We start from the raw sequence: 143,369 nt of genomic DNA, 5'->3' as shown, positions 1-143,369 counted from the left end.
CCCGCCCCTCCTTTTGTTTTGGTATTGTTCTTGAGGGAGTTCCAGCCAATGGGTTGATTTCATTCGCAGCCATTTTAAAATCGGATTGACGTAATGAGCGTTCACATTGCGATTCAACAACGCAACAGGATATTATTTAATTTAAAGGAGAGTTGGCGATTTCCAGTGACCGAGCAAAAGAAACCACAGTGATGAAATTCGAGCAGCGACTACCAATGGGTGTGCTGAGACCGACAGCGACCCGGCGACCTCCAGTGAACGAAAGGTAGGGGGAGAGCAGGGGCGAAAGTAAAATTTTTCAGAAAAATATAATTTTAAAAGATGATATTTTAGACAGAGATATATTTTTGTCATGGTCAGTCACTCACAACTGTGGTCTATCGATACGTTTTTTGACCGACTTAAGTATAATTTCACTTTGAACTTAAAGGGTTAGTTCACCCAAAAATGAATATTCTGTCAGTAATTACTCACCCTCATGTTGTTCCATCTCCGTAAGACCTTTGTTCATCTTCGGAACACAAATTAAGATATTTTTTGATTAAATCTGAGAGCTGTCTCACTCCTCCATAGGCTTCCAAGACACTATGGGGCCCTATTTTAACGATCTGAAACACAAGTGTCAAGCGCAAAGCGCAAGTAACTTTGTGGGCGGATCTCCGGCGCTGTTGCTATTTTCCCGGCGGGATAAATGCCTCTTGCGCCCGGCGCAAATCTAAAAGGGGTTGGTCTGAAGTAGCTTCATTATTCATAGGTGTGGTTTGGGCGTAACATGAAATAAACCAATCAGAGCGTCATCTCACATTCCCTTTAAGAGCAGGCGCGCTTGTTCTAAAGCGGATTCCTATTATAACGGCGGATTTGCCAGACGCGCGCCAGCAGCGGTTCACAGGCGAGGAGACCGACGTTCTCGTCAGGGACATTGGGGATGGAGAAACCCACCCAAATTAACTTCGGTTAAACATGCGTATGATAATTTGGGTAAATGTGTAAGTTAGATGTATGCTTTTATAATAAATTGTCTATCTATCTATCTATCTATCTATCTATCGTAATAATGTATGATTTGCAAAAATGAAAACTGCTGCTTCTGTGTAGATGAGAGAATCAAAGTGCGCGTTGTGCACACGCTACATTGATTATGGCCAAGCATGCACCCTTAAAATAGCATATGAATAACATGCGCAACGCGCCACTGACTTTAAACAATTTTTTCCTGGTTAGTGGCGCAATTGTTTTCTAAACCTGCAAAATAGCATGAAGGAACGTTTGTGCCGGAACACGCCTCCTATTTGCGCTGAACCGCCCCCGGGAGCGCAAGTGTATTTCTTAGTTAACCGACGTGCTTCTGTGGAGGGAAAAGTCCGCTGTGCGCGGGTGCAAAATAGGAATGATACATGCGTCGGTGTACAAAGTCAATTGCGCTGGGTGCAAGATAGGGCCCTATAACTTGCTGGCCCAGAAAATGCATTAAAGAGATTGTTGATATAGTCCAAGTGACTACAGTGGCTCAATCTTAAGTTTATAAAGCGACGAGAATACTTTTTGTAAAAAAAAAAAAAAAAGAACTACTTTATTCCACTATTCATTTCCTTCTCTCTGGGCCTCGAGTTTTTTCACGTAGTGTAACTGCGTACCGCTTCTGTGTTGCACGTCACACATGACCAGCGTCGGCCAATAGTGAGCCTACGTGTGACGTACAACACAGACGCACTACGCTAAAACACTACGTGAACTAACTCGAGGCCCAGAGAGAAGGAAATGAATAGTGGAATAAATTCGTTTTTTTTATTTTATTTATTTTTTGCACAAAAAGTATTCTCGTCGCTTTATAAACTTAAGATTGAGCCACTGTAGTCACTTGGACTATATTAACGGTGTCTTTAATGCATTTTCTGGGCCAGCAAGTTATAGTGTCTTAGAAGCCTATGGAGGAGTGAGACAGCTCTCAGATTTAATCAAAAATATCTTAATTTGCGTTCCGAAGATGAACGAAGGTCTTACGGGGTTGGAACAACATGAGGGTGAGTAATTACTGACAGAATTTTCATTTTTGGGTGAACTAACCCTGCTCATGTTACTTTCGACCCCATCAGTTGGTAAGAAAGTAACACACAGGTGGGTCAAAAGTAACAGAACAATATACAAGCTAGATTTTTTGTGTTACTCTTGTTTGTTTGTTTTTAGCCTAAATATACCCAAGTAAGACCTTGTTAGCCTATAATGTAACTACAAACATATTTTGGCCTTTATCTTTGCAAAAAAAAAAAAAAAAAATTTCATTTTAAATTTCAGTTTCATCATATTTTTCAAAAGTAACCCAACAGTACAAACTTGAATTGTTTAGATTTTTTGATATTGGCAGTGTCAATCCATTTTATAAAATGTTTTTTTGTTTTGTTTTGTTTTGTTTTTACATGAAAAATATGAAAATTAAATTAAATTAGCATAATATAAATTCTCAACATAATGTAACAATAGTCATGTTTCCATCCAGCTGTTTTAATGCATACATTTAAAATGTGCATAAAAACATCTGGATGGAAACCCTGCAAAGTCATAGGTCGAGGTGGAAAAGCTAAGGTATGGCTAAAACCTAAATGTGACTAGGGTAAATGGAAACAGATTGAGTGAAAAAAATGGTGACAGAAATCAGCTGATTTAAATGTGACTTAAGCTTAAACGCCCTATCATAAACATCTGGCTGAATCAGACCTCTGAATCAGTCTATCTTTCTGACCCTCACTCTTGCCATATTCTGTTGGTATAATGTGACATAAACATGTTTTAATAAATGCTGCAACACACAGAAAGTCACCACATTAGCAGTGGGACAAAAGAAACACTTGTTTTCACTGTAGCGGGACAAAAGTAACAAGTGTTACTTTCGTCCCGGTTTACTTTTATACTGAAGTACTCTGACATCACAAACTTCAGGATGTGTTACAGCACTAAATAGCCTGTAGATGGATCATTACTGTGTGACACATGAAACAAAAAACACAACTTGTAATTCGAAAAAAAGTACCGCTTCAGTAATTTACTTATCGTACTCGAAAACTGCTTTCCGGACCTAACCGCGGGAAACGATGACGAAATCACATGATATTTGGCAGCTCAGCCAAGGGTTGCGTACTGAAAGTGCTGTCCTAGCTTGAAATGATAATATAGTCAGGGCTCTGAGAAAATCGCTTTGTTACTTTTGCCCCACGTTACTTTCGCCCCGGTACTCCCCTAATGTTCACCTCTAGGCCTTCTCACTTTAGCGATTTATATATCGATGATATTGTACAACTTTAAAATATTTTGGAAGTTGGTATATAAAAGAAGTGTGCCTTCAGAAGTTGAAGGTGAATTTATTTTCACCAAATTATACCAAGTTTTGATGGTGCATGGTTGTATTTTAGCAGCAACATGGCTGTAAAAACATTTTTCGTTCTTGAGCAATTAAACATTTAGCAATTAAGCTCGATCAACACATACAAATATATTAACCTAGATAGAAATATCAATTCATTATATCAGCACAGCCTTAGGTTGTAGGTTGTTCATACAGTTGTCAAAGTTGCCAATTTTGTCATGGTGTTTACAATTATGGATTTAGAGATGATATAATTTTTATAATTAGATTAAATGCAAATTCCATCTAATCTAAATTATCCCAATTCAGCCTCATTTTCATCCCAAAACAGTGGATTACTTTTCTGCACCCTGTAATGCAGTGCAGAGTGACATACCGCCAGTTATATCTCCCCTTGATGTTTTATGAATTTGTTTATTTGTCATATAACGCAGAATCATTTTTTGTGGGTCATTCTGGGAATTATGAACACATGATCTGTCTGAATACAGTTCACACTATTAAACTTGCCAGCTAAAATATAATTGAGACTAATGCAGTGATAAGATCCAGCCAGTTCATTCCATTTATTGCAGAGATGCAACTAGACCTACAAACCACAGACAGACTTGCATATCTCGAGAGGGATAATATAAATCAGTTTTATTGTGTTATATTCTGGTTTAATCCCTTGTTTTGTATGGTCTGTATTTACCGAATGATATGATCACTGAGACACAGTCGGTCCTAATGGGCATTTGGCAAGGCAAACAAGACCACAGCTCAGAATAATGTAATTACATACTGATTCAGATGAACAAGCAATCTGCATTGTCTTTGGGAGGACAAATAGACCTGCCTAAGGTGTCAGAAATTGTAACTTATGAAAGGAAAAAAGAAGCACTAATGCAATTATATAAAACAAGGCTCATGGCTCCTTTTCGAATATTCATGTTCTGAGCAAATTCATAAAATCTCATGAAAACAGCAGAACTGTTCCAGAAATGAGGGTTATCAGAATGCATGAGTCAATGAGGCCATCAGTAAAGTACTTGAGAAACACTAAGGGATCAGTTGGTCTTGTTATTGCCATGGTAACCAGGTGCATAATGGCCTAATTTCATTTTCCAGGTCCTAATGAATTAGAAGAGAGATTTTCAAAACATACAGAAAGCCAGGGAAGAGTGCCGTGTTTCTTTTTTCTTTTTTCTTTTTTTTTTTCAACCCTTTTTTTCTTCTACAGCATGATGCTTAAAGTTGTAAAAAAGGACAGCTGAAGCTGAATGACAGTTTGCGCAAGAGATGCACCCCATTGTCTAAAGGTCAATACATATAGTGAATTAAACCATTTATTCAGTTGTGCATCCCAGCATGTTCTTTCTTTCTGGAGAGCACATGTCTTTCAGAAACTAAAATAGAGATTTTGTCAGCTATATTTTCATGCATAAATAACAGCCTATCTATATCTATCTATCTACCTATCTATCTACACTCATTCATCCATTATTTCTGTCCATCTACCCATCTCTCTCTCTGTGTGTGTGTGTGTGTGTGTGTGTGTGTGTGTGTGTGTGTGTGTGTGTGTGTGTGTGTGTGTGTGTGTGTGTGTGTGTGTGTGTGTGTGTGTGTGTGTGTGTGTGTGTGTGTGTGTGTGTGTGTGTGTGTGTGTGTGTGTGTGTGTGTGTGTGTGTGTGTGTGTGTGTGTGTGTGTGTGTGTTTCAGTGTCTAACACTTCATGGCTACTCTGTCAAGTCCTCGTCGTCGGTTAGGAACCTGTGTGTGTGTGTGTGTGTGTGTGTGTGTGTGTGTGTGTGTGTGTGTGTGTGTGTGTGTGTGTGTGTTTCAGTGTCTAACACTTCATGGCTACTCTGTCAAGTCCTCGTCGTCGGTTAGGAACCTGTGTGTGTGTGTGTGTGTGTGTGTGTGTGTGTGTGTGTGTGTGTGTGTGTGTGTGTGTGTGTGTGTGTGTGTGTGTGTGTGTGTGTGTGTGTGTGTGTGTGTGTGTGTGTGTGTGTGTGTGTGTGTGTGTGTGTGTGTGTGTGTGTGTGTGTGTGTGTGTGTGTGTGTGTGTGTGTGTGTGTGTATTTGATGACAGTGCGACCCAGAAATCTTTGAAAATCTAGAATTTGGAATGCAATTCTGGAAACAACATTTTAAAACGACCATTATGATGTAAAAAGTACAGTCACTTTGGATAAAAGCATACTAACTGAGTACATGTACATGTAAATTAATAAGAATTTAATATTCTGCACAATTTCTAGGTCAGTTATCAAATTAGAGGTAATACTACAACAAATAAGTGACTTTTCACTTGACAGTCCGATGTTCTTCTTCCATTGAAGCTTAAGATACTGATCAGGTCATTTTCAAATCATGCTAGAGAACAAGATCATCAGGTTTTATGTTCTTGTTAAGTTCATGGAGCTTGTGTTCTGCTACCACTAGAGGGACACAAGAGGGACAAACCAAATACTAAGACATTCATGTCAATCTTTCTGTTCAACTTTTCAGTCAAATTGAATACAATTTGTAATGACAAATAATGTATTGCATTAGGGAGAAATTCATTTTAAAGAGAAGTCATTTGGGTTCAGGGTGTTTACACGACAAAGATCCTACTAAAAACGGAAAAGTGTTTCTTTTGCGTTTTTAGTGTATAGACACCATAGTCAAAATGATCCCTGTTCTCACTGAACTGCGAAAATGACTAAAAACACTGTATTATGCATGCTAGGCCAGTAGTTGGCAACTACAGCAGTCACTTTGTAAAGAAGCACTACAACTTGTAATTTGCATGCGCATGATGTCACAGTTTTCACAAATGTACATTTTTGTAGTTGCACGACAACGGTGTCGTTTTCAAAAACCAGTTCTCAAATATTTACGTTTTCAGGCCCCCAAACACTGTTGTCGTGTAAGTGAATGGCCAAAACGGATCAAATATTTTATGTTTTTGGTTGAAAACGGTGTCGTGTAAACTTTTGGCCCCCACTGTGTTTTTTTACTGTGCCATTTGCATCCTCATGTATTTTTTTATTTATTTTTTTTAGTCCTTTGTTATCACCATCACAATGAAGAGCCTTGATCATGCACAAACTTACGCAAAGTTTGTCAAAGATCATTTATTTTTGGAGCTGGTGTTAATCTGGAATTTTAACAGTGTTTTTGAAAGCACCATCTGCCACCTGAGAAATCTTGCTCGTTTGCTTTTGATGTTAGTCCGAGCCACAGAAAGCTTCTTTATTTACAATTGGCTGTCATGGGAATCATGGCTCTTTTCTCTTTTATATCTTTAAAGACTGCTGTAAATAGTTCAGTCATTCATCTGGGATTTTATCAAAGTTTGTTTGAGAGACAAAACCCTGCTCGAGTGTCTCAGAGAGAACAGCTGGCAGCTCCTGATCAGACCATCGCATTAAAAAAGCCCTGACTGCGTCACTTTGACTTAGGAAGAATTGCAATTGGCGAGCAATGAAACATCACGCTCAATTTAACATGTCAATACTTCTTGGCCAGACTGTTTTAGATGCGGCTGTATATCTTGAATGAATAGTCACCGTAGGATTTATGGATTCTGGCTGCAGTAGAATAGAGCTGTGCGGCCCTGAGAAAAGGTCACCTGACTGATAAAACCAAATCTTAAACAAGTTTTGAATCATTGTTCTCAGGCAGTGTGTTCACAGACGTTGCTATAGCCTTCGGTCATTCCATACATCACTTTAAACCTCTGGTATCCCTTCTGCCTTGGTTAATTCATTATAAAGTGGATTTATGCAAGTGTAAAAAAGGGGTGAATGAAGCTATCATATATATCGTGAATGATAAAAAGCTGCAGATTTACAAAAGTTTGTAAGCAACCTAAATTTTCTTGGAAATAGTCATTTATTGGCAAAAAAAAATAGCAAAAATATTTTATTTTATTTTCACAAGAATAATTGAACAAAAACATGTCATTATTCCTTTTTTAAAATATAATATTTTTTAAATAAAATTTTAAAATGTACATAAACCAACGTTTTGTTTTGACACGTCAACCATGTCACAAAACATTTTCTCACGCATAATTTTTTTTCTATGATGATTGTATACTGTATGCAAATGATATGGCATATTTACTTGTATGTACATTTTTTTTTTTTTTTTTATACATTGATTTAAAAACAAATTATTATTTATTTTAATATAACTATAGAAAAACAACACACATCCTACACTTTTTTTACACACAGCCACTTTTCCCATAGTCTGGAGAGCTGCAGCCGTCACTCCCCCAACCTTCTGTCAGGCCTGGCTGATCTCTGTCTTTGGCCATGTGGAGTGTGACGTGAGCCCTTGATCACTTGCTGCTTGCTAGAAAAGGACACCAAGCTGTGCGTGACTCTCCCTTGTGAGGAGGAACCAGACAGTGACTCAGTTTAATCATTTGATTTCAAGATATGTAACAGCATCCCACAGAGGAGTATTTAAAGTGAAAAAATGTTTAAAGAGATTGTGGAGATTGTCTCTTTACATCATCAGTGACATCATTATCGCTAGTACCACACATTTGAATCTGTCTGGTGTTTGCATTTTAAATTATTCTTATGCCTTGTGGCTTTTACCGAAATATTCTGTGTTCAAAACAAGATAACCTCAGTTTATAGCATTTGTGGCATAATGTTGATTACCAGACAAATTAATTTCGACCTTTCTGCCTTTCCTTTCAAACAAAAATAAGGGAAATGGTGACGCATTTACCCTGGAAGTAAACAGGGCCAATTTATAGAGGATTTAAAAGCGGACTTTACCACACTTGAGCACGCTCGATCTCGTCTGATCTCAGTGTCGCAGTGTCTGGTTTGTGTTCCCTGGATAGCCACTAGAGGTCCTCTTCCCCATGGTGTCATTCACTACATTTCCCATCATCCTGTTCTGTGTTATCATTGATTCATTGCACGCAGCTGTTTCCCCTCACCTTGTTAGTGAGTTAGTCTGTGTCAGTGTTCTTCATGGAGTCCTTGTATATTGTCACACAACTTCTGGTAGTCTGTTTTTTTTTGGCCTGTTCTTGCTTGTTTTCTTGTTTTGGATTGCCTATTTGCCTTATTGGATTTTTGACCCTTGCCTGGACTGGATTGTGAGTACGGATTTCCCAAATAAATACTGCGATTGGATCTACCTTTTCCTGTGTGTGTGTTTCGTGACAGTCAGATAGTAAGCAGGGTTGGGCCTGGTTAGTACTTGGATGGGAGACAGCCTGGGAATACCAGGTGCTGTAAGCTTTTGGTTAGAATCTATAATATAATAATATGCAATAACCCTAACATTAGTGTTTCAATCCATATAACTCTGTACTCAGACTAAAATCAAGATTCTTTTTTCTTCTGAATCTTTGAGTCAAGTCCTACAAGAATCTATTCATCCAGTTTTGTTTAAAGGACAAGTTCGGTATTTTACATTTAAAGCCCTGTTTACAGATCGTATCTGATGAAATAGAACGGTTAAGATAAAAATTTGGACACATGCTGCTGTCCCGAGAATTTTAGGTTTATTTGCCCCCACCCCCCCCACCCCACACAATGGTTGTCTATATGCACTGGAAGATTCCGTCCTAAAAACACATTAAACTATCGTTTACAAAGACGTGAAACTCACCGAGTGGTCAGGGGGTGTTCACTGATATGTGCACTCAAAAATCGCTGAAAAAGATGCATTCCAACAGGTTTTATCGTAGTTTTTGTCCAACTCCATTGACTTAATAGGACGTGCTGTGAGACCGCAGCACCTTTACGGTATTACTCCGCCGCTTCTTCTTCTGCTTCTGTGTATTCAATGAAATGTCCGTGGTTTGCTTGCAATTGGCAAAGGTGCATTATCGCCACCAACTGGGCTGGAGTGTCTATTATTCAAGCTCTCAACGGAAGAATCACGGGTGTGACGCGTTTGGCAAAATAGGTCCACAAAAGCGAAATAAACCTAAAATTCTCGGGACAGGAGCATGTGTCCAAATTTTAATCTTAACCGTTCTATTTCATCAGATACGATCTGTAAACAGGGCTTTAAGTGTAAAATACCGAACTTGTCCTTTAACCCCCGGGACATTTTTCCACCGTTTCGGCAAAGCACGTAAACCCGTTTCAATACCATGAACTCATGAAAAGAATGGATTTTTTGGTTATTAAAAAAAACATAGCTGTAGTGAGCAGGCATTCAGCACACAAAATGACAGTGACATTGAAGGGGATTGTGTGACAGAGGAGAAAATAAATCTGCAAATTGCATTTGTTTTCAATTCCCATATCCAGCCTTGCTTTACCAGCTGGCTTCTCGAGATAAAACAAACAGTATGTGCACGTTTGCAAAAGCTTGTAATGCCCCTCTAGTAAACAAACCAAAGATTTTTGACATGCCAAAATGCTTAGCTCTCATGAAAGAGTTACTTCAATACTATAAATACGGTGATCCCCGATTAGAGCTCATGGCTGGCAATTGTACAACAGTGTACAGTAGGGGCCAAAGGTTTAAGACCACTAATGAAAATACTTCCATCCTTGAAAGTAGAGGTTAAATGTTACATATACTGTACACTCACAAGCCACTTTATTACTGTTCAACTGTTTGTTAAAACAAATATCTAATCAGCCAATTTCATAGCAGCTACTCAATGCATTTAGGAACGTAGACATGAAGACGATCTGCTGAAATTCAAACTGAGCATCAGAATGTGGAAAGAAACGTGATTTAAGTGACTTACGTGGCATGGTTGAAGGTGCTAGACGGGCTGGTCTGAGTGTTTCAGAAACTGCTGATCTACTGGGATTTTCACACACAACCAACTCTAGGATTTACAGAGAAAGGTCTGAAAAAGAGAAAATCTCCAGTGAGTGGCAGTTCCGTGGGTGAAAAGGCCTTGTTGATGCCAGAGGTCAGAGGAAAATGACTGGTTCGAGCTTATAGAAAGGCGACAAGTAACTTGTTACAACCAAGGTGTGCAGAAGAGCTTCTCTGAATGCACAACACGTCGAACCTTGAAGTATATCTTGAATATGGCATCTCTATATTCTCAAATGGCCACCACATTTACCAGATTTCAATCCAATAGAGCACATTTTGGGTTGTAGTGCAACGGGAGATTCACATAATGGATGTGCAGCCGACAAATCTACAGCAACTGTGTGATTCTCTGAGGAATATTTACAGCACATTTTTGAATACCATGAAGAATTAAGGCAGTTATGAAGGCAAAAGGGGGTCCAACATGGTACTAGTGAGGTGTACCTAACAAAGCAGCTGATGAATGTAACTTTCTCATTTTGTGTAAAAAACAAAACATATACGGTACAGTATATGTTGCACAAAAACAGTGAAAACTGCAAAGATGACTTTGAAATAATTCAGTTTGCCTGTATATGGATCGGTGTAATACATGGAATCTCATTTCATTCTTAGGATTGTCATAGCTCTTGCGCATATTGTCTCTAGAATTCATTTAGATAAGATCTCTTGTCTGATGTATTGCACCTGAGCCACAGTTCAAACCTTCCCTCAGTACCAATATTATTCCACTCAATGGGTTTTATTTGATGTGCTGTGCGATGTTCCTAAGAGTAAACATAAAACAGTTGAATTAATGATTGGCATTACTCTTGACTACACAGTCTCAGTCAAGATAGCTAGCTTATGAGATGCCTTTGTCATGTGCATATAAACATATTTCAAAACTGACATTTTATTGTCCTAGTGCGTGTTTCTGGTGTTATTGTCAACAATTTATTGGTGCATATTTTCCAAAGAAAAAAATGACTGTCGCGTGAAACGACTTTCATTTTCCACTGATAGGCCACTTTTGGTTAAAGTTGGCATGAAATGAAAATTCATCTATTTCTTAATCTTTTTTTAAATGCATGTTATTGATCTTATTGTGAATGACTACTCCATGTAGTCTAATATGTTTCATTTTTATTTATTTCACTCGATCTTCCAGTGAAATGTCTGACTTCTCTCTGGTGACATAGAACGGACTTCTCCAAACATTTAGTCCACTTAAACCCAGCCCCTTTATTACAATCGACTGCAAGCTCACATTCAGATCTGCCTCCATCCAATCAACAAGAAGTCTCCGCCCAACACTTCGGATGTAAGTCACAATATAAAAGAAAAGATCTGTCGCTCCTTCCATTATATCACAACTTAAATATGTTTTAGCAAACTCTCATTTTTTCTGGCTCAATACTCTCACTTTCATTTTCAAATAAATTCATGTACTGCCATTTTAATTGCATATCCTTTTTTACTTTAAAATGTCACATTACAGAAGTCAAATTGGTTTAATTCTGAATGTATTTAACACATTCTCTAACACAATGGGTTTTGTATTATATTTTGAAGAGAAGTCACAGACAAAACATAATGCATAGTAGTTTTATTAATCACATATTTCATGCTTCTGATTAGCGTGGTTCTGACTGACAGCGCTATAATATTCGCAGGGCACATCTCAGCTATAATGAATAAACTGTCAGAGATGTAGTGTCAAATTCTATAATTTGTTCCGTCCGAAATTTCCATACGACTCTCTTTTACTCCTTTGCTGATTTGTCCTTCACTTTCTATTACATCCTTCTCTCTCTTTCTCAGCGGGAATGGAAAAACACACAGAACAAGTTGTTTGATTTTCTTTCTCCATTTCCTCAGTGCAGTTGTAGCATTTGAGAAGTCATTATTGTGTTTCATCTGGCGTGCTGGCTTTGCTCTTCTGCTCCAGGAGTGTGATTGAGCAGCCCAAACCTCACCATCAGAGCTGGCCTTTTCTCCGCTGGCTTGCCAGGGCACAGCCCACTGCCTCTCTGCCGGTAATTGAAAAGGAAATGAATTGTGATACCTGCTCTGCTTGAGTCCACTGCTTGACCTGAGGGATCGTGCGGATGTGAGCTTCACTATTTTCAAGGAAAACAAGACAAAGAGTTGAATGATGGAATGCATTGGGGGATGTTGGTGTCAGATATAACAACCAGATCACACCGTACCTAATCATGCATGACATGGTGAGTTTCCAACGATAATCAGTTTGCCTGTTCACTTTGAAAGCCAAAAGCCGGTATGTTCCTGCACAATAGAGTATAAGCCAATTAGAACATGTTGGATGGTTAATACACCGCATAATAGGAAACCAAGTGATCAGCATGGTTAAATGTCCTGTCGGTAAAGACCAACAAATCATAGTTATTAAATATAACTAGTTTAAATTTATATATAGGCTATACATGAATTTAAAATAATTGTTTTATATTTTAATGTTTTAAAGGAACCATATGTAAGATTGTGGCCAAAACTGGTACTGCAATCACTTTTAAATTACTGTAGAGCGGGTGTATCCCCTCCCCCTCCCTCCTGACTCGAGGTTGCCAGATAGGCTGCAGGATCCAGCAGGAACGTAGGCTGCTACAAGGAGCTTCCAATGGCAAGTGACGATCTTTCAAAGGCATTTCCTATACAAATCCTTGTTTTATTTCAGACTTTGTCACAACGTATTTCGGATTCATAACGAGGTCTTTTAGGTTTCGTAACGTTAGACATTTTTTATCCGACACGTTTGTAGCTGCAGCTGTGGTAACTAGAGCAGAGCTGGCAACCCGGATGCCGAAACACTACTGACTTCATGATTGGTAGATAGGTGGAGGGTGGAGCATCAGGCCAAAACACAACATGACATCAACATCAGTTGAGAGCTGCAACTTCACTTTTTAAATGACAATATCCTGGCCGGACTACTGTTGTCAGTGATATAAGTATTTGAAATAAACATGATTTCTTAATGTCTAGTGACATATCAGGGCCATTTTATGATTAATTGAAATACATTTCTTACATACGGTTCCTTTAAAATGTAATTTATTCCTGTGCTGATAAAGTAGAATTTTTAGCATCATTACTCCAGTCTTCAGTGTCAATTGACCGTTAGCAAAGACCCGCCCCCTTTAGTTACTGTTGCTATGTCTGAAATTATATTATATTATATTACCTGTGTCTTATTATCTTGTTTATTTTACCCCATTTAAGCCTGGTTCACCCCATCACTCAGTGCGAAGTTTTGTATGTTGTTGCGCTGCATCTCTGAGCATTCTCCCTGATTTCATTGTCTCTTGGATTTTTTGCCTGTTTCTCGGATTCCATTTTTACCTCTGACCCCTGCCTGTTTGTTTGTTTGTTTGTTTGTTTGTTTGTTTGTTTGTTTGGACTGCCTTCCTGTGCTTGACCCTCTGCTTGTGTTTGATTACGATTCTGGATAACCCTTTAAATAAACTGCATTTAGATCCTCAACCTTGTCTCGGAGCAGTTCGTAACAGGCGGATTATGATTGGTCAGATCGCCTGTCAATCAAACTCCCTGTGAAGGGTCAATTGATCCTTCAGAAAACAAGAAACATTTCTTATTTTTATCACTGTTGAAAACAGTTGTGCTGCTTGATATTTTTGTTGCATTTTTGATAAATAAAAACTTAATTTACATAAACATCATTTATTTGAAATGGAAATCTTTTGAAACAGTATATTATGCATAACAGTATATAACAGTATAAATGTCTTAACTGTCACTGTTGATGTATTTGTTTTCCATGGACTTTTGTTATGCTTCATGTTTCTTATTCTGCTTGCCATCCTTTAGGCCTTCTGTTGTTTTTCCCCTTGATTTATTTTTTATTTTTTTATTTTTTTTGGTTAAATCGATAAAATCCGATAACGTGATTTAAATTTTCGGCTTTTTCTGCAATTAGTTCCACCGTTTAAAGACAGCAAATTTAAAGGCAGAGCAGCCAGTTTTCTTCTAAAAAAATAAAAATGGCACTTACTAAATGAGGCATTTACAACAGCTTTAAAGGGCTCTTGGTTGTTAAAGTAGACTTAACTTCACTAACTTATTGACGAGACTCTGTGAATACCAAAGGTGACACTCTCTCCATATTTTTTTGAGTGCAGTGTCCCACATCCTCCTAACCCTTAGTACAACGAGAGATAATTGAAGACATCCAGCTGTCATTGGATAAACCCACGCTGTGTCTGCACCTGCGATCTATATGTTCTTATTTTGTCTCTGAATTTATTGGGCGCATACATCCTTGAACCTGATTCCTCTTGCTCTTAAAAGAACACCCATCCTTGTTAGGAAGTTTTGGTGGTCATCGCCAGTCAAGGACATGTCAACCTGAGTAAATGTCAGACCTGTGTGTGCACAGATCTTAGTGATCCTGGCAATGTCTATCTATCTCTAATCGCCCATACTCTCATAAAAAAAATATTTCATTGCTTGACTTCAACACTAATGGAGTGGTGTAATAATGACTGTACTGTACCTGGTGACTGGCCGGTTTTTGCACTCCAATTGCAGCAACTCTCAAAACGTGTATCCGTGAGCTACGCTGAGCTAATACTCGACTCATAAATAATAGACCTATACGAGTCAGACCAGACCCATGTAAACCACTAGTATGTGGTCTCAGCTTCAGGCAGCACACCCACACATGCTTCATAGATGATATTCCTGACGTCAGGAATGATTGACCATTTTGCCGAGTCAATTTTGCAAATCACTTTTGCTTTGTAGCCTTTGAATTTCAGCATCATTTTATGGGTTTTGGACCCAACAGTCAAGGATACCAGCAGAACGCATCTTTAACATGAACCCATATTGTGTCAGTGATTTACAATCATCCTGCTCAATCAATAGTCTGTTAACATTGGCTCAACGAGAAATAATACGTCAGACTAATTGAAAAATGTAGATGTTATCAGCCTCAGAAATTTTTCACTTGGGGATGTAATTTTTTTTTACAGTGAACAGTTCTTCCTAAAGGCTTGTGTGTACGATCCATCCATGCATAGCAATTCCCAGTCTCATCATTAGAGGTTTCAATCATCATACCTGTTTCCATAGTTACATGCACATGTTTCCTATTCACTCACCATTCACGGGTTAAACACCCTGTGTAGTTTATCTGACGTATTCTTCCACAACTGTTTCTACACTCTAAAAGGAAATTCAGGTGGCCTGTACCATTTGCTTTGTAAAGAAATTAGAATTTATTGTTTTAGTTAAACAATTTAAGTTGCAAACATAATGTTGATCATTACATCAACTTGATATTGTGTGAAATTTAAACAGAAATTTCTGCATTAATTGATTTAAAAAAAAAAAAAAAAAAGTATTTTAAAGGTACGTAAAGCTATGTAACTTTTCTGTTTAAAATTAACAAAATTTAAATGAGTCAATACATCATGATTCCTGATGTCATGTAAGCCTGTAAAAAGTGTTTATACTACGAGGAAGTTGAATGCTTGAATCTGATTGGTTGACGAACGTTCTAAGGTGTGTAATTATTTTCAGGGAAACGCACGGTTAAAGTAGTTCCAGGCAGGTCTTGACCGCATTACAGTTCTATATCACTTCGCCAAATGATTTCAGCATTTCAAAGGTACAACAACCTACAACAGCAAAAGAACCAAAACCCACAACAACACTGACCAAGCAAATAAATATAGTAAACAAGAGGATAAAAACAACAACTTATTTGTGTTGTGACATTTCTCACTAGCGAGACGGTAATAACGGCTGTTTTTGAAGCAGATCAACTTACAGTTTTGTTATTAGTAGAGACGCTGCTGCTGAACACTGTCTAGTGTTCTCTCTATCTCTCTCTCTCTCTCTCTCTCTCTCTCTCTCTCTCTCTCTCTCTCTCTCTCTCTCTCTCTCTCATTGGTCTGATATCAATGGCTCAAGCCTCTTTTACTATCTTTTAAAATTACGTTTTGGAATTAGCAACGGAGGCTTGGGATGAATTGCATAATAAATTAGTCCTACACACGAGTGTTTTAAGGACAAAAACCTGACAAATGTCTTGAAATGCATCATCCAAACATTGTAAATTGTATGTAGTTTATAGAAGTTTGAGCAAACTTTGTTTTAATCAGGGGGTAAAGTTAATAAATCACACTGTGACAGTTCCAGGTTTCTCAACTGTCTAATGGCTTTTTAATTACAAGTGGACTTCAAAACACAAAATGGTAAAGGGATAATGTAGCAATATTTGGGGCAGGGGAGGTGTTTGTGTTGTGTTTGTGGATTATTATTTGAATGCTTGGTAAATCTCAATAGCTTTCATGTCAAATGTGAGATGCTCTCCACTCATTAATTATCATTCAGAAACATCACTTGTGATTCATCCTAGTAATTTAGGTGGTACGTTTATCCTTCCAGCTGACGTATTTTACTGTTTACACACAGAAACCAGAATAGGTGTAATTCTGCGCTTCAGCGAACCATGTTCAGCCAACCCACTCTGCATGATTCATTTGGATGGAGTGTTTGAGACTCAAAATAATTGCTGGAGATTTCTACCAGTTTTGACCTTAAGCCTGACCTCAATATATCCTGTATTTTCTCAAGCATAGACTCATAAATACAAATGAGTGTTGACCCTACTGATGCATCTATAGCATGATAGAAATTGTCTTCATTCTCTGGCCCTGTTTACTCCATCTCAGATTATACAAATAAACATGGCTTTACATTATAAAACTGTTTTCTTTATATCATGAATGTATAAGTACAAATGTATGAAAGATCTGAAAGTTCTGGCAGGACCCTGATACTGAATTAACACTGGTGTTGTTCAAGATCCCATCTGCTTTTCTTAAAGGGATACTTTACCGTTTTTTCATATTAAACTATGTTATTCCCTTAACTAAGACGAGTTGATACATACCTCTCTCGTCTCAGTGCGTGCACTAAATCCCTCTGTCTTGCGGCGAAACTTTGTTAGCCCAGTTCATTTAATATGGGCCAAGCAGAGAAGCTACCAAACACCTCCACGTTTTCCCTATTTAAATACAGTTACTCGCGAAGTGTAACTCGACCTAGGACGGTGACACAAAACAAAACGTTGAGCTTTTCTAAGCGTGTAAAATGGATAACTATTTTGTATGGCGGAATACCATAGCAAGTGCTTGTAAGCACTTCGACTTGGCGCAGTAATATCTTCACTAGAGGGAGCGGGGGCCGGTGAGAGGATTTTTTCACGAGTGAAGATATTACTGCGCCAAGTCGAAGTGCTTACAAGCACTTGCTATGGTATTCCGCCATACAAAATAGTTATCCATTTTACACGCTTAGAAAAGCGCAACGTTTTGTTTTGTGTCACCGTCCTAGGTCGAGTTACAATTCGCGAGTAACTGTATTTAAATAGGGAAAACGTGGAGGTGTTTGGTAGCTTCTCTGCTTGGCCCATATTAAATGAACTGGGCTAACAAAGTTTCGCCGCAAGACAGAGGGATTTAGTGCACGCACTGAGACGAGAGAGGTATGTATCAACTCGTCTTAGTTAAGGGAATAACATAGTTTAATATGAAAAAACGGTAAAGTATCCCTTTAACAAAGCCATTCTATTGGTTGAGACAATTTATTTAAGCAAACTCTATTTGATGCCTGATAAATTCTATTCATTCAGATCAGATCAGATAGAAGCTTTACAGTGTAGGCTATTTATTCTTATTAATAATAATAATAATAATAATAATATGTTGACTGATATTGTTATGAATGCTCCGAGACACGAAGATTGATCCAAACGCAGCTTTATTAAATAAGGGTAATCCAAACTCGTAATCCAGTAAACAGGCAGTGGTCAAGGCAGGCCAATAAACAATCCAGATAGGGGCAGGCAGCAATAAACAGAGTCCAATAAACAATCCAGATAGGGGCAGGCAGAACAGAGTCAGAAACAGTAAACAGTCCAGGGTCAAAAACAGATAACAAACACGGGAAAACCGCTCAGAAATGCAGACTAAGGGCGTTTTTCCACTGGGTTCGTTTGCTGCGGTCCGAACCCGAGTGCGCTAGTTCCCGGCGCCCCCCGCAGCGTTGGTCTGGTTTCACACTCAATTATGGCGGCAAATCAATGCCAATAATAAACGAGCGCACAACCATAGACAGTATAAGAAATGGACAGAGTCATCTCATTGGAACTCAATTGAGGCAAGTGAAGCCCATTTTCAGCGATTTTTTAGGACTTCCGTTCCTGACGCGCAGACTCAAACTGAGCTTGACGACGTAGATGTGACGTGAGCAACCCGTCTGTCTTCTAGTGGCTGTGGCATGGGAAATCTGAATCATTCCCTTCCGAATCTTGCAGAGACGGAGATCGTGAGTTGGAGGTGTCCATGAGCTACGAGCAGGAGAAACTTTTGCTAGGTATTCTGATTAATTATTTTGTCATTTTGCCTCCACGTCTCCCCGATTGCCCGCGAGCTTCTCCTCCCGTCAATACGGTAATCTCTCTACTGTGCGACAGAGAGTCGTGTGGTTATGACGCAATCGTTAGCCTACTTTTACAAAAACTGTTTTTACTGGGCCATAACGTAAGCTACATGGTAATGGAGCATTTTATACATTGTCGTGTTTCTTTAGAAATAAATAATGGACAAATGGAGTCTTCAAACGCCTCAGATGTAAAGTTATTCGCTGTCAAAGTGACGCCAAAATGAATGGGAGTCAATGGGATGCTAACAGCAGGTGAAGTTCTGCTACAAGATGGTGGCACGCGGCCGGCTTCAACTTCCGGTCGACTTCCTTCCCGCTTGCGCACAACTGATGCGGGCGCGCGCGGTAAATGACATACGCGAGAGGATAACAGATCTACACGCGAAGAAACGGGAACTCGCGAGCTCATTCAAACCCTGCGCGCGCGCATGACATCATCTCTGCACGCAATACAAGCCCTCGCGTGCGCGCATGATCATTCCCCACGCGCTCGCGCTTGATCTGCTCTCGCCTGCTGCTTTTGCTCGCTCGAACACTTTTATTTTTGGCAGTCGAGGGGCGGGACTTACTGTTTTAATAACCTCAAATGTCATTGGTTACTTTTCCCCTTTTCCAGAAGTCAGTTGCGATTGGACGCCTGTCCAATGACTCGTAATTCACTTGACTTGAGACATGAGACATCACTTCATTTGTTTTATTTATTGTGTGTAATGTGATTTAATGCATTGTTAATATAGAATAGATTCTTACCAGATACTTTATTAACAGAAAGTCTTATTGCATTGTGTTGTTAAGAGATATTTAGGCTACAGACTATGACGCATTTCCATGGTTATTAGCATTGCAAATTGACCCAAATTTGTATACATTTTTACATTTTATATTTATAACACTGTGATTTGTGATATTGGCATTAAAATATCTAAAATAAATTGGAGAAAAATGGGAATGTAAAGTCATACAGGTGAAACTCGAAAAATTAGAATAAGTTCATGTGCAAAAGTTTATTTATTTCAGTAATTCAACTTACAAGGTGAAACTAATATATAGACTTGTTACATGCAAAGTGAGATATTTCAAGCCTTTATTTGTTATAATTTTGATGATTATGGCTTACAGTTTATGAAAACCTTTTCACAATATTCTAATTTTGAATTTGTTTCTATTTTTGAACTTTTGCACGATGTTCTAACTTTTCGAGTTTCACCTGTATTTGCTGTATATCACCACTTCATTACCACTATACTCTCATTCACCACTATTTACATTTACCCAACCAAAATTATATTGGTTCTGAGAACCTCAGAAATGTAAAACGTGTCCATTAAATAGTTGCAAATATAACAAGGGCTTTGGGTGAAAGATACATTACTTGTTTATCAATATTCAAGAGTTGTTGTGTAAGCTTTTGTTATCATCCTGTGTATTACTATTATGTCAATTTTGAGTGGTTTATTATATTTTCTATTAAATGTAAAAGGGATTCTGGCTTCTCAAGTTAAGATACAGTACACAGCATAAATGATTACACCCCTCTAGACCCAACAAATTCAGATTTTTTTCTTTATCTAGGGCTTTTTTTTTTTTGAAGATATGTTATGTTCAGATGGGGTGTAATCATTTATACGGTGTACTGTACTTGCCTCATACTTTCTCTTATTAGGTTATTAGCTTACAAAAAGTTAGATGGTTAAGATCACTATATAATATTTTAATATCTAATTTGCTGGGTTTAAATTTGTTCCTCTATATTTTGTAGCAAATTCTGAAAAGGCATTTGTAAGCTAATTCATGCTGTGTACTGTATCTTAACTTTGAGAAGCCAGAACCCCTTTTGCATTTAATAGAAAACATAATTAACCACTTATATTACCTAAAAATTTATAAAAGATTTGGTCAATTTGCAATGCTAATAACCATGGAAATGCGTCATAGTCTGTAGCCTAAATATCTTTTAACGACACAATGCAATAAGACTTTCTGTTAATAAAGTATCTGGTAAGAATCTATTCTATATTAACAATGCATTAAATCACATTACACACAATAAATAAAACAAATGAAGTGATGTCTCATGTCTCAAGTCAAGTGAATTACGAGTCATTGGACAGGCGTCCAATCGCAACTGACTTCTGGAAAAGGGGAAAAGTATCAATGACATTTGAGGTTATTAAAACAGTAAGTCCCGCCCCTCGACTGCCAAAAATAAAAGTGTTCGAGCGAGCAAAAGCAGCAGGCGAGAGCAGATCAAGCGCGAGCGCGTGGGGAATGATCATGCGCGCACGCGAGGGCTTGTATTGCGTGCAGAAATGATGTCATGCGCGCGCGCAGGGTTTGAATGAGCTCGCGAGTTCCCGTTTCTTCGCGTGTAGATCTGTTATCCTCTCGCGTATGTCATTTCCCGCGCGCGCCCGCATCAGTTGTGCGCTCGTTTATTATTGGCATTGATTTGCCGCCATACTCAATTAGTTGTATCGAACCCAGGTGCGTTTGCAGTGATCTTACGTCATCGCAAACGCACACGGAAAACGCATGGAGAATACAACTCGACTGAGCATAGCTGTAATTTGTCTGTTTTTTTGGTGCTATTATGCACAATATAGTGAGAGACAACTACGTTTATGTTCATTACATGGTGTAATTCAGCACATATCCAGGGGACGCCGTGTTTCTGCTGCTCGCAGAAGATTTTTCACTGATGCGACAGTGATACGCATGCGCGGGATACTATACTTCCTGAACAAGCACGCACCCGAGTCCGTGTTGCTTGCACATTAACGCGAACCGCGCCACAGTTCGGGAGCAACCGAGCTCAGACCACCTCCTCCAGGTAGTCTTGGGTTCGGTACTCTAGTGCGCACCCGGGTCCGATGACAGCGTTCACATTAGCGATTTTTCATGCGAACCGTGCCCCGGTCCGCACTAAACTGCCAGTGTGAAAGCGCCCTAACAGTACAACAAGACTTCGCGATGAGTGAATGTGAAAACTTAATTATACACTACTGTTCAAAAGTTTTTTAATGTATTCGAAAATCTCTTATGCTCACCAAGACTCTGAAATCTTTACGGTTTAAAATAACTGTATTAAACTGTACAAAAAGTATTAATTTCTTTCAAAATAAAGTCTTACTGACGATGAACCTGTTGAATAGTAGTGTACATCACAAATTGTATTACAAAGCAAAAAAAATTTGAATAAAAACTTCTTTGTGTTCTCAGTTAGCCTCTGGTTAGATAGCGATCTAACAGCTTAGCATAGTATCTTAGAATAGCAGTAACTGCACGCATTGAGAAAGGGGGACAGGATTCTGCAAGGGTGTAGGATTGAAGGGATAGAAATAGGCCTTCAACAATCTGAATTACAGGCTTAGAGACTATATAAAAACATGCAATTGAGGTTTATAACAAATATGAATGGGATTTCACAAAGCTAGATGTAAGTTTTCCTGAGTTTTATTTTTTTATTTTGTTTATTTTTTTAAGAGTCTTTCACAGCAAATTATCAGTGTAAAAAAAATAAAAAAATAAAAGACCTCAAAAATAAATCTGATATGTATTGTGCTTAAGTTCAATCAGGTGTAAATTCTGTATCTTATGTGATTTCTGTTGAGAACTTCCCAGACTACAGCTCTGCTCTGGACATTTTGGCAGGATGTTCTGTGCTTTCTTGAGGCTGTCTGAGGTCACCATCTCCTGACTCATCTGTTTACCTCAGCAAACAGCTGCGCCAGGGGGCCAGACTCACTTCTCCCACAAAACTTCACTTGTCTTTGGAGTGATATTATTGGTATAATATTTCACTTGTGTTTTCTCATTACACTCCTCACAATTTCCCTTATGACCACCGATCAGTGGGAGCCGTAGGATACAGTGGCTGCTGGCCAATTTCATTGCTGTTTCATTAGGCATCGTGAGGGTGGAATATTTCACAATTACTGTCCCCCAGATGAAGTTTTGTGTGTCAGTGATGAGTAAAAAGGTCACAAGTCAAATGTTTTAAATGACTCAGAGAGTGTGGATTTTCTCTTTGGGATTTACTTTTGCTTCAGGTAACTTGATTCACAATTGCCATTTATTCTTCCACCATGAGGCTTCAATCAAATACCCTTTTCACACGAAAAAAAATCTGCACCACTGGACTCTCAAATAGTTTTAGTCTGCCAGGAGAGCACCAATAAGAGCACCAATAGTCTGGTCTGGATTGAACAAGAGCAAGGAGTTGTATAGCATTCTCCGATAGGAAGGGCATGATCTTCCTGATGTTGTATAAGGCAAATCTGCAGAACAGAGCAGTTCTAGCAATGTGGTCTGTGAAGTTTAACTGTTCATCAAATGGTTGGAATGAGAGATAGAGTTGTGTGTCATCAGCATAGCAGTGATAAGAAAAACAATGTTCCTGAATGACAGATGATGACATATAGATGGAGAAGAGAAGAAGTGGTCCAAGCACTGAGCCCTGAGGCACCCCAGTAGCTAGATGTTCCGACTTAGACACCTCTCCCGTAAACAACACCCTGAAGGACCTACCTGAGAGGTAAGACTTGAACCATTAGAACACAACTAGGCTGTAAAAATGGACTAGTGAGTAGATGAGTTTACCAGTTTAGCTGATGATGTCCCGACAAACTCTGTTTTGGCCAAACTCCCATTTGGCCATTTTTAGAAACTGCCTTTTCAAGAAAAAATGTGAAACTATCTTGATTTTGTGATAAACACTGACCTTATTTCAGGCCTTTAACTAAAAACCCATTAAAAAAACAAAATACAAAAAACATTGATTTTGGGACAATGGAACCAGCAGTGCTCAAATGCTAACTTGTTTCTGCGTTTTGGCCTATTCAAATACACCATACCTGCAGCACTTGTAGCCACTTATGGCGCTTTTCCACTGCATGGTACGGCTCGGCTCGGTACGGTTCGACTCGGCACGGCACGGAACGGTTCGGCTCGCTTCGCTTTTCCACTGCGTGGTACGACTCGGCTCGGTACGGCACGGTTCGGTTCGCTTTAGCTCGGTTGCTTTTCCACTGCAGTTAGTACCGCTTCAAAGTGGGTGGGACTGATCGCCGTCTCTACTGCCATGACATTATCATATTAAATGCGAATTTTTCATTCCGTGTTTCCCCATCCGCTCCTCAGCAACCAACGAGAGGAACGTCTGCACCTCGTCCACTGACCACGATTCAGCCATTTCTTTTTTTTAAGTTTATACTAGTTTTTTTAAGCAAATACTTTTAAAACAGGCGCTACAGTGTTGGCTGTTATCTATTGGCTATTTAAATCTAGCAGGTTTAGTGTCTCGTGTTGTAAATACAATGACGCTGGTTGTGATGATTCTGTCTGACCAATCAGTGATCTGCAGTGTTTTCACGTCACATTTTAGTATCGGTACGGTACGCTTGGAACCTCAACAGAGGTGGTACCATTTAAAGCGAGCCGAAGCGAGCCGTACCGTACCGTACCATGCAGTGGAAATGCGTCATAAGTGAGCCGTACTGAACCGAACCGTACCGTACCATGCAGTGGAAAAGCGCCAAAGCGTGCCGTACCGAACCGAGCCGTACCGTACCATGCAGTGGAAAAGCGCCATTATAGCACTTTGTGGCCATTACTTAGTTTTAGTTCATTAAATGTTTCAGTTTAGTTGTTTTCAATAACATAAAACTGCTTTGAAGAAAATAAATAAATAATTGTTTTCACCTTTGGCCATATTTTGTTCTCTCTAGTAATCACTGATGCCCCCTCAAAAAATATTTCTTTCAAATATGTCTTCATTTTATGATATTGGTGGCCCAGATTACTAACCAAAATAGTACATCTTGTTTTGTCAAGCTGAATCATTTAGGTATAAAACCATTCATGGAGCATGACTTTATCGACACAGGCATGGTCCAGAGCTGATAAGCAGGTATTCATATGGATTTAGTCACACATTGCTTATAGCAAGGGTGGCTGGTGAGGATTAAAGCTCTTCTGTTGGTTGAACCTCAGCTGGGCTCACCTCAGAGGTGGGCTATGTCTTAAGTAAACCAAGACATATTTACATAAGAGAGTATCTTCTTGTTGACCATGTCTGGAAGATAAATCTGTGGGTCCATCCTTAAAGATCCATGTGGTAATCTTTCAGCAGGCCCACTGAGCTGCTATAGAGGAAGGGGGGAATCATTTTATTTGTGGGCTCATACATATCAGGGAATTTCTAATATTTAGATTATCAAATATTTCCATGTCTGTTATTTACTCAACAAGCAAGGACAAAAGCCCATCCAACCATCACATATCACACACCAGACACAGTTTTCCTATGAGAAACCTGCTCTTATGTCAGTATTAGCCCACCTTCTCATTCAAAATTCCAATCCCTGTGTAAGAGACTGCAATCTGTTCCCTGAGGAACCACGTCTCGCCCCCATTCCTGCTCCTCAAAGCTGCGACCAAGTCCTAAATGAAGAGATGAAAGAGGGTTTTGAACCTTTGTAGGCAGCCTCTGGATAATGATTGAGAATAAAGGGCTTACTAATGATACTTCAGCATGCAATTCAAGTAGAATGATGTCTGTCAATGGAATAATGGTACCTTAGATATACATTCATTCATTTATTACCATATTCTTCACACAATGCTGCCATATGGAAAAACTGACATTGTGATATTTTGTTTTTCTGCAATATGAAAAAATACCGGAATATATTTAAGGAATTATATTTATAATATGTATATGTCTTTAGTTGGACCTCAGCACAAATTCCGGATAACTAAAGTGCTTGATCGTCGTTGATCGTCAACGAGTGGATCTCTGAGCTGGTGTGAGTGAGTGGAGGCGGGGCTGATTATATTCATATTCATAGAACCGCGTATACTAAACGAGGCAAGGGTGTAGAGTTACATTCAAGCTATTTAAAGGCATGAAGAGGAAAAAAATTTCAATATGTCAAATAGGTGATCAAATGAGTTTTAAAGGATACAATTATTGACAACACAGGGACTTTAAGTATATCTTTAATAGGACTTCAGCACTATTCTGCACAATTAAAGTGCATTTTGTGCAAAATTAGTTGTTCCAATTTAGCAGTCTTTAAAGTTTAGTACCAAAAAAACAAAACAATTGCAGGGTATTTATATTAAGTACATAAATATGTAAATAAATGTATTTCTAAAACATTTCAGTATATTTCTTTTTCTCCAGGGAATCATGCTATTTTCCGCTTAATAAATGCGTTGCATGTTTGCAAGTGAAGCTATTTAGTAACAGACCGAAATTTAAGCCATTTCTCAATAAAGGCCTCGATATACTTAAAGCAACACCAAAGATTCTTTTGTACCTTAAAATAATTTTTCCAAAATTGTTTCAGTGGTTCATCAACTCGTAACAGGGTGAACGGCACTTCTGCATTCGCTTTGGGACCCTCTATTTATAACCGCACTATGCAAGTTTGCCAGATCGGGTAGCGGATCTGTAGTTCGAATGAGACGTAAGAAATTACAAATTTGACTTGCTTTACGGTAAGCGTTACCATAGCCGATAGCTGGAGCCTATATAAAAAATAGCCATTTCTGGTGTCGCAATACATCATACTTTCATAAAATCATGCAACATACTCTTACCTTGTCTGTGGACATCGTTATTTCCTAAGCCGGTGCTAGATAAACAAATAGTGTGCGTGCAGCGGTAGGCTGCTGTAGGCTAAGTTATTTACGACAGCAGTAATGGACAATTCCGCTTCCAACCTGTAGGGGGACTAAAGAGGAAAAGTGCTTTGGTGTTGCTTTAAAGCATAATCAAAGAACTGGTGTGACGTCCTTTCGAACTAAAACAGGCCAAAGCAAACTACGTTTGGAGTTTGTTTTGGGAGTTTGAAACACCTTGCCAAAGCAAACTTTCCAGAAAGCAGAGCTTGTGCAAACATTGTCGCTATGAGTCGATGCTTTCTTAACAGCCGTTTTCTCACCACTGTCATTTTTGTTGTGTGTTTATTTTGTTGAGATGAGTTCACGCAGCACATATTAACATATTCATCTAAACGTCGGTGGCATCTGGATGTTTGCTAACAGTACACCGCTGCAAATGTATTTTGAACTTCTTTTTACTCCTGAGCGAAGAGCAAAAATAACTTCACTGCGAGTATATTAGGACCTTTAAAACCTTTCCCTTTATCACAGCTCTCTAATCTTATTCATGTTTGCGAATAAGCAAGTCAAGAACTTACTTGTGAAGCATGATGTATTTCATGACAGCACTTTTGCTCATTAAATTTTGATCGATGACATACAGTCACTGTGGAGATTCTACTCAGCAGATGTAAATTATGTTTGATTGTAGAGGTGATCTTGGGAACAGATGCCTTCAGTGAGCAGACACTGCAGATTGATCCAACCTCTTAGTCTTTCTTCTGTTTCAACATGAACTGTCATATAGTCCAAAGGATCTTGGCGTCCAAGTCTAATTCAATCTCAGATATTCAGTGTATGACATGTTCGCCCTTGTGATGACAAGCCCTTTGAACATGTAAACTGTGTGAACCAGTCCCTGAGTGAGTACAGAAATGAAAGCGTAATTAAAGTACTTCAGCCTTCTCTCCTATAAAAGGACAGAGTTTGTGCACTTTCCTTTTTAACAACACGATTCAGGTAACCCATTTTTTAAGTCAAAATCAAGTGATTTAATTCCAAGAAGGTCAAGGTCAAGTTCACTTTTAGGAACCTCTTGACATACGCCTGTGGAAATGCCTCTATTTGAAATCTAGTGTGAAGGAATAATGGCCAAGTGATGAACTCTACAGAATCATTAAAAACCTCAGAAATGCCTTTTCATTCAATACACTACAATTAAAATTAAAATAGCACTCCAATCAGAAGTAATTGTGATCCAGGCTTAATAATGTTATATTCATTTAACACAAACTAATTGAAAAGGCATTTAAAAATAAGCTGAAAAAAGGAATGATTGATAATTTATCCGCTGCTTTTGGAAGATGTTTCCCATGACATTCTACAGAGGGAGTGTGTTTTTAATGACAGCGAGGATTCGGATGATTTCGGTTCTTATGAGCAATCATCTTAGAATGGTGTTCTAAATTGCAAAAATCACTTTCGAAATGAAAATAAAACATTTTCTGTTCAATAAAGATCAGTCGCTTGATTCTGAATAACACGATTACTGGGCAAGACACTGACAGATGCAAACATTTGGAACGGACCACTGGGCTGTAGAAACATCTGAAACGTCTAGACGGGTGCAGCACTGCACAGAAAACAAATTTGACAATATATATATATCTTTTTTTTTTTCCTTTTCCTTTTTTTCTAACTGAACAACAAGACAAATAAATTGATTAAAGGTATGGTAACATTTTCTGTTATTATGCAAATGTTAATGGGCAAAATCCAGTATTTTCAATAGGAATCCATGTGCATTTCACATGAGGTTTTCCACACACAGATTTTGCAACGGGATCAAGTTTTTCTGAGATTTGCTGTGTAAGCCCATCTAGATCAGCCCAATGGCGGCATCCGATAGAACGGGTGAAGGTCTCTGGGTGTTACTGTCTTTCTGCGTGGCAAAGTTATTTAATTCCATTTAAGCTTTTATCTGACTCCATTTCATATCTGACTCCTTTTTATCACAACCTCAAATTTAGGTTAGATAACCAATTGGTTATTGGTCAATTATATAATAGTTTAGCAATACATTTGATTGTTCTATTTAACTCTTTACTTAAATTTTACCCATTCATATTAGGAAGCTATGTCCCTCTGAGTTCCTCACGCCTGTCAGTTTTGGTCACCAAACAGAGGTAATGGGCTATATACCTGAGATTGGTCACATTCACGCTTACACAATCAAAGATACTTTGGTATGGCCCCCATGATTGCATACACTTGAAATTAAAGTAATGTTTACTTCAGGCAGAGGTATGGCCACTATTACAGATATAAGTTGACCAACATTACTTCTCTTATAATAGCTTTGGATTGGTCATGCCATGGTTTCCCATGTACACTTATCTAAAGTAACATTACATTAAAACAGTGGTAAGACACACCCAAATTTAGATTGGTCAAGCAGCATTTTTGCCTTTCTAAACGGAAATTCACTTCTTGTCTTTGCGAACCACGTACACTTGAATTAGTGCCAAATATAAGTCGTCACTAATCTGACGCAAAATATGCGGTAACATACGAATCCGTTTAATCTACTTGGGAAAACAATTTCAGAGTTAGTCAGAATAAAATCAAATGTAACACTTTATTATGTCAGGTAAATGTATCATGCCAATTTCATAATCAGTTCAAATATAATAAATACAAAACACTAAAAGGCTCTGGAATAAAAAGAGAAGATGCGAACCTGACATTATATACATGATGTCTGCAAGACACTCTGCATCATGGGCTAATTTTAGTTACAAATCGTGATGAGCCTCTTGTTGCATTTCTTTATATAGATAGAAACTTCTTTCACATGGAAACATTTGCTAACAATGGGAATTTGCATTAAGAGTTTACACCTTTTGGGAGCAGAATACCATTTGCCTGGAAGACACACCCTCCTCTGTGTGCAAGTTATCCCTAACTCTTAAGAACTTTATTACCATTTGGTTTACTTCTTTGGGAATGAGACATTTGTATCAGTCACACTGAGACATTTCAAATGAGACCAAACATGCATAATATGATCATTATTCACATTAAACCATATAGATTTTTGGGTGAATTTTGGTGATCTCAGCATGAGAGAGAAGGAGTGGGGGAAGAGGGAAAGAGATGTATTCTGAGGTGAGATTTACGTCTCAAGTGGTGATACTAACTTCACAATTTTCATTTTCATTTGTTTTCTCAGAGAGTTGCCCTCTCTTCCAGTTTTTCCAGTCTTACAGCTGTGTTGACTAACAGAAAGGTGCTTGGTTTTAAAAGACTGATGTCTGTGTGAGCTGTGCTTCATACATCACTACATTATTGACAATGGACCTTTTTGCCTGATCAATTTTTGCTAATGTGACAGCACCGTATGAATGATGTTTTTACAAGTAGTGAATCATCTTCTATTTTCCTAATTTTGGTACGGTTAATTATGTTATTTACATGCATATCTAAATTATATGAATACAAACTACTATAGCCTACTATAAATTCATAAATCACAAGAGTGTCACGTAATGTGATTAGTAAGGAGTGCACGTTGAAGGAGATAGTGACGATCCGTTCATTGCGTTTGTCATGTGACAAATAAACGAAAGACTCGGAAGGTAAAGTAATTATTTTTGTTCCCGGTAAATTATTTTTGACTGCATTATAATGATTTCTTAATTCAGAATATGATCAAGATTGCGTAGGTGGATGTGTTCGGGGAATTTGCCTGGTAAAAGTATAACATTTAAAGCCCCTTAAATGAATGAAAGGACTCGAAAAAAGAGTCGTTCATTTTGATGAACGAGATCGAACAAGAGAGTCAATAAAATGATCCGAACTTCCCATCACTAGATGGAGATTTCGAAAAAAAAGTATTTAATAAATCCACAGAAGGGAAACACAGGAGAAAGGTAAATACATCCACACAAATTGAAGTTAAACATTGATAGACAGGGAGTATAAATACAAGAACAAATGAGGGAGCAAATGAGATGATTAACAGGACACAGGTGAATATAATGACAAATCGGACAACTGCTGCCTAAAATGATCCATGAATGATGTTTAAATATTTTTGTGGTAATATATTGAGAACATTATTAAAGAACAGATAACTTTGAACAAACGTTCTATTAACGTTACTAGAAGAACGTTTGTTCATAAGTGACAAGCTGTTTTTGCAAGCAACACTTATTCTCAAGTCGTCTTATCTTTTTTCAGGGATGTGAAATACAAAGATGGCAGAAAGGAGACAAGTGTGTTGGTGTTACAATCTGAGACACCATAAATCAGCCACCATTCAAGTTCAACCTCCTCTTCAAAATCCAGCACACAATTACTAATTGGCATAGCCTGTTATTCTTTTAAATAAAAAACTCTGATAACAGCTTTGCTGTGTTTCACAAACATATATAATGCCCGATACCCGTTGTACAATTTTGGGCTGTCCCAGACGAAAGATGACCAATCGTGGCGATTTTTGTGGCTCCTAAACAATGGTCGTAAGTCGTACAGTGAGAGAGGTTCAAAGACGGCCGTTGTCGCGGTCTTGCGACCAAAGATAGCCAGCGATCATTTTCAGAAATTTAGCATGATCATCTCACTGTGTTTTTGCTGCTACGACCTACATCTACTGACTAGCCAATAAAAATGCAGCATGAAATGGCGTATTGATCAACGCGACATGACGCTCAATCTTAAAACTACTTATCTCAAGCTCCATTTGCAAAATTGGCATGCCAAGTTGGCCTCTTTTCCTTAGCCATGACCGTGTCCACATTCTCCTCTTTAGCTTCGTCCTCTTTTTTTTTCAGCGCACATAAAAACCACAATTGCCAAAGTGCAATTCATCTTGCTCCATTTGTTTACCACTAGCGCATGCGGGTGACGTTTTATTCTTCTATACTAACTTGCGTCGTAGCCTACGATTCAATAGGTGTCATCATCGCACAGTCTACATGTTCTACCCAAGTTTATTAGATCCATGTTGTACAGTGTGATTTATAATGATTTTATTGGATTGCTGAAATAGCACAATCTGTAGCAGGCATAAGAGGCACTTGAGTCCTGTCAAGTGATTTATTTTATTCTCCTTTTGATTAAGATGCCGCCATGGTGTTTTTAATTATATTTTTCAATCACACAAGTGTGTGTTCTGCTATTTGTTCTTCGGTCTACTTCTGCAGACACCAATGTGATTTAGTAAATTAAAATGATGGCTTAAATATATATATATATATATATATATATATATATATATATATATATATATATATTGTATTTACTTTTTTTACTTTTTTTTTTATTTATTTTTTTTACTTTTTTTCCAATGCAGTAAACTCACTGATGCCTAAGCTTTCATTTTAATATGGTCTGACTTCCACATTGTAAATCCCTTGCTGTTGACATGCAGCCAATAATCTGTAATACCCACAATTCCTATGTTTCTCCACCTTAACTTTGCATATTGAGTTTTTGGTGGCTGCATTGAGCAGGATCAGCGAGCCCACAGGGAATTGGATGGCGCCTGCAATGAAGTCAGTCAACACCTTTAGTTTCTGAGTTTTCAGTTCCAGAACTACATGCATTCCCACTGAAAGGCTTGAATGCTAATCCTGCCTTATCCCTAGAAAAACACATCCCAGTCCCAGGACGGATAGGCACATCAATCAAGGATTTGGCCTCTCACCCTTTTTCCATCTCCTGTGCATACCCATGCTGCTTTCACATATCGGATCCCTACATTATAGGTGGGCAATCACATTTCCACTATCGTGTCGCATCCCTCTTCCACCACTACTGCAGTTGCCTCCTACTGCCTGGATTTTATTACTGATCTTGTTTGCTTTGCATTCTGGCATTGTCATCACCACGCAAGATGGACACATTACTCCAGTCTTCAGTGTCACATGATCCTTTATAATATGCTGATTTGATGCTCAGTTATCATCACTTATTATTGTTTCTCAGCTATTAATAATAGTTATCAATGTTAAAAAAAACATTTGCTGCTTAATATTTTGAGAAAATCGTGAATAAATTGCCATCACATTGTCAAATATATTCAAATGTATAATTTTAAATTGTAATAATAGTCCACAATGCTGAGCATAAGAGACGTAAAAAATTTTTTGTTTTTTTTTTTACAAAAATTTTTTACTCTTAAACAAAAACTGGTTAAAGTACCGGTTAAATATCTATTTTTTTTTTATAGAGATTTAAAAGTAGAATTGGACTTAAAAAAGAAAAGAAAAAGAAAATCAAACTCAGCTACTTTTTTGGATGTTCATGTACACTTTTAAGCTGCGTTTCCACCGCAGGAACTAAGGAACTTTGGGGTGGTACTCTGTGTGATTCGAGCGCAGGAACCAGGGTCTAAATGAAGTTCCAAGTAAAAAAGTCCCCCTCGGGAAGTCCCTGCTTGTGAGGTAGGCTTAGAACTTTTTCAAAGTTCTGGAACTTTTGGGGGTGGGACTTGGGTGCTGAACATGCTGATTGGTTGAGTTCATGCCGCATTTTGATTGGTTGACTCCACGCAGCATTTTATTTCAACCACCATTTTTAAAAATCTGTTGCGGTGCATGCAGTCCTACGTCACCGGACTAATTTGCCTAATCTTCGCGGTACTTTAGACCGTGATGGAAACGCAGAAAGCAACAGGTCTGAGGGAAAAAAAGTTCCTGGGACAAATTGTTCCAGGTAATTTCGGTGGAAACGTGGCTATAGAAACATTTGGTCCCTATATGGGGAGTTAGAGAACTCGACTTAGAGGCGACTTAGAGAGTCGTTCTCTGTAGAATGTTGTATGTACAATGACCAGATTCTAGAATGAATTCATTTACCTTTTTTAATAAATTCAATTAGTTTGTTTTAGTCTCCGTTGGCAGCTCACCAGGTTTTGGAACAAAGCTGTTGTGTCATTTTGGCCCTGTTTACACCTGGTATTAAGAAGTGTTAGTGTCAATCGGATCACAAGTGGACGACGCTAAATAGAGGTGTAAACGGGGTCTAAAACATTTTGAGCTTTCCACTTTCGACCACTTGCAGAGATACTCGAAAACGCTTTCAGCCAGATTGCTTTTTTTAGTGTAAACACTCATGTGGTCAAATATGTTTGAACAGCCACAAAAGACGCCTATTCTCCACCAACTGACCTAACGCATAAATATTATGGGAAGCGCGCTTGACAAACGGGAGACCCGTTAAGTTTGGTTTAAAGGGAAAAAATGTACCAAGCACAATGTTCTCTCACCATTCCTGATTTCTAACACACGCTCACAGTATTCAGCGGTGTCTTGCGGCTGTCAGAGCAGAAAAAAAAGCTGCTGATCTCCGTCTTTTTTCCATCAGCTCCGGTGGTGTTCATATGTAAATTGCATGAGCTTGTTTCATCCATTACAGAGAAAGATCTGAAAAAGCCCATACATTTACCCACCCATAGACCCTTCTTTCAAAGAAATCAGGACAGAAGTGGTCGAAAGTGGACAAAAGAGACCAAGTGTAAACGGGAATGCGTCTTCCTCGTCTACTTGTGATCCGTTCGACCAAAACGCATCTTAATAGCAAGTGTAAACAGGGCCTTTAGCAGAGCCACATGCTTTCGGTTTCCCTTAACTTGTCATCTTATTTCGTCTCTTCATATGGCGAATGGTTGCTACACTTTGAGAAATTACTTTAATCTGCCATCGCGCTCATTCTCTATTACTCCCTCTCTCACATTAGCTGACCTTTCAGGCTTCTCAGACTTTGACAATGGACCCGTCTTGTTTGCCATTGTGCAAGACTCAGAGAAAAGGGACTGGCTGCTGACACCTATTCAGCACAGTGCTCCCCAAACCCATCACAGCATTTTACTTTGTGACAGATTTTATTAACGGCAGGAGACATTGATGGATTTGCTTTCTGGCAAGGAACGGTCTCTGTCTTTCCACACCCAAACCACACACATAGAAAACATACCTGGTGAAAACGCGTTCCTTTCAGACATTTTCTCAAATATTGCTGCTCTAGCATTACCAGATTGCTAATGTAGAGTGGGGATTTGGGGATGTGAAATTTGAATTGGCCCCACTAAGCTAATTTTCTCACTGTAATGAAAGCCTCATTTTAATTTTTGCCATGTGAGATCCGATCCTCTGACTGAAGCGATATTTTTATTAGCCTGATATAAGAGGTGCATCCTCTCCCTTTCTTTGTTCCCTGAAGACGGCCATTTCGGTCATTTGCTAGTGTCTATTATCACATTGGGTATTGGAATTGCTCTCACTCAGTCACCTTTTCACATTCCAATTCTCTCTCATGATTTTTTTTATCATTATTTCATCGGCTTCATTGAATGCTCTTATCTTTGGCTCAGTTTCAAATGGGACACATTTGGCTCACATTTCAGTTTTTTTATGATATTTGTGCTTGTTTTTGAAGCGAGGCTCTGCCTTTTCATCACGTTAATGGCCCGTTTTTGACACAGCATTCAAAGCCGTCTCCCTCACCCTATCATTTTATTCAAACTTTGCCTTAAATTCTCCAGGTGGCTTTTGTATTTATCGCTAAATCCAAGCAAAACTGGACAAAAACTATTTGTATTCACCCAGCACTTACGTGTACTTAATAAGTTCAAAACATAAAATAAATAAAAACACTGAAAAATAAATTAGACTGCTATATTATTCAGGATAATTATTGAAGGTTTGTTTCTGTAGAGAATTTTGATGCTGTAAATGAGATCACTGAGATGTTTATGCATTCATATCCATCCTAACGTAGGAGTAATAATATAACCAGCTAATATGAAGACAGAAAAAATAAAAAATCATTTATCACTTATCTCATTTATCATATTCACAACCTTAATGGTTTGTTATGCCTCATTTGAATCCTAATATTTACTATATTTATATTTATACTTTAACCAAAGTCAACTTCTACTGTATCATATTTGATATGCAGAGTCCTCTAAATTATCAGCATGATTAAAACTTTACTGAAAAACCTGTTATACACAATCTACTACATCGTCTGATTAATAGTTTATACTTTCTTAACAGGTAAAAGGTCGTCCACAGATATAAGTTTTGTTTAGTATAATAAAAAATAATAATAAAAAAAGCCCACCTTAAAAACTTTTCCAGAACAGGCTTTTGAGGAACATTTATTTGTTTATTTCTTAATCATCATTGTATTACATTGCATTTAGTGTTTTGCCCTCCTCCATGCAAACTAAAGAGCGCTGATCATAAAACCAAGTGTTTAAATTCTGACTATGATTTCATATGACAGGCTTTACATGTTTAAAATGAAATTAACAACATTTCTGTCAACATTTACACTTTCATCACCATACTTAAATTTGGAGGGACACAAAAGGACCTTTGTGTGACACACAGAGGCGTTATTCACAAATAAATATTTTCTGGGATAAGGGCTTCAAAATATCTGTGTATAAGAGTATAATTTGTATTTCTATATTTTAATAGAATTTTCTATAAAATATTAAAATATAAATTAATAAATTAATATAGAGACATACCACATGAGACTATAGTATATACACTACCGTTCAAAAGTTTGGGGTCAGTAAGATTTTTTTATGTTTTTAAAAGAAGTATCTTCTGCAGTTCTGCTCACCAAGGCTGCATTTATTTGATAAAAAACAATAAAAAAAAAAAAAGTAATATTGTGAAATATTATGACAATTTAAAATTCTATTTTAATATATTTTAAACTGTAATTTATTCCTGTGATGCAAAGCTGAATTTTCATCATCATTACTCCAGTCTTCAGTGTCACATGATCCTTCAGAAATTATTCTAATATGATGATTTGATGCTCAAGAAACATTCATTGTTGAAAACAATTGTGTAATTTTTTTTTTAAATTCTTTAATGAATAGAAAGTTCAAAAGAACAGCATTTATTTAAAATAGAATATTTTCTAACATTATAAATGTCTTTACTGTAACTTTTGATCAGTTTAACTCATCCTTGATGAATAAAAGTATTGATTTATTTTATTTCCCCCAAAAATAAAATTAAAATTCTTACTGACCCCAAACTTTTGAACAGTAGTGTTTAATGTTACAAAAGCTTTAGATTTCAGATAAATGCTGTTCTTTCGAACTTTCTATTCATCATCATAGCATCATGAAATAAAAATGTAAACAACTGTTTTCAACATTGATAATAAACATAATCATAAATGTTTCTTGAGCATCAAATCATCATATTAGAATTATTTCTGAAGGATGTGACACTGAAGACTGAAGTAATGATGCTGAAAATTCAGCTTTGATCACAGGAATAAATTATACTTTACTTTATATTCACATAGAAAGCGGTTTTAAATTGGAATAATATTTCACAATATTACTGTTTTTGTTTGTATTTTTAATCAAATAAATGCAGCCTTGGTGAGCAGAAGATACATTAAAAATCGTACTGACCCCAAACTTTTGAACGGTAGTGTATATGTTATATACAGACGTAATGTGCCTAAGGGTCAAATAAAAAATGTTTTTGTTCTCTCTAGAGAGCTTTTTTGTTGTCGTTTTTCTTTTGTTTTGTTTTTTTGTCTTTGGGACCTTTTTTATATAATTTCAGGGTTAGTGGGCAGAAACGTTTTTGTTTTCTGAGACATGGTAGTGGTTAAATTGATAGCCAAAGGGCTCTTGGCAAAAATGACAGCCAATGACATTTATGCACACAGAGTGGTTATTTTGAGCTCAAAATACTGTTTAAAAGGACAAAAACGTCTAGAAGCAGACAAAAACATCAAGCAAATCCAATTAGTTCAGAGCTTAATGCTATATTACAAGATTATTATATGATTGGTTATTCGGAGGGGCATGTTCAGATCAGTGATACAGCTTGACATAGTTCCAGCATCTATAACAATAATAGATGTCATTTGCTGTACATTTATTAGCATTAATAACATAACATGGTCATCTGCTACTGTACTACATCACAGATTGGCACAGCTTTCATTGACACTTTTTTTACTGTGGAAAAATGGAATTTGCCATGTTTTTCCTTTCTTAGATTGATATGCAAAACTTTTCTTCAAGTTCTGCAACAGCCCTATAATTACAGACTATTAAGCAAAGAGGCAATCTGGATCACATAGCAAATTAGCAGGTTTTAAAAACCCCTTCCATAAATGCCGTTCTTTGAGTGCACCCACTGTGAAATATACAGAATGTGTGTTGAATTTATTACGTTTATTTATTCTCCCCATAAGCCGTGTGAGTCATGTGTGAATCCCCAGCATTGTGGAGTATCTCCCTCCATATTATGACTACATAAGATCAGTTAAATGCACTGGAGGAAAGAATAGCATTCCTTTAGATTTCATGCTAATTCAACCTTTCTAGAGCCTTTTGGGTGACTGGAGATGTCAAGTCTCTATTGTTCTCTTAACATGCACTCATTTTAAAGCAGCCTTCAGCATCTTTGACAAAGTGCCTTCGTTAGATTTGCCACTGTCTCAAAATAAAAGCCTGGACTGCTGCCCTTTCAATTCATTAAAGTATTTTTTATCCTCAGATTCTAAGACATTCACACATCACATACTGTGAAATGTATCATCTGTCTAGACCAGGGGTCTCCAAACTCGGCCCTTGAGGGCCACTGTCCTGCAGAGTTTAGCTCCAACCCCAATTAAACACACCTGAACCAGCTAATCAGTGTCTTACTGAATTTGGGTCTAGTACATTTTATCATTTATCATAAATTGATCAACCACTAAATATTAGAATGTTATTTGTCTTTTTTCATCCTTCCCTCGTACTTTGTACCAAATCTTTCCCTCGCGGGTCAAAATGACCCGAAGCCCTAAAATTATTTAATTTTTTTGTCCAGAAAGCGTATTTTATTTCATTTTGATAAAAAAATAAAAATTATGCATTTTTTGGGAGATTTTTTTGTTTTTTTTTGTTTTATTTGCCTTTAAATTACTAGATTTGATCAATAAATAATAAATGAATAGTCATTTAAGCACATTCCTCACATTCTATCAACTTAAATTCAAAATAACTAACAATTTCATAACATTTAATTCAGCTCAACATATCTTATATTGAGGATCTTTGCCGACCTCTTGTTGAAAAAAATTAATAATATAACATGATATTTCATGACTCTTGCCACTAGATGGCCTTATAGCTTTGTATGGAGCAAATGAGCTGTTCTGATAGGTCCTAAAGTCATTTCTCTTCAGTATGCATTCAGATACACATGTAGACATTATACACATTTTTTTGTTGTTGTTGATTTGAATTGAGTATTTTTAGGTGTTTCTATGTGTACTGAAGCATTACCCGCAATCCATTCATTCTGAAGGGGGTCTATTGACCTGCGAGGGAAGGATTTGTTACTTTTTAGAAAAGGTTTTTTTTTTTTTTTTTTTTTTTTTTTTTGCTACATGACTAGAAAACAGAGAAAAAGGGATGTGCCAAAAGGTAAGAAAACTTCAACACCCATAATGCACAGGGCTCAATCTGACTGTCTGTGATCATGGATAGAAAAATGTGGAAGCATGATCTGTTTTCAAAAAAGTGTCAAAAGTTCACGGATGCCACATTTGTGGACAAGTGGACTTTTGCTGACAGACGGAAATGTAAGAGTAATGAGTGAAGGTAAGATGGAGAAAGACTGGACATTGTTCATGTGCATACTACTGACATTGTAACAATACAAAACTGGTTGAAGATCGGCAAAGTTACCCTTGTTGTTCATTTTTATACTGCGATTGCTTGTACATGTACAAAGCGGTATATTTGAACGTATGACTGTTGTGTGGATAACTGGCAAATGTGTTGCTATGATGGCTGTTGTTTTTGCTGATGGGGGATGCAAGTTCAGCACGTATGACACATTTTGGACAAGAGTGGGTGTTCAGCCCACATGGCAAAATGAGTGGAGAGCCTCTGCAACAGGCTTTTGTTATTCTGAGTACCAGGCTCTTTGAGAACAACATCATGTTCACATTGTTTTCAAAGGCTTATATTGTTGTTTTGTTAATGTCATAGGTGTTGCAGGCTACAATACTTAAAACCATTGCTTAGTGTTGGCCCTTGTATTCATTAAAGGTAGGTGCTATCCACCTATTTTTGTTCGTTTGAAGTCAGGCTTAGACTTTTCTTCTATATTTGATGTGTAATATTTGATCAATTATAGCTGACCCTATAAAGCACTGCTGCTGTTGCAGTGTGCATGCCCCCCAAAAAAATCCGTTGAAATCTTAGACCCCTAAATAGAAGGGCTGCAAGCTTCCAAGGCTTTTTCCATAAAATTGCCAAATTGGAGTTGTTTGCGATGAGTGGAATTGGATGTGGTGTGTCTGCAGATGGGCTGACAAGCCGCTTTTTTCTTTTGTATCACTATTTGCCACACAGAATGCAGGAGAAGAAAAAAGTGGCTGTCATGACAACAGCTGAAAAACAGTCTAGATGACCGTTAGTAAGAGGTTCCTATTAGATAGTTTGTTGACTTAGTAGTTACTTTGACCTTACATCATGACACATTGTATCATCCTGATGATATTCTAAAAAGCCATTTTCATGAGACAACTTATCCAAATGAAACAAACAGCAAGCATCAAGTTCTGAATATTGAGGCCAACAGTAATGTTTGATATTGCTTTTATACAACCGTTCAAGAAAGAAGTTACTATTGAGTAACTTAGTCTTTATGCACAATATTGCTGGTGATTTGTATATAATATTGCTCCGCCAATGAAAATAGTTCCAAACGAAATCAAAGCAGAACCGCTGTGAGTCCTCGAGTAAGTCCTGACTGAATCAGTGTGTTTGAACAAAACAGTGAGTGAATGATTCAATGACTTATAAATGATTTTTGAGTAAATCAGTTGAATTAATGATCAATGATTCACTCATAAAGACTATCACGTGTTTCATTCCTAAATTAATCTGTGATTTTTAACAAATTGAGTTGAATAAACAAATACAATAAGACATTCAGTTACCTGATTTAACAGTCTTCAGAAAGAGCCATACAAACATGACAGTACCAGTGCTGCTGGAAAATATATTACAGTTCTAGGAATACCACTCTACCAATCAAATTTGAGGGCTGAAACTAAATGTGGTATAAATTAGCATGTCAAAAGAGCTATGCAATTTACATACAAATCGGAGCACAAGTTGCTTTCACAGACTCCTGAAGTGTTTGTTTAGAAAAGTCCTGAAAGTGTGTGATCAACAGTATGTAGCCAGTTTGTCAAACTAAACAGAGGCAGAGATTTGTTCAGTCAAAAGTACCCACATTTCCCTTGAGTTGTTCTGCACAAAGACGCTATTAGAAGACTAAACAAGGTATTGCCTCGTAGCAGCAGAGCCAAAAGGCCTCTGATGTTTAGCTGTTGTGGAGCTAATCTAACACTGTTGATTCTGACAGTTTCAGCTGCTTAATTGTGCTTTAGGGAATGGAGACAGAAATGTGATTCATTCCATCTCATTACAATAAACATGTAAACCATCATGCTTTTTCATCCCAGAGCCTGCCTCCATGCATTCTTACAGCACTCAGAATGAGGACTGAATTTGAATTGATTTCCAATCTGCAAGGTCGGGTGGGAATTTGGCTCCCGGTGGGGCTTTCTGACAGTCTCGGAGATGTTCTCTGGTTTAAAAGCTCACGGTGAAGTGTAACTCTGACTGATAACACTCTCGTGAATTGAAAAACAAGCCCACAAGTGCGACTCTGAGGGAAAATCCTTATTTGAGGAAGCAAAACTTGACGTCTCATTCAAAGAGTCTTCAAATTGGCATTCCTTGTGAATTTATGGTGTATTTTTCTTATTTATTTACCAATTATTATTATTACATAGAATGCAATAATGAAAAATCTACTTAGAAATGTCTTTTTTAAGAACAAGAAATGAGAAGTGAGATTCATACATAAAATGTGCTTGGAAAAGCTGTTCCCCTGGTGCTTTTACCTATCACGACATCATCACTTCAGGGCTTCAGCGTATATTTGGACTCTTCATTTTCACACAGCAGAAGGTGAAATGAGAATAATCAAGACATTAGGGCAACCAGAACAACACCAGAATGTACGATTTAATCCATCCATTTAAAAATAAATCAAATTCAGAGCATAGCTTGAACACCAACATTACTCAAAATATATTCTCATAATGGTATTACACTTTAGTATACTTTTAAAAAGAAATAGCAAACTTTTATTACAGAAATAATATTCTATAAAACTGTACTTAAGTGTGAACTGAATGTTTTTCGGACACATTATTGCCTGTTAATTGCAATTTAAGGAAAATGTATATAGTTCAAATTTATATTAAATGCAATTAGCTGAACTTTAGATCCACTTAAGTAGGACTTAAGTATTATTATATTTACCTCCAGTTTCACAGACAAGGCTTGAGCTAGTCCCAGACTAAAATGCATATTAAGCTATTTTAACTGTAAGTAACTTGCACTGGCATATCTTAAAATAAGTCAGTACCATTGTTTTGTCTCAAGAGGCACATCAGAAATGTTTTTTTTCAAAGGCATGTTTATAAAAGCTACTTAAATGCCCTAACAGGGCCTAATCCTGTCTTAATCTAAACCTTGTCTCTGAAACCGGGCCTTAAATTCATAATGAATTATATTGGCTTGATGATTAAAGTGTGCTTCAGAATGTACTGACAAGTAGTTATGGTTAACTAAAATATACTTTAATTTCTATTGAAACTTTCATGTCATGTATTTAAATATAGGTTATTTGTAGATTTGTAATGATCAATTTGGAATTTAATTTAGTACTAAAACATATAAACTTTAAACGTAATATTGAATTACACACTACAGTTCAAATTATAATAAAGGGTAACACTATTTCGATAGTCCACTTTAGACATTCTATAAGTAACTTTTGCAACTACGTGCCAGCTAAATCTGATTAGAGTATTACTAGACTTAGGTTAGGTTTAGGGTTCAAGTTAGTAGAATAAGTTGACATACTTGAAAAGTTACTTATAGTTTTTATTGGCGGAACATCACATTAAAGTGTTTGCAGATATTAAGCAGATAGTCTACTAAAACTCTAATGAGAGTTAGTTGACATGTAGTGTTACCTATCAAGTGCTTTATGTGATGTATTAGTCAACACATCAAAATAAGTGTAAATCTTTAAACCACAACAAAAGATTATTAATGACTTAAGTGTTTAATTTTATTCAGTTAAGTGCATTAAAATGTACTTCATTGAGTTAAGAAACATGAAAGTCATGAAAGTGTACTCTAAGTACAGTGGCCTTTTACTTTGTTAATATTAGTATGTTTTTTGAAATATACTTTTAATATTTGAACTGAACAATAAAAGTGCACAATCACTACAATGAGAGAGAGTGTTTTATATACATTTAGTGTAAATGTATCTATTTAATTTGTGTTTTTTAATAGATTCAATGTAGTTAGTAATGTTTTGTTAGTAGTTTGTAGTGTATTTCAATACTTTTTTTAAAGGGTGACTACTGTAGTTTAACTACTTTAAACGAGTAGCTTGGGAGTTTCAAGAAAACACTGCCAAGCATTGACGGCTATGCTGTAATTTCTGGTCTCAGCTGGAGTTCTCCACTCTGTCTCACCCCAGGGACAGAGATACAGTCGATTGATTGACACACACTGTCCTATTAGCAGCGCCATGCTGGAATATAGACAGGATCTGCTGTTTAAGGATCTGCTCATATGTAATAACTCAGAAACGTGGTACTTTCTGATAATTGCCCTCGTTTCATCAGTAGCTTCATCGGTTTCAACAAGATACTTTCATCAAGAAAATGTCTTTGTGTGGTAGTTTTTTTTTTCTTTTTTTTCTATTCTTTATTTTGAACCATTTTTATGTTTTGCAGTGAATTGTGTTCTGTGGCCGTAATATCACAATTAAAACGTTGTTTACAATTACTTTGAAACTTTTAAATTTCTCATCATTTTGTGTGTATTCAGTAGATATGACATTTGAAATCCTTTAAAATATCAAGTCTTGTGGTTGTAGCTCCTATTATTCTTTTTTTGTTGTCATTCACTTTATTTAGGGTCTTTTACACAACACTGTTTTCAACTAAAAATGGAAAACTTTTTATGCGTTTTGGCAGTTAATTTACACGACAACAGCGTTTTGGAGGCCTGAAAACGAAATCAAAATGGGTTTCAAAGTGCAAGTTTTTGAAAACGATACCGTTATTGTCATGTAAACAACAAAAACATGAATTTGTGAAAACGGTGCGTCATGCATATTACGTGTTCAGTCTATAGTTGTTTTTGCGGATTCTTTTGCATGAGGATAATTTTGACAACGTTGTCATCTGTACACGATAAACAGCAAAGGAAAGTACTTCGTTGTCATGTAAACACCCTTATATTACTGGACTATTCACGAGTGACTCTACTAACGACATCACTGTTTAGTCTACCAGTGACATCCCTGATGAGCTCATTAGCTTGTTCAGTGACACATTTTTTGACAGTTTCACCTATGAGATCACTGATTATATGTTAATTTAATAGATGAGGTCATGGAGTTTATCAAGTACCTCATTGCTGACATCAAGGAAACTGCTAATAAGAAAACGGATAAAGTCACCTATGAGTCATCGATTAAGCCTCAAATAACATTTGCAATAAGGTCATCTTTGTGTTGTAATAAGATAAATTATTCAGATTGAAGTTATGCCTTACCAGCCAAGTAGCTTTACTTAACCAGCCAACCTAACATGTGAATGTCTTTTTAAATCTTAGGTGATTTGTAAACTGACCAGTCCTTACTTCAGTAAATATTCTGCTTTGTGCTCTGAAAATGGCATTGGTTTTATCAATTGTAGTTGAATAAGTTATTTATTTTTAGACAGTACATTACTTTCTAATTTGTCAAGTCTTTAATGAGGTAGTTCATAACAATGCGCTCCAAAACAACTTCAGCAGGTTTTGTCTCAAGCAAACAAAGAAACTGACACTTCTGAGGCTTTGTTCCATCACAGAGTAAATGTCCAACACTGCTTTAACCTAAGTCTAAAAAAACTCTCTAATAGCAGCATATTCTCAAAATATTATGACAGAACTGAGTAGAGATGAGAAGAGTGTCCTCAGGTGTAGTTTGACAGGGGAGCTGAAGAGGGACGAGAGAGGGGATCGGGTATAGTGGTGACATGTAGGACAGGATGATGGCACTTATCCAGGCAGGCATGACTCACAAGAGCAGAGCAGCGGAATCAGTAACAGTTACGGCACTCTCTTATTTAGGGAACACTTAGGAAGGGATCTAGAAAAGTTGAAGATAATGATAATAATTATCATTTATTATTATTGGTATTAACATATATATATATATATATATATATATATATATATATATATATATATATATATATATATATATATATATGAAGAGTCCAGATGCAAAAGCCCCTAAGTGCCATCTGAAATTTTCTTCTAGAATGATCATTTTTATCAAGCTCGTATATTTAAGTTCAGTAATTTCACTTAAATGGCAATGAAAATTACCTATGAATTGTCATTTCAGTGAAATTACTGAACTTAAATATACGAGCTTGATAAAAATGATAATTCTAGAAGAAAATTTCAGATGGCACTTAGAGGCTTTTGCATCTGAACTCTTCATGTATATATACTGTATACATAGTTGCACGCAGGTTATTATCCATCACACCACCGGCCTCATCTCGTTCTCATGACCCTCGTCCTACTTGCCATATATATATATATATATATATATATATATATATAAATATGTATGTATATGTATATGTATATGTATAGAGCGAGAGAGAGAGAAGATATGTATAAGATATATATATATATATATATATATATATATATATATATATATATATATATATATATATATATATATATATATATATATATATATATATATATATATAAGATATATATTCAGTCTAGAGGGCACAGGCTAACAGGTCCTTTACATGCACCTGCAAGCAATCAGATCATTACCGCTTGGCACAAGGTGATTGGCCTCTGCTGATCCTGCAGCCAATAAGATTGCTTGCTCAACATTTAAATAGTCTTCTTTGTTTGCTGTAATCTAGTCCTGCAGTGCGCTATCAGAGTTTCTCTGAAACCCTCCACCTCCCTCAGCTCCACCTGCCTAGATCTGCTACAGGATTTATGTATGTCAATTCATGCAGCAGCAGCATATCTTACATGCTCACACCATCGTTTCTGTGTATCTATTAGCTGTAGCAAGTACTTTATCTGCTGCAGCAGCAGCAATAATCTACAGCAGCGTGGCAGACCTAGTCTGCCAAGACAAAATACTTTAAAGGGGTCCTATGTCCTTTTTACGAAGTCTTGATTTTGTTTTTGGGGAAAATAAGAATATGTTTTAATGCTTGATTGTTAAAAAAAACACATTATTTTTGACATATTTTACATTATTACAGCTCCTCTCTTTCCAGTCTGGCTCGATCATACCGGTTTCGATGAAGCCCCTCCTTCCGAAATACGAAATGTGCTGTGATTGGTTAGCTGACCCAGTGTGTTGTGATTGGTTGCACCCCTCCATAACTGCGAGTTTTTCTCCAGTGTAAATATGAGTAAGGATGGCGTCAATTTCAAACCAATTAACACTAGATCTACCAAGGCAGTCATTTTGACTGTTTTAAAATGTTGCAATGTAATAACTTTGTTGAAATAAAACCCATGTAACTATAGGACCCTGACTTTTCTTAAATGTGTCTATATTGTTATTTTATTAAAATTACAAGACACAAAGGAGTTTTGAGTATTTCTACCTTGAATGGCCATAACAGTCATACTGACTGAATGCATTTGCATACGACCGTATGATCGTTTGCTTACAATTTTCATTGTAATTTTACAGCATGATATTTTTACTTACTAAAACAAATATTGGTTACTAAATCAGTTCGTTTTCTCGCAGTTTATTATATTTTCATATTATTTTCCTGTGACGGTCAGAATGACTGTTTTGGCCAGTTTGGGGCATATGCGTTTCATATGTGCCCATAAAGGTTTTACCTATGCATTGAAATGCATATTGCCAATGTTTTTGTAAGTAATTGTTTTCTAATATCCAAGGATGAATACATTTGTTTCCATTTTACAAAAAAAAATTATAGAAAATGTATCACTTTCGACTTTGTATCTGTAATTACAATAGCTGTTCTGTGGTTGTCGATTAACGAATACATTTTCACATACATTAGAATTAAAATGTAGTGTTCTGATGTTTATTATTACCTATCCTAACATTACAGATCCATTTATTCTTAGATTTGATATAGCTTATTGAAATTATTTGCAAATAATGTATGAGCGGTCAGAATGACTGCTATGGCCATTATAGTTATAGAATTCCGGTAGTTCTAGTGTTAAAGCCCAATTCAGACCCTGACAATGTTAATAAACCAGAAGATTGTGCTGAACGGATTTCAAGCACGAACTTTGCAAACACAGATTTCAGAGGACGTTTCAGAGGAGTATGTTTTTTATAATTTTCTTATACATTATAGATACGATGTTATCCACCATTTAATCATGATACTTGTCAGAAAACTAAGATAATACAAACAGTAATCGATCACAAATCCATGGTTAATTTTCCTAAGGAGCGGTGAACCGTCTTACAAAAGCAACAGAAAACAAGCTGTTTTCCATAAAATGTGCTGCACACAGATAAATGTTGGGGTTATAATGTTCAGGAGCAGTGTTTAAAATAAATTAACCACTCTAAATTCATCAGCCTTAGGAAGGTCAAACAAATGTGTTTTGGAAACGTTAGAAAAAACTGTCTCTTTGACATAGCGACAACACTGTCTTTTCTAATGCAACAGGCATCGGCACCTTTTTTGCATATTCCATGGGCTGAGATTTTGTTAAATGAGTAACATTTTGACTTCATAAGATACGGAAAAATCGTGTTGTAGTCAAGACGAGTCGTTCGTTGTAGTTCTTGGAAAGTGAATTCTGTTAAATAAAATATCTCCCTTTAGGGTGGACTTTGAGCTGTGTAACCTTGCAAATATTTGTTATGCTCAAACATCAACATTCCACACTAACTAAAGTTGAAAAAGAATAATTAATAGGACCCCTTTAAAAATTGCCACTTTCAATAACATGCTAAAACTATTACGAGAGTTGTCATGATTAATATATATATATATATATATACACACACTACAACTAATAATAAATAGTACCAATGATTAAGAATATTGTATTTGTCAAATACTAATGTTGTATAATATTAATTAATAATATAACTAAGGTCATTTCAGAATATGTTTTCTTATTATCATCGTTATTATTAGCTATTATATAAATTCTCGAAACCATTCCTCATAATACTGCAGTGTTTTAGTGGAAGAAAGCAAGACTAGATCAGGTCAGATCCTCAGAGAGACTGTATTTTAAATTGCTCATTCTTTCAAATGACACTCATTGCCAAGTTTCACAAATGTTGCTCACGAACACTATGGTCATATTTAATTCACAAAGGACATGAGCATCTTGTAAATATACAATTAATAATAGTCGAGGACATGAGACTCAATAGATACGACCCTGAGCGCATAATGGCTTTGAGGGTCTTACATGTAGAACAAATCCCAACGGCCTCTATCAAATAGCAGCTAGTTAACTTGATCTGCACCTAGTGCTCAAGGCCTGGATGTGTGTTTTTATTCCCAGTGATCATCAGTCATAAGTTTACTTTTCTTTTGAAATTCACATCCCATGAAACAAGCATATATTTTATCACGCTGGATGTATGGGGTTATTTTAATGAGACAGTGACACCAGCACTACATTTCAAAGCACGGATACTGTCACCGTTTGTCAGTACCCTCAAACATGCCCCATCTGTCTCATTGCTGCCAGAGCTTACAATTTATTTTTCCAGCACTTTTTTTTTTCTCTCACTCTCTACTCCACTGAATGCACTATTTCATCTGAGCTAGGATGTCTATTTGTTTTGCTCCCATTTTCTTCTCAGAGTAAATTTACTTTCTAAAGTCGTATATCTCCCTGATCCTGCCTGAAAACAATATTTCTCAGGTTTTATTGCCCCGGTCTCTTCGGCAAAATCAAACCTGACAAGCTTGTTACACTTGCACCAACAACAGCATAGGGATAAACTATAATCTCTAAAAGAAGTTTTTCACTGTTTTTTCTTTTTCTTTTTCTTTTTTTTCCTTTTCTTTTGACAGCTATATGAAATATCGCAGGTGCTAGGTTTGTTTATCTAAAGATGAATTATTAAAACATGCATTTCATAATAATGAATAATTCCTCACGCCTGTTCCTCTGTCACACTTCACTGACAGCAACCTAATGGTTAATCATCCAGGACTCTAAAACAAAAGTTGCACTTTCAGGCCCTTTTTACACCTGGTATTAAGATGCGTTTTGGTCGATCAGATCACAAGTGGACGAGGCAGACACATTCCTGTTTAATTTGTCTCTTTTGTCCACTTTCAACCATTTCTGTCCTGATTTCTTCGAGGGAAGGATCTATGGGTGGGCAAATGCTTTTTCAGATCTTTAGATGTAGTGGATGATATAATCTCATGCAATTTACATATGAACGCGTTCGGAGATGATGGAAAAACATACAGAGATCAGCAGCTTTCGTTTCTGCTCTGACAGCCGCCGAACGCTGTGAGTGTGTGTTAGAAATCAGGAATGGTGAGAGAGCATTGTGCTTGGCACGTTTTTCATCTTTAAACCAAACTTGGGTCTCCAGCCAAAGTTTAAATCCCGTCTGGCTAGCGCGCTTCCCATAATGTTTACACGTTAGGTCAGTAGGAGGAGAATAGACGGTCTTTTGTGGCTGTTCGAACACATGAGCGTTTACACTACGAAAGTAGTCCGGTTGAATGCGTTTTCGACTACCTCTGCAAGTGGTCGAAAGTGGACAAGCTCAAAACGTTTTAGACCTCGTTTACACCTCTATTTAGCGCCGTCCACTTGTGATCCGATCGACCAAAACACATCTTCATGTGTAAACAGGGCCTCGGCTTCAGGGGGGGACCCAGAAACTGTCTTAAAATCACAACTCTGTTGTATCACCGCCGGGCTTTTGAGCAAGGTGCTTAACCCCATTTAACACCTGGGTAATTGTCCCTGCAATTAGTGTACCCGAAAACAACACTAAATGAAGAAAAGCTACTGATGGTAAGAAAACAAGATCAATTCAAAGTTAACAGGCTTTGCCTCAAACTAATGGAATTCAATTAGATTTGTTTCACTTCAATAAGCAGAACAAGCCCTTTTCGCTCAGGGTGTTTCATTGCTGCTGTTGCACATGAGGGTTGCCGGCCCTCGTGTGGATTCATGCAGATCCATCACATAAATTCAGAGGGTTGCGAGTCAAAATTAAGCCCAGTGTGCAGACTGAAACACGAACCGCCGTAATGGACCCCCTCATTACAAATGTTCCTGGTCATTGCCCATTTACAATAGTTCTAAATTCATACAAAAGTTTATAAAAGTTTCTTTACTCCTCTTCGTCCTTAGGCTGCTGCACCTCGCCCCATGTCAGACCCATCTCCTTAAATTCTGCCATCACCGTGCATCGCCATGTTGTTTTAGGTCGCTCTTGTTTTCTTCTGCCAGGTGATGTCCATCTCAAAGCAGTCTTTGGGATTCGGTCCTGGTCCATTCTGAGAACATGTCCAGTTCTTCATCTGTGATTTTCATAGGCCAGAATATACAACATATCCTCCTGTGGCATCCATTGTGGAAGACACTGATCTTGTTCATGTCGTTCTTTTTTTCAAAAGGTCGGGGTCGGAAAAACTGTTTTTACATTGTTACAAAAGATTTATATATCAAATTAATGGTGCTCTTTAGAACTTTCAATTCATCAAAGAAACCTGATAATAATAGCCATAGCTAATAATAAGAAATGTTTCTTGAGCATCAAATCAGCATATTAGTATGATTTCTGAAGGATCATGTGACACTGAAGACTGGAGTAATGATGCTGAAAATTCAGCTTTACCATCACAGGAATAAAACCTGTATCTAGTCTGAAATCTAGTCATTATTATTGATAATCCCCCCATCCTTTCCTTTCAATCTCAACCTAAATGGGATAGAAGTGAAATTTAATTGCATGTGGCTTTAGAACAACATGACAATGAGTAGCCTAAATAATAAAAATAGTTTTCTATTTTGAGTGAACCCTTTTACACTTGCTGGGTGATGACACCATATCTCACTCATTGCAGCATGTCCTGCTTGTGAAGTCACTTCATGTTTTTTTTTTCAAAATGTTCTGTGCTTTAATAAATCACCACCAACCCAACTCATTCAACCCAGCGGTTGGGTCATATTTCTGCTCTGGCTTAGACAAATCTTCAAGGTCAGAGCCTCTGGTCTAGTTGGCATGAGGGACACACTCACACACACCCTTCTGCATGTCAATTAACAACTGACATTTTACTCCAGCATGGAATGTTATTATGGACGCTTGCAAGGATGTGGTGTGAATTCTGAAGCCTGGCAGGGCTTTAACTGTTACACTGTAAGAATGCACTGATGGCATAATCGCTTCAGCTATAAACGGCGACGTACTCGCGTCATCATAGGAGGAGGGACACTAAATTAGATGCAGATGTTCAGCTTTCAGTATCCATCCATTGAGAAGGGTTTCATTACACACCAAATAAAGCTCCCCAAACCTCCCCATACTCACTTTCTGATGCTGTCAGACAGCAAACGCTTTCCCATCAATAAACGTGGAGAGTGTTTGCACATGTGTGTGTTCATACTCGACAGATATATCCTTATCATTAGAAATGGGGGGCACTGTCAGTATTATCAGGACATTATCTAGGAATTCACTTCATGTATCATTTAACCTTATATTATCGTTTAGGCTATAGAAGAATACATGTGTGAATGGCAGCATGGTGACGTATTATAATGAGAGCATGATTATGTGTTATTCTCTTTATGCAGTCAAAGACACAACGCAAGCTTTAATTTGACTGACTAATTGCAGTAATTTAGCGGTGATAATTTGTTTTTAACAAGACGTGACCAACAAGTGAAATTTACAGTTTCTTATTCTCCAAGTACTACGCTACACACTGAGAATTGGGCCTTTCCTTTTGATAGTCCCCAGTTTCTCAAAGAGCGAGAAATGCATTTTTCCTTGAGAAATCATTTTGCTCTGGTTTAATGGATCAAAACAGAACATCTAGTTTTGTAGTATTCCAAAAAGAAAAGAAAAAAGAAGAAAAAACAAAGTAGCCCATGAGACAAAACAGAAATGCTATACTGCCCTCTGCTGCCGCTGGCCTAGTAAATGCAGGAGGTCCATTAATAGTGCAGTCATTCATTGTGTAAAGAATGGCATTTTGCACGTTGATGCACCAAGTAAACTTATGTGTTAAACATCTCTGTGTTGTATCAAAGGTAGGAGTAATTAATAACTATAATATCAATGCTAAATAATAATTAGGCATGTATTTGTATTATACAGGCATGTTCAGCAATTCAACATGACTTCATGCATTCAACAATCACAATCTACACAGTAAAAAGAAGAAGGTAATTGAGGCATATTTGGTTCATCGCACTGCCACATTAGTGGAAACCACAGAACTTCCTTTTTGAAAGGTTCATAAGGTTCAACCATTCTGACGATATGAAGAATCTTACATGGCGCCGCAAGTGTTTTTCCATTTTTGCAGTGGTGCCATGGTGCGTCATACTGCATACAGTCTCCTTATACTTTACTGTTTCTGCAAGGACACAAACTGTCAGCCAGAAAAGAAGGCCTCTGAGCAGGTGTTGAAAATGATTTGGTCAATCTTCCCACCATCATACTTCAGCTTCAAATATGTGCATAAGAAGGCCAGTATCATTTTGAAGAACAGCACTCACTCATCATCTAGTTCTGGCAGAAGGCCCAGTGTCATTCAGCATCTCACTAGACTCTGCCTGATTGATCCCCTCCCTCCGACCCCAATCAGCTGCAGTCTGTCTTAATATTATTAGGTGTAGTATTCTGTGCCATACTGTGCACTATTCCATTTTATTGTGTGTACATTCATTGTTTTTTGACAATAAGCTGTAAAAATCACAGCAAATTGAGACTAAATATCACACAAATGTTGAACTTTCTATGATAATCTGGTCTATTACATTAAAAGTGACACATACATTTAAATACCTGTGCAATAATTCAGAATAATGAACCGAACTCATATCTAATTAATCTAATATCTGTTCAATTAAAAATTTTTAGGAACACCATGACATTAAATTATATATATATACACACAGTGTTGGAGTAGGCTATACAGTAGTCCAAGTAACGCAAGATACGTAATCATATTACTTTTTCCAAGGACACATTACTTTCCGTAAAATGTAATGCAAGTAGTTACTTTAATGCAGTAATGCAACACTGTAACATTACTTTTTATAAGTAACTCTCCCCAACATATTCCTCTAAATCTTCACAAAAGAACAGTTAAACAATACTGCTAAATATTTAAAAGCATTAATTGTGCAACAAGACATTAGACGTACTTATTTTATATTCTCATATTATTTTTAGCTACATTTCATTGCATTAAAGATTTATTTTTTATTTTTTTATCAGTGCATTCCTTGGGAATCAATCCCATGTGTCAGGTGTATGTTTTGGAACATTGCTGTATTTAAAAGATGTATCCATGCACATCATTCTTTTTTTTTTATTCATGTGCCTTCATTGTCTTGAATCAAAATAACTTCCCCTCCTCTTGCAGTGACATCTTGGCTGCATCTGAAATCACATGCTTCCCATACCACATAGTAGGCGAAAAGTATGTGACAAAAGAAGCATGTCCGAATTCACAGTACTCATTCAAGCAGAAAGAAACCTGATGACCTATAATATTTCATGGCGAGATTCTGAAGTGTGCATATGATGGATACTTTACTATCCCATGAGGCCAGAGGAGAGGATTTGTGAATAGAAGTGAAGTGATGCAATTGACGCTGGTACTGTAGGTCACATGATAATGACAACATGGCGAGTATGTCCAGATAATTACATTTATATAAAACCTGTCTTTTCAGCAGACGTGAAGTACCTACTCAAGAGAGTATGTTCCCAATGGACAAAATCAAGTCCCACCTAATGTTTTTTCTTGTTCAAGAAGTATTTTCACTTGGATATAGGCTACCTCACAATAGTGAAGAAAAATCAACCACAGCTTCTGTCTCACGTCGACTTTAGCATACAGCATCTTGTTCACACTGTTTTAAAACCATAAAAATTGGTAAAAATTGTTTAATTTACAGCCTTTCTGTCATTTAATGTCATAGTTTGAAAGCAATCGGGATCAGGGAACTGACTAGAATCTAGACTCTCAGATTGCCCACATGAACACATCAATATGTGTGCATGCATTGACCACCAGGGCGCAGCTGCAACACACACTCTTGTGTTTTGTAATCGAAATGAATAATCAGTGGTTGGTTGGTGCCCCAAAGTCTCTCAGGCAGCTGGGACTCCATCCTGCCCATCATCTCACTGTGTGTGAAGCAGAACGTAAAGACACACGATGAGTCACATCTCACGCCAGCACTCTCAGAGATACGGCTGGCATCCAGCCTGCCTCCCCAGCACACCCCCCTTCCCCAAACCACACACTATTCTGGGCCGTGATTAAGCCTCACACCTCCATCCGCGGGAGAGTGTGGGCAATGTGGGACATGATCATCCAATCCCAACCATGTGGGAGAAGACATGAGAAACGAAAGCAGGAGAAAACAGAACGAGAGAGGGGAAAAGAGCAACCTTTCCTATGACTCAGACCACGTTGCTTAAGTTTGTTGTTATGTTGGATCTGGTTTGGTTTGCAAATTATCTGTGATCTACTACTTTCTAAATGGCTGTTGAAACATAAGGACACTCACAAAGTCCATTAAGGTGGTGTTATAGAAGAGTTATAGTTCTTCATCTCCAGTAGCCTATGAAACGACAAACTTTTAAGAAATTACTTGCTGAAATCACAACTTGTTTTATTTTACTTTGACACCACAGTTGAACGCCATAAACACAGGTTTACAATCAGCAATCAGATATCACATGCATTAAGTCTCCTGTATACTGTGGTAATCGCAAATAATGTGTTTCTTTGAATGTTTTGAATGAATGTTATTGCACTGGCATGAAATACTATTGAGAAGTTGATTAAATGCTAAACTCCATCTAAAACCATAAACAGCATTTTGCTAATTACTTTATAATAAGTATTATGCATGTGGCTTTTTTTGACCTATATTAAACAAAATTTATTTGTCACACAGCAGGACCATTTAAAATGAGCTAATCAAGGCAAAATGTGATCAAAATGGCAAAACTGAAATCAAGTGACCATTTACTGCTTAAACACTTTCACTATTAATATCAGTTTGAACCCAAAATCTTGAATAAAGTCCATGGATATACAACAACTACCCTCATAATCATACCTGCATTTTGCACAAATAAGGCCTATTTTGCACTGCTTTCATGTGTGCACCTTATACAGTGAAGTTTCATGGTTATTTAGCCTATTATTACATAATTTTGGGGAACTGCAACAACCTTGTGGAAGCACACAAAATAATGCTGTTTTATAATGTGACACTAAGGATCTTGAATCTCCAGTTGAGAAAGTGAACTGGTATGCTTTATTTATTTTCTACAGCTGTATCCAGTTCTTCAAGAATTAGTCCAAGAAATATTTGGATATATTTAAGTTGATGTTGACATGTCGATGAGTGAACTTACCTTGAGATTTCACCAGATGGCAGTGTCATACACTTAATGGGTACCTTGTTTTTGTTTTATATTATTCATAATGATCATAGTTTAATGTTTAGGTTATTTTACTTTTATCATTTTGCTTATAGGCCCATATTTTTGCTGAGCCCACTTGGACTGATCACAGTCATTTACAGTAGGGTAAAGGTTCACATCAGGGTCTGTAACTGATATAATCTATATAATTCACATGCCAACTGAAGAAGGCTGATTTATTATTATTATTAGTTTAACTAAAGTCCTGTACGCTTTTGATTATATTTTTTTAATCGAGTAACATTTGGACGCATTTTCACAACATTAGAATATGATGTGCAGTGCTGCGTGTAGACTTATGTTTACATCTTTCAGAATTACTCATACTCATCTAAAAATCGCTTTTATTCTGTTCACTTTCTAATTTAGCAGGTTAGAATGTCGAGTCGATGTGGTGTCAGTTCTCCAAGTGTTACGAAGGGTTAACACAACTTCATTACATCACCGGCTAAACACAATGAAAGCGGCCATCTTTACCAACAGCAACGACTGATACTTCAGTGAAGAAAGAGAATAAATATTCTGCCGGAATTCTATTGCTATTCTAGATGTGTCATTCAAGGGAACACGTATAATTTAGAAGCCAAGAAACGGTAAGTTCGATATTTATTCGGTTTTTCTTGCGTATCTATAGATGCCGCCGCACGCCTGAGTGATGACACTCCACAGTCTTTAATGCGTTACAAGTGACACTTTATATATTAAATACCTGCGCAATAATTCAGAATAATGAGTCATAAACTGAACTCTTATCTAACGGGACTGTTAAATTGATATTTTCGCTGCGCACAGAGTGTCATGACACTTTAGGAACTCTTTAGTAAGTTTAGGGAATATTTAGGAACATCATTCATGACATTAATAATACTGACGTCAGTATTGTATAATTATCTAAGTATTAAAAAAAAATCAGGTAAATAAGCGTTAAAACAATTTTTATTACAGTAGGCTACAATACAATATTCTATTATTCAGTTTGTATTATTTTATTCATTAATCGTAAATTTAATTTCAAATAATAACTTAAATTTCTATTTCAGTAGTTGGCCATAGCTATTTAATTTATTAAATTAATTTAATAATTAGTTTATTATTGCCTGGTTATTATTGTCATATTTGCTTATTTTGTAAGATATCCCCTCTATTTCACATTGAGTGGAAAGTTACTCATTAATTCAACCAAACCAAAATCAGTTAATTCATTAATATTATTGATTTGACCAACTTTTGCCAGAAAATCGGATATTGTCCAGTATGTGGTTGTTGTTGTTGTTGTTTGTTTGTTTGTTTGTTTGTTTGTTTTGTGATCAACCTCCACAATTGAACTTAACACTTGAATTTTTGATTGATTGCAAGTGTACCATACGCTGGTTTTCATAAACTGGTTTTATTATTTTAAGTAGGCCTATATACTTATTAAAAGTCAAAATCAACCTAACTAGGATACACCAACAAGTTACTTTAGAGGCTGCAAGTTGAAATACCTTCTTAGAGCAACATTTTCATTTTGTATAGCACAAGTGTTGAAAGATAATGCTAACAAAAAATGTGCAAGTCACATGCATCTGCTAAATGAATCATTTGTGTGCTTCACCGGAGCAGGTGTGAGGGCATTGAGTGCAGTTTGTGTTGCGTATTTGTTACCATAAACAACTGAAACGGCCTTTATAGCTCATTAAAATGTTGTTAAGTGTACACACACTCATGGGTGTGTCTGCAATACAGCATTGTTGAGCGTTCCCATGCAGCGACCTTTCACCTCGGTGTGTTTTGTGTGGAGGGAGGCACAGTGCATGAAACTTTCCCAGTGTTTACTGCCACAGGCCTGAATAATTATTCTCTACTGCAGGTAGAGAATCCTTAATTAGGGCGGCTTTATGCCTAAATATAGTCTGGATCGTAGGCCACCTTTTCTTGCAAAACATATTCACTATAAATCAGTAAATTCAGTTCAATAGGTCATCCTTTTGACTCATAATGTCACTGGACACTTACAGTGTGTACTGTTATTCTGTTTCTGTCTATTTGCAGTCATTGTAGTCAAGGAGAACATAACAACCACCAAAAACTTCAGGAACCAGATTGTTATTATTGATATTTATTTAAGTTTCTCATATTAATGGGCTTTGCTACAATGTAACAGACCAACAGAGTTGTCAAAAATAGTGAATGTGTGTTATGATTTAAGAATAATATTTGCAAGCAGCTCTTAAATGTCAGAGCCATGTGTTTTAATTGTTTATCTGTGCCAGTTTGCCTGCAAAGCATCAAATGCCACCTTATTTTCACAGCTTCTCGGCTTATAGATCTTATGTAGCCCCGCCGCTTTTCAGCTCTGCGCTCGTTGTTTTCTGTCTTCCGGTTTGTGTTTCCACAGATTTATGAATGAACCGCTCGTTTTAAAATCTTCTACAGACATTTGTTTTGACATCCGCTTCAAACATTACAATGCTCATGATAACTTTTGTTAACTCTTCAATAAGTAAATCCACCGCAAAACGGAAGTCCAAACATGGTGCGTTTGTTTCTATCATAGATGTATATAATATACTATATACTCTATGTAGTATTATATAATATCATTAGAGGCTGTTTCTATGGGCCGCTATACGCAAGCCGTCCGCCATATTGGAACAGTCAAAGCCGGAACCCGGTCCGCTTCCAAACAGCGGTTCTACTGAAATATGAATGCAACACGGACCAAAGACATCTAAACAAACCAAAAACAGGACATGATGTCACAGGATGCTCAAGCATACCTGTTTTTTCTCATCATATGAGATACTACAGTTCGGTACAGGTGTCAGAACCACTGTCTCCTTGCAGCAGATCTTTATTTGTGTGCAATTCTGGTGCTGTTTTGGCTTTTTGTGAGTTCTCAGCTTGTAAAAATACCATCATATGTACTCACACAAAACAGTTTTGGATGTTCGGTAAGTTCTGTCGCAAAATATAGTTCATCATAAAAGCTGTTTTTTGTTTTGCTTTGTATCTTTAGGTTTGGTGAAGCAGCTGACTAAATGTATTAAGAGAACTGAACTACAAGTAGCCCAATGATCTCAATCGTATTTTTCTCGAAATAGCATATGCTTTTATATTATTCTCTAACCAAAATAGTTTTTCTCACCTAAATATAGTTTATGGACGTTGACTTTACAAATAAAGCATTCTTCATCGATGACAGGCTGAATCTTACCCACCGCAGTTGTCAGTTCACCACAGCATATTTCACATACATCCGTCATTCCTCAAGCAGCATGTGCTGAAAAGATGAATGGTGAGGACTGTTCCCTGTCTTTTAATCAATTTAAAGGAATTCTGACTTTGTCTTAAACAACGGCCCGTGTTTTGATACTCTCTTCCATCCTCTGGTCCATGTCCACACTCCTACAGTTAAGACAGGACCTTTAGACTACAGCTGTGCTCAAGCAGAACTTGAAAGCTGGAGGTCCTGGTATTTATAGTGACTGTAAGCATGGTGTGTCCCTGGTGGTCTGGACATTGTTTTCTTAGTCTGCTGCGTCGCCTGTTTGACTTAAAGCTTGCGGCCTCAACGTTGTTATCGTTACCTGTTATCATCGGGTAAATGTTATTTCGTGCATTTGAACTGTAGTTTGGAAAGTTACAGTTCACAAACAAGAATGAGATCATTGCTTTTGTAGATATCAGTGTTCCGTTAAGCTAAACATCTTCCTGGCTTTTTGTAAGTTCGTATTTCAAACGAATGCCTGGAAAAAAGAGAATCGGGATAATTGTTTTTTTTTTTCTTACTCTGCTCACATGACACAATAACATTCCACTGAGATGTCATGTGATGTGACCTCACAGGCTTTGATGCTGATGAACCAGATTCATATCCATGCTCAAGTGTCCTCAGATCAAAAGACTTCAACATAATTATTAAGTCAGCGCTGCCAACCAAAAGTTAAGCCTCTCAAATGGTCGACGAACTCGCGTAGGATGCGCTGTGATAATATTGCGCAAAATGACTCGTTGGGTCGCGCCTGTTTTCCTCATATATCTGTTCTCTCTAAAGTATCTCCATTAGTATATTACAGAATGGGACAGAATAGCAGTTAGCATGTTTCGTTAAAAATAAATATATATAAAAAAAAAAAAATCATGTGGTGCGACTTGCAGAAACATGCAAGGGTGGGAAAATAATAAAATAGGAAATGATATCATAAAAGTACCCTCATGACTGTGTGTCAAGGTCAAGAAGTCTCTATAAATATCAGATGATTTGACCTTATTAGTGCAAGACAAGGTGTGACTTGCCAAAGACTGATGTAGTAAGTAATATTTATGATATTTGTATAAGTAATTTTTACCTTTAACAATATATTTTAAAACATTTTTTAAAATAGCATTTAAGACATACATTCAAATGTATTCTGTACATGAGGAAAGTATTACTTTTTATACACCACATGACATTTTAGAGTAACTGAATTTAAACTTTTGTTGAAATTGTATTGATGTTGGGTGCTCTTTATTAGTCATTGCCCTAGCTGTCATTGTCATTGTTTGTTTTTGAGTAGGAACTAGCACTGATGTCTGGTGTTGATATGTTTGTTTACCCGAAAAGAGCACTATGAAAAGTGCTTATATCATCACTCTGACCATTGTTCGAAATGATCAACAAGTTCATGTCATTGTTTGCCACATTGTTGCTTGATGAAAATAGGATACTATTATGAGTCAGACTGACAAACATATGTTGTTCTGAAAAAGATGTGGAATGTTTGTAGTGATGCAAGTTTCACGAAAACCTATTAAAACTCATAATAACTGCACTTCTCTCTAATTGAGTTGAATCATATTGTCAAAAAATGGGAAGTAGATTCTGAGAAGTAATTGTATGATCGTGTGCGAACCAGAGAGTCAGCTTCTGAAATGGATTCAATTATCTATTAGCGTTACTTTTAAGTGAATCTGCATCTTTTTATGGATTGATTTTAAATTAAATCTGTAAAACATCAGTATATGCCGACTGGCTGACAGCAGGCTATTTTGATTACTGGTTTAGCGATCCCTCTCTACTGACTCCCTGGGGAGTCCTGTGCTGGGCCAATGACATGAGGGGAAGTGGGAGGGGTAAAGGCCATGTGCAATGCGCTCAGGGACAGCCTCTTGGGAATTAGCTGGCTTTCTGGGAAAGTTAAAATGTGGGATAATTTTTGGGAACGGTAAAGGAATTTTCCCCCTCTCTTTTCTTTTCCTCACTCGAGCGGGTCTCACAGTGTTTTCTTTGTGCTGACTCCTGATGCCTGCGTTCTTCGCGCACACATGGAAAAGCGTTGGAGGGGTTTCTTTTTTATTTCTGATGCTTATTTTGGCCGGTCTCACAGCTATATTTAGCAGCACAGCTGACCCCCTCCAGTTTACTGTGGATGAGTCATTCAGTGTTTGTGTGAGGAGAAGTTCTCATTGTGTAGTAATGTGGTAATACGGCCATAATGTGTTCTGCCAAATGCCACTTGGATTTGGTGTTTGGACTGTACGGAACAACTGTTAACTATTTTAAATAAACAGAATTGAATAAACACACCTAGGATTTTTTTTTCCATTCAACATAACAAACTCAAATTGCAAAGTGAATGTTTTATTAAGGCCATTGCAATGCGTGATTGTATTAATTAACATGCTAACACTTTACGATAATGTCTAATTTGTTAACATTAGTTAATGTAAACTAACTATGAGCACTACTTTTTACAGAATGTATTAACCTTTGTTAATGTTAACTAATACAAATAAAAATTGTTTACTGATTGCTCTTGTTAGTTTACAGTACATTAATGTTAACAGATATCCGGAGCTGTTCACGTCCTCAGACTGGGATTTATGCGTGCCTAGGTCAACACTATCAATGCCTAAATTAACCTCCAGCAGTCAGGTGGTACAAGTAAGAGCTCTGTAAGTTGTTTACGTCCATTATTATTGTAATGTTTTTGTGCTTTGAGACATGAGGTCATTTAACGCCGTCGTGATGCTTTGCAGACTCTGCTGTGCCATGTGTTTTGAGGAGGGGGGGGCGTGGTTTTGCTCTGAAGGGGAGGGTGGGATCTCATGCTTTCAAAGCTAGCTTGCTATTGCTAGCTTTTCCGAAATTACTGTTTTCTCACCTTCATTTAAATGAAAGCACAGAGCACGTATTTACATATTCATCTAAATGTCGCTCTCAGCAGTGTGGACGGTGTCGGAATGTTCGCTAATAGTAATAATATAAATAGTAACTGGTAGTCACGTATTTCAAACTTCTTTTTACCCCTATAAGCGAAAAAACAACAAAAAAAAGAACTTTGCTGTGAGTATAGACCTTATGTAGCGTTCCGGTTTATATTTCCACAGCATGAAGGTATAAGATCTTACGGATTTATGAATTAACCGCTCGTTTTAAAATCTTCTCTGTCATCTGTCTCTCTCATTTGTTATGACTTCAGTTTCAAACATTACAATGCTTATGATAACTTTTGTTAACTCTACAATAAGTAAATCCACTTCTACACTACTCTTCGACAGGAATGCCTTATAAATATAAAGAGCTACCGCAAAAAAGGAAGTTCAAACACAAAATTTTAAAGATGGCTGCGCGCTTGTTTCTCTGGCGCATATGGTCTATCGGGGACTTCATTGTAAACAGTTACCGTTAACATTTTCATTATGCATTTTTTATCCAAAGCAACTTGCATTGCATTTAAGCTTTACATTTTTATCAATGCAGTCACTGCCTGGGAATCGAACCCATGACCTTGGGATTGCTAATGCCATGCTCTACTATTTGAGCTACAGAATCTACAGGAGCTACAGGATCAATCTCCCTCCATAGGGAGAGTCAAGTTGTTTACACTGAGTTCTCAGTCATGCACATCTTGACTTCCTTTTCTAGGTGGAGTGAACACAAAGAAGCCACAGCAGTGAACCGGCCATTGAGTTTACTGGCCGACAGTGGTACAGTGATGTCCCCATTTGGCCCGAGTTTCCACTTCAAAACTAAAAACATAATTCTGTTTGAGGTTTCAAAATTGTGCTGGACTAAGATGGATTCTCAATATGTCACTGAGAGGGGCTTACCGCTGATCCTTAGCGAGAAAACAGCCGAAAGTCTTTAAACTCAGCTGAAAAAGATTGAAAGCAGGGAATGTGAGCAGGCAGGAAAGCCAGCCAAGGCTTAGTCAAGTCATCAAGGCTTGTAGGTCTGGAAGAGTTAAGACATTCATCAGCCTGTTGTTTTTAATTTGCACAAGATAACAAGATCACAGTGCTCACCGAGTCACTTAATCTGCTTTCCCTGCTTTCCATAGAAATTGTGAACTCAACAAGCATATAGTCATCAAGTCCACATATTTAGGATTACAGCTGTAATGATTTCATCATAGAAATGGATGTTGAAGATGATGCTGGTGAATATTTCTGCAGAGGGGGTCATGGACGTATTATTATGAGGGGGCACCAGTGACCAGTCAGTCTTGGATAATATTGGTGTATCCCTATCATTTTTAATAAACCAAGTGAAATTGAAGATTTTTGAAACAACAACAACAACAACAGTTTAAATTTCACATTGCAAATTCAAAGACACCACAAAGTATGCTGCATTTAAAATTCAGACATGACACTTCTGATAGTGTGATAAAGATCAAATGTAAACAGAACTTCAGATGTGCTGTAGAGAGCAACACAGCCGAATGTTTGTCGTCTTGTGCTTTAAAGAATATGAATGCTCTGTTTGCGGAGGTTGTGTTTGAGGCTGGAGTACAGGCTCTCATAAGCTTGTTTTCCATATCTCTTCATGGCCTCTTCTGTGGAGTGGCTGTGGCACACATCCATAAATATCTGTCATCCTATTGTTTAGCCATTAATCAGTGTACAAGCAGATTAGCGTTTCCACAGCAACTGCATTGATTAGATGCAAGCCACCCTTCCCTTTCCTTGCCCTCTTCTTCACATGCTGGTTTGCAGTCGAACGATGTAGAACGGCTCTGCTTTCACCTACAGAAAACTTCTAATGGAAAGGTTTACGAAGTTTGAACCTGTTGTAGTTCTGTTTCATTTAATGACAGGATATTCCTTTGTGTTTCAGAGGCACCATGACCTAGGGATCTTCATCAGGGGCACTGCAGCACAAAGCGTCCTTTTCCTTCGACAGGTAAATCTACTTTTCTCAGAGAGATTAGAATTAAAGTTACTGTGGTAAAGTTGTCATTGTATATGAGCAAGTAATTGTAAAACAGTTTGTTACTTTGTGTAATGTTTTTTTTCCGTTGTCCATTTTGATGACAGGTATTATTTTAAGGGAAGTAAAATTACCAATGCACATATTCACAGTGATTTATTTTTATATTTATCATTGTGATTTTAATTCAAAAAGTTTTTAATAATTTGAACTGGCAGATGGGATTAAAAAAAAATAGGTCAGGCATGAAACTCTAATGAACGCCGATTGGTTATTTCAATGCCGTGATACCACACCAGCCAATCAGAAGTACTTCCAAATCCACATAGCCATATACATCTTACCCTAGCCTTCCTCCTCCTCCCCAGCTCCACCTGTAGAGATCCGCTACGGGGGTTCCACCATTTCTTGCAGCAGCCTTTCCTTTGTTTGTTATTTTTACTAAGCTGAACAAATATTGTATCTGCTCAGCAGCAGTGTAGCAGATCTCGTCCGCCAAAATCAAGCCTATGTATATGTTTTATGCCCCATGCTAATAAATGCCGGTTGAAATGTATTCTCTCAGAGAGTTGTCATGACTGAAATACAATTGTTAATTAATTTGGGATTTTTATTATTTTATCATTGCATGATTGTTGCATAAGGCTTTGTACTCCATCCATCCATCCATCCCTCCATCCGTCCGTCCATCTATCCATCCATCCATTTCTCATTCCGTCCCTCCATCCATCCATCCCTCCATCTGTCCCTGAGACCATCCATTCATTCATCCATCCATCCTTCTGTCCATTCATCCATCCCTCCTTTCAAGGCATCCATCCATTCATCCATCCATCCCTCCATCCAAATTCATCCGTCCTTCCATTCATCCATCCATCCCTTCGTCCATTCCTCCATACAACCTTTCCTTCCATCCATCCATCCCTCCATCCGTCCGTCCATCTATCCATCCATCCATTTCTCATTCCGTCCCTCCATCCATCCATCCCTCCATCTGTCCCTGAGACCATCCATTCATTCATCCATCCATCCTTCTGTCCATTCATCCATCCCTCCTTTCAAGGCATCCATCCATTCATCCATCCATCCCTCCATCCAAATTCATCCGTCCTTCCATTCATCCATCCATCCCTCCGTCCATTCCTCCATACAACCTTTCCTTCCATCCATCCATCCATCCTTCTGTCCATCCATTCATCCCTCAGTCCGTCCCTCTATCCATCCCTCCTTCCATACATCCCTCCATTCAAGGCATCCATCCCTCCGTCTGCCCCTGAGTTCATCCCTCCATCTATTCATCCATCCATCCCTCAGTCTGTCAATCCCTTCATCCATTCCTCCATCTGTTCATCCATCCATCCAGAAATGTAACTGTTTTAAAAGCAGAGCTGTCTCATCATTGTAACATATGAGAACTACAGTGCCATCTGCTTATGAATAAAAACTATAAAAACAAGGTTTTATGGTAGGGTAGGCCTACTAAACAAAAGTATTAACAATGACAAGATTTTAATTGGCAATTAAATGACAAGATTTTAATTGGCAATTAAATGACAAGATTTTAATTGATATCATTCTTGCGTCATAAGATTTTTATTTGATGTATTAAGAATATTCTAGAAAGACTGTTCTAGATAACTGTACAGTGGGCGGAGAATGTTTTGAACACTTGTGCCAAGTCAATGTCAGCCTATATTCCCTATTTGTGACAGTTGTGACACGCATGGCTTTAGAACAAAAGCATGTACCCGTAGGGATGCGCCTTTGCTTGTTCTCACCATCAGCCCTGCTGAACTGAAACCTCCAGAGAAAAGAGCACCACCATGAGAAGGCGGTGGGTGTTTTTTTGGGACATCAGTTAAGCAAGATTCCTCTCTCACAACAAAGCAACCATGTGAGCCCTCTCTCATGTGGTTGATTTAAAAGCTTGATTTTTAATATTTTTTTTATTTGTCATCAATTGCTCACAGGCAATCCTTCAAAAAAATCCAATCCAAACAAAATTTTTTTTGTGAAGTTCTCCAGACACAGACTCAGGGTAGAATAAGCAGATGCTGCGGTTTTGCCAAACTCCACTTTGTCTTCAGCTTGGCATGGAGCAATGGATCATCCAAGAGCAGGATTTGTCTTTGACAGGAGCATTTGTATAGGTTGATACCTATTGCTCTTCATCCCATTGGTCAGTCTGTCAACTCTAAAGCTGCCTCTGTAGTCTGTTTACCCTTCTAGAAAGAGAACCAGCTTCTGTTTCAGAGCAGACATCATGCACAATACATTTTGAATGTACATATTTAAAATAACTAATTCTATTAATAGACGTGTTCTTCAGAACATATGTATATTATTATTATTATTATTATTTAAATTTTTTTTGCTATTCTGAATGTAGACGAAGTGTAGATCTTTTGGTAAACTTTTTCATTAATTTTCAATGTTCCTTTAATCTTAATCCTGTTTACATAGTTAATATAAATATAAATGGGTCGTTTCAGACAGGATCAGAATGGGTTGAAACAATTATTTTTAACCCTCATTTTGACCCTTTGTCTGAAATGTCCCATTGGGGCAGCTCCTTTACGGCTGGTCAGTAAACGCCCTCTGTTATGATTGGCTAACATTGTGTTTTGAAAACATTATCCACATAAAACCATAATTTACAGACAAAGGATTATGAAAGCATTTACTTACAGTTTGTGATGCAGCTGTCAGATCCAATACAGTTGGCTGCTTCATCTTTCAACAAAAGTTTCTTTGTGAATTCTTCATTACACTGTGCCTCGTTTATAAAACAAAATGCTCCGAACAAACATTATCCTCTGACGAGATCCAGGACGCCATTAGAATAAAGTCAAGTCAAGTCAAGTTTATTTGTATAGCGCTTTTCACAATACAGATTGTATCAAAGCAGCTTCACAGTATTAAATTAAAATAATACAACAAAGTTTTTTTCAAGAGGAATTTATTGATTGATAAAATTAAATTAAATATCCCCAAAATATCCCCAACTGAGCAAGCCAAAGGCAACAGTGGCAAGGAACCGAAAAACTCCATCAAGTGACCTAATGGTGTCCTAAAACTCCATCAGGTGACCTAATGGAGAAAAAAAACCTTGGGAGAACCCAGGCTCAGTCGGGGGCCAGTTCTCCTCTGGCATTTATGAGCTAGAGGCCGGATTGTAGTTTGAACTGTAGGATTATATGAATGCCTGGCTGAAGAGATGCGACTTTAATCTAGTTTTAAACTGGGAGAGCGAGTCTGAGAAACGAACAGTATCAGGAAGACTATTCCAGAGTTTTGGAGCCAAATGTGAAAATGCTCTCCCTCCTTTGGTGGTTCTGGATATCCTAGGTATGACCAAAAGCCTTGAATTTAGTGATCTTAAAGAGCGCGATGGATTATAGGGTGATAGAAGATCCGTTAAATAGACTGGAGCTAAGCCGTTTAGGGCTTTATAAGTCAGTAGCAATATCTTATAATTAATACGGAACTTTATAGGTAACCAATGCAGTGATGATAAAATCGGTGTTATATGATCATATTTTCTTGATCTCGTAAGAACTCTAGCGGCGGCATTTTGGACTAACTGTAGCTTGTTTATTGAGGATGCAGGACAACCAGCTAATAAAGCATTACAGTAATCCAGTCTCGAGGTCATGAATGCATGAACTAACTTTTCTGCATCAGAAACTGATAGCATATTACGTATAATAAACCATCTGCTTGTTTTCAGTGCTGGGATCCTTCTGACAGAGAAACAGACGAGCTGTTTAAACTGAACGTTCCTTTACGGTTCTATTCACTCTTCCATTTGGCCTGTTGTCGAAACACTCAAGTGCGTGGAGTGTCAGAAACTGAACACGCATCTGTATACTGTATTCAGTGTGAATTCAATTTGATTTGACGCAACACGACGCCGCTCACATCCAGTGTAGCCAAATATACTATTTGTCAATATCTTGCTCTGGAGACAGTCAATGCATATGCATATGTTTTTGCCCGTGTGATGTCACAAATCCCACAATATACAAACGAGCTTGGTACAATAAATGCTTTGTTTACAATGAGGAGGATGTTTTTAAACCATGAAACTTGCAGGATGTTAACTGATTAAAAAAAAAAGGCCTCTTATATGTCAAAAGATCAAGGCAGATTTGATTTTTCATGCCATTACCCCTTCAAATCATTTGACATTATGCTCAAACATTCAAAAATATTTACCTAAAATGTATGACTTTTTTATTGTACCTAAAATGTCAAGCCAAGTGGCATGTGGAACCAAAATGATGATTTAGCTTTACTCAGAATTAACTTTTATTTTATTGTCACTTTTCTGAACCATTCATAATTATTTTTCACCAAATGGTGTCAGTGTGTTAGCTGGACAGCTGTAACTATTTGTATTGTTGATTGGGGATTTTTTGAAACAATGTGCTTAAGAAATATCTGTTCAGTGTCCCAGTAAAAAGAACTAGAGCCAATTAAGTTTCTGTAAAGCAATGTTTTTGTACAGTAGTTAAAAAAAAAAAAAAATTGACTGTGAAATTGCAAACAGTAAGCCACAGTGCAAGTCAATATACATTTTTAGTTATCAGCATGTAACTAGGGTAAGTGACTAGTATGCATCACTAGTCTCTATCCCTCTTTGCATAACTACATATATACAGATATTCCTGATATGTTGATCATAAATTTGCAATGTGACATGTTTTGGAATCTTGCGTGTCTTGTACTTTATGGAGCCCTATAGTCTTTCTTTGTAAATCTCCACGTCTGAAGTGTGAAATGTGGTAACATATATTTTCCAGTGCGGTACATTGCAAAATTACACCAAGCAGATATTACATACATCTTTGTCTAAAGTGGCCTTTCTATGTTCCAAGATGTAAAGCATCTGTAAGAATAACACATTAAACAGCTGGGCCAGATGTGCTGCCTGCATATACTCCCGTATAACTTGTCTCGGATTGGAGCCACATCAAGACTTATGCAACTTGCACTTTTTAACATCAGCTATAAGGATTTAAGAGCTTGTTTTAAAGGTTAACTGGGAGGACAATCAAACTTATTTGATTAAATACATGGTAGTGGACAGTCCAAGGTTAGGCAGATTTTGCTCAAGCTATTTAAAAGAAGCTCTGTGAAATAAGAGTGTTTATTAAGTTTACCATCACCAGTTTACAACAAAATCCATTCTGGATCTAAGCAATGTGACATAAATGGATACTCTAACTTTTGAGCTACATTTCTGGCTCAGTTAAAGTGTATTAACAATCAATCACATACAAGTAAATTAGTTTTGCCACCACACCCCAACAACAACAACTTTAAGCTCCATTAGGGCTTTCTAATGTTTACAAGGGCTGCAAAACACTTTTGTTTTTCTGGCAGGCTGCAGTCCAAGATTCCCGCCAGTCGTCTATACCGCTGTGGTAGTTTCCAGGGAGAGACCCTTGCCTCTTCCCCCAAAGAGATATGGAGCCCCATGAGAGTCTGGGAGTGGAGGGCGACTCAGGCATGATGGGGGTTCTGGTGCCGAGCCCACGGAGCGAAGCGGTGACCCATGACCTGGGAGAACTGTCTCTCCAGTACACTCAGAGCCTTCCACCCATCAAAGAGCGCAAGAACGGTGAGTAAGCTCATTTGGTCAGGCCCTTAGGCCATAACTCTGCTCCCAAGCTCCGATTTCCTCCTCATCCATTAAACTACCGCCCCGATTTGACACTGAGAAAATAAGGCCTGCCAGAAGGTTGAGAAATTTGTTTGCGGTAAGACATGGGGAATTACACAGGAATTGTATGTGAATGCCAACATGTAATCATGTCTTAAGTGCTCCCTTTAACTCTTTTCCAAAGTGTTCTTGGCTCATGTTTGGGTGGACGACTGGTAAACTAATGTGATAGATTTTGGTGTCAAATATGATTGCCGAAAGTCTCCGATATGGAAGGTTCTTAGGCCTGCAGTCATGTTGTGGTTTTTGTTTGGCTGTAATTCAAAGGAACAGTTGATCATTCAAAAATGGATATTATGTTCCAAAGCTGTATGACTTTCTTCTGTGGAAAAACAAAAGGTTAAGTATAATTCCGGACTATGATGACAAGCAAATAATTACTTTTATATTTTGGCTGATTGGATGTTCTGATGCACCGAAATTTCGGCAGCTGAAAAATTTTGAAAAGATTTACTGCAATAGTTTTGTAAGGCTGAAAAGATCACATTTAAGTAGCACTTCCGAAGACCGTTTCACTGTGTCGTCATCTATTTCGTGCACACAATGTGGATAAGCTACAGCAGGCAAACATGTCAGCAGTGTGGACGCAAAAAAATTAAGCTAGACTAGCAGTATGTAAAATTTGTTCTGCCGAAATATCAAGAGGTGGCTTGTTGTTGAAGAACTTAACTAAGACTGGTTTAATTCAACACCCTGAACACCATAAAGAGTTTTAAGTACTCAAATTTTGTTGAGTCAAATCTTTTCAGTGACTCAGTTCACTAAACTAAATGATTTGTTTCTAAATCAGACTGATCCAATCCTGTCTTAATTATTATTGCATGGAAAACAGCGACCAGAATATTTTCAAAATATCTCTTTTTGTGCTTCAAGTAAGAAAGAAAGTTATATGGGTTTTGGTTAGGAAATGATGACAGCTTTTTCTTTTTTGAGTCAACTGTCCCTTAAACTTGGCAGTACTAAAAAAAAATCTGGTCACTGCTGGTCACTCTAATCGTATTGTCCTTCTGTCTGGCTCTCACAATCCTGGCCAAAGTTTCATTCTAGAAATGTTTTACTGGTATATGAACCCTAATAAGAAGGCACTAAGGCTGATCCAATGGGCAGGCAGGCAGTGAACCTTGTTGAACTTGACTCTGTCCGACCACAGAAAGAGTTCATGTCCCACTCCCTAGGGACATCCTTGCCCTTGAGAATGCCAGTGTGTCCTGCTTGTTAATGTGAGCTAAGGGAAGAAAAACAGAGACCCCACCAGGCATGTGTGTATTTCTGATCCCACTACATGGTGACTTTCTTCATTACATTCTGTGTAAATCCACAGTTTTCTCAGACCTTTTGCACTGAAATAGACTTGAAACTGTGATTCACCCAGACACTTCAACATGACCTTGGAATTCTTGCTACTTGCAAAATATTTAGCAATATTTTGCCGAAATGCAAACACTGTTGCAAATTCAGTTAGTGTTTCCATTTCCTTGTTTTGCCTGAAAGTTCTCATGCCAAGAATCTCTTGGATTTTTTATATTATTATTATTTAAAATAATTAGATCTCAAACTTTTGATTATGATATTTTCCTAAAATGATGATATTTTCCAAAAAAGTCAGCTATATATTTTCATGTAGAGACATATTTCTTGGAAAATATTTTTTTTTTTTTTTGTGCTGGTCATCTGAGCACTTTTAGATCTATAAAACTGAAAATAAAACTGAACTATGGCTGTCAGTAGATTAAAATAACTGTTTAATCTAGTGATTTGTGACCATCTTTTGACAGCAGAATGAAACTTCAAATTCGGTCATGTTTACTTCTTTATTGTATTTGGTTATATATATATATATATATATATATATTTAATTGTATATATTGTCTTGTGTATCCTGAATTTTTGGTTTTGGTTACGACTAAGATGTTTTACTTCAGCGCATCACTAGATAGAAACTAGATGCACAATGCAAAGATGTAAGCAAATCTTCAAGACAGGATGCATATGCGTGTCAGGAAAAAAAAACACAAAAATCGACCACAGTTCTGAATATGGGGGCGATCCACCCTCAGTGCATGTGGTTGATTAATATACTTAATGAGAACATAATGTGCAACAGACCACCTCATAACATTCAGCACAAAATGATAAACTTAAAACAGACTCACAATAAATCCTAATACAAGGCATCATTTCTGCTTTTTATCAGCTTGGAGATACTAAGTTATGAGTTTCAGTGAATTTCCTTTATCAGAAGAACTGCAGCAATAAATACTTTTTAAAGGAACACTCTTGTTTTTTCTCATAATTGATTCCTGCTCACTGCCGCCTTAAGATATTATGAGCTCATAGAGAGTTTGTTACACTGAACTAAATCAACAAGATCTGTTCCTGCTCAGGCTGGAGGACAGACCGTACCCATCCTTCCTCTTTTCAACCCACCCTTCTAAAAACTAAGCGTCACCACTGTTCACAAATTCCCCTACTGACACTTATGTCAATGTTCCCACAAGCTATCGTATGACCTACACATTATAATAACATTAACATATGAGTCTTTAACATTAAAAATGTACTTTTCACACTAATCTTCGGTTGGATCCAATTGTCCAATGAGTTCACACACACATATAAAATATACAATATTTATAGGTAGACCTTAGAGTTAGTGTCACGATGTCATTCAACAGACTTTCAGACTAGTCAAAAAATCATCATTTGTGCCCATCAAACACTATGCAATTTTCTGTAAAAATCTCAACTCTGAATGTAGACTAACATCGGCAAACATCGGTTTGTGTTTTTCAGATGGCAGTTTAAAAGAATTATCCAACTTTTAAAAATGCATCTCAAGACAAGTGTTGTTTCTCTTCAATTAGCTGTTTTTTTAAGTAAGAATGCATCCGATGTAAATATCTCTAAGGAATGTCTGATCTGGGTTAGGTCACCTCAAAACCAGCTTTATTATTTAAGGCTTTTTTAAGACCATTAAGGGAACTAGTTTTGCACATCCCTAGTGGGTTCCCTCTCCACCGGACCCAATGAGTAGACTAAACCATACAGCACCTTAGTGGGCCCGGGACAACGCTCCCTATTGGCTTCCCCCGGGACGTTCCTATTTTCCATTGTGTTTAATCACTTTGGCTGATTCAGATAGGCTTTGTTTAAATATTTTCTTTCCCTCTCTGCAATATTAATCTCCAGCAGCTATGAAAGAAACATCCCTCGATGTAGATAAGAAATTTAATGGAATTTTTTCTGGGAAACCCCTTGAGACACAATAGTGCTTCGTTAGAATGGCGGATTGCTGAAATACAAATGAGAAACAGTCAAATGTTGAATCTCTTCTGTAAACATGTCGACACGAAGTGACAAAAAGAAACAGAGACATCCCTGGGGTGCTGCTTGATTGTTTTTGCCATTTTTGTTCCGTGACAACATGTTTTCAAAGGAAAAAAAGGTACACATTTTATTTTCTCACTGCTAAAACTGAAGTAGCATAAAATAAGTAGGGGAAGTTGTGGTTTTGCATGATAATTTTTGCAGTAAGTTCCTCTTTATTGTCTTTATTGTCTAAGTTTGCATTTGAACTATTGTTTACCCTGTGATCAGTGCTGTTGAGGGTTAACAGCTACAGCTCTTTAGTCCCGCCTCTCCTCTCAGTCACTGACGGAGCCTGGAGCTGAACCACACTCGCTGAGAACTACACACCCACAAAAACTCACTCAGGCAGTCTAGAGACAGAGCCGGTGAAGGAACTTGTCGGAACGGTCTGGAATCAAACATTACGCTGGGGAATTTCTTGCCAGATCTCGCCATTTTGCCTCGCTCCTCATTTCCCACAGCAATCCATGGGACTCCAGACACGGAAACTGTCCGATCCATCTCTCAGCTCCATGGCCTGCCTTGAAGTGGAGACCTTGAATGTCTGCAGGGGTAAATGCAAATATTCAGAATAAAAAAAATGAAAAAATTCCAACGTGGATTAATGAGAGCATGAATTAAAATGGGGAAAGTTGATGCTAAACATGAGTGAAGGACACTGGGAAACCAGAGTTTAGCACACGGCAGCTGGTAATTATTACCGAAACACATGTTCTGAATTGGATACAAATGTTATTGTACAAATAATTGACCAAAGTTTTATTGTTAGGTTGAACATGAGAGTAATGATGAGTTGTTGTTGTTGTGATGTGACATGATGTTGTTGTTTTTTAGGCTGTCTGATGTTGGTTGTATTATATTTTTGTATTAACAGGTTTTCATTCAAACTCGAACCCAAACATTACCTCACCATTCAGTTAATCATTTAGCTGGCTTATCGTTCCTCTTCAGAAAATGTATCTGCTTTTAGTGCCTTATGGGAGTAACACCTCTTTACAGGTTTTTTAACAATAAGACTTTCATGTGCATGAGGATATCTTTGCAGCCTTCACTGTTATTAATATATGGCTTCAGTTGTGAGAGTTTCAAGTGAGTTATCGGTTGTTGGGAATGGTGCCCATCGATGAACCGTAAACCAAATGGTATATTCATTTATCAGATCTCAAACCTGAGCCAACATGCAGTCTCTGCTGTCCTCCAGAGCTCTGCAAGCACGCATGAAGATACAGTCATCTGTCGAGCAGCTGAAATATTCTTTCTAACAGTAATGTCAACACAGCCCAGGTCAATGTCAGAGTGTTTCTTAAACAACTTCAGTTTAGTCAACATTAACGGGCTCGTTAGCCATAACACAGCCCGTTCATTTAATTTACGATGGTAGCGTCTGGTTATGTTAAGGTGCGGTCATGTTAGCAAAGTTTTGCTAGCAAAAAAGGTCCATTGACTATTGTCAGTGTTGTGGAAATTTATGAAGCACAACTCGCACAGATTTCAGTTTTAAGACCCTGATAATATACTCACACTAAGGTTCTTTTTAGTTCTTCGCTTAGGGGTAAAAAGAAGTTTGTGCTTTAGATAAATATGTAATTATGCTTTCCTCTCAATAACAATATAAGCACGCAACAAAAATTACAGTGGTGAGAAAACAGCACTTTAGAAAGCATCTGATCTTAGTGATCTAGATTTGTTTGCACCAGCTCTGCAATTCAGCTCTCCAGTCAAGCCACATTTATTTATATAGCATGTTATACAACAGGCAAGCAATTTTACAGTATTAAACATGAAAAAATTGTGTCAGTGTCGCTTTCAGTTAGAATTACAACTTCGGTTTCTACTATAAAGCTGCTCACCAGTGTGTTCATGTCCTTACTCAAGTCTGACCTTGATGGACTGAACAGAAGAAATGAACCGGAGAACATTTCTAGCTGTTCAAGCAATTTAACTCTGAAAACAAAATGGAAACATACTTGGTTTGGGCCTGATTTTGTTTGAAATGTCGTCACACCAGTTCGTTTTTTGTTTTCACTCGAAGGATATGAGGGCCTTTAAACATAGCGTGGGAAAATCTTTCACCGTCAGGCAAAATTCCTGATCGTGTGGATTCTTATTGAAATGACCTGATTTCGTCTGCTAAAATTCAACAAACAATGGTAAATGTGACCCCAACTTTAGGCTTTAAATTTGGATTTAGATTGAATCTTGAGGACTGGGTTTTAGGGGAGTGAGATTTACAGGCATCTAAGCTGCCTTTTGTTTATTGTACAGATTGAGAGTGAAGCCTGGAGCCACATAAAGGTCAGTGAGGGTTCAGCAGAGAACATGAGGAATGACATCAGCTCAACAAACACTGGGATGACTGCAGGCATGTCATGTACCGTCATACTGATGTGAAAATGATTACGATATTACTAAGCTTCATCCGCCATATTGTTTTGAAAAAGCCGCTTGGTGGTGGCATGGATCTTGATTTGTAATGCATAACCACTTTAATATTGAAACCCACAGGAGTTCCTGGCGCACATAAATAATGGAAAACATGGTTCGGGACAGAGTGTTCCAAGCTTTTAGGGGGTTTTTAGGAGGGGCACTTGGTCCCCTCCTTTTGTCCACTCTTTGTTCTTGGCATACATGGTTCCATTAAGAACCTTTCAAATCCATGGAACTTTTCAAATGCACGAATGGTTCTTTAGATAATTTAAAAGTTCTTCAAACTAAGAAAAAAAGGTTCTATTCAGAACTGCTCACTGAAAGGCTTTTCAATGGGACACAAATGGTTCTGAATCTACGGCATTGATGCAAAAACCCTGTTTTTGGAACCTTTATTTTTAAGAGTGTTTGATGCAGAATTATGTGTTTTATGTACTCCCCCCATGCCATTTCCAAAATCTTCAGTTTCCCAGGCCTTGTTCTCACAACGGCTGGGTTTATTTTAGCAGGGGTGAGTCAGACAGAGTGGTCGCTCTCCCGGGACTTAAGCATAACTGGGTGTGCTAGGCCTCTTTCTGCAGCCAATCAGATTGGCTCTGTGCTCCCAGTGCTGGCGATGGGTGGATGCAGGGGTCTGTTGGGCATTTTCCGCCTTCCGCCATCCCATTTGTCACTATCAACTGCCACCCTTCTCTTCAAATGTTTTTTGCAGAGGAGTGGTGTTATTCTCTTGATCCAACATGTCCACGCTTGTGTGTTTTTCGAAATGTATAAACCGAGCTGTCTTGTGGGATGGTGAAATAGCATTCAGGGTGTAGTAGGCTGTGCATAACGCCCTGCATTTCACCCTTTCATTCAGGCATTCACTGTCTTTTTGATGTTCTTGGTTGTTATCTCAATGTGCATCAGTGCTTCCTCATACAAAGCATAACACCTTGCATCTCGCTTTTTATGGGCAGCAAATCCAAAGCCAAGTCTTAAGCTGACATCACCTTGAGAAGTTGATAGGAACATTGCACTGTTTATTATTTTGTGCTTTGGACGCTGTTCTGTTGTTGATCTCTCTTATAAACGGCATTCTGTTGTTTGCTTTTGAGGTCAGTACTGTTGAGATTTTGTACAGCTTGAAACTTTTATTATATTTAATTAAGTACGACTCTTTGGTTGAACTTCAACCCCAAAACATTTCGGATGAAAGGGAAAATGTCACAGATTATTGTTTGTAATAAATCATAATATAGTAACAAAAATAATAAAAGACTAAAACTGAGCAATACTACCACTATTAACTATAATCAAATTATGATTTCCAAATATACTTGAATTAATACTAAAGTAATGCAATGCTTTGATATTAAATAACCTTTAAAGATAAATAACAAGTGTTTATATCAATAACACATATTGAGGATGTTATTTTGAAATACTATTATAATGTTTATTAATATTTTGATAATATTTAGTTTTTATTTTAGTTTTCGGTCATTTTGTTGTGATTTTTATTCATTTGTTTTTTAATATTTTTATATAGTTTTTTTTTTCAGCTTTAGTTTTTTTAGTACATTAAGTTAAACTGACTGAAAATGGGAAATGTTCCAAAAAAAAACGTATTTTATTTCAGAAACTATCTGAAATTAAATGTTTTTTTTTATTTAAATTTGTATTTCTTAAATTGAAATTTTATTTCAAATTCCTAAAGTTTTAGTTTTATTTATCTATAACAACCATGTTTCATATTAAATAATAATAAATAAATAAAAAATGTTTAGGCACAAAAGGCATTGTTTCTTAAAAATTGCTGAACACTGTATGAAGAATCTGACAATGAGTGCTTTTGTGTCATGCTTGCTTAGGTCAAGACCTGTTTTGGACTGTGTCTAGTGCATTTCCGAGAGTATTATAAGTACAAGCTCACTAAAGTCAGTTTTTTTCACTGAGTTCTGTTTCTGCTTCCTCCACAGTGCTACAGTTAAGACTACAGCAGAGGCGCACACGCGAGCAGCTCGCAGACCAGGGCATCATGCCACGTGAGTCTGCATGCTTCATGGAAAAATAACACTTAAATGTCAGCCATTAATGTTTAGACAAATTAAGCCTAGACTTTCATGAAGTACTCCGTTGAGACCAAATCTATTTGTTAGACAAATGTTCTAATTCCTTGCTATTTTAACTCTTAATCCAGCGTCATTGACAAAGTGCCACACACATTATTATCTAAGCTTTGCACACATACTGTACTTATTCTTCATAAAGTGAAACACATTCACCTCCAGCCACAGTTTGTTTGTGGATAACTCATTTGGTGGCAGGAGGATGGAGTAAGTTATGCGTGTCGGTAAGGAGAGCAGTTCTAATTAAAGAAAGCGTCTGTTGAGGATACAAACTGATAAGGAAGCAGAGATAGAACAATGGTGTGACTGATGTCTGTCTGGAACAGCGGGAGCTGTCCTGTTGTCTCAGTGCTTGCCGTCTGTATAGGGCCCCTAACGTCATGGTCCAAGGTCCAAGAGTAACAAGAGTGAGTCAGCGGCTGGGCCTGCACTTTTGCTCAGCAAGATCTGTGGTTACCTCCCGGGCTTTATAGTCAATGGTTAATGGCTCAGATTCTCCCACAAAGACCAATTCATGCATTCTTCAATCATATTCATGTCAGGAATTATACCTTTACTGAAAAGGGTTGTTGTTAGTGCAGCAGACAGTTTCAGAGGCCTAGTTTGGTTAGTGACAGTTGTGAGTCATAATGTCTGAATTTTGAGATGTAAATCCGCAAATCGGAGTCTATTGCAGAAACAAGCTTCCATATAAGTACTATATAATAAGATATTAAATGATGTCATGTCACTTGTCTTGTTTTTAAATGAAGATTTTTTTCCTTGCAGCGCTGAAGACACCTGCAGTTTTTCATGAGCAGGTCAGAAGTTTGGAGAGGGCAAGGGTAAGACTTCACTGCTCGGAAATATTCTTACACCTTTACACAGGTTTAATAATAGGTTCATTTTAAAATCACAAGAATATCATATTTTCCATAATTGAGTGCTATAGTGAAAAACTGGCCTCAAGTCTTTGGACAGTTAAGCCACACTTAAAAAAATATGAATATTACATTTACAGTTTGCAGATGCCGCTTGGTTTTATATTTTGTTATATAATGCAATGACATTCAGACATTTTGAACAATTAAATTCAACAATTTTGTGTACATAATATATTATGAAAATTAATTACATAATTTAATTTAACTTTGGCCATCTGCCACCCTTTTTTCTATATTTAAACATTTGTCAGCTACTTGTTTACTATGAGAACAGTAACATGCTGAGATGTATGTTCTCCAGTTTTTTATGAATAATTTACTAACTTCATATTCATTGCATTTTCTTCAAATACAGACTGAGAATTTCCTGAAACATAAAATCCGTAGCAGACCTGAACGTTCTGAACTTGTCCGCATGCACATTTTACAAGGTAAGCACCTGACCAAACATAAGTGATTTCGCTCTCAAGAGCATTTTCAGTGTCAAAAGTTAAACTTTTTGAAGCACTTTTGTTTCACTTCCTGGATACTTCATTTGTGATGTAGCTTTAGTATATTCTGAAGCTGTTTATGTATTTCAGAAACCCATGCAGAGCCTTCTTTGCAAGCCACTCAGATGAAGCTGAAGAGGGCACGTCTAGCGGATGACCTCAATGAGAAGATTGCACAGCGGCCGGGACCAATGGAACTGGTGGTGAAGAACATCCTTCCCGTTGACATTGGTAAAAACAATAAAATAATGTATTTACATGCTTCATAATTTTTTTGTGGTTGAAAACCCAAAAGTGCCTCTTCATCTGTGTAATTGCTCTTCTCCGTGCATTGCTGTCCCGGCAAAGCTTTGATTCCCGCTCTAACTGCATTATAAAGGTGTGTTCATGTCCTCTTGGGAAGTTCGTATTTACAAGGTGGGAAGTCGTGTTTACGACATCAAGTGCGTTCAAGTCAATTTTGTCGGAATTAAGTGTACCTTCTCTTTATTAACTACAGAAAAATACAGCAAGGTTTTTAAACTCTACTTCCAGAAAATTATGAACGAAAATGTGTAATAGGTTTGTTTTGCTTTTTTACGTTTTAATTAATTTATGAAGCCACTGTAAACTTTATTGTTACATATTATATTGTTATATAACAATGCTATTATATTTTGTGCAGGGAATTAGCTTATTTGGTAACACTTTTTTACAGCGTCATTGTTACATATGTTACATGCAGTTACTTTAGTAACAACTATAAATTATGCTTACAGTAATTACATGCAACTAACCCTTAACCAAACCAAACCCTAATGCTAACTATATAGTAATGACATGTAGTTACTTAATATTACTCAGTACTTAAATGTATAATTACAGTGTACATTACAACAAAAACACCTTAAAGTAAAGTGTAACCACTTATTTTGTTTTAAATAAAATACCTGACAATGTCACTGCTAAATACCTTTAAAATATTGTGGTATTCCACCACGTTTCTCACTGATACGCCCCAAACTCGTAAACATCGCGGCTTAAAGAAAATCCAGAGCTTCCCACTTGTATTACAACTTTGTGGTGGCATTCATGTGCATTCAACTCGTAAATACAATCTTTTCGACATGACTTGAACGCACCATACGTTATATATATATATATATATATATATATATATATATATATATATAACGTATGGTATATATATATATATATATATATATATATATATGTAATTAAATATATATAATTCATCAGAGCGGGAATCAAGTAAGTGTTTGCATGTGTCATGACAGCTACAGATAAAGCCAAAATAAGCCCACAGACAAACTTGTCAATCTATCTTGATGGATGGTGCAGAGAAACGTAAAAGGTGAACTCTGACCAATAAGAGGAGGTTTTCCTCACATGTGACATTTTGCTACATTTTGAAATGTTGCCTCGTGAAAGCGAACCGAACCAAGAAGAAAATGCAACATTGTAACAAAATAAGCACCTGTTTCGGAACAAAGCAAACGATCTACATGTCTGAAAACTTTTGTCTTTTGTTTTTTGTTGGACACTGCAGTTGCTGAACTGGATGTTTATAACTTCAATGAGGACAGCAGTGAAGCTCTGTCTCCAGAGCAGCCAGCTAGTCATGAGTCTCTGGGCTCTGTATCTTCTCCTATAGAAGCCAGACTACCTGATCCATCCGTTGTATCGCCTCCGATCGGCTCCAAACTCCAGGTCAGCCTCTTAGCAGTCATTGGATTCACATCCACACCATATTGACTGATAACCGGTTCAGGAATATTCAGTGCTAATATTTACAGTTAGCTTTTGATGAAAAGGTGTGGTAAAGAATTAAAACATATGAAGTAATATTCCGCTCTCCAGAAGAGCTAAGTTGACTCTACTTCTGTATTTTCCCTGCAACTTATCCAGACATCAGCCCTGTAATGCTGGTTAAATGTATGTGTTTTTGTCTCTTCTCATGGCCATATGGTTTTTAATCTCTTTTTATCTCAATAGTGTCCACCTACAACCCAGTGCTCAGACTTCCTGAGAAAAACATCAGTAGAAGATGGTCGAGGAATGACTGCCACTCAGCTAGTCACTGCTTCTGCTCCCACAAAGCCAGTACCCACCCTCGTGAAGGTAAACCATATGTCCTAACCACGGTGATGTCATTTCCTGTCAGTGTTTATTTTCAGAGATAGTGGTCAGTGACTCACAGTATTACTGACTAATTTCACAATAGCATTTCTAGCTAAATAATGAAATAAACCACACAGACTGTGAACTCAGAAATTAACTGAAAAAAATGATGTTAAAGTGTTTTTGCCTACAGATACAAGAACATTAGCCTATATACACTACCATTCAAAAGTTTGGGGTCGGTACAGTTTTTTTTTATACAGTACAAATGGTAATGTTGTGAAATATTATTACAATTTAAAAATACTATAATGTGTTTTATTACTAATATATAATAAAATAATAATAAAAAACATGCTAGCAAAATGCTAATTCATGCTAACAACATGTTAAAACATGCTAGCAACGTGCTAATTCATGCTAGAAATGTGTTAAAATATGCTAACAACAAATGTTATATTAACAACATGCTAAAACGTTTGTGCTAAACTAAAACTTTCAGACAAGGCTTTGTAGTTTTAAAATAGAAATGTTTTGTTACATTATAAATGCTTTACTGTCATTTTGATCAATTTACTGTAATGTTTTCTTGCTGAATAAAAGTTTATTTCTTTAAAAAAAAATCGTACTGAACTTTTGAACGGTAGTGTAACTCTTTAGCAAGAAAGATTCTGTACCACAGTGTAGAGAGGAGAGAAGTAGAGCTGTTGTTTGTCACTCTAAACAGCTTGTTTAGAACAACTTGTCAAAGATATCTTAGGCCAAATCAGTTTCAGAAGAGCACCAGATGCAGAGACAGAAGTGCTAGCAGCCGCCTTCTGTCTTCAGTTGGAGGTCATATGAAATATTCACACTCATGAATGCGGAAAATAACAAACTTAAGCTGGGGACATAAGAAACAGGAATCAGGCAATAACTTGTGCTTTTATCATAATCCAAGCCTTCAAAGCATACTCCGCATATTTACTACATGACAGCGGGTCACTGCTGACCCTCTCTTACAGTTGTGCTTTGGGAAACCTGTGCACACATATGCCAGCTTGAAATTGTGTTATTACATCCTGATGACTTTCAACTCCCTTCCTCAGAAGCCAAACCATTTGCATGTGTATCCTGTGACTCAATAAGTGGGATAATGTGGAACAATGAGGGTCATGTCCCCTCCGTGCATCCTGTTTCCTCTTCCTGTGATTTAGGGTAGAAGCTCATACATGTCCCACCTATTCACAGCAGTTGCAAACTTGTGGTTTTACCCACAAATCTCTCAGCTCCTCGTATTCTCATAGTGCTGACACCTCTTGTTAGCAAGAGGACATTACAGGAATCACCTGAAATCACAAGTCAAACTGACTGGTGATATGATTCCAAAGCGGCAGGGTGTTGAATGCAGTCAGTATGTTTGCTGTGTGATTTCAGGTGACACTTTTTGTTCAATTCTTCCGCCCTTGTTTCCATGTAGCAAAGCCAGCCCAAACAGTCCAGTGACAAGAGTCGAAGCAAGAAGAGTAAAGAACCCAAACCGCGGATTAAGAAGCTTAAGTATCACCAGTACATCCCACCCGACCAGAAGCAGGAACCCAATGAAGCCCCGATGGACTGTGCATATGCCAGGCTTCTTCAACAACAGCAGCAGTTCCTGCAGCTCCAGATTATCAGCCAACAGCAACAGCATTACAATTACCAGGCCATATTGCCAGCTCCACTCAAGTATGTGTCACATTTCAAGGAAAGTTTCCAACATTTGAGGCCCTTTCTCATGATATTCACCTCTTAATCACAAGCAACATGTGTCACTTTGACCTCAACATAACAAGAGGATTTTATCGTTTAATAAATTACATAGTATGTAATATAATGTTTACAATATAGTATAATATGATGATTATTATCTGATTCATGTTACACTTGACTTGCGTACACTGTAACTTGACACTTATCTTCAATGTTCAATACATTGGGAAACTGGCATGTGAAATGGCCTGCAGGGATGCATACACAAAAAAAAATACTAGTTCCTCTTGTGATGTCAGTTAATCATTGGTTACGGACCAGTGCAATTGCATATGATTCTGATATATCAGTTTCAGCTCTGACATTAAAAGGATTTATTATGAGCCTGATTGATTTGCAAAAAGAAATTCGCAGCTCAGAAAGGAATGTGAGCGTTGTGTGCTATGAGCGATAGCCTTTAAATAATGGTTTCGCCTATTAATCTTGTCTAACCGACCTGTCATCACTACAGCTGTAGTATGGTAGTTCCTCATATTATTTTCCAATTTGGCTCCTGTTGCCGCAAGATATACCTCTGCTTCTATTGTGTAGAAGGGCTGCTTATTGTGAATGATGAGAGAACTGGAAGTTCCTATTGCATTTAAAATACCCCATACTCCTCTGCAGGCCAGTAGCTGAGAGTCAGAACAGCTGCCCCAACATCACCCTGAGCACCAGCCCAAGCCTTCCCTCTCCCATCATGGTGTCTCTGCCGAGTATGGCTTCTTCACGTCCCAACAACACCATGCCCAGTCGTAAAACCAGATCTCTGCCTGCCAACCTAGATGAGATGAAGGTGGGTAATATGCCCATGCATTTTTCCACGTCAAATAGATAAGTGTGCAGAAGTACAGTTGTTCTTATGTCTTCTAGGTGGCTGAGCTTAAGATGGAGTTGAAATTGCGTGGACTTCCTGTGTCTGGCACTAAGACAGACCTCTTAGAAAGGCTTAAGTCCCACCAGGAGAGCTCTCAGTCTACTACAACCATAGATTCAAACATCTCCAAAACTGCTTTGCATCCCGAAAGCATGAGCACAACTCCACCTGTGTCTCCTGAGAGGTCCGAGGCCTCCAACACCAGTATGGAGGACAGCAGAGACAGTTTCACCAAACCTCTGTGCACTTTGTCTCCAGCCCACCCACCAACAGGCACCTCACCCCTCAAACCCACACCTGAAGACATGACCATGGAAATCAAGGTGTCCGAAAAAGACCAGCGCCTCCACGAGAAGGAGCGTCAGATTGAGGAGCTGATGCGTAAGCTGGAGCAGGAGCAGCGGCTGGTGGAGGAGCTGAAGATGCAGCTGGAGGTGGAGAAAAGGAGTCAGCAGGGTGGAGGGCAGCAGCCTGAACCCAATACATCAGTCCAGGTCAAAGAGGAGAACAGCGCCGCCCCTAGCTGTAACTCCAAGCGGAGTCCCCTGCCAAAAACTACAGGTGTGAAACAGGAAGAGCCTCATGCCCAGATGCACCACACCCCAGTCCAGCAGTTCTACATCAACACCCAGCAAGTCCCTCAAGTGCTGCATCAGCAGACACTGATCAACACTCAGCCTGCCACACAAATCCTGTTGCCCATCAGCCTGCCCAGCAACTCCATCAGCACACAGGTCTCTTAACATTCATGATATGCTGGTTCAATTTACAGTTAAGAAAATGGCATATTTATTTAGAGTTTTTCTCTTTACTTTGCAGGCACAGACAGTTCTCCAAACAACAATGCCAAGTTTGCCTCAAACCATCATACAAACACCACTTCTGCAAACACAGACGTCCAATAATACGCATTCAAATCAGACACCATCTCCACCTCAGGTGAGCAAATTGCTTCTGTGTTATTTTCATCTAGTGAATGGCAATGCGTTATCAAGCACTAAAAACACCTTAGCAGTCATATAGCAATGTCCTGGCAATGGTAAATGCCTAAAGGCTGTAATATACCAGCTGACGGTTGTCCATCAACCAATATTGGGCCATTGTTGAGGGTTCGGACCCCCGTCAGCAACTTTTTGGACAATTGACTCTTCGCAAAGACTGACCCCGTCTGACAAGCTATGGCGCTCCTATGCCACACATGAATTCTCACGCAGTGAAAAATACATTGTGGAGGAAAAGACACTGACAATGTGCCGACAGACAAGACAGAGGAGGTTACTTTTGGTATGAAACAAAGTCTCAGCTTTCAAATTTTGTCATTTTTTTAAGAAATTCAAACAATAAATGCTGTTTTGTGGCTCTTTAATGTGTCGCAACAGAATGAGTGCCTCAGATCAAGCAGCATGTGAACTGATCATTTCTTCCTACTAGTTACAGCACAAAATAAACCTGAATGAACATCAGAAGTTATGTTGTTTCAACTGCAGAAAGACACCAATACACACCATTTTCAAGTTCAAGTCCACCGATATTAATCTACTAACACTCCTGTCTGGTTTGTTTGTCGGACAAAATGGCGGATTCTGCATTATGATTGGTCAGATCGTCTATTAGTCAAACTCCCGGCAAAGGGTGAATTGAGCATGTTGAATCTATGGCGCATAGCCCATTGGTAAGAGAGATCACTCTGATTGGCTGTTCAGCTTAGAGAACCAGTGCTTGACAAAAAAACAGAAGTTAAGAAAACAAGCAAACTACAAAGTGAAGAGGCTTGGAACTCCTTGGAAACTAAACAAAACACATTAAGCAATGCCCTGGCCATAGAAAAAATCATATCAGTCAACCACTAATTCTTATATGTGCTGTTTTAGAGATACAAGGTAATTAGGATATGCATAATTCTAATTTATAAAGACACCACAAATCACAAACAATAACGTTTTACATTGAAGTAAAATAATAACAATAATTCAACTATTAGAAATTCATTGTATTCTCTGAGTTGTGTTGTTATGCATGTATACTTTAGGGTGCTTGTAGATCTTAACCTTTTCTTTTGCTCTGAGTGTTCCGACACTTCATAAATCCAGTTCAGCTCACTATTGTGATGACAAGGCCCAGACGCATTTCTCTCTGATTTGGCACGTAGCTTGAAATGGAAAGCCTTTCTGAGGCATGCTATGTGTTTTGCACTTATCTCTGATGTTGCCCTGGCAATAGCAGTTCAGTTCAGGTGATGCATTACCCTCTCAACAACATCAAACGCAGACCTGGCTATTTAAGTGACAGAAGTAGAAAGTACAGAGAAAATCAGAAAGAGCACTTATCTAGAAGACAGGGAGTTGGTTCAAGAACAAGAGGAACACTGATATACATTTTTTTTTTTACTCGCACAGTGCAGTGGGCCTAATTCTGCCTCCTGATGTATGTGTTTGCAGGCTTTACCCCTGTGTGGAAGCTCGCCTTCTGGGTTTGAGTACAGGCAGAACCATAACCAGCCCATGGCAGATCTGCCCCAGTGCTTCCTCAACAACTCACCTAGAGTCTCGCCCAGACACACTTCCCCAAATGGACCCATTAACAAAGTAAGACAAACTGATCTCTCTACTCACAGAAGTCTGTTCTCTATGGCCATGTGTCAACCTAAGCATTTTTTGTCAGCTGAAAGTTCCATGTGCTTTTCTGAAAACACCCAGCGCTTGAGAACGCTTTGAAGGTGCAGCATTTAACTCTTTATCTGGTAGACCCTTGGAGGAACTGTCTTTTTTTTTCCCACATTAATATTGTGGTAGCCTGTGGATGACCAGTAATCTGGTACATGAATACTCAGAGACCAGCAATATTAACTTATCCTCTACTGACGGTTGGTCAGTGTAGTATTTGTTCCACCCAAGACCGGAGGAAGACAATCCAGCGCTCTGGGCGAAATTTAAATATGCTGCCCCTACTTTCAAATTTACTTTCACATATTGACCCCTACTGTTGACTTAAGACAGGTTTAATGAATTAATACAGTTGACTCACCATTTAAAACCGGACCTTTTTTTTGCTTTGGCTGCTGCAAACTCTTCAATCACCTTGGAGTAATCCAATTTGCGACAGATTTGGTGCTTAATTGAAATTTTGGCCAATCCATTCAAACGATCTTCCACCCCTCCTTCACTGTGATTGGATGGCTGAGAAAAAGGTGACAGTGATGAACACTGTGTTTACCAACATTTTCAAAGGGCAAGTGCCCAGCAATCTGCATGAAATATATGTTCTGTGACTCGTCATGCTGCTGGCTTTTTTTTAAATGTGGCACTCCTATTGCAAACAATTGAAAAAAATACTCTGGCCCTTAGGAAAAAAAAAAGCTTTGGTGGACACAGCTTAAGCCTGAAGTATTCAACATGCATAAGTAAATGAACATAAATTATCCTAGTTAGCACAAGCTGCGTTTCATGGGTTGATGCGCTCCAAAAATGGTTTAGGTCTCGTAATGCAACACATAGCTTTCTCAGTGTTGCCACAAGGGGTGCTATATTGGCTATTAAACTGTCTATTTCAGGGGTCGGCAACCTATGGCATGCAATTTAAATAAAGTCCCTCAAACTTGCATACGGACGTACATTTTGTGGTAATAATTCCTCATAGTCACACAGTCTGTTTTATACTATTAAAGTGTGAGATTTTAACCTGCGGTAGAGTGCAGATCCGACAAGCCATTAGTGCGACCGGAGGTGCATGCTTCTGGGATTATCTCTCCGCATGCCATAAGTTGCCGACCCCTGTTCTACATAGTGGGAGAGTAAACCGTCGTCTTCTCAGCTTGCTAGTTAAATATTATTTTAGCATAATATCTGGTTTAACGAAACCAGAGCGCATGTCATGTATGCACAACAAATATACATGCTTGCAACATGTCAACAACCTCTCAATACACCTTTATGATTGTATAGCAACCACCCAGAACACACTATAAACTGCATAGAAACATGCTAACTAGCGTGTACTCTTTGTTGTCTGGTGCTCCAATATACCTTATATATTACAGTTTGCCCTGCCCACAACCCATATTACACAGTTTGAAAGTTATATTGTTTTGTTCAGCCTCCATCGCCTTGTCAGCTCAACTATGTCCTTCAGCCATCGACATTCCCAAATCACCACAGCCCAAAGAGCAAAGACCCACCCCGTTACGAGGAGGCCGTCAAACAGACCAGAGGCCTACAAGCCACAATGCAGGTAATTTAAAGTTATACTTCAGAATATCCTCCAAAATATACTTCAGCTTTGATGCAAATGCTTAGACTTTCAAAGCATTCTCCATTTGATAGCATGCACAAACCGAAGAACATGCACACATGCATAACCTCGACACAGTAGGAAGTTTCAGTGTCTGCACTATTTTCTCTCCAGAAGTTATGACAGACAAAAATGTCTCAGGACTCAATTCAACTAGAGTTGTGTCTGTCGTTGTTGCCGTCTCCTGTAGTTTGTTGTTTTTGTTTCGTCTCTTCCATTTCTTTTTCAAACGTGAAACAACAGGCCAGTTGGCCAGTTGCATACTTTGAAATGTATATTGAACACTTTACCATTGTCTTAATACATCATATTCTTCCATAAAGGTTCCCACTGCTACCAGTCAGCACATGGACGATTTGTTTGACGTTTTGATTGAGAGTGGAGGTGAGAACTGTGTAAAGAAAGAACCACAGAACAGGTCTTTGATTTTAGCTCCAATAGATTTGTATAACTAAACCATTTTCTGTGCTTTCCCTCCCAGAAATATCCCCTCTGGCCAGGCAGGATCCTTCTCTGGATAAACTTATGCCAGTGACGGTAAACATCACCACTCTGCCCATTAACACTGTGCTGTCACGTCCTCCCCCGCGAATACACGTTGCCCGCACGCCTAATCAGACCCAAGCACCTCCACCTAGCCTGCTGACCCTGGCCTCCAATAACCAGTTGGAGGTCCTGCTGGAGGACGCTGGGCCGCAGTCCCAGAGACTGATGGAGGAGCTCAAAAACCAGCTGCTGGAGCGGTCCCACTCCCCAATGGACACTTCAGATCTGACCTTCACCGACACACCGCCATCCACCCTCCATCTACAAGACACCGGCCTTGATAACATGGAGTGGTTGGACCTTACGATCCCAGGTCCTGCTGGAATCTCCTCTCCGTCTGTCTTTTCATCTGATTTCTTGGACTCGACTGATCTACAGTTGCACTGGGACTGAGCTCACAAAGGCAGCTAGATTGGAGACTTTCTAAAAAAGATCTGTTGACCCTTAGTGACCACTAACAGGCGTGCAGTGCGCAGTCGGACTCTTGTAAAGCTCGGCATCCGTGGATCTGGAGTGAGCATCATTAATTATCAACTTTTCTCATTTGTGCCTATAAGTGCAGGTTTGTTTGCTTTTGTTTGCTGTCACCAACACCTTTCAAGGCAGAAAAAGAATGTAGAGACACTGTTTTTCACCTATATATTTAGGCAGTGACCTTCTGCTTTTCATATTTTGAAGCAGTCTTTGAAACTGCTGGCCTATATTATATAGAATGCTGTTTTTTAGATTGTGATTTATTATAATGTCTTTGAATTGACAGAATATATATTAGATTCATATCACACATTTTGCAGCAATAATTATACGTACAATGTGCCTTTGCTATTTACGTTATCCAGAAACTCTCTAGTTTTAGAATTGAAAGGTATAGTTCATCAACATTTATTATTCTCACCCTCATGTCATTCTAAACTTTTATCTTTTTCTCTGTGTAACACAAAATATGTTTTGAAGCCGTTTCAGCTGTTCGGTCTAAAAAGTCAGTGAATTGAAACATTTGGGACGTAAAGGTAGCATGCAATTAATCCATACGACTTAATTATATTCCGATGCGGCAGGATCACTTTTTATTTTATCAACGTTTAATTTACAAAGATTGTGAGGAACACTTCCAAATGATGCCTATATATATATATATATATATATGCATAGCTGACTTGCCTATGTTCCTCAACAGTTTATAGATCTTATTGTGAACGATTCATCCATGTGTATGTTTTATTTTTTGTTTTTTTTACCTCGTAATTTTTTATGAAAAAACCCTACATTTTGATCTGTACATCATAAAAAGTGATCGATATGGATCCATTTCACATCACCCTTATGTTCTTTTTGGAGCTTGAAAGTTTCAAACGAAATCCCAATGACTTAAAAATATTTTAAAATGCAGCTGAAACATTCTTCAAAATATCTTCTTTTGTGTTCTGCTGAAGAAAGAAGCCATGTGAGGTGAGTAAATGATGACAGATTTGTAATTTTGGGGTGAACTATCACTTTTAACACAGATTTTGCAAATATTTTTGATGGAAGCATTGTGCCATGGTAATTGTTCCAAATGTGACATCACCTTGAAGGAACCTGTTTAGTGTCTCATTTATATTCACTATCAATTTCCATGGTCAATGAGCTGTTAGCCGTTGCATTAGGGTACTCGAAATTGTGGCAGCTAACTAATAACATTTAATGTATGAAAATTTCAAATTGATTTAGTGTGTGGACTGGGTAAGGTCAGAGCAAGTTTGTTTACCAAACCCATTATGGGGCCAAAGAGAGAGGGAGTGAGATTAGGGGCCATTATCATCTCTAACAAAAGAGTAGAGACACGATTTAGCTTTTACAGACCAGCTGAATTGGCACTGCTGCATGACTTGACCAGGGAAACAACACTAAACTGGACCAGTGAAATTTCCATATTCATATGAGGCGATCAGAATGACATCGGAGAGAAGCTGCATTTTGATTGGTCAGACTCTTTACTGCAGTAGAGTAGCTTGCTTTGGATGTAGATGAACTGCTGAGGCCTAAATTCACTATATTTCACAGAATTCAAGCTTCCTTCTACATAACCACTGAAGTACAGGTAGCTGGCGGGTGATATGCCTTTGTGAATGTACCTAAACCTCATCTTCTCTAGTTATTTGTGAGATTGAATTAGATTTCAGTCCAAATGTATTTTAGAGTTTAGATAGATTTTTTTTTTTTTCTATCAAATGTGACAATGTAGCGACATCTGCTGGAATGTTTCGAATTTTTTTTATTTTTTTTATTACCACTTCCTTTCGATGTATCACTCTAAGAAATGTTTCTTTGCAGTGTTTGACAGATATAATAACAGATTTTCCCCTAGACACTTTGTGAAAATATGCCAAATAATGCATTTACTTGACCTTGTACTGATCATGAACTCAGACAATCGTTTCTAAATCCAAACACGTCAAATGTATTTCTATATTTAGAAATGTAATTACCATAGTTCTGTCTCTGCCAGAGACCCAAAGCTTTTAATTTTGTAAACATACCATTTTACTGCATTTATGCAGTTCTCACATATATACTTTTTTTTTTCACACATTTTATGCCTCTATAAATATTTGTATATGTTGAAGAAAAAAAAAAAGACACGTGGTGGAGCCAAACCCTATCATAAGACCTCAGAGGAGCCTTGTATACCTTTTTTTTTTTTTTTTTACATGTCCATCAGAGTAATTGCTATTTGTTATTAAGAGGTAAAGAAGAGAAATATTTGAAAACATACTGACCCTTTGAAGTGCGATGTAGATCATATGCCTCATATTTTGCACAGTGTATATATTTTTACAATATACATTTTTATACAAATGTATTTGTGCAACTGTAAATATTTTTGGAGGTTATCTTTGTACATATCTTTATTGTATATACAGCCTTTTATCATTAAAATGTTTCTGTATTTGAAACCACTGAAATGACTTGTTTAGCCCTCCAAAACACAGAACCATGTTCCAGCAATGCATAACCTCAGTTATGATCCAAAGAAAGCTACACAATAAATAAACTTAACATTTGACATTGTACCAGAGATAGTATTTTTCTCAAAGGAAAGATCATAACTTATGGTCTACAAAACAAGATTGTTTTTAGCAGCTGAAGAACTCCTACTCCATTAAATCCAAAAGCAATCAGGAATTTGGTCATAGTATTGCTTCTTGATTCCATTTTTTATATTCCTGATAGTGTAATAACCCAAAATACAAACTTAGTATTGAAGTTCAAACCAGAAGACTGGAAGGTCACCCTGAAGATTCAGACATATTCCGTTTTCCTTTCGGATTGGATAGTTCTAGAACGTTTTAAAGTTAGCCGAAAGCTTGGCTTGGTCCCTGCAGAGAGGAAACAATATCGGATATCGCAATTGCATCCTTCAGTAAAGGCACGCAGGCAATTCCATGGGGATTGTCCCTGTAAAAAGTTCAGGATGACATCTCCGAAACAATTCCAACCGCCTTAGTTGTGTGCGATAATCAAAAATAAAGAGTCTTCAGTACAGATGCTGGTGATTCAGTCCAATTGACATCATTACATTTCCATTCCTCAAAACTTTTTGCACGTGTTTATATTACTGCGACATTTTGGACATTTATGAACGACATCTTTACAGGAATCCACGAAGAACGGGATTAGACAGCAGCCAGCTACACAACTACACAAGAAACAGTCATAAACACAAATATGTCATGACAGAAAGACATAAGGGTAATCACATACAGGACGTGAATGATAATAAGACAAGCAAATAAGGTATATAGTTAAACTCACCCCAAAACCATGGAAATACAACACACAAGATAGGTCACACTGCCAGCTTTGGACGTGACTTCTGTGGTTACATATTGGCGACAGAACGGACACTGTGTCTTAGAGGAGTGTCGAGGAAGTTGCTTAACATCCAGAATAACCTGCGGGGCTAAGAAAACAAACAACCCGCTTTCAGGAAGCTCTGGTCCTGTTGTATTTTGTATTGGCGTAGTTGAAATGGTAATTGTACAAATTATTTGTGCTTTATTACACTACACTTATTATAAAGCGTTACCTATTTTTCCTTGTATGTTCATGTTAACTATTGCTAACAAATGGAATCTTATTGTAAGTGTTACCGTAAAAAACAAATACGTACTAACCTGGAAATGGAGGTGGAGTGTCTACAAATATGACGCTAGATGACCTAGTGGTGTCTGCAAAATAAAAACATACAAACATATGACAACTATACTTTTAAATAGGCCTACGACTACAGCGGTCAATTTCCAAATGTTTGAATATATTTGGCAAAAAACTTTTCAAGACAGCAAACCTTATGAGGAGTAATTTTACCTATTAAATGAGAGCCCTCCTCTTGCACTTTCTCAAGTTGAATCTTCCTTTCAGAGAGAGCTTTAAGATCCTCGTCAATTTGTTGAAGTTCTCCAGTTTCTTTGGAATACTCTGTTGGTCACAAAGATCAAGTGTGAGAAACAAAACATCAGTGTATTCACGTTAAAATCTCTATATTCACATACATTTCTTCATTTAAAAAATAATCTCCAAATGTCTTTCACAGTTTATTTGACTTCATTTGTAAGTCGGTTAATAAATCATCAAATAGTTCCATCGACTCGTACTAACGTTGCTCATTTTGCCCGTTGTTTCGCTTGAATTGGATGAGCATGGCCAGGACATTGCGTCTGTCCGTGAGCTGCTGTCTTCGAAAGGACAGCTTGTTCAGCTCCTCAAAGACACTCGACAAATGCTCATCAGACTGTTGAGGCATGTTGAGGGTTGAGACGACAGCTCACTTAAACCTCCGAGAGCCTCAAAACTTCATACAGTGTCCATTCTGAAAGAGATGCAATACGGCGTCACAACGAGTGTCTAATACCGTTTCATAGAATTTTTTTTTCCTGATATGAAAAATACTACTTAACCCAAGCACAATTACAATGTGAATAAACAGTAAATATCTGTTTTAAGTGGTTAAAAATGACAAATAGTTACCCATGTGTGCTGTTGCGTCTCATCAGTCGCTCCTCACATTCATTGCAGTATAAAGGAAATAAGAGGCTGGTCATCATATTACTGTAGTGTAACAGTACGAGGAACATGTTCGCAATATTTAAAGTGTGTGGTTTACCTGCATTTTACTAAATTCATGGCATGTCACGACAAGGGTCTTAAACTGTAACTGTCTATATAGTTTATACATAGTAATATATATAGTTTTACAGCAGGTTCTGGTGGGACTATATTAAAATAACAACAAGGGGAATAAAACTGCACTCTTAAAAACAACTTGTATTTTAATCATGTTCAGATTTGAGTATTTTGATCAATATAAAAGCAACATAAAATCCCACAAATTTGACTTTAAAGACCTTCATAAGACATGCAGTTACAATGAGTTTGTGGATGTACAATAAGTACATTAATAATACAGTGTCTTCATCAAGTAGGCCTAGCCAACATTTGCATCCCTGCCTAACATGCATGAATTTGCATGACAGATTGGGTTTCTGTTTTTGTTTTGTAGTTGCTGTCGGTTTGTATAGTGAAATAAAAAAGGTGAATTTTTGAAGGACATAGTCCAGAGTTCATGGTGACCACAGCTGCCAAGTTCCAAAAAGGACAAAAAAGCACCATAAAACTAGTCCATAACGCTTGTACACTAATTCAAATCTCCTGAAATCATACGAAATTTAGGTTGTTATTCAACTGATCTTGAAATCTTTCCTTTCTTTTCTTCTTTTTTTAAGTTAGACAACAGTGTGGTCACTTAAATGGTGTGTGGAAAAGAGAGGTTAAAAAGCATTTTGGGGCAAAAAGAAACGTTTTCCCTTTTTTGGGAACATAAAGTGTTTGGAACGTCATGAGGATGAGTTTTCCTTTTTGGATGAACTATTCCTTTAAATGTCTCGACTATTTACAAATTAGAGTGATAAATAAAAACTGGAGATTGTCCCTGTTCATTTTTTCTTTAGTTTCTTCAAAAACGTCACTTCATCTCTGTTCCTGATCCCGTAGCTGAGCATAAAGGAAAGCACAGTCATATTTAAATCACATTAAAAATCATTAAAGTAATTCAAAGCAAATTAACTATTGTGCAGTTTTCACACATTTCTACAAAAGCAGCAGATTGTTTGGACTCACTCCTTCAGCTTTCTCTCGTCATCTTCTAATTTTTCTCCGTTGAAGACCAGAAGAAATGTCCTCCACACGTATTTCCTTGACAGGGTAAATAGATTAGGAAAAAAACATTTGAAGAATTAAACCTATCATATAGCCTACCTGGCACATTTTTCATGTCTTACCAGCTGATGTGCTTGACACCTCCCTCTCGCTGTTGTTTTAGCTCCATATATCTGCGAATGGCTTTCTTGAGATCCAGAACCGTAGCAGACTGCACGACCACGATAGCTGTGAAGAGATTTGCTCCAGTTAGAATCAATAAATCTGTAACAATTCAGAGCGACTCCAAGAAAACTCACGCATGACTTCTCCATCAGGCTTACAAACACGAACAGTCATGGCCTGACCGTATTCCAGAGCCACCTGAGAGTTCACCTCCTCCAATGTGACCTGAACAGATGGAACAAACGATTTCAGAGAGCAGAAAAGATTATAAAGAAATGTTGTGCAGAAAGTCATTAATACCAGTTGATTTTAAAACTTGATTGTTATTTGATGGTACACCTGAATTGGCAGGTCACACAGTAAAGGGTCCTGCACTATCAGAGCCAAGCCTTCCTCGAAGATGTCAAGAAATTCAGAATGTGGCAATGCCTCCTCATCCTCCTCCTCCTCTTCTTCTTTAATTTCATCTACAACGATTTTCTCGGCAAAGTCAGCCACGTCGACATTCTTGAGGGTTTCTTCCTTTAATTCATCCATTTTCAACTAATAATAAGCGTAAACTTCCTGATTTAAGAGTAAATACAGAAATACACGACATATAAAAGTTAACAATGAATATAAATGGAATTTATAAATAATTAATTAGGCATTTTGCGGAAATTCTTTCGGATGAAACTGTAACATCAACATGCTGCGTTTCAGCTTTCTTCATATATTAACATACACACTGTCGGAAGATTTATATGATGCACCAAACTTTAGTTCCGCGTACGTTTTTAAATTATATGTCCGGGATTAGCTATATAATTCTTAAAAATATATAAATTTTAATTCAACAATTTTATATATTGCCAGGTATATATCAAATTATTATTATTTATATACTCTATAATCAATGTTTCATTGTGTTTATATTACGTTTCATGTCGAGCCCAGAATAGAGAGGCACGTTTGTCATCATGTGCTTCCTGTAGCAACTGCAGCTGAGAATGTGTGTAAATACCAACTTTAATTGGATCAGAAAAGCAATACCAGTATTTAGTAAACAATATTATATATAACCGTTGAAAATGCTTATGTTTTGTCCAACTTGTGGGAATGTTTTAATCGTGGAGGAAGGACAAAGATGCTTCAGATTCGCGTGTAATACATGTCCATATGTGCACAATGTCACGAGGAAGGTAATGTGAAGTTACCACCACAACACATAAACGAACACGTGATAATGGAACACATAAATAAGTTGAACGTTCGATTCGAATGAAGTGAAAAGATGAGTGATGTGAAAGTTTGAGTCAAACAAATCTGCGTCGATTAAATTGCACATGGAATTGTTCGATTGTAAACGTGATTCGAACACTTGATAAGATCAATGCTTATAACATTATAACACTAAATTTGCATTAAACAATGTGAACGTTCCATTCAGATAACATGAACAATGTGTAAGCTTTTCTTTTAGGACATGAAAAAAGTTTGAGTCGAATATTCATTTTCTTGTTCATTCATATCCGTGGCTGCATCCGAATATGCTTACTTCCCTACTATATAGTAGGCGAAAAAGTGTACACGAAACTGTAGGTCACATGGCAATGACCACATGACGGATGTAGTATTTCTGGATTACATTGATTCATACTATATAAAACTCTTTTTTTTTTTTTTACTGTCATAAGGTAAATACTTATGCAAAAGAAGAAGAACCTAAATAGTGAGTATGCAGTTTTGGTAGCAGCCACTCTCTGTGCACCAAGGGTTTTTGGTCATGGCGTGTAACACCTCAACTCACTATCCATTTTGGCTGGTTATTTTTATTAATAAATTATATCCTCCAACCCGAATGCTCCAACATTAACGAAACAAAGCGTAAAGAGGGTTGCGCACTTTAAAATGTGGGTTTAAAATTGTAAAGAAAAAAAGAGTTACTGAGAATTTTGTTTTATTTCCATTCTATTTTTTATAGTGTCCGCAAACAATGAGATAATCTGTCATAAAACTAAAAGCTTTCAATTCAATAATTCAGATTAAGATTTATTAATAAATATATTTAAATCTCTGAATGGCCGCTAACTTAAAAATGTAGTAGCCAAACTGGCTGCTCTCTGTGTGTGAGCGAAAAAGTTCATTTCAAACCTTGATTAGAACATCCCTCAAAAATGTTGTCAACGTAGTTTTTGAGACGCTGCCAGCATAAAACGTTCTGATATAATATATATCTGATGTGTGTTGAAATAATTGGTTGGTTTTTGTGACAGGTAAATAACAGAATGTACCCCAAACTGAAGGAGGTTGATGATGTTCTCGGGGGCGCTGCTGCTTGGGAAAATGTGGATTCCACTCCAGGTAAAACAGTGGATCCTAATAAAAAAAACAATACTTCTATGTGTTTTTAATCACACATTCAGGTGGCTTTAAATAAGCGTACTTGATTTATTTTTGAGTATAACATTTTCTTTTCTTTTTTCTTTGAAGAACCTTGTCCAAAATGTGAGCACCCAAGGGCCTACTTTATGCAGATTCAAACTAGGTCTGCTGATGAACCAATGACAACTTTCTACAAGTGTTGCAATATACAATGTGGGCATCGTTGGAGAGACTAAATCAGTCTTGGACTTTGTTTGAGACTCAAAATATATGACTAAATATTATGTGTTCATAATAAATTATTCTGTTTTGATTATATTTTTTTTTTTTTGGGAGCCAAAACTGTCTCATCATTGAAATGGATTAAAAAACGTTATTTTCACTAACTAACAGAATGTGCATGTGTCATTCAGTTATGTGCAATAACCACATCATTTACATCTGGGTTATTCTGGCCTGATGACCATTCTTGTGTGTGTGTGTGTGTGTGTGTGTGTGTGTGTGTGTGTGTGTGTGCGCGTGCGCACGCGCAAGTAATACAATTGCATCGCATATATGTTATAGTCTTTTTATTTGTTCAAATAATCATTAAGTCCACAAGTTTTATTTTACATACACATTTGAGACTTCAGTTGAACTATTCTCAAGGCATCTATCTACAACTGCATTCCTGTAACACAAGCTTGACATCTACTGTCTGCAACAGCATCAAGTCACTTCACAAAGCAAGTAGACCTACGTAGTCAAGAGCATATTAGATTAAAGGGAGCCAGCCTGGATTGTGCAAGTAAACCTCATGAACATGCATATTTACTGGAGATTATCTTTCAGTAATCAAACAGACATCATATATGTTTTGTGTATGTTTGATGGAGAGGTATATTGATTTTTTTTTTCCGATTAAATAAAGCAGGGTGGGATGAGGCCTTTTTTCAGTCAGAAAATAGATCATTGGAAATTAAACTTAGAAAATAGAACTTAATGTGGCTAAAGTTCTTTTTGAAATGCTTGCATACACGCATGAGGCAAATGTGCAAATACTATGAAAAATCCAGTGTTCGTTGGACAGATCTGATTAAAAAGAATCATTTACAATGAGACAGAAAGTTTAAATACATTTGCACACACTAGCAATTGCTACATTTTTTCCTTCATGTTAAATACTACAATGGAAAGACGGAGATTCTGATTTTTAAACAGCTATACTTTTGGCAGATTGTCTACAGGAGAAAGATTATTAGTATCTGAATCTTCATTTAAAGCTACACTGTGTAACTTGTGTTTGCTAACATGTTATCAATTAGATTTTTTTTTCCAAATGTGTTTACTTTTGCCCAATACACTTTGATGAATCTATAATAACGATTAATATTTTTGAGCTGTCGGGATGGATTTTGTGGATAAAAATATATACATTCGCACGTGCGTGTCACGATGTATCCGTACATATCCGTACACAGAGAAAAGTATCTCCGCGTTAATGTTGTTGAAGTAGCGTGAAGATAAAAGTTTGCCGTCACAACAAACGAGAAAAATTCACCATGAATCATTCAAAACGGCAAACCTCCAAAGAAACCCTTGCACACCGGTAAACTGGTGCTAGAGCCGTAGCACGACCAAGACACATTTTGTTTTTACGCTTCAGGGCCAAAAGTTACATGGTGTAGCTTTAGGCAAAAGTGAAAAGCAGAGGTTTAACTCATATTGAGATGTATAGGCTAGGTTTCACAGACAAGGCTCGATTAAGCCAGGATTAGGCCTTAGTTTAATTAGGACATTTAAGTATCTTTTATAAACATGCCTTATAAAAAACAAAAAAAAAAAAACATTCCTGATCTGCATCTTGAGACAAAACAATGGTGCTGACATATTTTAAGAAATGTCAGTGCACTTTGCTTTCGGTTAAGACAGCTCAAACATGCATTTTAGTACTAGGCTTAAGTCTTGTCTGTGAAACCGGGCGATAGTCTAATCACTGCTGATGTTGTAGTGTTTGAATTTCGTACCATTAAATCCATTTTTTTGGACAGAGCTGTTCAGAAATGATCAAATAAAGGAAACAACCTCTTTAGATGGTTCCTGAGAAATTACAAGTCTGACCACAAAAAAAAAAAAAAACAGGACAATCAACCTTAATAATAATTAATAATGCAGTAATTAATAATACAGTGCTATATATATATATATATATATATATATATATATATATATATATATATATATATATATATATATATATATATAAATATATATATATATATATATATAGTGTCTTGAGCACTGTGGATGTTGTAGCTTTTGTTTTCTGTACCATTTCAGCAATAAATCACATTGTCAGACAGAGCAAAATGGTTTTTGAAAGTTTACAATTTCACAACCAGAACAAACATCTATTCCGAAATGACCAAATAACGGAAACAATCTCTTTGGATGATTCCACAGAAATCACAATCTGACCACAAAAAGGAAAAATCAGGACAATCATCATTTAAGTCCTTGTGGCCGGTTACACACAGTATTAATAAGTGAACGGTTAATCTGCTTTGAGTTATGAAGCCCAGTGCAGCAACAAGCCCAGCTTGACACACTGAGGGGACATATGGCCCAATAGAGCGCTATGCAAGATTACAGTGATGCCATGCAGCGCATTTCATCATGCTGGTGAACTCCAACAGCAAAGCAGCTTTGAACAGCCTTTACAAGAGATTTCTTCCCTTTTCGAAGAAGAAGACGACTTCACCACGTTAAGTAGAAATGAAAAAATAACGCAGCAGCCACTTCTAAACATGTTGTTCAGCAGTTCTGGCTAGAATAAATGTTCAAATAAATGTGTGATTAGAGATGATTCTACACTGATCTTAATATCAGCAAACAGACCTACTTTATTAATGACTGGTAAACTGACCTGGATAACCGATGATAGTTTAGAGAAGGCTCAAACAGCTCATTGACAACACAGAACAGCTAGTATAGTGGTTTGAAAAGCACCATGGCTATAGTTCTGATTCACAGTTCAAAAACATGTTAAATGTATATTGGTTGAATTCCACAAATATGACCCTTACATGAACTGCACGGCATATTAAAACACCATGAGCTTTAGAATTACTAAAAGGAGATTTAGATGGACATACATATTTCCTTATCAATAGAAACCTTTCAACTAAAATGTCACATCTACACAACAATGCATGTTTCATATATAAGCATATCAAATCAAATTAGTCTTTTCGACAAACATGAGAAATTGAAAACATAACAAAAGTGAAATTTCCATAACATTTGCATAAAATGCCAAATATAGACGCATTTTTCACATGTAAAAGCAACAATGTTACTCCAGCACAATGCTAAACGGTCCCAGACCCAGCCATTAAAGACTTTCATTTTAATATGTTAAAATAAAACAATAATGCATCAAATAATAATCCTACATTCCAACAATACTGACCCTGTAGTGAAATTCAGTTGTTTTCGCTACTCGGTAATATTCACAAATGAGCTTAAGGTTACTGTTTTCACATATTTTCTACACTTTTACACTTTGCTTTACTGCTATAAAAAAAAAAATGAAACATTGCCTTGATGAAACAATGACCATTGTGCATATTAAAACGTACCAATCCTTCATGTCCTCTGCTTCATTTTAGAGGTGTCAGTAACTACATCAAGTGCCTGTAAATTAAATGTGAGAATCAATAGTTACATAAAGCGAGAAATGGCTAGAATACGAGCTGTCAGCTGGGGCGATCACAGAGCAGACGGAAATGAAAGTGAGTTGTCAACACCCACCAGAATGAGGTCACAGCACGATCTTTAATGGGATAGACTGTTAGCATATGCGCTTGAATGTGTAAATATAGCCCTTGCAGTTGGGGCAAGTGTGTGTCACATCCTTGAGGTCGTCAATCATACAGGGGATCAAGCAGCAACCTAGATCACAACTGTAAAACAAAGACAAAAGTCATGAGGGATCTCAAGAGCATACTGTATGGTTCATCATTCAGGGCTCATTGTGTATTCATTTATTCAAAACTACATAAAAAAATGCAATTCATGCATGCATGGCCTGAATGCACCTCTTGTATGGTGCACGTTTTTAATTCCTGTATTAAAATTCATTTACACTACTATTTAAAAGTTTGGGGTCAGAAAGATTATTTTGAAAAAGAAATGAATACTTTTATTCGACAAAGACGCATTGAAATGATTAAAAGAGAGATTCATAATGTCACAAAAGATTTATATTTCAAATAAATGCTGTTCTTTTGTTTACACCAAAATATTAAGCAGCACGTTTTCAGTATTGATAATAACGATAAGAAATGTTTCTTGAGAATCAAATCAGATCATATTAGAATGATTTCTGAAGGATCATGTGACACTGAAGATGATGATGAAAATTCAGCTTTGATCACAGGAATAAATTACATTTTAAAGTATGTATAACAATAGAAAACAGTTATTTTGAATTGTAATAATGTCACTAATTACTGTTTTTACTGAACTTTTGATCAAACAAAGTCTTGGTGAACAAGAGACTTCTTTCAAAAACATTAAAGATCCCCAAACTTTTGAACAGTCAAAAATAGTGAGCGTGATACAACTGTCCTGAAATTATAATGAAGAAAAAAAGCCTCTTTATCTTAAGAAAACCTTATTCAGCAGTTTAGCATATGCTTTTATTATTTCTTATAAAATTGTATGTCCGCCAACTCAAAGACATGTAGGCCAACCAACATGCAGAAAAAGAAAACATAACAGAAAATTAATTTCACAGAGAGAGATCATATCATATATTGTGCCGTTCAGTTCATCACTTACCCGACAAAGAAGCAGAACATGCAGATTAGAGTGTTCATGAGGCCGATGTCGTGGCTGATGCGGGTGGTGATGGGTTGTTGGCAGTGTGGACAAACCGTCTGCACTGGAGTCGACTGAAACATCTCCCCCTGTAGCACAGTCACGGTGGTGGTGGTACCAGGAGGGGAGAGAACTGTGGCTGTGTGACCTGGACCAAAGTGACTGGGCCCCGGACCATAGTGCTCCACTATCGGATGAGGAAAGTGCCCAGGGGGAGCGTAGTAACCACCTGCAGCACATCAATTTTGAGGTTAAAGTTAGTTCACAAAAAAAAGAAGAAAATTCTCTCATTTACTCACCATCATCCCATCCCCGATTGCATATGACTGTTTCTTTCTTCAGATAAACACAAACAAACATTTGTAGGAAAATAATCCATCTTTGTGAGCCCATATAATGCCATTGAATGGCTGTTGCTCGTTTGACACTTAAAATATCGTTAAAATATCTTTTTTTTTTTTTTTTCTTACACACCAACCCAATTCATCCATTGGGGTCGTATGGATTATTTTCCAACAAATTTTCATTTGTGTTTCCATGAGGTTGAGTAAATGATGAGAGAATAAAAATTTTTGGGTGAACTATCCCTTGAAGATAGTTCTACACACAGATTGTATCTTGGCACGATTGCTTTATATGATAAACAGATTTAATTGAGGATTATATTAACAAAAACATTAATCTACTCACACATCAGTTGTGGTAAACGGAAGCTCAAGCATGTTCGCTTGACGTGCAAAAACCAATGAGGTTCATTCTTGTGTTACGCAGCACGTTTGAGCTTCTGTAAGAACCAATGAGGTTCATTCTCGTGTTACGCAGCACGTTTGAGCTTCTGTAAGAACCAATGAGGTTCATTCTGGTGTTACGCAGCATGTTTGAGCTTCAGCAAGAACCAATGAGGTTCATTCTTGTGTTACGCAGCACGTCTGAGCTTCCTCAAGAACCAATGAGGTTCATTCTTGTGTTACGCAGCACGTCTGAGCTTCCTCAAGAACCAATGAGGTTCATTCTTGTGTTACGCAGCACGTCTGAGCTTCCTCAAGAACCAATGAGGTTCATTCTTGTGTTACGCAGCACGTTTGAGCTTCAGCAAGAACCAAAGAGGTTTGTTCTCACCTGTTAAGCGGGCCAAGTTAAGCTTCTGTTTATGTTCGCTGATCAATGTTTATATGAGAAGTCTGAATTTAATCCGGTTATCATATAGTTATCCAGTTTCTTCGGAAAATTTGGACTAAACCGCTCGATTAATATGCATTAGTTTTACAATCTCTTTATGAACTTTTTGAAGCGACAAAGTGCTATTTACGTAGCTGTCAACAGAGGGACAGAAAGCTCTCAGATTTCATTAAAAACATATTCATTTGTGTTTCGAAGATAGATGAACTAAAGTCTTACAGGTTTAGAACGTATGAGTGAGTATATGATAAAAAAAATATCTTTTTGGATGAACTAAGCAACTAACCCTTTTAATTACTGCTTTAACTATAAACAAGATTTTAGAAAGGCAGCAATACCTAAAACAGTAACCGAAAACAGTGTCAATTCAGAGGCAGTTATTACATTGATGAAAGATTTTGGAAACATTTTATTTTACAGTGTCCTTGTTACACGTTACATACAGTATAGTTACTATGATAATAACTGTAAGTTACATATTTGCCTATTACATGCATCTAACCCTGAACCAAAACCTAACCCTAATCCTAACCCTATATAGTATGCTTAGGTAGTTAGTTAATATTACTCAGTACTTAAATGTATTATTACACTGTAACAATGTTTTGTGGAATCGTGCTCAAAGCCCTGACACATCTCTTTTAGTTTCGTTGTGAACTGAAAAATCACTTGTTGCTCGTAACTTGTCGCATCACATCATTTTGATTTAACATTATTGCTAGCTCTTCACTCTGAAATTCTAACGATCCGTGAATGGCTGCTGATGCATTAGTGTGTGAGTTTGGTTGGCACACCCACCGTGAGGATGAGGCATGGGCATATGCATATGCATAGGCATAGACATAGGCTTGGGACCTTCGCCTGGGACGTGCGGAGGAACAAAGCCAGGTGTGGCTTCATAAGGTGGAGGCCCGTATTCTGGAGGCAGCGGCTGTCCTTGTGGAGGTCCTGTCATTACTGGAGCAGTGGCTGCTGAGGGAAACAGCTTTATGTCAATTTTTTTTTTTTTTTACAGAATTCCTGTATCCCACCTGCTAGACTTGCTCCTCTCATAATTAATTATAAACATGCAGTGGTATCCAAACATATGAGAACACAAGTGAAATGACTGTGTTAATTTGCATTAATTAATAATAGTTTTTTTTTTTTATTCAATACAACATTCTTCCTTGCAAATTACTATATCAGCCAATTTGAGTGAAAAGTTAATCTGAAGCAAATGTGGAACAAACCACAAAACCCATTTTCATTTTTTCAACAACAGCAGCACTCGAGCTGCATGATCTCCACAAGTTTGTGTCAAACCTGATGAGTTTAAAGTTTAAATGTGTTTAAATTATCACAAAATTTATTAGTGATCTATTGCAGAATCCTGTGGTGTCAGACTTTATGATTCCACTGTAAATCAAAGTAAATGTTTGCTAATATATTCATATGTATAGTCTTTCCTGCTCACACCAAAGTGATGTTAATAATAATAATAATAGTTATTATTGTTGTTATTATTTCATCATTGAACATATGTTGCTATAATTAAGTGAAACAAAAAAAGAAATCTAGTTCCATGCAACTCTAGTGGCCCATTGAAAGGTTGTGAGGAAAGTTTCCATTCAAGTTTCCATGGTTTTCTAGAAAACTTTTTTGAAATTCTGCAGCTAATGATGGTGTGAGCGTTTCTTCAAGCCATTGCATTTACCTATTAAAAGCTGGTTTAAAAAGTAGAAGTTCATTTCAAATGTCTAAAGAGAAGAGAAAAATATCTAGGTATTTACCAGAAACTGGAGGTTGTCCATTTTTTTCCTCAAGAAGTGGGGCATTGGGGCCCCCTGGGTAAGGAGGAGGGGGGTCACTGGACATGGTGGTTCCCTGGAAGGAGGCCAGATAAGGGAGCTTCTAAAGTGAACACAGACAGGCCACATAGTTCAGTAAGCACACAGTGTAATGTGATCCCGGCATCCCGGACTACTGTTGCTGAGGCATTTCACATCCAATTATTAATTTGCAGATGCTCACTGCTTCAACACTCCCACGAGCCCACAAATAAAAACAACATACATAAGCTTGAAATATCTAACCTTATGGACAAAGATTTTCTTTGCACTTTAGACTAATAAATGGGTTTCCAATCCTGCTTCTGGAGGGCCACTGTCCTGAAGAGTTTAGCTCCCACCCCAATACCTGATCCAGCTAATCCAGGTCTTATAGGCAATGGCATACTAGAAACTTCCAGGCAGGTGTGTAGAGGAAAGCCGGCACTAAACTCTGCAGGATAGAGGCAATCCAGGAGCGAGTTTGGACACCCCTTTTCTAAATTCTCCATCCACTTCTGTGAAGTGGTGCAAGTCAACGTCCCACCAGACCAAAATATAAGCTTCATGTGCTCATCATCTCTGAATTAGGACCCGAAATAAATAAATATTAAGTCTGCTTTTTAAAACAAAGAAACTGTAAGAGGATGACTAGTGTGCGCAAACAACCGGAAACTCTGTATATTTGTGCAGTGCGCGCAACTCAAAAGATCATTTCTGATTTGAAGCTTGTGACAATCAACCCAATCACTTTATTTAGCTTTATTAAACACAATATGTTTGGATTCATCAATCATCAACACTACTGTTCAAAAGTTTAGGGTCAGTAAGATTTTAAGAAATTAATACTTTTATTCAGCAAGGATGAATTAAATTAATCAATTGTGACAGTGAAGACATTTAGAATATAACAAAATATTTCCATTTCAAATACATGATGTTCTTTTGAACTTCCTATTCATCATGAAAAATAAAATGGTTTCCACAAAAATATTCATTGATAATGATAAGAAATGTTGCTTGAGCAGCAAATCTTCATATTAGAGTGATTTCTGAAGGATCATGTGACACTGAAGACTTAATGATCCTGAAAATTCAGCTTTGACATCACAGGAATACATTTCATTTTAAAATATATTCAAATAGGAAACAGTTATTTTAAATGATAATAATATTATTTCACTATATTAATGTTTTATTGCATTTTTAATCAAATAAATATGCAGCCTTGGTGAGCGTAAGAGACTTCTTTGAAAAACATTTTTAAAAAATCGTACCTACCCGAAACGTTTGAATAATAGTATAATATAGTATAATCCTCATATATATTTATATTTATATATATATATATATATATATACATACATACATATATAGTAAATGCAGCGCAATGTTATGGAATATGCGCAATCTCTTGGCTTAAGTAGACAGTTTTGGCCTTTAAGAAGTTAAAGTAATAATATTTACAGTAGAAACAGTGGCACAGTATTCTTAGAACCTCAGATATGTGGATCAAGACTAACCAGATATCAAACATCGTGTCCTTTGTGTGAAATATTAAAAAATGAAAATTGTCAAAGTTTAAGGGAAATAAATGCAAATGAAAAACAAAATCATGGGAGAAACCGCACCTCATTTGAAAACCAAAACGACACTATAAATAAGACTATAAAACTGCCATCAGTTTTTTTATGTCTACTTCAATCATTATTTCTTAGTTATAATAGTGGCCTAACTGCATATATGTGGCATTATTAGGGTTCTCATCAAATACTTATAATCAGATATAGTTGACATAACATAATTAACCATTAAAATGGCTAGTCTTAGGTGTGTCCTCTTCATGACAGGTGATATGACTACACATTATATAATTTGCACTTTCTTGGAATGATTACCACCAGCCAATAGGGATGAAGCAGGAAATGCACAAATAAAGCATGTGACTACTACTATAAGTGGAGCGTATAAATATTGCGTGAGCCTAATGTCCATTAGCTTAGTCAGAGTAACTCGTTGCCCAGTTCACATCCTGTATTACTTAGAATAATGGAAATTAATTACACAGAAAGCTTCTCCGTATAACCACAAATTATGGCAACATTTATGATGCATTAATTGCCGCCGTGTAATTTGAACATTCAAAAAAGATCTGATACAAAACTATAGACATACAGCAGAACATCGTGTTGATTAAAAACATTAACATTGAATTAACATTAACATTAACAGTGAACATCAGCTTATACACTTTCATTTCATAAAGAGTATTTCATAATGCTACCTTTCCACCTTTTTCCTAACAAGCCTAAATTATGAGAGGGACTTCCGGTTTGGGGAAGTTCCACTCAAAGAAGCGAAAAACAAATCATTTCAAATCATAAGGTTGAGCTACAAACCGAATGAGCTGTAATTTCCTTCGTGTTAATAACGTAATGCTTGGTATTTTAATGTGACATTGTATAACAAGAATATCTATGACACAAGATCTCTTTTCACTCATTACATTCTTTTCCTTCTGATTATTTTCTTTGTTTCCCCCCTTTTTATTGAGCTGTAGTTAAAAAAAGACAACATATACTGCGTGTTTGTGGTCTGTTCTTCCGATTTAATTTACGATAGCCTATATCCAATGAATAATTCACTGCAGAACTGTACTAAGAATATCTTGTTTTTCTCCCCAAATCCTCACGTCTCTTTCCAGGTTTGTTTTCACACCGATGTTTAAAATGTAATTGTCTCCCCTTTTCACTTCTAATCTGTATTAGCAGTGTTTACTGGAATGTTTCTAAAACAGGTAAATACAATAGGCTATTTATTGTCTGTTAAAATGATGGAAATCACTTGGAAATATTAGCCTATCATCAATGTTCCAGTTAATTAACATTTTTTATTAAAGCAACGCTGCAGAAATAATCGAGCTTTTGGGGAATTCATGGTCTGTTGAAGTCATTTGTTAATGCTTTTATACTTTTAAATTTCTTCATAAAGGAAAATTCCCTCTTAATGATCAATGGGTGAAGGAATAATGTCTTCTTATTGTATTTTGAAAATGTTTATTATTGCGTTCATAGAGTGAACCTTTCGCTGATTGTTTACAAGTTAACATAGGCAAAGTTATACTATATAATTCATAATTCAAGTCATGGGGTGCAGGAAAAAGGTGGATAGGCCAGTGTTGGTCCAGATCTACAGCAGATAAACAGTAACTCAACAAAAATATGTACTAAGAACGTTTTGCTAATGCTCCCATTGAGTTATAAATACGTTCTTTTGAATGTTTTCTGAACGTTTAAAAATGTTTTGAAACATTTTTTCTTGGTTATATCAACCTTAAGGGAACCTTAACCATTTAGTAATTTTGCAAACAATTATGGGAATGTTACTTTTGAATGTTCTCTGAATATTCTGAAAAATATATATTTTTATTTTAAAAAAAATTTACGTTGAACAAACTAAAGCGTTTCGGAAAAAAAGTTCCATGAACGATGAATAGGTTAAATAACTTTTTTGTGAACATTATTAAAGACTAGATAACTTTTAAAGAGCATTCTAGTAACGTTACAAAGAAAAAAGTTTAAGCCAAAGTTCTGAGAACGTTCCCTGTTAGCTGGGAAACCATTCGTTTTGTGTAAAAATGGGATAATTCAAGAATTCTTACAGCTTTTATGTGTTTCAAACATGCACATGGCATAGTTTTACGTATTAAGGCGATACACTACTGATAAAAACCCTTTTTTCATGCCTCCGTCAATTTTGAGATCTGGGGATTTTGGGCTTTTTATAAAGTGTTATTTCAGACTGGTGGAAAGAAAAAATCCAAAATACACTTTGAAGTGTAGGCTATCTTTCATGGCACATTTTTATTTGCGCCTATAGATTTCCATGACAGTTCATTAAAGGCCGTTTTCTTAAAATGAGTCAAAAATCTCCAATTTAGTAGCACTTACATAGACCAAAACTTACAGTTTTATCCCTATATATATATATATATATATATATATTATTTATTTATTTATTTATTTATTTACAGAGTGGTTTGTTCATAAATAATTTGCCTGATTGTATGATGAAAATGTTTTTTTGTTTTTTTTGGTTTTTTTAGGCTGTTGACAGTATTTTCTGATTTACGGAAACAACCAACTGGAGAAGTATGGTGATATCTATTAGTTAATTTTTAATTAACTAATGGAGGAGGGGGAGGGGTCTTGCCTTAACTTTATTGTGTTCTTTATCATTTTAATTTGACCAATGATAATATTAAGAAGATTAGCGACAGCTTGTTAACTTTTAAACGTGCTGAACTGAGCGAGCAGCGCATGAGTTGGTGTGTTTGTTCTGGTGTTTTCTGGAATAGAGATCAGCGATTATCCAACCTGCGTCCATCGGCGCTGGCAATGATTACATAACACTGCCCTAACCCTTCATGTCTTCACTATTACTCAACTTCCAGTCACTGTGATTCACCCTAACATAGAAAGATAGTGTTGCAAATAGCTATTTGTGTCATTAGTTACTGGCCACATCATCAATGTAAGGAAAGCGGGAGTTACTTTTCCTGGTCTAAAAATAAGTCCCGGTCTCCACACTGACACATATATAGCACACAAGTGTAAAGTGACTCGCACTATTGCATAGCAGCATACATGCAATACTCATTCATCGCAGTATCAGCAGCAAGCCTGGCTAGCTAACATAATATTTCAGTCTTTTAGTCATTATTAACATAAAAAGCACGACACATGTAAATCCATCTGTTAGAAATTCAAGCGAAACGTAACAACTTTCAGAGAGCGATAAACATCTTTAGCGATTAAAACCCATCGGCGATTGATAGGCTATAGTGAATGATGCGAGCACAGGCCTGCGGTTGCAGATCATAACGCTGCCAGCGCACAAAAACACAAAGCAATATTCATACAGGCGACGTGCTGTTACCTTCTGTATCCACGGCGTCAATCAAAATATCAGCTTTGAGAACTTTCCGATTTCTAGCTTAAACGTTGATGCTTTGTGGCTCCAGTTTTCCAATAACATCCGCTGCTGGGAAGGATTTGACGTAAACATGGGAGATGGGAGGTGTATAAAGCGTCTGTGTGTGAATCCCACTGGTGATTTATCTTACTATGGCGAAGGATAGATTATGAATATTAAGTAGGCCACATGAGTGGACGCTCTCGCAAGGTTACTAAGCAACGTCAGCATTACGTAATTATTATTCATGCTTTAAGCCTCCGCCGTAGTAGGATTTTTAAGTAGGTAAGTGTTGAGCCCGTTTACTATTTTTATTGAGCGGCACTTGAATGCATTTATGGCATAAGAAAGTCAATAGACTAATTCACACTGCAAATGGTGAGGTTTTATTGAAATAATTTTGCAACGGAGTACTTGATTCTTATTGGTCAGTTGTTGGCCAGGTGATCAAATATTTCTGAACTTTGATTATGGTATTACAATATATTCGGTTGCTGAAATTCTCCAATAGAATCTGTCTGCAGCCTGCAATACTTCAAGTTTAGCCCCTTCAGGTTACGCCCACTTCAAATTGATCACTTTTTTTCTGTACAGAACAGTCGGTGTATGACCATACATAAATGTGTATGACATCAAAGTACCGCGAGAGGCTGAGCCATTAGAGAACAGACAGTTCCGTATGCTTTTGAATCGTTCTCGCACGAGTTTAACATAAACTGAACATAGGCTACTAGAGTTTATTAAACTGACTCTTCTTAGCTGTTCAAGAACCGAAATGCTTCTTTTGGTATACAGTCAAGTCAAGTCAAGTTTATTTGTATAGCGCTTTTCACAATACAGATTGTATCAAAGCAGCTTCACAGTAATAAATACAGTAAAGCAAGCTGCATTCTGCATGATATCAGTGTTAATGTATTGCAAGAAACCATATTGCAATTGTAACCTGCGTCGCGGCGACAATGCAACCCTCACTTACAAATAGCGAAATATGCAAATGAGCGTGAAGTGCACCGCTTCAAAATTTGGACCAGTGACCAGAAGACCAGAATCGCTCAAGAGACTGCGTTAACAGCAAGGGGAGAAAGAATTTATGACAAGCACTCGTTGCGTTAGAAAATTTGGAATGATGTATTAAGGAATTAAATGATAAAGCAGTGAAATTTAAAACATCACATCACACAGGAGGGAAAGAAAAAAGAAAAATATATTTATAATGACCAGGAGAACAGCAAAGATTTGCCGTGGAACAAATAAATGTAACCTTAATATAACCCTAATTTATATTTCCTATTTAGTTTATAATTATTATTGTTTCTCTCTTTTTTTTTTTTTACCTATTTAGTTTCAAGCTAATAAATTTAATTGACCCTTATTCTATTAATATATGTATATAATTTATTTGTTTACCTATTTATTCAATTTGTTTCTAATTGGCTTATTTAAGGTTAAGTAAACGTTTTAAATTCAAATGCAATCCTTCCAAATGATAACCCTATAAGAATACCCTTTTTACTCTCGTTCTCCAAGAAAAATAAATAAAAATAAAATATAAAATCAAAATGAATTGAAATGAAATACAATGGAATTTGAAAAAAAAATAACAGTAGAGAAAATAAAATACAGGTCAAAATGTACTGCTTAATTAGCAGTCTCAAATTCAATACAATTCAGATTCCTCTTTTTATATGTATATAATTTATATACACACTAATTCTCAGTTCCAGTTCGAATGCCGCTCTCACGAGATCCTTCTTCCGCAATGTATCTCGGATCAACACAGTTCAATTCAGATGTGTGCACAATCATACCACTCCGTTCGTTTCTTGATTCATAAACTCGGTCCTTCCTTATATGGGCAAATGGCTCGCCAGTTCCCGCTCGCAACGTTTTTTTTTCCGATGTGAAGCAAGCAGGGACAATTCACATACAATTCTCCAAAATCGTCCGGTGTCCAGGAAATGTGCAGCATCCGACTCAGAAAAGACAAAAAGTAGAAAAGAAGGAAAAAAAACAAGAAAAAAGGGGAAAAGGAAAGAAAGAAAAAGACCCAACCTTGCAAAGACAAGGCCAAAAATACAATTAGACATTCCTTTCAAAAAATATACATCATTAGAGCAGTTAGCCTGCATATAAACAACATTCAACTTTTTTTTCCTTTTACTGCAATTCCGTCTTACTTTAGCACATATAGTTTGTATGTGCAAAGAGCTATTTTTCCGATGACGCACTTAGGCCTCATCTGCCCGTATTACATGTGCGTCATGACCGCGCATTAACTCATAGCTCAAATACACGACGGAATTCGTTAAAATAACCTCTATTAACCACTCGAGGTGGCTTTTAACTCTGAAACATTAATTATTCAACACATACATGCAATACTCTTCCCATTATAAACGAAAGGGTCAACTCTTTTACATACAACAGCATATTACATCAGAATTTAGTAATTCAATACAATTTATCAAGTATTTTACACACAAAAAGAATTATTTAATTACAACACTCACCAAGAGAACTCAATTCATCGGCTATGAAGGGCAAAACTTCCAACTTTGGAAAATGTATTCTCTTCGTAGCAGTCAATATCACGTTCACTCGTAACGTTTGACTGATGAATCTCAATCCGCACTTTAATCTAAAAGTTTCTCTATTGTTTCTCTGATTTAAATCTTGGTTTGTTTGTTCTAATTCTCGTTTCTTTCTTTAGGATCGCACCAGCAGCTTCTGTAACTTGAACTAGCCGCTTCAGTGTCTCGCAAAAAGTGTTGCATCACCCTTGCCCTGAGTCCACCTATTAAGGCGGGGCTAACTCCCACTCGTTGAATTGAACCAATCTTTGTCTTGCTAAATTGGATACATTTTCTAAATGAGTTTTATGATTTTAGTTTATGCATTTTCTTATTTTCTCTTAGAATCTTAAACTTTCTATTTTTTTTCTTTCCCCACAGACATTAATAAAATAACTGTTTTATATATATTCACAAGTGTTAGTCTTTTTTTTTTTTTTTCTCTCCTTACATCAACAGAATCTCTTTAGTGACCTGGGTTACACCCTCCCCTCCTGAATACATGCACGTCCTCGCTGCATCTGCATATTTTTTGGGTTGAGCCACAACTACAGGCACATCGTCAATAGTAGAAGCATTCACCTCCTCCAAAGAAGTACTGAATGCCATACTTAGACCTTGCAACAAAGATTGAATCACTACGGTAAGTGGATTCCCTAACTGGGGATACTCAAACCTTTTTGCAGGTCTTCGCTCTCTTTGCGAACGCCTGGGAATAACTCCTTCCTCGGACTCCGGTTCATTCTCTCGTTCACTTTCATCAACTCCAGCATTCATAGTTATGTTCTCAACCTCACTATCAACGTCTGTTTCAACCTCCTGAGAAGGAAATTCACCTACAGACTTAGGACAGAGATCCAATCCTGGCTCTTCCCTTACCGAAACCCCTGGATCACTATGACCAGATTCCTGCTCAACATAAGGCGTTTCTACTTCTCCAGACTCAGGTAAGCTTTCCCTTACAGGTTCCTCTGAATTCTCCTCTAATAACCCACAGGTAGGTATACTCTCTCTTGCAGGTTCAACAGCAGGTAAGTCAATTGGGACTTTCTGAGGGTTTGAGCAGGGTAATTGCTCAGGGCTCACCAGAACCCGAGTTTCAAAGTCCAACATGTCCCCAAGTACAGGACTAAAGAACTGATCGGTCTCAGACTCGTACTCACACTCTGACTCTTGTGAATCATCCTTATTAGCACAGGCTCTAGTTCTGGGCCTGCGAACTCTTTGTTTAGACTGCTGCTCATCTCGATCCGACTGCAAAAACCCACAGGGCAACAACAAGTCTCGATGTAACGTCCTGAAAGGACCACTCTGCCCAACTGGTCGGACAGTGTACACTGGTAAGTCTCCCGCTCTCTTGACTACTACTTGGACACCTTGCTCCCACCTGTCAGCGAGCTTATGCTTCCCTCGCAATCTAACATTGCGCACAAGGACTCTGTCACCCTCCTCCAAGGTAGAAACAACCACGCGTTTATCAAACCTTCCTTTGTTACGCTCTGCTAATTTAACAGAGTTCTTCTTAGCTATCTCGTAGCTCTCTCGCAACCGATCTTTCAAATCCTTCACGTATTGGGAATGAGACTTGGCCGGAGCTTCTGTTGGCAACCCGAAAGCTAAATCAACTGGCAAGCGAGGCAGCCGCCCAAACATGAGCTCATAAGGAGCATACCCGGTTGTATCGTTGCGCGTACAATTGTATGCGTGCACTAAGGGCTTCACAAACTCTTTCCACCTGGACTTTTTCTCATTATCTAATGTTCCCAGCATTTGGAGAAGTGTCCGGTTGAAACGTTCTACCGGGTTACCTCTGGGGTGGTATGGCGTGGTACGAATCTTATGAATACCCGCAATATGACACAACTCCTTGATGGTGTGGGATTCAAAATCGGGCCCTTGGTCACTATGTAGCTTCTCAGGAAAGCCATAGTGAACCAAGAAATTTTCCCACAGACATTTCGCGACCGTACGAGCTGTTTGGTTCTGGGTCGGTATCGCCACGGCGTATTTCGTGAAATGGTCTGTTATAACCAATATGTTACTGGTATTACTGCGGTCTGGCTCTAATGACAAGAAGTCCATACAGACCAACTCCAAGGGTCTACCGGTTTGAATGTTAACCAGGGGAGCGGCTCTGTCTGGAGGTCTTTTTCTACGCACGCAACGTTCACACGTCTTGATCTTCTTCTCCACGGCTTGGGACATTCTTGGCCAAAAGAATCTGGACCTCACCAAGTCTAAAGTCCTCTCAATACCTAAGTGCCCCATATCATCGTGAAGACTACGCAACACCATGTCTCTTAGTCCAACTGGCAACACTAACTGATAGTGAGAGACTCCGTTCTCTTGCTTCTTTCTATACAACACTCCGTTCTTCAACTCAAATCGACTCCATTCTCTCAACCACAATGCTAAATCAGATGGCTGACCCCTCAGGGTACCTGGCTTAGTTCCATTTCTCATCCACTCAACTATCACCTTGAGCTCTGGATCTTTCTCTTGCCATTCTGCCAATGCTGCCTTAGAGAGATTAGGGAGATCAGGTAGACCATGCTCAGCCTCGTGCTGCAACTCATTCGGCAAGGCATCAACACAATGAGTGAGGGACTCGACCAATGTAATAGAAGGGTGTGTCAAACTGAGACTTTCAGGTAAACTAATCACCTCATGTCTCTCACAAATGGCTTTCACAACATCTGCCATGAGAAAATCAGATTCGTTTCCAGGCTCCGCGAGGTGATGAAGTGCAAACTTCTCAATTCTTTCCCGTTCTTTCTGAGAGACCAAATCATCAAAAGGCTCACCATGTGGACGCCGGGAAAGACCGTCCGCATCCTGATTCTGACTCCCAGCCCTATATTGGAGCTTGAAAGTGTAGGTTGACAAACTAGACAGCCAACGGTAGCATCAAGTTTCGCAGATGTTAAAACGTACGTCAAGGGATTACTGTCTGTTACAACAGTGAAGTCTGTACCATACAAATAATCACTAAACTTAGCTGTGACAGCCCACTTCAATGCAAGAAATTCCAACTTATGTGCCGGATATTTCGCCTCACTTTTTGTCAATCCCCTACTGGCGAACGCTACCACTCGCATCTGCCCTTCCTGCTCCTGGTACAATGCCGCTCCCAGCCCCGTAGTACTAGCATCAGTGTGGAGCGTATACGGAAGTCTGGGGTCAGCAAAGCCCAGGACAGGAGCAGAGGTCAACTTCGAAATAACATCATCAAACGCATTCTGACATGCATCAGTCCATCGATCACCAAACTGCTCTTTCGTGTTAAAATACTCGCTCCCCTCTCGCTTCCCACTGCGGCCCCTGCGCAGTGGAGGGTACCCTACAGTGAGTCCCGTGAGAGGCTTGACCATTTTCGAGTAGTCACGCACGAACCTCCTATAGTACCCCGCAAAGCCTAAGAAAGCTCTCAACTCTTTTAAATTTGTGGGCCTCGGCCAAGTTTTTAGAGCTTCAATCTTAGCCGGGTCAGTCTTTACTCCGTCCTTTGAAACAACATGCCCCAAATACTTGACTGATGTCTGAAAGAAACTGCATTTTTCAGGCGCTAGCTTCAACCCGTACTCCTTAAGCCGGTTTAGGACCTGGACTAACCGCGACTCATGTTCTTCTAAAGTCTTTGAAAAGACAATCAAGTCATCAATGAAAACTAAGACCTGCTTCCTGTGAAGATCACCCATACACCGCTCCATTAACCTCTGGAATGTACTTGGCGCATTTGTGATTCCCTGAGGCATCCTATTGAATTCCCAGAAGCCTAGGGGACATACGAAAGCAGTCTTGCACTTATCAGCTTCATCCATTTCGATCTGGTAGAATCCAGACTTCAGATCAAGTACCGAGAACCATTTGGAACCAGTAAGCACAGAAAAGACCTCCTCTAGATTTGGTAGCGCGTAAGCATCCTTAATCGTTTGAGAGTTCAACTTCCGAAAGTCGATGCAGAGCCGAACCGAACCATCTTTCTTCCGGACCACCACTATGGGTGAAGAAAAGGAAGACTCGGACTCGCGAATGACTCCGGCAGAAATCAATTCCTGAAGATGCTTTCGAACGGCATCGATGTCTTGAGGGTGAATTGGACGCGCCCTATGCTTAAAGGGTGTCTCATCTGCCAATCTAATCTGGTGCTTCACTTGACTAGTACAACCAAAGTCAAGATCATGCAAAGAGAAAACTTCAGGCATGGAATTTAGCCGGTTCGAAATTCGCTCTTTCCAATGTGAAGGCAAAGGAGAATCTCCAAAGTCAAAGGTAAGGTTGGCAGAGGTAGGTGCTGATGACTCTACTCCGCAAGAACTCTTGGTGCTCTCTATCACTTCCTCTACAGCGTAAATCTCCGCAAGTATAGCTTTAGGAGGAATTGTTATATCAGTCCGAGTGTCATTCTTAAGCAGAACTGACAGCTGAGAGGATCGTCTGGATGGCAAAGTGTGTACACAACTCGCCACCGAAAGACCGCTGAACGCTGGGGTTGAAGGCGGTTCAAGAGCTATCAATTTCTCCAAGCAAGGTCCCCGAAGCTGAACATTGCCATTCAAGACTACTGTATTTCCGGCAGGCACAACCTCAGGGATCCTCCCCATCAATTTCACATGCCCTAATGGTTCACTGCTAGCTTGCCTCCTTCTCGCTTCAAGGACTTTAAGCACTGCCTGATACCCATGAAGATTCGAACAAGGATTATTCTGTTTCTCGTTGATACAGTGACCATAAAGCACATCCAAGGAGTTGGTACCTACTAGAACTTGCGACAGACTATTGAGGTCCGGAACTACCAAAGCTAAGGTAGGGATTTCAACTTCTGCACCCACGAACTCTTTCGGAAACTTCAAGACCAACTCTATGTACCCTAGATATGGAACTGCTTGTCCATTGGCTCCTTCTACCTCTAGTAGGTTTCCCAATGACTTCAACGGATGATCAGACAGGTGTGACTCGTAAAACGACTGGGGAATGGTAGTAACCTGAGATCCTGTGTCTAGGAGACAACTAATTTCTTTACCCCCAATGACAATATGCGCTGTGCACTTTACTCCTACTAACCCCTCTGGCAGGTTCTTTAAGGGTGATCTATTCTGATTACTCGCGACGGCCGCTTGTCTATAACACATAGGGCGGTTAAAGTTACACCTCGTCTCTGTATGCCCCGCTACAGAAACGCCCCTTAGTTTAAAGACAAGGAAGAATTCCCGTGCAGAGTGTCCCACTGGGCCTGTTGCTCTCTCAGCTTACGACGCTTTTCTTCAACTCTCAGGGGGTTTGCTGGATTATCACAGGCAACAGCCAAATGACCGTTCTCTCCGCATCGGAAACAATATCCGGGACGAGGCCGATTGGCCATTGGTTGGGCCCTTCTAACATCTCGGCCAGTATCTGTCTCTATCAAATTCTGAGGCGAAAAAACTCGAGGACCAGCAGTCACACGGGAGTGATCTCTAAAATTTCTCTGAGCAACATTCTGAGCTTGCAGTTCAGCTACCTGTCGTCGTAGGTTAGCGACTTCTAAGCTATCTGAATCTTCACGTTTTGCTTCTTGAGTCATGGAAACTTGCATAGCAGCTATCTGAGCGCGCAACTCTTCTACTACTTTTCTCAAAGCATCAAATTCTGTTTTCTCTGAACATCCGCTCTGGCGTTTCTGATCTGAATTTCTACCTAAAGTAGCAAGTTGAGCCTGAGCTTCTGCAAGTTGCTTTCTCAGAGAATCTGTTTCAGAACTACTAGCATTTGGTGTTTCATGAGAATACACTGACACTTGCTGGGTGGCAGCTCGAGGTTTCGGGTAACCAACAGGAGTTTTTGGCAATCCAAGGTGCTTTTTCATTCTCTCTTCTTTGGAATTACGTTTACTCTCTTCTGTTCGAATTAACACAACCAATTCAGCAAAAGTGGGTGGGTGAGACTCGCTCTTTCCTAACTGAAGGCTGTCAATGAGACCATTGTTCCAACATCCTCTCATAAACTGTTTCAAGAGGCAACGATCATGATCTTTCTCCACGATACCTCCCCTCTTAATAGTTGAAATCAGAAGAACTTGCAACCGGTGCAAGAAATCTGATGACTTTTCACCTTGGTTCTGTAAAGTGCCCATAAACTTGGCCAACAGTTCGTCACCATCCTCTACGGAACCATACACTGATTCTAGCAACTCAAGGTACACCGCAGGCAAAGCTGGAGGTCGCACATGCTTCACTACGTCTGCGGCAGGAGACAACAAGCTATCTAGAATCCTACGTACTCTTTGCAAATCGGAAATAGCCGGATCACTTAGCAAGAGTTCTACACTTACTCGCCAAGTGTCAAAGTCAGGTTCATTTGGAGGACGCGGGCACCTCCCTGAGAAATTCCTAAGACGGACTGAAGTTTGCTGTAACATCGCAGCATCAGCTGACCTCACTATGTGCTCTACAACCATCTTCTGAATACCTGGTGGGTCTAAAACATCCATGGGGAAACCAGAACGAGTAGTCACTGTAACACCATCAACGGTGGTTTCTGGAAAGGCCATAGGGCCCGTCTGTCTCTTGATTGGGTCTTTGAATTCTAAACCTCGCATTCCTACTGTTTCTGCTTTACTGAAATCATCACAGCTCACATTTCGCGCTCTCTCTGGAGTACAGTTGGTAGAGTGAACTTCCTGGAGTTCATTCAACTCCTCCTGAAACACATTTGAAAGAGGTTTCTCACTGGCCGTCTGGTTACAGACGGTAGCCAAAGCTCGTACTTGAAACATGACACTTGGATTCGAAAGACTTCCCAAAGTTATGGGTAACATTGGCGCTAAGTCCAGCATTGCAGAGCTGTGAGCATATTCTACAATGTCATGCTGATGGAACTCAGACGTTTGATCGTCAATTATCAAATTACGTTTAACTGAGCCATACCTTTGCAAGAAAGTACTCAGCTCATCATCTGTTTCGGTCAACGTGAGACCTTTGACAAGAAGCGCATTTGCTACGTCCACACTCTCTCTCTCAATGATTTCCATTGTCACAACGCAAGATCAACGCTTCTGAGAAAAATTTGGTTACTTATTAGCTTGTTTCCTACTACTATCCTTGTTGCTAAGCAACAGTCTCCTGGCTGGCTCGCCAACTTTCTGTAACCTGCGTCGCGGCGACAATGCAACCCTCACTTACAAATAGCGAAATATGCAAATGAGCGTGAAGTGCACCGCTTCAAAATTTGGACCAGTGACCAGAAGACCAGAATCGCTCAAGAGACTGCGTTAACAGCAAGGGGAGAAAGAATTTATGACAAGCACTCGTTGCGTTAGAAAATTTGGAATGATGTATTAAGGAATTAAATGATAAAGCAGTGAAATTTAAAACATCACATCACACAGGAGGGAAAGAAAAAAGAAAAATATATTTATAATGACCAGGAGAACAGCAAAGATTTGCCGTGGAACAAATAAATGTAACCTTAATATAACCCTAATTTATATTTCCTATTTAGTTTATAATTATTATTGTTTCTCTCTTTTTTTTTTTTTTACCTATTTAGTTTCAAGCTAATAAATTTAATTGACCCTTATTCTATTAATATATGTATATAATTTATTTGTTTACCTATTTATTCAATTTGTTTCTAATTGGCTTATTTAAGGTTAAGTAAACGTTTTAAATTCAAATGCAATCCTTCCAAATGATAACCCTATAAGAATACCCTTTTTACTCTCGTTCTCCAAGAAAAATAAATAAAAATAAAATATAAAATCAAAATGAATTGAAATGAAATACAATGGAATTTGAAAAAAAAATAACAGTAGAGAAAATAAAATACAGGTCAAAATGTACTGCTTAATTAGCAGTCTCAAATTCAATACAATTCAGATTCCTCTTTTTATATGTATATAATTTATATACACACTAATTCTCAGTTCCAGTTCGAATGCCGCTCTCACGAGATCCTTCTTCCGCAATGTATCTCGGATCAACACAGTTCAATTCAGATGTGTGCACAATCATACCACTCCGTTCGTTTCTTGATTCATAAACTCGGTCCTTCCTTATATGGGCAAATGGCTCGCCAGTTCCCGCTCGCAACGTTTTTTTTTCCGATGTGAAGCAAGCAGGGACAATTCACATACAATTCTCCAAAATCGTCCGGTGTCCAGGAAATGTGCAGCATCCGACTCAGAAAAGACAAAAAGTAGAAAAGAAGGAAAAAAAACAAGAAAAAAGGGGAAAAGGAAAGAAAGAAAAAGACCCAACCTTGCAAAGACAAGGCCAAAAATACAATTAGACATTCCTTTCAAAAAATATACATCATTAGAGCAGTTAGCCTGCATATAAACAACATTCAACTTTTTTTTCCTTTTACTGCAATTCCGTCTTACTTTAGCACATATAGTTTGTATGTGCAAAGAGCTATTTTTCCGATGACGCACTTAGGCCTCATCTGCCCGTATTACATGTGCGTCATGACCGCGCATTAACTCATAGCTCAAATACACGACGGAATTCGTTAAAATAACCTCTATTAACCACTCGAGGTGGCTTTTAACTCTGAAACATTAATTATTCAACACATACATGCAATACTCTTCCCATTATAAACGAAAGGGTCAACTCTTTTACATACAACAGCATATTACATCAGAATTTAGTAATTCAATACAATTTATCAAGTATTTTACACACAAAAAGAATTATTTAATTACAACACTCACCAAGAGAACTCAATTCATCGGCTATGAAGGGCAAAACTTCCAACTTTGGAAAATGTATTCTCTTCGTAGCAGTCAATATCACGTTCACTCGTAACGTTTGACTGATGAATCTCAATCCGCACTTTAATCTAAAAGTTTCTCTATTGTTTCTCTGATTTAAATCTTGGTTTGTTTGTTCTAATTCTCGTTTCTTTCTTTAGGATCGCACCAGCAGCTTCTGTAACTTGAACTAGCCGCTTCAGTGTCTCGCAAAAAGTGTTGCATCACCCTTGCCCTGAGTCCACCTATTAAGGCGGGGCTAACTCCCACTCGTTGAATTGAACCAATCTTTGTCTTGCTAAATTGGATACATTTTCTAAATGAGTTTTATGATTTTAGTTTATGCATTTTCTTATTTTCTCTTAGAATCTTAAACTTTCTATTTTTTTTCTTTCCCCACAGACATTAATAAAATAACTGTTTTATATATATTCACAAGTGTTAGTCTTTTTTTTTTTTTTCTCTCCTTACATCAACAGAATCTCTTTAGTGACCTGGGTTACACAATGTATTGTTTTATCAATTATTCGCCCCACCTCAACTAGAGTGTGGAGAAAGCACTAATATATCCTTTTGGAATTGGGCTTTATTTCTATTTTTATATATATATATATATATATATATATATATATATATATATATATATATATATATATCTTTTGATGTCTTATTGTATGCCTGATTTGCTGATGATTAAAAATTTTGACTGCACAAATGAATAGCTAAATGCACTGCTGACAAACAAATCTTATGATACTTTTGAGACAAATGAACAACAAGCACACCCATAACAAAATCTTTTAACTGAAAGGCAATGAGGGTTTATGCAAACCCAATCTAATATGTTCTGACACTAATATACCCTTCACAAAACACCGGTTATCAAACAGTGTCATTTGAGTTCCGTTTATCAAAAGGAGAATGCAGAGATAAAATACAGTCGGACGCACATCACAGCGCTCATTCAGTAGATGCACAGCTAAACAGAAGTGTTTTGAGTCTGGATTTGAATGTGACTATTGTAGGAAGACATCTGATCTCTTCTGGAAGCTGGTTCCAGCTGCGTCTGGCATAATAACTAAAAGCGGACTCACCATGCTTAGAGTGAAGTGAACCCTTGGTATTTTTAGTTGATGTAATCCTAATGATCTGAGTTATATTGGGTTTATTTTCAGAGAGCATATCTGCAATGTATTGAGGTTCTAGGCCATTGCATGATTTATATACCAGTAATAATACTTTAAAATCAATCCTAAATGTAACTGGGAGCCAGTGTAAAGACCTGAGGACTGGTGTGATTATGTTCACATTTTCTGGTTCTGCTGATTAATGATCTTGCCTATGAAAGGAAGATTTGAGATTGGTCTATAGTTGCTTAATATGGTCTTATCCAGATTGCTCTTTTTCAGGAGGGGCTTGACAACTGCAGTTTTAAGGGAGTTTGGAAAACTCCCAGAGAGAAGTGAGGAGTTTACCACCTCTAGGTGATCTGCTTCTAAACAGTTTAACACACTTTTGAAAAAGGAGGTGGGGAGTGTGTCAAGGGCACAGGTTGATGTTTTAAGGTGCTGTACTGTTTCTTCCAAAATTTTACCATTCATTTCTTCGAAATCAGACATGGTAAGGGGATGTGGTCTTATCTGTCTTACCTCAGTGCCACATGAGGATATGCTGATCGCCTTTCTGATATTATGGATTTTCTCAGAGAAGAAGGAAGCAAACTCACTGCATTTGCTGTCTGAGATTGCTGTCTTTTTTTAGGCCAAGGACCCCTTGGTAAATGTTTTTAGAGAAACTTAAAATATTTTTTTTGTTTGTTTTTGTATAATGTTACATTTCTTTGAAAGCAAATTATGAACCAAAGAAGGAATTCATGTGCCAAACAACATCAGTCTCATCTACAGATGTTCTGGTTATCTGGTTAGGGGAAACATCATTATTCAAGTTATTTACAAGTTTTCAAGTTCATTTAGTTTCATTTCTGCTTCTGTCTTGCAGTCATCCATTAACTTGTACTCAAAATATTTTTTGGGTGGGGTTAGTTCTTTTTTATTATCAGTATTGCCATGCTTGAGGTCTTCAGTCACAGACTTGCACTCTGAGTTACAGTGATAAAGTTGGGTCTTATTTACAGCATTTTCTGATCAATAGTTTTTCAATATGCTTCAACATTTCTTTGGACTTTTTTATCTCTTGGCAGTTTCGCAGCTTTTGAGTTTCACAGGTTTGTATGTGGTATTAATTCTGTCTTTTATTCTTCCGATGCATCTGGAATGAGACTAAATATGCTGTAAATGATCATGACTTTGTCTCGGTCTTAAGACCAGAATAGGGAGTGTTAAATTAATTTATGTTCAGTTGACATGTTTGAGTTTGTAGCCCTGCCAAAAGTTGTCTTTCTACTGTATTAGTAAAGCTTTTTTGTTGCATATGACAATAGATGGGCTTTTACAGAAACCCATTATATTTTTCACTAGCTATTAAGATGTCATGGTCCAAACTCTATAAAATACAAAACTCTAGAGGCCTATCATGGACCAGTGTTCAGTTTGCAGGTCTTAAATCACATCCTTCTCAATGTGTTTAACAGGTTCACATGCTGATGAATGTCCTCTTCAGATCAACCCACAGAGAGTTATTGTGAGGTACGGCGGTTCTGTCTCAGTCGACTGCAGCACTTCTGTCCCGCATAGAGGGTTGGGATGGGAAGCCAGTGAGGGAGCAGTGCCCATAACCAGAGACAGTCTGACCACATGGAGAGTGCCAGAACTGAGAGAATGGGGCATAGAGCCATCCTGCTTCATAAACTATAATAAGACACAGTGTATAGTGAATCTCACAGTGACTATTTACAGTGAGTTTCTCTGTTATTGATATTTTTATCTTTTCATTCTCAGAAATATCTAATGCATGTACATTCATGATTGCAGATATCAGTGTGTAAATCTTCCTCCACAGAGACTCCAGACAGTGTGTCCATCAGCACTGTGAATCACAACGGACCAATGATGGAGGGAAACCAGTATGAGCTCCAGTGTGACGTTCTCAATGTGGCTCCTGTTCAGAATCTCACTGTCAACTGGTACAAAGGACAGACTCTGGTGGATCAAACCATCTTCACTGACACCATCAAGACTCCAGTCAGTAAAACATCTAAACTCCTGATCCGTCCAGACAGAGCTGATGATGGAACTCAGTACTGGTGTGAAGCAAAGCTGGAACTGGGAGAAGAAGGACCTCAACCTCCTCCAACAAACACATCAGAACATCTCACCATTACTGTATATTGTAAGTAAGATCCGTCAGTTTCTATTATTAATCTTTTAAGAACATCTATTGTCCAAATCAAGCAGATTTTAGCACTAACCATGTGACACAGTGTCAAGTTATGTGGTGATGTGGATCAGATGCAACATTTAACTTGTTCTTATCAATTTTCTAAAATGATCAATTTAGCTGAAAACTACTAAATTAAAATTAATGTAGATTAAAATAAGAAATGTATGATGCCACATATGCAATGCAAAACCTCTTAAACTGTTTTTCTTTCACTCCTTCCTGCAGTTAAACCAATCATCAATGAGACCAAACTGCCCTCCATAGTGCCTGTGTTTCGAGGATCTCCAGTGGTGATAGTTTGTGAAGCCGAAGGAAACCCAAAACCAACAATCAGCTGGAGTGTCAACACAAATAATATAGTTAGTGAAACTCTTACTATAACAGATTCAACACCTGAGGATCTGCACTGCATTGCAAACAGTTCTGCTGGCATCACCACCAGATCCGTAAAAGTGTCCATACAAGGTAATTATGTTTTTTGTATAATTTTCAATTCTAAGTGACTTAGTTTAATTGGCAATTTCAGTTTTACTAATACACTACAGAAAGGAACTGTGGTCGTTTTAAAAAAAAAATGTTTGTATTTTTTGTATTTGTTTGTCTGATATTAAACATAATATTTATTTTAGTTGTATTAAATATGCAAATTATTGAGAAAAAAAACACACAATTTAGTAGTCTAAATTATGTTGTCAGGATAGATTTTATGCAAAGTCATTTGAAGTTCCTCTTTTAGTCTTTTGCCTTTGATTAATGCAAATTTCATTCATCCTTCTTAAAACAATTTCGGCACAGCTTTCAGATTTTAGCGTGGCTTTTTTTGTGGTTAATGTTTTGGCCTTTCACAAAGTATTCACACTTTTGTAAGAAGCTGTTTGGTTTGTTGTTCTTGTAACGCTCTGCTTACAGTCAGAATGTCAGAGGATGTGTTATAGGAACACTATTTAAGCGAAATGGCTTGTGGATCGTGTCACCATAGTTGCCCTGCATGGATTTTTATGTAGATTAGCTGTTGACCGTCGATATGTTGGAGGCATTATGCAGGCTTGATATCTATCCCCAGTTTTGCTTGCTTGGATATAATTTCCTAAATTGCTGATTTACTGATATATATTTGTTTATTTTGACACAGAGAATTACGTGCCCATAATAGTAGGCATTATTGTTGCTGTAGTGCTGGTCATCGCAGTGATCTTCGTCTACATCTACTACAAAAAAAAAAACAGGATGGGCCATTATAATTTGAGGAAGCCCAGAGCACATAATGGACTCTTAGCACAGTCCCTATGAAGGAACTCAATCTGCTGTCGGTGTTCTGCTCACTTCACCCTTAGATCGAACTGCCAATCACATCCTCACACTGTTGTCCGAGGATGTTGATCAAATAAAACATTTGAGGAGAATAGCTAACCCTACCCTCAACCTTAAACCTACCCATCCCCTCGCTGCCTGGAAGGCGCCGTTGGGGGCTTAAAACACCAAACACCATTGAGCTCTCTAATATTTATTAAATTATTATAAGACACTGAAGTTTTTACTGTAGATGTTGTAAAGTCATGGCATATTTAAACAGATGCTGATGACTTAAAGATGAGCTCTCTTGTTGGTTTTCCTGTAGCTCAAACAGTAGCGTTGGTGCTTGCAATGCTAAGGTCATGGGTTCAATTCCCAGGGAAAGCTATTTAGATAAAAAATGTAGATAAAAGCGTCTGCCAAATGACTGATGCTTAACCTATAGGATTTCTTTGTGACCAATTGATGTAAATGATCTCAAGCCTCCCTGAAAATAGAATCTCATTTCTTTGTGTGGAATACAATTTTCTTCTATGGAATTCACATCATCAGTCCTATTAAACACAACTTACACATGACATCATGTAAATAACTTTTTTATTTTTTTAGAAAACCTTTTTAAAGAGAAGTTTAAAAATAAAACGTTCTGTTTTCACTGAATATTTTTTATTTGAAAACCATGCTAAGTGTAAAAATCCTGTCACCGCAGTAGCTCTACATTAGCTTATTATCTTAGCAAAAATGGACATATTCATTTCTATTGAGAAACGCAGGGGAACAAGGGACTTGTCGGTTTGCTATTAACTTACTAGTACTGTACCAGTGAAGCATTTCTGTTTCTTGCAAATGATAAATATGGATGAGCCTCTAAACAGGCTGATGTATTCGGAATCAAGCCAGAATCATTTTTCAGGGGTGTGTGTGTGTGTATGGCATCGGTCAAAGCACAAAACTGGCTGTCAGTTTGTAAGCCTCAAGAGTAGCCTACACATATTTTTGATTTATGTTTTGCTGGCTGATAAAGCAGTGGTCTTGGTCTTTGTATTGACATCTGTTCAAATGCAAGTGCGTGTTTTTAGTTGACATTGTCATAGAAATGCCCTCTTTACAACTGCAAGTGTCCTTGTGCACTTGTTTGATTCTATAGCTTCATTATTTGTAAACCACACGCTTTTCTTCAATGTGTGGACAAGAACACAACTGATTACCCTATTCAGCTCGACCCGTGGAGTGTTGTCTGCTGGTACGACAGATCTGTTTCGGTTAACTGCCACACTTCAGTCACAAAGATGCAGCGCTTGTGACCACTGCACCAGACAACAGCGAACGTTCTCGGAGCATTCTGGCAAGGTTCTGTCAAAGTTTTGAACAAACATTCTTACAGTAACGGTGATAGAATGATCGTTCAAAGTTATCTGGTCTTCAATAATGTTCTCGAAACGTTGGCACATAAACATCGTTCATGGTTTCTACTGAAACATTCTATTTTTTTCAGAATGTTCAAAGAACATTCTAAATTGTCCCAGAACATTCAGAAATAACGTTTTTGTAAACATTAGCAAAATGCTCTTAGAACATATTTTTGTTTGATGGGGTCACTCTGATCTTTCAAGAGACAATCTTGTGATGCACTGGTTAGGGGAGCGCGGGGCACAACGTAACACTTTTTGGATTTGGCCAAATAATGAACAAAGTAATGGGGTTAGACAAACCATATTTTTAAACAAACAACATGCAAGCCTCTCCTACAAATGAGCACTGTTTGTATGTTCGTCGGACCTACCATTCCTGTGCAGTATCGCCCAAAGCGCCAAGAGTCAAATGTTACAATTTACTCTGTGGGCGGGGTTAGTTGTAACAGACAGAGGGTTAGTTGTAACAGTTGCTGGAAGAGTCAGATTTCACACAATAAATTCAAATTCAGTTTAGTTTAGATTGTAGTATATTTCCTTATAGTATACTCAACTAAATGTTTAGTCTATAGGCTATATATATATATATATATTCAGAACAATTTTCGGTGTTAAACTTGATAAAGCTGTCTTAAATACGTCAAGGGTGATTAAATAGTCGCTTCTGAAAAGACTTTTGTGTAGCACTGTTTAAATAGCGATCGATCGTTGCAGAGCTGCCAACTCTCACACATTCACCGTGAGACACACGCAATTGACACTTTTCACACGCAGACAAATGAACGCCTATCTTGTGTAGCCTACCTGATATTTATCCAAATGAGTCAATATTAAATCAAATCACAAGAATTGAATTGAATTAATAAAAAAGCGTAGCTTACCAGAAATTGTACCATGTAAACATTGTGACATGTTGTCACTAAACCTAATAAAATTCAGTTCAGTTACTAAAATGTTTTGACAATCACAATACACTTATTGTGATGCAATAATTCCGGCAAACCCAACTGATGATGATAGTCTTCTTGTTTCAGCAGCAACTACTTGCATACATTGAGTTTGGATTCCTGCAAAAAAAATAAAAAATCTTAAACCTAAGCTGGTTTACTGTTCTTAGGTGGTTTCCTATGTCTGGCTAGTTTAGAGGGGTTTGGGTCTGTACAGCTAAACACTAGCTTAGCCAGGCTACCCAGTGTAAACCAAGACCATGCTTGTTTAAGCATTTTTTGCAGGGATATATAGAAAACGTCTCCATGAAGTCCAGAACATCACACTGGAAATACCACACTGCTCACAATACAAAAAAGGAAGTTAACCATTTCACAGAATGGAAGCAAAGGCCAGTGTGTTGGAAAATAGCCTACATCTTAAGATGGTGACTGTGCTTTGAAGCAGGGCTAATGGTCATTGATGGTCAAAGAGCAATAGTTGCAACATACAAACTGCATAAAGCCTTGTGTCTAAACCGCACTCAGCTAAAGCAGGGACAAGTTTTTAAAAACACATTTCTAATGTTTTTTGTTTTTTTCAGCAAATGAAAAACATTATTATTATTTTTGCAACTTTTTTTAAGTATGTGGGTGGGATGCAATTTTGTGATTCATTTTTGTTACTCTATTATTATTGCTTAATGTTTTTCCAGATATTTCCATCAGCACTGGGAAGCACACCGGACCAATGAGAGTGGGCGAGGAGTATGAACTCCAGTGTGACTGGACACTTCACACTGTGGCTAAGAGTGTTGTTGTGAGATTGTACAGAGGAGAGCATCTAGTGAATACAACTATCATCACTGACTCCTCCAATAGTTCAGACAGAAAATCATATAAATTCAAGATCCATCCAAAAAAAACAGATGATGGAGCTCTGTACTGGTGTGAAGCACAGCTGGAACTGGGAGAAGGACCTCAACCTCCTCCTAAAGTCACATCAGAATCTCTGAACATTATTGTACATTGTAAGTATAATATTTTGTCCACTTCTCATGTTTTCAAACATTAAACTTTATTTAGCAGGTATTATATTGGTCTTAATTATTAACATGTGAAACCTGTTTTTTGCTCCTTCCTGCAGTTAAACCGATCATCAATGAGACCAAACTGCTTTCCAAAGTGTCTGTGTTTCGAGGATATCCCTTGGCTATAGTTTGTGAAGCTGAGGGAAACCCAAAACCAACAATCAGCTGGAATCTCAGCACAACTGATATAGTTTATAGTGAAACTCTTAATATTACAGAATCAACACCTAACGATCTGCACTGCATTGCAAGTAATTCTGTTGGCAACACCACCAGACGTGTAAAGGTGGTATTAAAAGGTAACTATGCATGTTTGCGTATTTTTTAGTGTACATTTCCAACAGCTGCTTCTGCTTTCTTGCCCTATCAAAATATGGGAAATGTTGGGAACTAGAATTTTGATCAGGCCAAACACTTTTTAAAAAGAATGTTTATGATGTTCACCTCACACTAGTTCAAATATGCAATAATAGCAGCAAATCATGATGAACAAAATAAAAAAACTAAATTGTAAAAAACAAAACAAAACATTTTAAATAATGTGAATCAGAATGGATTTAAGTAATTTGATCCAACAAATGTTATTTACCAAAGCAAAGGCAATGGAAATGTACTGTTTACAACATCGACATGTGATGTATTCCCTTATCTCTAACTCACGAAGACAACATACGATTAAACAGTAATATATAATGAAAAGTAATATGAAAAAGTAGACGAATACTGATATAAAATGAATATTAGGAAATGGGTAAAAATGCATAGATCAAGATAGGCCTACAACATAAATGAAGTACAGCACAGATGTGTGTTTACAGTTTTTTAAGCCACACAGACTCATAGGCTGCTATGAAAAACTCAGTTTAGATCCTTCATACAGCTTCAATTGTAGTTTTAGGGTGATAAACACACATGGTTTAAATGTTATACATAATTTTGTGTGCTTAGGTGTTATATCTGGTACTTTACTTATGATCAGCCTTTTCATTTAGCTTGTTTGCTTCTTATATGGCAAATATTGTTCTCTTACGAGAGGTCTCTCGTACTGCGTAAGATATCTTACGCTAGGGGAAAATCCTTTTCCGCGAGATATTGAAGCCAAAAATTATCCTTAATTTTGTAATAATGCAAAACGCGTTGCAGCAGCAATGCAGACATAGGCGAGACAGCTCGCGCGCCTATTGGCTGCTCTGCGGCAACTGCAGCAGCCTATCGAGCGAGGCCTGGCGTGACGTCAGACCCAATCAGGGCACTTCGCGCCCGCTGCGTCACGTCCCGCCGAAATGGGCGTGGTCTAGGCCTATAAATATCGCTCGCAGGCAGCTATTATCTGATTTTTCATCCTTCAAGCGAAGCACACGCATCGCTGGAGCTGGCCGCACCGCCTTGCTGCCTTCCTGCTGCGCTTTCCGGCGCTTATATCCTTCTCTTTTATTACTCTGTATTTGTGTGTGTGTGTGTCGCCGCCGCGACACACATTCTAAAAGAGCTAGCGTCTTTTTAAAGATGCCTTCCTGCGGCTCGTGCAGAGCCACACTCAGCGACGGGGACCGCCACGTGATCTGCGTTTCCTGCCTGGGTGAGGAACATGCAGCTCTCGCGCTCGCTGACGGCGGATGCCCTCACTGCGAGCTGATGGCAATGGCGACTCTGAGGACTCGCCTAGCCGTCTTCACCGAGACTGCTCCCCCGCCCGCCGCGGCGTCGCGCCGTAAAAAGCGCCGTGCCCAGCGGGCCCCGGAACCCTCCCTCAGCCGCCAAAGCTCGCCGGTTCGCCCGCTTGCTTCCCCGGCTTCTTCTGTTTCGCTTCCTGACGGACAGCGGCCGCCGTCTGCCGCCGCTTCCGTTGACATCGCGGATGAGGAAGCCCTGCTGGGAGAGGATGATTCCTGCTCTATCCTGGCGTCAGGCAGTGAGGATTGGGCAGGCTCTGAGGACCCCGCACCCCCTGCCCGCACGTCGTCAGGCAAGAGAGCTTCCATTGAGACGGAACTCATGCGAGTACTCGCACAGGCCGCGGCGAGCCTCGGCCTCGAGTGGTCTTCGCCTGAGCAGCCCGCTCACAACCGGCTGGATGGATTTTTCCTGCCTGGGGAGCGCGCTTCGCCTGTGTCCAGACCGGCGCCTTTTCTTCCTGAGTTACACGAAGAAGTCGCCAAGTCCTGGAGCGCCCCCTATTCTGCTAGAGTGCGTCCTGCTGTTTCTTTGGCATTCTCCGCCGTTGACGATGCCAAGAACAAAGGATACCTCTCGCTGCCGCCGGTTGAAGAGGCGATAGCGGCCCACTTATGCCCGCCCTCCGCTGGACGGCGCGCTAAGCCGGCCCTGCCCTCTAAAGCTTGCCGCACGACGTCAAGCCTGCTCCGCCGCGCTTTCTCCGCCGCCGGGCAAGCTGCGTCAGCGTTGCACACCATGGCAACGCTCCAGATCTTCCAGGCCGATCTCCTCCGTGAGCTGGATGAGGAAGGACCTGACGCGATCTGCGTGCCGGACTTAAGGAGTGCCACGGACCTCGCTCTTCGTGCTACTAAGTCCGCAGCACAAGCCATTGGACGGACTATGGCTTCTCTCACCGTGTCTGAGAGACATCTTTGGCTGACGCTCTCGGAAATGGCCGAGTCTGAACGCACCGCGTTCCTCGACGCCCCGCTTTCCGCCACAGGCCTCTTTGGATCCTCCGTCAAGGACTTTGCGGAGAGATTCGCAGAGGTACAGAAAGCGTCTCAAGCTATGAAGCACTTCCTCCCGAAGCGCTCCAGCTCTGCAGCAGGCCGTGCGAAACCGTCTGCTCAGAGCTCACAGCCACAGCCACCGTCCACTGCCTCCACTTCACAGCGCCGCCAGGCCAGAAGCGCGAGACCGCGCTCCCGCTCATCCGGTCGCCGCCCCGCAGGACGTGGCTCGCGACCTAGGATCACGGTGAAGCCCGAGGCCCCGAAGTCGTCCTAGCACAGCTAGGAAAACGACGGTGTTCCAGTCCCGCTGCGGCCGGACTCACACCAAAGCTATTCGCTCGTCCAGTTCCAGAAAATGTGACTGTTCCAGTGTTTTCTGCAGCCAACAAGTCGGTTCTGTCACCCGCTTGCCTGCACACAAATGCCGTTTTCACGGCTACCCAGATAAATCCCCAAAAGAGTGTATTTTCTGGTGTATTTTCTGATGTGTAGTAAGAATGCCCACTGCCCAGTGCCCATCCCTACACACAAGCACAGCCTGTCACACAGGGCTCGCGCACATAAAACCGACTCAGATCGGTTGCGCTTCAAACATGGTGAAAGTGCCCACTACCCAGTGCCCACTAACACCACGTTATGCATGTCTCACGGTTTCTGTAAAAACGAAACCAACGTGCACTCGCTTCACGCAAGCGAACGATGCTTTCGGTGTGATAAATGTGCCCGCTGTCCCGCGCCCACATCCACACATAGACATGACAGTTCCCACGGGAACCGCCCAGCCCTCCCCCTCGCGGTTAACCACCGCAGAGGAGTCGAGCGCGGGCAATCTGCCCGCTGTCATCAGCGCGCCCCATGCCTCAAATGTCACGAGCGCCACGCTTGTGTTACAGCACACCGAAGCTTCTCCATCGCTGAGCGAGCGGAGCGCGCTTCGTATTCAACCCCTAGCTATCCATGCAGACGCATGGGCAAAGCTACCCGGGGTTTCGAAGTGGGTGCTGAACATTATAGAAAGAGGCTATTCGCTGCAGTTTCGCCGACGCCCTCGCCGCTATGTGGCGCGCGTCGAGACCACGGTAAAAACAGAAGTAGCACATCTACTTCGAGCCGAAGTGACGAAACTATTGAGCAAAGGGGCCATAGAGCCTCTCTCTCAAGTTCAGAGCGAAGGAGGGCTATACAGCAGATACTTCCTGGTACCGAAAAAAGACGGGGGTCTCAGACCCATACTAGATCTAAGGCAACTGAACAAAGTGCTTGTGAAGCGACAGTTCAGGATGCTCACGACCAGGCAAATCCTTGTGCAGATTCGCCAAGGAGATTGGTTTGTGTCAATAGATCTGAAAGACGCGTATTTTCAAATACAGATAGCGTCACGTCACAGGCGATATTTGAGATTCGCCTTCGAGGGCCAGGCATATCAGTACACAGTCCTGCCGTTCGGTTTGTCCCTAGCACCCCGTACATTTACGAAGTGCATGGATGCGGCGCTCGCACCCCTCAGAATGAGAGGCATGCGAGTGCTGAACTATTTGGACGATTGGCTGATTCTAGCGCAATCTCGCGCAGTGCTCATAGAACACACGACCATTTTACTCGATCACCTCGAGGATTTGGGTCTGAGTGTCAATTGGGCGAAGAGCTCCCTGTCACCCAGTCAGAAAATATCTTTCCTGGGCACAGAACTGGACTCACTATCCATGATAGCGCGACTATCACAACAGCGCGCGGTAGACATTCGACGCACAGCGAACTCTTTTCGCTGCGGCGCGTCTGTCCCGCTCAAGAGATTTCAGAAGATGCTAGGTCTCATGGCCTCAGCATCGTCAGTGCTCCAGCTGGGTCTGCTCCGCATGCGCCCGCTGCCGTTTTGGCTGAAAGCGCGAGTCCCACGCGAAGCGTGGGCACCCGGTTTGCTTCGCCTCAGGGTCAATCAGAAGTGCGTTACAGCTCTGAAACCCTGGAAAGCGAACGACTGGTACCAATCAGGTGTAAGCCTGGGGACTTCCTCGAGGGTGAAAGTGGTGTCCACGGACGCGTCCACCTCGGGATGGGGAGCGCTGCTCGAGGGCAGACCGTTCTTCGGCCAGTGGTCAGAACGGGAGAAGCTCCTGCACATAAACTGCCTCGAAATGCTGGCAGTAGACAACGCGCTGACGCGTTTTTGTCCCCAAATAAAAGGTCACCACGTCTTGGTCCGTTCGGACAACATGTCTGTGGTGTCCTACATAAATCGCCAGGGCGGCATCAGATCCGAGAAACTGTACAGGCTGGCAGAACGCCTCCTGGTATGGGCTCAGTGCAACCTGCGCTCGCTCAGAGCAGCGCACGTGCCAGGGATCTTGAATATAGGACCGGACAGACTGTCCAGGAACAATGTTCCGGCAGGCGAGTGGTCTCTACACCCACAGACAGTCCATCTGCTGTGGAAGAAATTTGGCAGAGCGGAAGTGGACCTGTTTGCGTCTCAAGAAAACGCTCACTGTCAAGAATTTTTCTCCAAGAGCAGGAGCGCGCTGGCCCATGTGTGGCCCCGCCGCCCGCTCTATGCTTTCCCCCCGTCTCTCTCCTGCCTCAGGTGATAGAACGGATCAGGGAAGAAGGATGCTCAGTACTGCTGGTAGCACCGTTCTGGAAAAACCAACCTTGGTTCCCAGTCGTGATGCAGTTAGCAAGTACTGCCCCGTGGCCAGTACCAATGAGGAGAGATCTCCTCTCACAGGCCCGCGGCTCGATCTGGCATCCTCACCCGGAACTATGGTCCCTTCATGTCTGGGCCATCAACGGGTACATGTTGGACTCCCTAAAGGAGTATTAAACACGATCACGCAGGCTAGAGCTCCGTCTACAAGACGACTCTATTCTTCGAAATGGTCGGTGTTTTCGGGCTGGTGCACAGCCCGTGGTGTGTCACCCACAAACTGTGGTGTGACGGAGGTGCTTTCCTTCCTACAAGAGCTGTTGGATGGGGGCAGGGCCCCCTCCACGCTCAAAGTTTATGTGGCGGCTATAGCAGCGTTCTCAGAAACAACGCTTGGTCAGTCAATAGGAAGGAACGATTTAGTCATCCGCTTCCTTAGAGGGGCTAAGAGACTGAATCCTCCCAGACCTCCCTCAGTCCCCGTATGGGACCTTTCTACGGTTCTGGAAGCCATGAAAGGTGCGCCATTTGAGCCTTTACAGTCAATCGATTTGAAACACCTGTCTTTCAAGACGGTGTTTTTGCTGGCTCTCGCTTCAGTGAAGCGCATAGGGGATCTGCACGCGCTCTCTGTGAGCGCGGCGTGCATGGAGTTTGGGCCCAATGACTCAAAAGTTATACTCAAACCTAAGCACGGTTATGTTCCAAAATCCCTCAACACACCGTTTAGGGCGCAGGTTATCTCCCTGTCAGCCCTACCGGTCCCTGATGAGGAAAGAGACGCGAGCCTCCTTTGCCCAGTCAGGGCATTACGAGCTTATGTGTCTCGCTCGTCTGTTTTCAGACAGACGGAGCAGCTTTTTGTTTCGTTTAGCGGACGTTCTAAGGGACTAGCCGCGTCGAAACAGAGCCTATCCAGATGGATAGTTGATGCTATAGCGCTGGCATACGCCTCCAAGGGCATGCAGTGCCCATTGGGTGTCAGAGCGCACTCCACGAGAGGCATGGCCTCTTCGTGGGCCTGGTCAAGTGGGATTGCCTTGCAAGATATTTGTATGGCGGCAGGCTGGGCCTCCCCGTCTACATTTATAAGGTTTTATAACCTAGAGGTTCCCGCCCTGCAGGCCAGGCTGCTGTCGGTCTAAATTACCAGTATTATCTGACCTGATGCGATCAGCTCAGAATGCTGCGTCTGCTGAGCACAGCTCAATGTTCGACAGTATAAAGCTGGGCAAACTGTGTAAGACCCACATTTTCCCCATCAGTTCAGGCCGTACCCCGCCCTGTCTGTATGATGAAATTCGCGTCCCATCGACGCTACTATATGTGGAAAAGTGAGGCTGCACCCCTCCCTCTTCCCGGACTCCCTGTGAGTTCCCTGAGTGATTGTGCACTATATGTACCCCGGGCTTTCGCCCTTGGGTCTTTGGTGTCAGATCTCAGCATGCACGGCGTTTTACATTGGGTCCCCTAGCGTAAGATATCTTACGCAGTACGAGAGACCTCTCGTAAGAGAACGTACTCGGTTACTAACGTAACCTCGGTTCTCTCTAGAAGAGGGAACGAGTACTGCGTATCTTGCCGTGCATGCACACGCTCTGGTTGCTTCGATGATGAAAAACCAGATAATAGCTGCCTGCGAGCGATATTTATAGGCCTAGACCACGCTCATTTCGGCGGGACGTGACGCAGCGGGCGCGAAGTGCCCTGATTGGGTCTGACGTCACGCCAGGCCTCGCTCGATAGGCTGCTGCAGTTGCCGCAGAGCAGCCAATAGGCGCGCGAGCTGTCTCGCCTATGTCTGCATTGCTGCTGCAACGCGTTTTGCATTATTACAAAATTAAGGATAATTTTTGGCTTCAATATCTCGCGGAAAAGGATTTTCCCCTAGCGTAAGATATCTTACGCAGTACTCGTTCCCTCTTCTAGAGAGAACCGAGGTTACGTTAGTAACCGAGTACGTTTTCTTCAGGTCCCTATTTAGCTCTTCTTAACTGTGTTATTCGTTTGCTTGGATTGTGACAGATTTTTTTGATGTGCTTTATTTCTCTTGACACAGAGGTTTACCTGCCCTTAATAGCAGGACTTGTTGCCATCACAGTGGCGTTCATCTCTGTCATCTTCATCTTCATCTACTCTATCTACTACAAAACAGCTAAGATGGGCCGTTATAACCTGAAGGATGCCAAGCTTAGTCCACAAAATGGAGACATAGCACAGAATGGAAAAGACAACTCTATACCTATGAAGAAACTCTCTCAGTCTAATATCCTTGCTTAGGTTATGAATCCCTGGGTTTGTTGCATCTGCCCCGAGCCCCACTGTCAACATTGGGCAAGGTTTTATTTTTTACACTGGAAGTCTCTAGGCCTCTGTTCTGGGGCTAGTCTCTTCATGGCTTCAATATATTTATTTTATGGAGCATTAGTGCATTCACTTCTCCCTAAGATCCAGTTTTCATCAACTGATATTTGCATCACGAAATAAACTTTTTTGTTAATTTAGCATTTTAAATGCCCAACAGAAAATATCTGACAGAACAAATGTTGAGGTGATGACAAAGAAAACCTGAATAAATTTCAAGTTAAAGGACCTTATGCCTGCATTGGATGTTTTCAGGATCTTGAAGATTCTTGACATTCTTCAACTACAAAGGGAAATTACTTGGTTGATTTAATAGTTGCTTTGTACACTAGTTTAAGGGAATAAGGCAAGGCAAGGCAAGGCAAGTTTATTTATATAGCACATTTCATACACAATGGCAATTCAAAGTGCTTTACATAGAAGAAATTAAAATAAGAAAAAGAAATAAGAATAATTAAAACAGTTTAGAAAAATTAAAATAAAATACAGACCTTTTAAAAATAAAAAAAGAATATTATTATAGATCTTTCCTTCAAAGGATTCCCTTAAGACTTAAATCTTTCCTTCTTTTAACCTTCAATCTTCTTACGACTTCCATCTATCAACTTTCCTTTAACTTTCTTTTCTCCCTCATTTACTCACACGTTCTTTTCACTTTCTTTAGCACTGCGTTCACATTCTTTCTCAGACGAAAACTTTAATATCGTCATTTAAATACTGTTCTACTTTCAAACCCACATTAATACACGTCACTTTCACATTATCACTTTCTTTTACCTTCTGAGTGGGCATTTACAGTTACGGGCTAAATGCCCTGCTGACATAGGAGAAATTAAAATAATTAAAAGAAATAAGAATAATTAAAACAGTTTAGAAAAATAAAATACAGTACAGTACAAACAGTCGGACGAACAGCGGCACAGTGCTCATTCAGTAAATGCATAGCTAAACAGAAGTGTTTTGAGTCTGGATTTGAATGTGACCACTGTAGGAGCACATCTGATCTCTTCTGGAAGCTGGTTCCAGCTGTGGCTGGCATAATAGCTAAAAGCAGACTCACCATGTTTAGAGTGAACCCTTGGTATTTCTAGCTGATATGATCCTAATGATCTGAGTGATCTGTTGGGTTTATATTCAGTGAGCATTTCTGCAATGTATTGAGGTCATAGGCCATTGAATGATTTATATACCAGTAATAATACTTTAAAATCAATCCTAAATCTAACTGGGAGCCAGTGTAAAGACCTGAGGACTGGTGTGATATGTTCATATTTTCTGGTTCTGCTCAGAATCCTGGCGGCAGCGTTCTGTATGAGCTGCAACTGTCTTATGGTCTTTTTGGGAAGGCCAGTGAGGAGTCCATTACAATAATCCACCCTGCTGGTGATGAAAGCATGCACAAGTTTCTCTAAGTCTTGTCTGGAAACAAAGCATCTAATTCTTGCAATATTTTTCAGATGATAGTAAGCTGATTTAGTTATTGCTTTGACATGACTACTGAAACTAAGGTCTGACTCTAGTGTCACACCAAGATTCCTGACTTGATGTTTAGTTGTTTGACCCCTAGAGTGAAGGTATGCGTTCACCTTGAGAACTTCATCTTTGTTTCCAAATGCAATAACTTCAGTTTTGTCTTTGTTTAACTGAAGAAAGTTTTGACACATCCAACTGTTGACTTCGTCAATGCATTGGCACAGGGAGTCAATTGGGCTGTAATCGTTAGGCGATAGGGCTAAGTACAGCTGTGTGTCGTCTGCATAGCTGTGGTAAGCAATTTGGTTATTTCTCATTATTTGGCTCATTGGGAGCATATACAGGTTGAACAGGAGTGGCGCAAGAATTGAGCCTTGAGGATGTCATGGATGTCCACTCAGACTTATGGTCTCCTATACTAACATAATAACCTCTCCCATCTAAGTATGACCTGAACCATTTTAGGACTATCCCAGAAAGCCCCACCCAGTTTTCCAGCCTGTCAAGAAGTATGTTATGATCGACAGTGTCAAATGCAGCACTGAGGTCGAGTAGTACCAGCACTGATAATTTTCCTGAATCAGTATTTAAGCGAATATCGTTTATTATCTTTATGAGCGCTGTCTCTGTGCTGTGGTGCGGTCGGAAACCAGATTGAAAATTGTCAAAGTATCCATTCGAGCTTAAGAATTTGTTCAGCTGATTGAAGACAACTTTTTCAATGATCTTGCCTATGAAAGGAAGATTTGAGATCGGTCTATAGTTGCTTAATATGGTCTTATCCAGATTGCTCTTTTTCAGGAGGGGCTTGACAACTGCAGTTTTCAGGGAGTTTGGAAAACTCCCAGAAAGAAGTGAGGCATTTACCACTTCTAGAAGATCTGCTTCTAAACTGTTTAGCACACTTTTGAAAAAAGATGTGGGAAGTGTGTCAAGAGCACATGTTGATGTTTTAAGGTGTTGTACGGTTTCTTCCAAAATTTTGCCATCAATTTCTTTGAAGTCAGACATAGTAACTACTTTCTCAGGTGGTCTGATCTGTCTGACCCCAGTGCAACTCAAGGATGTGCTGATCACCTTTCTGATATTATTGATTTTCTCAGAGAAGAAAGAAGCAAACTCACTGCACTTGTTGTCTGAGAGCATTTCACTGGGAATCTGGCTTGGGGGGTTTGTCAGTCTCTCTACAGTAGCAAAAAGAGTGCGTGTGTTGTTTAAATTGCTGTTTATAATATTTGAGAAGAAAGTCTGTCTAGCTTTGCCTAGTTCCATATTGAAAGCATGCAGGCTGTCTTTGTAGATGTTATAATGGACTACAAGTTTTGTCTTCCGCCACATGCGCTCTGCTTTTCTGCATTGTCTTTTCATATTTTGCACTGCTGTTGAGTTTCTCCAAGGTGCTTTTTGTCTGCCACTCTTCTTCCTGACTTTAACAGGAGCAATATCATCAATTATATTTGTAACTTTTGAGTTAAAAGAATCAAGGAGAAAATCAACAGAGTCAGCAGATATGCTTGGTGTTAAGGATATAGCCTTCATAAATAGTACACTAGTGTTCTCATTTAAGCATCTCTTCTTGACAGACACAGATCTAGCTTCAGTGGCAGGAGAGATCAATATATCAAAGAAAATACAGAAATGATCAGACAGTGCTACATCCTTAATAACAATCGATGAAATGTTTAGACCCTTACCGATAAGTAAATCTAGAGTGTGTCCATGATTGTGTGTGGGTCCATGTACATGCTGAGTCAGATCAAAAGTTTTTAAAACAGTTTTGATTTCTTTTGCCATATTGTTTTCTGCATTATCTATGTGAATGTTAAAATCTCCAGCAATGGCAAAACAGTCAAACTCTGAGGTAATTGTTGATAACAGTTCTGTAAAGTCCTCAGCAAAGGCTGGAGAATATTTTGGAGGCCTGTAAATAATGATGAGTAAAATGCGAGGAGCACCTTTTAACACAGTACCCAGATATTCGAAAGACGGGTAATTCCCAAACGATATTTGCTTACATTGATAGATATCTTTAAAAAGAGCAGCTAGACCCCCACCTCTCTTAACAGCTCTGCATACACTCATAAAAGTAAAGTTAGGAGGGGCTGTTTCATTGAGGATTGTTGCACTGCAGCTGTCTTCTAGCCAGGTTTCATTTAGAAACATAAAGTCCAGGTTGTTTGTGGTTATTAAGTCGTTGACTAGAAGTGATTTATTTTTAAGTGAGCGAATGTTTAAAAGTGCTAACTTAACAGTCTTACTTTTTGTCCCCACAGCAATCTTAGTTTGACATGTAATAGGCACCAGATTAGTTGGGTTTGCTGTACGGCTATTGAAGGCCTTAGACTTTCTATCTTGTAATAGAACAGCAATAGAGAAAGATACAGGCACACTGGGTTCCCGCTTGTTCTGTAAACATTTGAGAAAGTTACTGTTATCAAAGTGGGGACCCGACACACATCACTGAGAGCTGGTATCAGTTGTTTTTGGTTCACCTCGAGCAGATGGAGGAGGGTGTGGGCCCTGGCGTTTTGGCCGAAGAGGGCGAAGAGCTCTCACAGGAGGAGGGGGAGGGCGAGCTCGGCGCGCAGGCTTCGGTGTTTGAGGTGCCTGACGTTTTTTGGTTGGTATCTGGGGGCTTGCAGCAAAAGAGTGGGATAGTCTGGTTCCAGCATGCACCAGTTCTTCCATTTTCTGTGAGAAGCACAGAAGTGGAGTTGCTGGCGAGAGCGAGAAAGTATCTGGTGAAAGGGGCTGTTGCTCAGGTGTTATCGGAGGCTGTGATATGCTGTCCTGGCTTCCCAGGCTTTTTTCCAGGAAGTTGTCCTTGGGTGCTGAATCTTCGAGCAGTTCTAATATGTCTGTCTGTGGTGAGCTCTGTGTGCATGGCTCAGCTGAGATTGTGTCCGTGAGCAGAGGTTGTTGTGGCTCAGTGGTGTTATCATTGTCCTTGTGTGATATGTCAACCGCATGTCCATTTTGCTGCTGAAGTGAAGTCCCGTGTTCATTCATACTGTTTCCAGGTGTGTGTGTGTCGTTCAGATTGACACACACTGCAGAAGGATGATTGAGGGAGAAGTCGATATTGTCCTTTAACACTCTTGAACCAAGTTTGTTTGGGTGATGGCCATCCCGATGAAATAGTTGTCTCTGACTCCAGAAAAGATTGAAGTTGTCAATGAAGTTTACTCCTTTTATATTGCAGGTTTTTTGCAGCCATGTATTAATCCCAAGCAGCCGTGAAAACCTGTTTGTTCCTCTTGCTGGGAGTGGTCCACTGATGAATGTTTGAACTTTCAGTCTTTTAAGTGTTTCAAAAAGTTCATTGAAATCCTTCTTAAGGAGTTCTGACTGCTCTTTATGAATATCATTCTTCCCCACATGAATGATGAGTCGATTTGCAGTCTTATGTTTCATCAGAATATTTTGAAGTTCCCTGTTTATATCAGAAGTTGTAGCTTGTGGAAGGCAGCATGTAGTTGTATCCCTGCTGCTAATGTTTCTGATTATGGAGTCCCCCACTATCAGAGTCCTGGGCTCGGCTGTGCTCTGAGCTGAGTGCCGCTGTCTGCTCGACCTTGAGCGCCGGTTAGCATCAGTGTTAGCTACTGGCTGATACAGTCTGTGTTCGATCACATTCATCACGTTTGGGGATTCCTCATTTACATTCATTAGTACTTCAAATCTGTTCTCAAGATGTATAGGTGTTGGTAGAAGACCAGTGTTTGCAGTCCTTGTCAGAGCTGTATCTGGGGTAGAGGATGCAACTGCGGCAATATGTGGGGCTCGTGACAATCTGATGTCTCGAGTGCCTTTGGGTCTCGCTCCCTGTTTGTGCCATCGATTTGTAAGTCGATCGGCTTGTTTCTCTACCTGTCGAGGAGCACTAGTTTCATGGGACTCACCGGCTATATGCTGAGGGTGTCCATGATGAAGCTCTGTTGTGTGTTCCGTCTGGTTTGGTGGTCCCGTAAATAACTTTGTTTCAAGAACTGCAATCCTTTGTAAAAGTCTGTGGCAGTTAGTGCAGCAAGTAGATTCCAGAAGAGGCATTTTCTCTCTTATCCTTGTAGGCAGTTGTGTTTTCCTTTCCCCGGAATGTAAGCTGGTCGGGTAGAAGAATTCTGCGTTTTTGTGGTAATCCAAACTTTGTCGTTTGAGCACTGTGCTGATTTGCTGAAGTTAAAATTAGGTGATAAAAGGAGCTAAAATATAAAAATATAGAAGATAAAATATAAAAGCGATAGAGCAAAGCGCGGAGCAGTAAGCAAGAGCGTCCGAACGGTAGCTGAGCTGAGCAGGAGGTGCTCAGCTCACAATAACATGTTTTACTATTCTTTTGTATATGTCCCAGGCACATTGATCAGATTGTTTTGTCAAATGCTATACAGTATATATTGAGAAAAACACAATAGTTGAGTGTTTTACTCTTTGTCATTTCTTTAAAGTTTCAGTTCTTCTGGAGAATTCCGCACTTTAGAGGTGGTTGACTGTGAAGAAGTGAAAGTTGGGTTATGAGGTCTCTTCTCTCATGTTGAACCTGTGGGAAAGTATCTTGATGTATTTCTGAAGATTCTCTCAGGCCTCATAGTCTGTAAAAAATAAACCAAACCGCTAGACATAAAATAAGTGTGCCAGTTTTATGGCTTGAGCAGTTTAATGATGTTAAAAGCATAGTTAACTCAAAAATAACAAGTCTGAGTGTCATCATTTCCTCACCCTCATGTCTAAGGCTATGTTCACACTTAGCGTCTTTTTTGACAAGAAAAAGTTGACAACGGCGTTTTTTTAGCAAAAAAAAACGCTGGCAGCGTTCGGTTACAAATAGCAGCCGAGCGCGTCTTTTGTGGCTGGCGCATATACTGACGCGTCTTGACCATGCGTCAACATACGACGAAAAGGGTACCCCCATAACGTCCATATGTGACGATTCGGGTTATGGGTAGGTTTAGGTATGCGTTAGGGTACCGCTAGGAGGCGCTGCTGGTGCGCTTCTGTCTGCGTCTCATATTGACGTTAAAGGGGTACCCTTTTCGTCGTATGTTGACGCATGGTCAAGACGCGTAAGTATATGACGTTTTGGGGTGAGACCGGGCTGCTATAACAAGAGCTGCAACAGTAGCCTAGTGCTGTGTGATGCAAAAAATGTCGAGAAAGAGAAAGTTGGCTCTTGCGTTGGCTTTTGAAGTTACCGGGGAGGAGAATGTCGGTTCACAAAGACGTTTGTGGGTGCACGACAGACAGTTGTTCTTGTTGTTATGGAAACGACAGGACTCGCTACTCGCTTGTCATTGGTCAGCTGTCAAAAAGGCGCTTGACGTAGGGCGTTCT

At 38.6% G+C, this 143,369-nt stretch overlaps 7 protein-coding genes and 1 long non-coding RNA gene across 14 annotated transcripts; 4 read left to right on the top strand and 4 right to left on the bottom strand.

Moving 5' to 3' along the window:
• The first annotated feature begins 55,576 nt into the window (after positions 1 to 55,576).
• Positions 55,577 to 90,217, top strand: mrtfbb (myocardin related transcription factor Bb). Of its 5 annotated transcripts, XM_082189111.1 has the most exons (17): positions 55,577 to 55,733; positions 63,227 to 63,292; positions 68,708 to 68,945; positions 76,805 to 76,870; positions 77,723 to 77,778; positions 78,233 to 78,308; positions 78,459 to 78,599; positions 79,918 to 80,078; positions 80,364 to 80,489; positions 81,949 to 82,196; positions 82,887 to 83,055; positions 83,133 to 83,870; positions 83,956 to 84,075; positions 85,575 to 85,721; positions 87,229 to 87,363; positions 87,747 to 87,807; positions 87,905 to 90,217. In XM_082189111.1, exons 3-17 carry the CDS (start codon positions 68,792 to 68,794, stop codon positions 88,360 to 88,362), a joined length of 2,856 nt encoding a protein of 951 aa, XP_082045237.1. In that variant the 5' UTR covers positions 55,577 to 55,733; positions 63,227 to 63,292; positions 68,708 to 68,791; the 3' UTR covers positions 88,363 to 90,217. The 5 variants fall into 5 exon arrangements, with proteins under 5 accessions (XP_082045237.1, XP_082045238.1, XP_082045239.1 ...); XM_082189112.1 differs by lacking the exon at positions 55,577 to 55,733 and having other exon boundaries at positions 62,881 to 63,292; XM_082189113.1 differs by lacking the exons at positions 55,577 to 55,733; positions 63,227 to 63,292; positions 68,708 to 68,945 and adding exons at positions 70,955 to 72,968; positions 74,682 to 74,778.
• Positions 90,218 to 90,827: 610 nt separating this feature from the next.
• Positions 90,828 to 93,116, bottom strand: LOC309513772 (uncharacterized protein). The gene is made up of 6 exons (XM_082189779.1): positions 92,980 to 93,116; positions 92,611 to 92,821; positions 92,320 to 92,430; positions 92,127 to 92,180; positions 91,765 to 91,912; positions 90,828 to 91,648 (listed from the first exon to the last, which is right to left on the bottom strand). The coding sequence occupies exons 2-6, from the start codon at positions 92,753 to 92,755 to the stop codon at positions 91,540 to 91,542; spliced, it is 567 nt and encodes a 188-aa protein (XP_082045905.1). The 5' UTR covers positions 92,756 to 92,821; positions 92,980 to 93,116; the 3' UTR covers positions 90,828 to 91,539.
• A 140-nt stretch (positions 93,117 to 93,256) lies between these two features.
• Positions 93,257 to 95,064, bottom strand: snrnp25 (small nuclear ribonucleoprotein 25). The gene is made up of 5 exons (XM_082189793.1): positions 94,672 to 95,064; positions 94,467 to 94,557; positions 94,290 to 94,395; positions 94,129 to 94,203; positions 93,257 to 94,002 (listed from the first exon to the last, which is right to left on the bottom strand). Exons 1-5 carry the CDS (start codon positions 94,867 to 94,869, stop codon positions 93,945 to 93,947), a joined length of 528 nt encoding a protein of 175 aa, XP_082045919.1. The 5' UTR covers positions 94,870 to 95,064; the 3' UTR covers positions 93,257 to 93,944.
• A 213-nt stretch (positions 95,065 to 95,277) lies between these two features.
• polr3k (polymerase (RNA) III (DNA directed) polypeptide K) lies at positions 95,278 to 97,082 on the top strand. Its single transcript, XM_082190001.1, has 3 exons — positions 95,278 to 95,513; positions 96,588 to 96,675; positions 96,805 to 97,082. The coding sequence occupies exons 1-3, from the start codon at positions 95,403 to 95,405 to the stop codon at positions 96,930 to 96,932; spliced, it is 327 nt and encodes a 108-aa protein (XP_082046127.1). The 5' UTR covers positions 95,278 to 95,402; the 3' UTR covers positions 96,933 to 97,082.
• A 168-nt stretch (positions 97,083 to 97,250) lies between these two features.
• cdip1 (cell death-inducing p53 target 1) lies at positions 97,251 to 109,644 on the bottom strand. Of its 3 annotated transcripts, XM_082189737.1 has the most exons (6): positions 109,485 to 109,644; positions 104,511 to 104,631; positions 103,537 to 103,710; positions 101,521 to 101,788; positions 100,489 to 100,640; positions 97,251 to 100,371 (listed from the first exon to the last, which is right to left on the bottom strand). In XM_082189737.1, the coding sequence occupies exons 2-5, from the start codon at positions 104,593 to 104,595 to the stop codon at positions 100,529 to 100,531; spliced, it is 639 nt and encodes a 212-aa protein (XP_082045863.1). In that variant the 5' UTR covers positions 104,596 to 104,631; positions 109,485 to 109,644; the 3' UTR covers positions 97,251 to 100,371; positions 100,489 to 100,528. The 3 variants fall into 3 exon arrangements, with proteins under 3 accessions (XP_082045863.1, XP_082045862.1, XP_082045864.1); XM_082189736.1 differs by having other exon boundaries at positions 97,251 to 100,640; XM_082189738.1 differs by having other exon boundaries at positions 97,251 to 100,640; positions 103,537 to 103,707.
• An 811-nt stretch (positions 109,645 to 110,455) lies between these two features.
• On the bottom strand, positions 110,456 to 118,115 carry LOC309504979 (uncharacterized protein). The gene is made up of 2 exons (XM_082178312.1): positions 112,031 to 118,115; positions 110,456 to 111,572 (listed from the first exon to the last, which is right to left on the bottom strand). The coding sequence occupies exon 1, from the start codon at positions 114,791 to 114,793 to the stop codon at positions 112,538 to 112,540; it is 2,256 nt and encodes a 751-aa protein (XP_082034438.1). The 5' UTR covers positions 114,794 to 118,115; the 3' UTR covers positions 110,456 to 111,572; positions 112,031 to 112,537.
• Positions 118,116 to 121,479: 3,364 nt separating this feature from the next.
• On the top strand, positions 121,480 to 142,630 carry LOC309513989. The gene is made up of 2 exons (XR_014211580.1): positions 121,480 to 121,933; positions 137,638 to 142,630. It is a non-coding gene; the product is annotated as an uncharacterized lncRNA (long non-coding RNA).
• Positions 122,893 to 142,630, top strand: LOC309513554 (CD166 antigen homolog). The gene is made up of 7 exons (XM_082189467.1): positions 122,893 to 123,048; positions 123,415 to 123,678; positions 123,783 to 124,112; positions 124,389 to 124,628; positions 128,511 to 128,825; positions 128,942 to 129,184; positions 136,264 to 142,630. The coding sequence occupies exons 1-7, from the start codon at positions 122,985 to 122,987 to the stop codon at positions 136,482 to 136,484; spliced, it is 1,677 nt and encodes a 558-aa protein (XP_082045593.1). The 5' UTR covers positions 122,893 to 122,984; the 3' UTR covers positions 136,485 to 142,630.
• Positions 142,631 to 143,369: the final 739 nt, after the last annotated feature.

The sequence above is a fragment of the Leuciscus leuciscus genome, assembly GCF_965113295.1.
Source record: "Leuciscus leuciscus genome assembly, chromosome: 1".
NCBI classification, from domain to species: Eukaryota; Metazoa; Chordata; class Actinopteri; order Cypriniformes; family Leuciscidae; genus Leuciscus; species Leuciscus leuciscus.
This window is presented reverse-complemented; position numbering and strand designations above follow the sequence as displayed.

Bases quoted from the DNA above. Each gene is read 5' to 3' on its own strand.
- mrtfbb (XM_082189111.1), top strand. From the start codon at position 68,792: ATGGAGCCCCATGAGAGTCTGGGAGTGGAGGGCGACTCAGGCATGATG. The intron at 78,600-79,917 runs GTAAAAACAATA...TGGACACTGCAG, and splicing joins CATCCTTCCCGTTGACATTG to TTGCTGAACTGGATGTTTAT. The intron at 83,871-83,955 runs GTCTCTTAACAT...TTTACTTTGCAG, and splicing joins GCAACTCCATCAGCACACAG to GCACAGACAGTTCTCCAAAC.
- cdip1 (XM_082189736.1), bottom strand. From the start codon at position 104,595: ATGTCCAGTGACCCCCCTCCTCCTTACCCAGGGGGCCCCAATGCCCCA. The intron at 103,711-104,510 runs GTAAATACCTAG...TGTTTCCCTCAG, and splicing joins TGGACAACCTCCAGTTTCTG to CAGCCACTGCTCCAGTAATG. The intron at 101,789-103,536 runs GTGGGTGTGCCA...GATGTGCTGCAG, and splicing joins GCCCATGCCTCATCCTCACG to GTGGTTACTACGCTCCCCCT.
- polr3k (XM_082190001.1), top strand. From the start codon at position 95,403: ATGCTTATGTTTTGTCCAACTTGTGGGAATGTTTTAATCGTGGAGGAA. The intron at 95,514-96,587 runs GTAATGTGAAGT...TTTTTGTGACAG, and splicing joins TGCACAATGTCACGAGGAAG to GTAAATAACAGAATGTACCC. The intron at 96,676-96,804 runs GTAAAACAGTGG...TTTTCTTTGAAG, and splicing joins AAATGTGGATTCCACTCCAG to AACCTTGTCCAAAATGTGAG.
- LOC309513554 (XM_082189467.1), top strand. From the start codon at position 122,985: ATGCTTCAACATTTCTTTGGACTTTTTTATCTCTTGGCAGTTTCGCAG. The intron at 124,113-124,388 runs GTAAGTAAGATC...TCCTTCCTGCAG, and splicing joins TCTCACCATTACTGTATATT to TTAAACCAATCATCAATGAG. The intron at 129,185-136,263 runs GTAACTATGCAT...CTCTTGACACAG, and splicing joins TGTAAAGGTGGTATTAAAAG to AGGTTTACCTGCCCTTAATA.
- LOC309504979 (XM_082178312.1), bottom strand. From the start codon at position 114,793: ATGGCAGATGTTGTGAAAGCCATTTGTGAGAGACATGAGGTGATTAGT.
- snrnp25 (XM_082189793.1), bottom strand. From the start codon at position 94,869: ATGGATGAATTAAAGGAAGAAACCCTCAAGAATGTCGACGTGGCTGAC. The intron at 94,396-94,466 runs GTGAGTTTTCTT...ATCTCTTCACAG, and splicing joins GCCTGATGGAGAAGTCATGC to CTATCGTGGTCGTGCAGTCT. The intron at 94,003-94,128 runs GTGAGTCCAAAC...CTTTATGCTCAG, and splicing joins GACGAGAGAAAGCTGAAGGA to CTACGGGATCAGGAACAGAG.
- LOC309513772 (XM_082189779.1), bottom strand. From the start codon at position 92,755: ATGCCTCAACAGTCTGATGAGCATTTGTCGAGTGTCTTTGAGGAGCTG. The intron at 92,181-92,319 runs GTAAAATTACTC...TTTATTTTGCAG, and splicing joins GGAGGGCTCTCATTTAATAG to ACACCACTAGGTCATCTAGC. The intron at 91,649-91,764 runs GTGAGTTTAACT...TTTCTTGTGTAG, and splicing joins TGTATTTCCATGGTTTTGGG to TTGTGTAGCTGGCTGCTGTC.